The 117,965-nt window shown below is 41.9% G+C and overlaps 6 protein-coding genes across 12 annotated transcripts; 3 read left to right on the top strand and 3 right to left on the bottom strand.

Annotated features, from left to right (window-relative positions):
• Nucleotides 1–2,160: 2,160 nt before the first annotated feature.
• On the bottom strand, nt 2,161–5,478 carry zgc:103759 (U8 snoRNA-decapping enzyme). Its single transcript, XM_064306486.1, has 4 exons — nt 5,042–5,478; nt 4,261–4,301; nt 3,732–3,957; nt 2,161–3,297 (listed from the first exon to the last, which is right to left on the bottom strand). Exons 1-4 carry the CDS (start codon nt 5,171–5,173, stop codon nt 3,100–3,102), a joined length of 597 nt encoding a protein of 198 aa, XP_064162556.1. The 5' UTR covers nt 5,174–5,478; the 3' UTR covers nt 2,161–3,099.
• A 623-nt stretch (nt 5,479–6,101) lies between these two features.
• LOC135237527 (glucose-6-phosphate 1-dehydrogenase-like) lies at nt 6,102–18,315 on the bottom strand. Of its 6 annotated transcripts, XM_064304719.1 has the most exons (13): nt 18,231–18,315; nt 15,447–15,568; nt 14,797–14,834; nt 13,786–13,894; nt 12,944–13,161; nt 12,428–12,586; nt 12,008–12,133; nt 11,643–11,736; nt 10,935–11,121; nt 10,546–10,781; nt 9,964–10,040; nt 9,502–9,594; nt 6,102–9,004 (listed from the first exon to the last, which is right to left on the bottom strand). In XM_064304719.1, exons 1-13 carry the CDS (start codon nt 18,298–18,300, stop codon nt 8,914–8,916), a joined length of 1,620 nt encoding a protein of 539 aa, XP_064160789.1. In that variant the 5' UTR covers nt 18,301–18,315; the 3' UTR covers nt 6,102–8,913. The 6 variants fall into 6 exon arrangements, with proteins under 6 accessions (XP_064160789.1, XP_064160784.1, XP_064160786.1 ...); XM_064304714.1 differs by having other exon boundaries at nt 10,546–11,121; XM_064304716.1 differs by lacking the exon at nt 18,231–18,315 and adding an exon at nt 17,867–18,025 and having other exon boundaries at nt 10,546–11,121.
• Nucleotides 18,316–22,869: 4,554 nt separating this feature from the next.
• LOC135237434 (forkhead box protein P3-like) lies at nt 22,870–46,182 on the top strand. Of its 2 annotated transcripts, XM_064304577.1 has the most exons (14): nt 22,870–23,075; nt 26,127–26,222; nt 38,141–38,303; nt 39,051–39,128; nt 40,205–40,286; nt 40,512–40,695; nt 41,133–41,237; nt 41,562–41,649; nt 42,069–42,143; nt 42,543–42,708; nt 43,395–43,471; nt 43,649–43,750; nt 44,260–44,381; nt 44,870–46,182. In XM_064304577.1, the coding sequence occupies exons 3-14, from the start codon at nt 38,142–38,144 to the stop codon at nt 44,997–44,999; spliced, it is 1,371 nt and encodes a 456-aa protein (XP_064160647.1). In that variant the 5' UTR covers nt 22,870–23,075; nt 26,127–26,222; nt 38,141; the 3' UTR covers nt 45,000–46,182. The 2 variants fall into 2 exon arrangements, with proteins under 2 accessions (XP_064160647.1, XP_064160646.1); XM_064304576.1 differs by lacking the exons at nt 22,870–23,075; nt 26,127–26,222 and adding an exon at nt 26,224–26,349.
• Nucleotides 46,183–46,844: 662 nt separating this feature from the next.
• tspy (testis specific protein Y-linked) lies at nt 46,845–56,103 on the top strand. Its single transcript, XM_064304575.1, has 8 exons — nt 46,845–48,539; nt 49,306–49,383; nt 49,862–49,964; nt 50,138–50,298; nt 51,259–51,335; nt 52,045–52,178; nt 52,588–52,629; nt 53,062–56,103. The coding sequence occupies exons 1-8, from the start codon at nt 47,508–47,510 to the stop codon at nt 53,226–53,228; spliced, it is 1,794 nt and encodes a 597-aa protein (XP_064160645.1). The 5' UTR covers nt 46,845–47,507; the 3' UTR covers nt 53,229–56,103.
• An 11,081-nt stretch (nt 56,104–67,184) lies between these two features.
• On the top strand, nt 67,185–101,822 carry LOC135238541 (semaphorin-3F-like). The gene is made up of 18 exons (XM_064306550.1): nt 67,185–67,770; nt 81,729–81,852; nt 90,093–90,253; nt 90,354–90,416; nt 90,775–90,894; nt 91,107–91,200; nt 91,628–91,747; nt 91,968–92,113; nt 92,286–92,400; nt 92,681–92,750; nt 93,092–93,236; nt 93,502–93,724; nt 93,827–93,915; nt 94,285–94,326; nt 94,788–94,945; nt 95,122–95,189; nt 96,241–96,368; nt 96,807–101,822. The coding sequence occupies exons 2-18, from the start codon at nt 81,753–81,755 to the stop codon at nt 97,083–97,085; spliced, it is 2,121 nt and encodes a 706-aa protein (XP_064162620.1). The 5' UTR covers nt 67,185–67,770; nt 81,729–81,752; the 3' UTR covers nt 97,086–101,822.
• An 864-nt stretch (nt 101,823–102,686) lies between these two features.
• On the bottom strand, nt 102,687–115,263 carry LOC135238542 (actin nucleation-promoting factor WAS-like). The gene is made up of 11 exons (XM_064306551.1): nt 115,000–115,263; nt 109,359–109,499; nt 108,765–108,851; nt 108,107–108,203; nt 107,762–107,794; nt 107,288–107,323; nt 106,532–106,751; nt 105,932–106,110; nt 105,262–105,785; nt 104,993–105,104; nt 102,687–103,402 (listed from the first exon to the last, which is right to left on the bottom strand). Exons 1-11 carry the CDS (start codon nt 115,102–115,104, stop codon nt 103,347–103,349), a joined length of 1,590 nt encoding a protein of 529 aa, XP_064162621.1. The 5' UTR covers nt 115,105–115,263; the 3' UTR covers nt 102,687–103,346.
• Between the last annotated feature and the right edge of the window lie 2,702 nt (nt 115,264–117,965).

A 117,965-nucleotide genomic window follows, 5' to 3' on the forward strand; every position in this document is an offset into this window, starting at 1 on the left:
ACTCAGGATGTGGTGACAAATGCAGAGAAAAACACTCTACTTTCATCTCTATCTCTCCATCTCTGTTACAAAGACAGCATCATTTTCACTTGTGAAAGCAGCACTTCCTCTCACACAGACTGAATCGTTTCCATCCACACAAACACACTCACACGCGCACACACACACACACGCAAACGCGCACACACAAATGCACATGCACAGTGCAGCAAAACTAAGAATGTCATTTTAATTTAATTTTGGTGCTTAAATAAGAGAACTGTGCGGAAAGTTGCTTTTGTGTGGTTGATTCACAAGTCATTTGGTTTAGTTTTGCTGAATGTTGTTGCAGGTCATTTTGTTCCTCTGCACTCTGTTGCAATGAATATTCTATTCTTTGTGTAGAGAATAAAATGCAGAACAAATTTTCTAAAATGTCAAACTATGTGCCAAATGTTTTTTCTGGATAATTCTTTGCCAGGTTTTACATAAAACACAGGGGAACGTTGTGATTTAGCCCTAAACCTATACAGTACAGTTTGCAGCCAAAGTGTTTGACATGTAGTGCATATGGTTTAATAACCATAAACCTCTGTGGCTCTGTTCATTGCTACTGCACCTGCCCTCTCCCCCCATTCAATCTCTTCTACTTTCTCTATCGCCCACCCTCCCTCCCTCCCTCCCTCCCTCGGGGTAGTTCAGTTTCCGCTTGGTCAGTCAGCGCTCACAGCTATGACCCACTTCATTGCTGTAACCTTAAGCACAAATTAATACAGCATAACAGCTACAACGCACACTACGCACACTGCACAAACACATTAATGCAATATTGCAGCTCACCCAAAACACACTGCACACATGGATACACGACAGCTACAGTACACACTGCACACAACCAAAAGCGCATACTGCAAAAATACATTAATACAACATTATAGCCACACAGAGCATGCACACTACAGACTGCATACAAACACCAAACAGACACGCTACACAAACACTGCACACAGCAGTGTTACACTGAATACACTGCACACAGAATTATAACACTTAATACACTGCACACTTTAGCATTACACTGAATGCACTGCATACAGAATTGCAACACTAAATACACTGCACACAGCAGTATTATGCTTAAACTGCACACAGCAGGCAATTTCTCATAATCACTGCCTAACCCTGCATGGTCCTGTTTTAACCCCTCACTTTCTGTGCTGAGGGCCAACACCCCTGAAGCACAAACAAAAAATGACCAGCAGGAGGGAGAGATGGAAGAGCCTAAGGTGACACCATGCAGGAGAAAAATCAAAAGGGCAAGAATTTTGCTTAAAGGGGCCAGAACACCAGAGACCACACAGCGAGACTTCAGACACACACACATGCAGTACATAGGGCCCAGAGCAGGAAACCCCGAGCACACCAGGCTACCAAACCCTGAGCACATATCAGACACATATCAAACCCAAAGTAAATACAGCTACTAAACTATGAGCTGATATCAAACCCTGAGCACCTAGTCATTGCAGCGCTAACTTTGAAGTCATTTTGGGTTAGGGGGGGTGAGCAAATTGAAATGATGAAAAAAAGCATGTGCACACAGAGCCTATGCCTAAAACAGCAAAACTAGCATCAGAATTACATTACAATCAGTTACAGCCCATAGAGCCAAAGATGGGAGCAGACAGTAGAGCTGTAGCCAATCATACACTTGCCTGGGAGATGTGGTGATGATTGGCCGATTCAGAGTGGTAAGATCGTATGCCTGAACGTAATCAAGTTGTGAAACTTGCTCTTACTCTCAGCCACATAGGAAAAGCTGCTGCAGCATTTGACCATGACTAACACTAAAAGTACAGCACAGCCCTGTGGCCACTATTAGGAACTTCATTTAGAAAATGTAAATTCATAAAAATGTCAAATTCACAGAGCGGAACCCTAGGCTTCTGACCCTCTTGACTCAATGGAAATCACTGGCTTAGTCTGTTCTTAAATAGGTTCAATCAGGCCTAAATAATGTTGACATTCCCCCAGCGCTTTATAGGAGAGGTGGTACGACTCCTCTGAATTAATCAGCACCTCCCCTAACGTTAAGGGGAAAACGTAGAAATAGGCAGGAGCTGTATTCTGTCATAAAACAGTAAAAAAACAGGCTTACAATTTATGATACAATGACAACAGTTTTCAAATACAAATCTGGTTTTATTGTCTGTTGATTCAACGTAATTTCAATTTGAAGTGTCTAAATCATTGTAGTTAATTGTTCATTTCAAAGAAGGAAAAAAGGGCAAAGGTTAGCCTACATGTTACCTTCCAAGAAAAGTTTTATTTCGGTTTCTCTGCTTCCCAAATAGTGTTCTCCAATGTCAGAAATTAAACAGCCCAGTAACACATTCGTAAAAGAAGAAATATATCATTAATTAAAAAATAAATCACAAACAGTGTACGCCTATTCTTGACCCTCACAGTAGAAGGAAAAATTGATTTAATTTCATTCATTTCATTGAAGCAATGAAAATCCTCCCGAATGTACAGCCATATGTACAGAAAACCATTAATTTTCAATAATAATCAACTAATGAAAAGAAGCAAGCCCAGTAGATCTCTGGGCAGCCCTGCTCCATGCAGCACTTTAGCACATCGCTCCTAGTCCATCAGACAGGCCCCACTAAATTATCCATCTGCTACTTCTACAGGCCGATGCCTGGATTCAATTAGCATGTCATTCAATTTAACTCACAGGGGGAAGCAAGTTGCAGATACTGTCTTCATAGAAGTTTGGTGTTTGTTAAAAAGGCAACAACTCAAACAGTTAAAAACAACAAAATGCCCAAAAAACAACAAAATGCCCAAGATGTGCAACATATGTGATGTAGCCTATATATTGTTTGCTGTATGTGAGCTGAGATGAATATATTGTGTTTGCTGTCTGTGAGGTGAGATGTATATATTGTGTTTGTTGTTAGTGAGCTGAGATGTATATATTGTGTTTGCTGTCTGTGAGCTGAGATGTATTGTGTTTGCTGTCTGTGAGTTGTGACGTATGTATTGTATTTGGTGGTGTCTGTGAGATGTCCTATGAAGATGTAGGCGGGTGTAAGTCTGTGGGTAGGGCAGATGTCAGTGAGCTGTGCTCTGTCTCATCATCTTCGCCGTAGCGACTGCGGCCTCCAGCTCTTCCTGGGACAGAAGCCCCAGGACCCGGAGAGTTGCAAGCAGCTGGGAGCGAGCAGAATCGATGAAAGAGTTTGAGAGGAAAGAGGGAAAACCCCCTCCCTTTTTCAAACAGTACAGTGGCACTCGGACCATTCCCATCACCTCAAAGAGAAAGAGAACGAGGAAAGCGGAGTTACTAAAAGAAAATCATTAAAAACAAGATTAGAATAATGTCGGATTACATTTTTATATTTAGGCACTCTTATCCAAATTAGATACATTTTTAATACAGTCCACTATACAGCTGGGTATTACTGTTGCAGGTGAAGCACCTTGCTCAACAGCACAAAGGCAGCACCCCAGCTAGGAATCAGACCCACAATATCTGAGTCCAGTCCAGTTCCCTAACCATTCTACTACATAGCCGCACCAATAAGAATGCAAATTCAAGAAGATCTACAGATTAAAAACAAGTTGTTGTTTTTGGCCAGAGTTTTGGCCGGATGAGGCCCTCCTGACTGACCACTGCTCTATGCTGACAGTGACAGCCTGCATGTCCTATTAGTGATGCGTTCTTATGAGTGCGTGGTACAGACCTCCAGACCATGATCAGCAGCAGAACTGACCGCTGCTCTCTCAACCTCTCGCACCTCCTCCTCTCTCAGCTTCTTGGTGTAGAAATGTGTCACAAGGTCGGGAGGGGACAGAGCCAAGCGGGAGGAGCAATGGTCCTCAGGCCCCACCTTCAGGGCCATACCAATCTCTTCCCACAATTCCCTGCTGAGGCCAGCCTCAAGGGATTCCTCTCCAGGGTTCACAATGCTGACCAGGAGAGACAGGTAAACCAGACATAAGGAAAGCAGAAAGAAGGTATGCACACGCAGGTAACATACTGAGTAAAAGAGAGAGGTTGCGCACACACATGCATGAACACGCACCTGCACATAAGAAGGAAGACAAACGGGAGATAAACAAATTTAATTTGCGAATAATACATTTTCCATCCAAATCATTCTTGTGCTATGTTTATCAGTCCTAAGTACTTCAAGAAGTCAATGCAATGCTGTTAATGCAAAATGAATGATCATTTAAATTATAAGGACCCAAATTATTATTAAGGATTACCCTCCAGGAAAGCCCAGAAAACCATCAAAACGCATCTGCATCTGAAAAGGAAAGGGTGTAGTTAAGGTACGTAGAGGCCAGAGCTACAATTGATGAAGTACTCTCAAGTCCACTTTGTCATAAAGAGCTGCAGCATGAATTAGGCGAATGAGTGAGACACAGACTTGTAAAAGTACAAGTTCAAAGAGAATTTGAGAATTCGTTGTGGACATATTGTATTGGTGTAGCGGTCTGTACCGATTCTTTTGACTGTTATAGCTACTGTGTATAGCCATGTACATGCAATGAATGGTACCAAATGAATAGAGAATAGCCTGACACTTGTATTCTATAGGCCATCGTCCAGGGGCAGAACAGGGTGCAGCATTCGCAGGTGTAAACTTGAACTTATCCTATTTGAATTTATCGGTTAGCTGACTAGCTATAGCAGCTTGAGGATTTATCATCGGCGTGTTACAGCTACTCAGCCTGCTTTTCATATTATATGTAAACTGTTACAAGACAAGCTACGTATATGGCAAGCTAGCTCACATTCTGAACGTAATCTAAATACGCCTGCCAAATAAATAGAGTACATACAAACCGGTAATATAACAAACCGCAGGGCATTTTAGATAGGCTCGCAAGTCGCAACCTAAGAATAGCAAAGATAGACAACGTTTATAAAACAAACAAGCAAGCTAGCTTGTTACCCGAATAAAGTCGTCCAGGACAAAAGCTGGACAGTTGGCCACATTAAATGACAAACATTTAAACGTGATGATAAATAAAAGTATCTTACAAGGACGATGTGCTTAATGGGAATCTTTCCGAACAGTTTGGCGTCCGTGTCTGCATATATCATAACGTGGCACGCGTGTCTGTACCCCTTGAGCGACAACGATTCGTCTTTAGAGATTTCTTGCCCAGCCATTGTAAATAGCCTTCTGGGTTTCCTAAAATTATTTATATGTGTAATGATATTCTAGCACACACGGCCAGAAACGAAGAGAGGGGTCTGGCTGCAGTTCTCTTGAAAACGAAAGGACGCACACAACTGCGCACTAAGTACTTCAAGTGGGGTTGCCAGTTTGTGTTATCACAGGGACTCCAAGCCAAAAACAGACATCCAAAATAGAGTTCCCTCAACAATAAAAAGAACAAACTGATAGGTTATGAAATGCAGACCCGCTTTTTAGTTGAAAGCTTGCATTGTTCATTTTTGTATTTTTGTAATCAGCAGGACATTTATCTACCCACAGAACACACACCTGGCAGCCCAGGTGCAAGAAGGCGTAAGCGCTAATAAGAACATACTTCCGTTGAAGTTTTCCGAGACAAATTTTCAAAATAAAAGAACATCAACGTAACAGAAATCCCGCCAGCATGAACAAATTTGCATGGGTGCAACTGAAGTATAGAATGCATATTCGTGAATTTTAAAAAAAGATATGTAATGTATAAAATTTCTAAAATTTTAATAATGTACTACAATTTGTGTAACACTCAATCTGTAAAACCAAATGAAGATGAATGCATAAAGAATTATACAACATGAAGTTCTTTGTGAGCCTAATTTTAAAAGGTAAGTGGGACTGCTTTTTGATTACTGAAACAGGCACCTCAAGGTACAAGGGCCATTATAAATGCTGCAGTCTCCCAGGCTGGGGATTTCATGCACACCAAGGATGCACTAAATGGAAATTCTGACCTGGTATCAATAACTGATGTTTGTCTGTTTGTTTGTATTGGCATCTGTTGCCATGTAGTGATGCCAATACAAACACTGCCCTTTTTACATAATAAAAATATGCAGCCACGTTTCCACATTCAGGGAAGAAGTAGACAACCACAGATGTAAATCAACTTATAAAGGAAAAAGTTTAATTTGTAGGACAAAATATTTATACTTCCTTACTTTAATTAAGCAGAACATGCATCTAGAGAACTACACAGTCTCTTTATAGCTTTGAGGGCGAGCTTGGCAGATAAAAATGATAAAATAAAAATAATACATAACTATGATTTTGATACTATTTGTGCATTACATTTACACAATGTACATATGTTGGTTCTTTGGGGCATGCATGTTGCCTGATCATATCAGTTTGCCCATAATCTTGGCATTGGGCCGATACAGGTAAGCTAATTTTAGACTATTATATCAGCAATCACAAATATGATCCTGATATCACCATGCATCCCCACTGTGTGTGAACTGAAAACACAGCAGACATGGTAATAAGCAGCAAAAAGCTAATTTATTAAGTCTCAAGACAGTACCTGCTTTTGTGTCAATAAAGTATCACTTTAAAATGTCTAACCTTTTTTACACTTATAAGTGCAAACAAAATCCAATAGTCAAGAGTACAACAAAAATAAGACTAAACAAAGACACGGCAGCAGAACCACTGGCCTCTAAGTGCTCCCTTTGGGGTAGTTATGCAGTTATCTGCTCACAGCATGTGAACATTTCTTCCTTCTCTAAAATAAAAAAAAAAAATACTGTATTTTTCTGCAGGGCTGCAAGAGCATAGCATTTCCTATAAGAACACAGTGAGGGAGATGTAGAATAAGAAAGATGTGAGTGCCACGATAAGCACACACAAACATATAAAGAGAGGGTCTGTGACATGTGAGGGTGCGTGGCATGTGCAGCACGTGTGGCGTGTCGGACCTCAGTGTCACTGAGGGTGGGGCTCAGCATGCAGAGCTTCCCCCACCTCATCACCCTACTGCGCCTCCTCTGATCGATCTGGTGCACTGCGGTCTACCAGTGGCTGCTACACCCTTCAGAGCAGTAACCATGGCAGCAGTAACTATGGCAGCCGGGCTGGTGGGGTGTGGAGTGGAAGGAGCGCAGTGAAATAGGAAGTGTGTGCTAAAGCACAGGGGAACTGATGCAGGATGACACTGCCATGGGACAGGCCTACAGCCAGGATTCATCGCATTAAAAAAATAAAAAATAAAAAAAGCATTTCAAAGGCAAAGGAATGCGAAGTTAACCAATGGAATGAAGCATTCTGGGCAGCCAGCAGTAAATGTAACAGACATAAAATATTTGCACACTGGGTGGAGGAACAGAAGACACTTTTTAAGCAGGCACTGCAATTAGTTAAAGAACCCATCCATCCAATCAGAGTGCAGACAGATTAAATGGTGAAATTAGAGGGTGTCAGAAAGGGATCTTGAAAACACTCTTTTCCCCATATCCTGCATTTTCTTTCAGTTCAACCACCTCCTTCCTCCCTCCCACATTCCCTCCTAAGCTAAGCAAGTCCAGCACTATTGTTTCTCCTCTTATTTATATACATTTGATATATATATATATATATATATATATACGACTTTGTGCAATTAACATTTTTCAAAGCACTTTCCCTACCTCCCTATAAACTAGACCAATGACAGTAAACTGAGGCATTTCTATAAAACTATTATTCCTGTTCATTATCATAAACACAAGAACTGTAATACAAAAAGCCACCGCAGGGTCTGCTGGGTTTCACTGTTATGCAACTCTTAATTGATACATTAAACCAGTTGATTACAAAGTAAACTCACTTCACCTGGTTTCTTGGGTCTGACTTTGCTGCTGTTCTTAAGGTGAAAACAAATACCAACAGCAGACCCTGTGGTAACACACAATATCCACTGTGTGTGAGATGGACTATTGCATGAGGTTGGTCTCGAGTAAGACTTATTTCTCTACACTAAACTGCAGTACAGCTCAGCACCAGAAAAAATGGCTCATTATGGAATGAGTACCAGTAACTTAAAACACTAAAGTGATCCTGAACAGTCAAACACAAGGTATGAATCAGAAATAAGAAATTGCTTCTGTCCCTAAAAAAAGACTCCTATTGAGGCTGTGCTATTGACAGCTATGGTTTAAGAGGAACTGCTTTTAACACCATACCCTTATGGTACAGACGACATTAGCTGCAAAGTTCCGCTTGCATTTATTGATGATGATGATCAAGGTACCTTCGTCCCAGCACTGAGCCACTGGTGGGGAAAGTATATTCCCATTACACCTGCCCATGGACTGCAGCTCAAACGCAACACATCCCATTTAATATTTTGGAATTCATGCTGGGAATACCACATGGTAACTGACATAAATTAAATAAAGCATCCGTAACAAACACACTGAGACTTTAGGGGATTAAGCCTGGCCAGCAAGCAACTCACACAGCAGGTGTGTGCCCTCTGCTTTGTGAGGACATGAGACTGAAACTGGGCTCAATCTCTCTTTCTCCCTCTCATCCACAATATAATGTAGCTATAATGAGCATAATGACTATTTAATTATGACTTGAAATACAATAAGAATATGACAAGAATATGACTTATATTATTACATATAAACCAGCTATTCACACTATTATACATTATCATTGCTTATTAGTTGTCCATGTGCTCGTGGTTATTAGTTGTGGAGGTCAGATAGTTTGGGAGCAGAGATGAGAATGGGAGGCATAGAGAAAAAGAGAGAAAGGGAAGGAGAGAGTTACAGCTCTTATTATCATCTGTCATCTCTCTTGCTCTTCTTCTCTCTGTCTTTCTTTTCCTCTCCCCTGGCCCCTCCCCCTGAGCACACCCTCTACACTGCCCCAGCCCCACCCCTGACAACACCCCCTGCCCCACCCCTCCAGAGTCATGGTCTTGGTTTCACAGTCTGTGGGGGTTGACCCACTTGTAGGTTCCCTCATAGCGGAACCCCACTCTCTTCACCAGCTCGTCTGCTTCAGGAGGACCACGACTGGGAGCAAAGAGGACGACAGAAAAACGAGAGGGTAGAGAGGAAGAGCAAGAAGGAGCGGGGTCAGGAACAAGCAAGGAGAACATTGCAATAGAAAAGAATAATACATTCAGCATTCCAACAATCACAGATGACTATTTATTTTCACTCACTCACTGTTGTCATAAACAAGAATCATGCTTCTAATTAAGGGGTATGTGGGAAAAGTCTGTGCATGTGTGTGTGTGTGTGTGTGTGTGTGAACTGAATTATGCCCAGCAGCATTACAGCAGTGATGGGACCATTTCTGCTTTCCAAGATAGCAACATCCATCAAACCACTGGAGGGAAGCTGCATTCACAGTTCATTAGTTCAGGTGTGGGACTGACAGTCTGGTTTGCTGCGGAACATTTACAGTGCACCTGTACTCCAGCAAACCTTCACACTGTACGCGCAAGCCAGGCTGACGGCATCACCTTCATAGGGGGCTGAGGATCAGTGAGAGTAAACGACCTTACCTTCCATAAGTATACGGGATGGGGGGAGTCTTCTCCCGCTCTATCTGGTGAAGGAGGGGAGTAAAGATCCTCCAGGCTTCCCTCAGTTCATCACTGACAGAGAAAGAGAAGTGTAAAAGTTCCATTACATTACATTACAGGCATTTAGCAGACGCTCTTATCCAGAGTGACTTACACACCTTTTTACATAGCATCCATTTATACAGCTGGATATATACTGAAGCAATGCAGGTTAAGTAACTTGCTCAAGGGTACAACAGCAGTGTCCTAGCGGGGAATCAAACCTACATCCTCTAGGTTGCAAGACCAACTCCATACCCATTACACTACACTACACCGTTCCAGTCTTGAGCGCCTAGTGTACCATTGACACCGTGTACCATCAGCGGTGCGTACGAACGCTAAGAGTTCTGCCTGGTTCAGGAGATGCAGGAGGAGACGAAGAGACGGCGAGGGACTGACCTGCGTACGAAGTGCATCTGGCTCCCGCAGAACACGTCCAGGATGAGGCGCTCGTAGGCGTCCGGGAGCTTCACGTCCTGAGGAGAGAGAGAGGAGGCGAGTATGTGAGCCTGAGAGCGCGAGCGCTATCACCTGCAGGGCAGAGGCGAGAGAACGTTCGCGTCGGCTAGCTAAAAGAAACCGAAGAGACAGAGGCGAAGCTTGCTCTGTAAAGGACAGGGAATAGGGTACTTTAGAGTGCTTAGACAAAGCTTGCGGTATACACAGGTTGTTCGGAAGGTGCTTCCAGGCAATACTACTTTCTCTGAGGTTTTTTCTACCTTCCATGCCTTCTGCCATTTTAAAAACAGCTTTACTTGTGGTGGTCATGTGACGCATTGATTATTACATCACATTTTGAGCTTCAATGAAAGACTTTAAGAGCCAGCTGATTGAGTCATGGAGTAAGCTGTGCTAGCCCAAGCAGACACCAAATGGACGTGAAGTCCAGGCTTCGTTCAAACAGCTTCACAGGGTTTATTCAGCCTGGGCAACGGCAGCCCAGCGGTCGGGCGGGGCCGTGTTGGGCGGAGCCGCCCTCACCCGGTAGCGGCTGTGGTAGGTGAGGTCCAGCTCGGTCTCCTCGGGGCTGAAGAAGACGCCGGGCTTCTTGCTCATCATCTTGGCGTAGACGGCCTCGTTGGGCTGCACCCGCACCACCAGCTCGTTCCGCCGGCACTGTGCGCCGAAGATGTCGCCCGGCACGTCGGTGAACTGCAGCCGCACCTCAGCCTTCCGCTCGTTTAGGGCCTTGCCGCACCGCAGGATGAAGGGAACGCCTGGGGAGAAAGGGCCAGGGTTAGGAGGGAGAGAGAGGGAAAGAGAAGAAAAGAGGAAAGGAAAGGAAGTGACGGAAAGACCAAGAAAGGGAATGAGAGGCAGGGGGAGGGGAAAAAGATGGGCAGAAGGAAGGAGAGAGCAGTGGTTCTCACCGTCCCAGCGCTCGTTGTGGACATACAGCACAGCGGTGGCGAAGGTGGGGGTGCTGGAGTCTTTGGGAACGGTGGGGTCGTCAAGGTAACCCAGCTTAGCGTCCCCCTGCCCCTTGGGGTCGCCCACGTACTGCCCCAGCACCACATTCGAAAGAGACACGGGAGTAATGCACTTCAACACCTTCACCTGCAGCCATTCAGAGACAGAAATGGCTTGAGCCAATCAGGAATACACGGGGGCAAGCCAATGAGAGAGAGATACATGGTAAGCCAATCAAATTTATTGAGAGTGAGTCAAGACCTGGGTGTAACATCTCATCTATCAGACAATACAGTACCCCATCAAGCAGGAGCTTAGGATTCTCCCATTCAAGTGCAAACCAATCCCAGCTCTGCGTACCTTCAATAGTTTGGCATGAGAAAGGCCCAGGGTAGGATGGCTGCTGGCATAGATGAAGCTATATTGCCCACTTAAAGTTAGCGGTCTCAGCGTGTCTTTAGCACAGCTCGTTTTTCAAAGCTGCTACTCTGAGTAAAACTTGTTCTCAGGAGCTCCTGCACCACTGCTGAGCCGAGCAGCTCCTGGCAATGCAGTGCCATGAAAGAAATGGCGCTCAGAAGTCAGTCTCAGCCTCCTAGCCTTGGCCTGTTTCAGGCCTACAGAATCACTCCCTCCCTGCCCCACCTGCTAGCACTGGCTAATGCTACCTTCTCATCCCTCACGTCGTCCGAGCTGGTGGAGGCTGGCTTCTCCATGGCAACTAGGCTGAGCATCTGGAGCAAATGGTTCTGCATGACATCACTGGGAGGAGGAGGGAGAGAAAACAGAAATGGCAAATAGAAGAGAAAAGGGAGAATTAAAGTTTTCAACATCACATACAAAAACACAGCTGTACTAATCACACTGAAAGCCAGGTAAAGCAAGTAAAAGTGGGTCATTTGTAATTTAACTGAACAGCGTGTATTCCACTCCCTTGTATTACATTTCACGGTAAATGACCGCAGGGGTCCTGGGGTTATTTATGTCGACACATTTTGACATTTACGAGAAGATAAACAGTGAATATTCGTACCGGATTATGCCGAAGTTATCAAAGTAACCACCCCTGCCCTGGGTGCCGAAGGGCTCCTTGAAGGACAGGACCACACACGCCACACTGTCCCTGTTCCAGATGGGCCCAAAAATCCTGTTCCCAAACCTGAGAGACGGAGAGAGTATGCACCTAGACTTAACTCACTTATTAAAAAAGAAAGGTGAATCTCATTTTTTAAAAGCATTTATAGGAAATAAAAGAAAAGAGGTACTGGTTGTATTATCTCAGGTTGGTTATTGTAAACTTTGTGGATGTAAAAATATTGAGGGGGCAGACTTGTATTTATAAAGACAGTTAACATTAGTTCAGAGTTTGTAGCTATAATACTGCATATGAGTATATTACCTCAGAGTGTAAAGAACCACACAGTGAGAACCACTAAGAGACATGATGTCATACCTGAGCACCATGAGGTTCTGCACCATCTCCTTGCCCAGGTAGTGGTCGATCCGGTAGATTTGGTCCTCGCTGAAGAGAGAGGACAGGTGGGCGGACAGCTCCTCCGAGCTCTGCAGGTCCCGCCCAAACGGCTTCTCCACGATCACCCTGTTCCAGCCCCTGAATAGGAACGAAGTGAGAGGGGTTATGAGGAGCACACACACACCGTTTTATGGGTGAACAAATAAAAATCTAATTAAATGAACACACATACATGCAAGCATGCTCACTTACACAAGCACATAAACACAGAGGCTGTTGGATAATTGCACTGTAAAACGGACCCTAGCCGGACAGAATAAAAGGGAGCAGCCAACTACACCACTGTCCCTAGGACCACAGGATAGGTAGGTCACATTGCATCTCTTTTAATCGCTAAGTAACAATGGCTCATGGCAATAACAATTCAACGGTTAAAAACAGTAATGACTCCTAGTTATTGTCGCAGGGGTTGGAGGGCTGGGGGCCGAGGCGTACCTGGTGCTCATGCAGTGGTGCCGGATGTTCCTGGTGACGTCGTGGTAGACGCTGGGCGGGAGGGCCAGGTAGAAGAGCCGGTTGGCCCCCGCGCCGCCGGGCAGGGAGCCCAGGTGCGCCTGCAGCCGCGAGAAGGAGCCCTCGTCGCCGTAGCGCCCGCTCACGTACGAGTTCCTGCCGAAGAAGGCCGAGAGACGGTCGGCCTCCACCTCCGCCACCTGGGACAGGGAGGCGCGCACAGTGATAACGCATTTTATTCCATCATTTCAAAGTGTTTGGCAAGGGAAATTTGGTGAGTTAAAAATAATTCAGGTCTACATTACATATAAAAAATACTGTATAAACTGCATAAAGGAAAAAGTACCATGAGCACAATATGCTGCCCCCCCGCCCACCCCCCCATGACCTATGAACCTCCGAACCTCCCCCTGACTACCCATCTTCCGCCGTGGCCTGAAGACTCACCTCTTCAGACTATACCTAGACTAACCACCACCATGCTGTATATTTCACTCTAAATCCCCCCCCCCTTTTCATGACACTTGTTACATGTTGCCCCATCCCAGCACTTTTGGTAATTTGTATTTGTCCTAATACTGTAGCTTATTCTTCTACATAGTTGGCTTTGCAGAGGTTAGGTCTGAATAGTGTTCACTGTGTGAACTAAACTGTGTTCTTGGCTAGAAATAGCTGTACAAAATAAGTATTGTACCTTACTGAACCTGTGTTTAGCAGTTGTCTATGACCATGAAATGCACTTTTTGTACGTCGCTTTGGGTAAAAGCGTCTGTCAAATAAATGTAATGTAATGTAATCTATGACCCACGACCCCACCCCGGCACCTTCATGTAAGGCAGACAGGCGTCCCTGATAGCCTCGACTGTCAGGCTGGAACGCGCGAAGCCCACAAAATACGTTTCCTCAGGAAGGAGTCCGTCTCTGAACAGCCACCTGAGGGGACAAACACACTGTCCAATCACACCACACCTAACTGACAAACACCAAACACAGCTATCCAATCACATACGACTTAACACACAAACACACCATCATTTCTGAAACACTGGACCACCAATGAAAATTAATCCCCTCAATTCTTTTTCAGAATTTTTATTTGTTTGAATTTGTAAACAATTAGAAAAAAATTGGATCGCAATGCTTATTCAAAGCTTGCAGAAGGGCAGTGTAGTAATTACTGATTTGTGGTGAGCATTCTGGTGTAAAATGGATGCAGTACATCACCCAGATAGAAGCTTGGTCCTGGCTGAAGGGAGATTGTGCCCTTTGCTATAAAGTGCTTTGAGAATGTAAAAGATATCATTCAAATACAATTCATTTGAATTATTGTTTCAATGTATTCAATTGCAAATCTCACTGTATTTCTATGAGGTACCACTCACTGTGTGCAAGAAGTTAAAGTAGTAAGTGACTGATGTTTATCTTGTATATAGAAAATACACTAACTACGGTTAGAGGTACACAACATGAAAATTCTGGGGCCGATATCAGTAACCAATATTTGGCTGATATTGATGCTGATACCTACATATTTTTCACAAATGCCAACCATGCTAGAAGTTTTCCTTTATAAGTCAAGCATGGACATCACCTTACAATGGAAAAATGCAACAAATGTTAACTTAAAAGGAAAATGTAGCCAATTGAACAGCTTCATCTCGTGCATACTTTATCATCAAGAAGAGAGCATGGCTCCAATATTATTGTGCATGCCAAACTCTGGTCACACATTTCATTATAACAGAATTATAAAATGAATATAATGGAATTGAGCACAGTGACATTGTGAGAGGTGATGTTCTGCTGTGTGTGTGTGTGTGTGGCAGTGCACCCACCAAAGTGTTGGGTAAATCTTCTTTCTGGCTAGATCCCCCTGAAAAAAAACAATATGTAAACCTGTTACCACAGCCGCATGGAGAAGAAGCAGCATTAGTGCTTCACCCTGGATAGCATCTCCCTACAGCACACGGCTTAAAGGCCCTCACATGACCTGTAAGTGTCATTAGAAAAGAACGCATTTGATGTAAGCTAATCAGAGCTCTTAATCTTCAGGTCTCTGTCGCAATCAATTGCAGCAAATTCTCTGCTATGAATTTCTCCATCAATTTCCTCACACAATTTCCGCAGAGTTACAGCAGACAATCAGCAGAGCAGAATAACTGCTTTCTGGGAAGCATTTGATTCTGTAACATCCGCCCTTTGGGGGAGGAGGGTTTATGCAATAAAACCCTTGTGTTGGGGGGGGGGGGGCTGTTTTTACTATAAGACACTCACTTCACTGGGGGAGTTTATACTAAACATGCTAGCTTTGGGGGGGGGGGGGGGGTTATACTATAGCACACTCAATTTTGGGGGGGGGGGTGTTCATACTATAACACACTCGCTTTGGGGTTTGTTTATTATAACACACTTGCTTTGGGGGTGTTATAACACACTTGTTTTGGGGCGAGTGCTCATACTGTCACATGAAGCACTGTCTGCTCACCGAAGCTCCCATGACAATGAAAATGTGCGTGTCTGAATGATGGAACTCCTGATCCTCATGCAGCTCCTTCCTCAGCTCCCCAAAAACTTGAGAGCGAGACAGAGGGAGGGCAGCCATCTCCTCTGAGTGAGAAAGTGAGAGAGGCAGTGAGAGAGGAAGAGAGAAAGAAAGATCATAGCTATGCAGTTATCATAACAATCAGCACTAACTGGACTGTTAACTGGATTTACAACAGTACTACATGCTCCTTTTAACACACTGGCCATGGTGGCTGTAACAGTGTGCCCTGTTAACCTTAGCATCGAGTCCTTGTTGGCACCAAAACAACACAAAGTGAACAGCAACACACAAGGGGAAACTAGGTTATTAACGCACAGCAACACCACATAACACACACCACCAGGCCATAATGCTCAACAAAAGTAAATAACACAAAACAGCACTGTAAAAGTTATATTGTGGCAACCGGGAATTACAGACAAGGTGAGGGGTATCTTACCAGATGGGGGAAACAAACTTTGGTCTACAACTCCACATCGTAGTCATATTACCATCAAAAGGAGAGGCCCCTTTGCGAGGCAAAATATCCTAACAATATCACCCTGCAAGACAGGTCTGATTACTACAGTACTTTACACTGAGATTCCTAAACTCGACCCTGGCTGGGACACACCATGCATGCTGGTCCTTATTGTTGCCTTCAGTTACTGAGGATCAGTACTGATCTGTGTTTCACAGCAATAAGCACATGCCCTTATGTAATTAGTGAATGTTTTCAGACAAGGGTACAGTGATATGGATTTATGCTATTTATCTCTTTACATTTGCTTGAAGCCCCAAAACAGATTAGTAAGAGAGAGACATTCATCATTTTTATTAGGTATAATTAGTTCCTCAAGGTGCCCTGAAACAAATTAACAAGTTTAATGAAGCTAGCTGCACCAACGTCAACCCGTTCAAGGGGGGATATTAACCAACATGTGCTTAGTAAACAATTTGTGTGCTTGTTAGCACAGTCAATAGCAAAAGCACTTAACTAAATGAAATGTATAGGTGTGAAAAGTAGCATCAAAGCATTCAGAAGCCTCAATAAAACCTCAGTTCAAGCTCAGCTGTACCCAGCGTAGGCTACATAGCGAAACCGGGATTTAACACGCTAATAAATTTAACGGAATATGGTTAGAACGACCACGTAAACTCTGCTATAAACGGAGGTTTTGATGTTACATAGACCATGCCTTAGTTCCAGAGACTATATACATACCAGGCTCTCGATCAATACTGACAGGTTTTTCTGAAATTAGAATTGAATAGAATAAAAACATGTGTATTTATAATTGGAACCGTGACGGAAAGCGTGATAACCCCACATTTAAAGTTCCAAGGGAAAATGAAATATGTGCATTTATTATATAAAACGACAGGATTATGTACGTTCTTTCGTTTTCAGTAGTTATTAACGAAATGTACTACCCATCGTCGCTAATAAACATAATGATAGACATCACTGAGGAAGGAACAATTGCCCAGAAACTTTCCTCAAACAGCAGTCACAGAAGCGAAAGGTAAAGTCAACCAGTCCCATGCACACACACGAATAAGAGCACTGCACAACACGCTTCAGTATAATGTTATTACCAAAATCCTCAATCCGTCTTTAAAGACTCAGCCTGTGTTGAAAGGGCTGGACTGTAAGCTACAGTAAGCCATCTCGTGAAATGGAACTTATAATTATAAATTAAATCAGGGGCATAGTTAGACAAGCCATGGGTTAAATGAAACAAATAGCCTATAAACTAGCGAACCGACAGCGTTAGGTAGCTACGTTTCCTACACGTGTCAGTTGAACAGCTAGGGCAAGCTACTTTACTACAATTAGATATTTTAGCTATCGCTACTTGGTAAACGTAAGCTAATGTGTGTTTCCAGGGTATGAGTGAGTTAACTAACGTTATCTAGATTGGGAATTTAACCAGGTCACAACGTCTATAAACAGAGAGAAAATGAAACGGGCTTCTGTGTTAACTCGGCTTGCAAATGTAGACTAACGTACCAGCTGGCAGGCTAACACGCTAACATGTGCATCTCATGTGAACCCCATGCAGATAGCTAGTCGGCTATTGCACGTTGCTTTCCAGCTACTTACATGCAGGGGTTCCCCCAATAAAGCGTGTTGAATCACAGATTTCGTTCGATATCGGCAAGTAGCCAACTTGATGGCAAAAAATAAATCAAGGCAGCTATCGAGTTATCTAGCTTAAAGATGCGGAGCTCAAACCTCATTTCTGAAACAGACCCACCACTTCTCTGTTTGCTAGTGGAGCCCCTGAAACTGCTTCAAAACATACAAAAACGGGTTCATCGCTTTCTGATGACAGCAGAGCTGAATTCTGTGATATTATTGGTAGACAGAAACTCACCAGTACTCGCTCTACTTCCCATTGCTGTTGCGATAACCACATTTATTTCAAGTTATGAAAAACAGATGGGCGTGGAATCTCTAAACCTGCCTACTCTAATTCCAGACCAGTCACAGTGCAGGAAGAGTTTTAAATGACAAGTTACCGACACAGCGAATGGCATGTTATTAGATTGTGGGAGGGGTCTAAAATGTATGACGCGTAAGAATTGCTCCATCAGTTTTGGGGAAAAAGAAAAATAGGGATTATTTATCCTATTAAGACATTTTATGTCTGAAATAGCTTTGTTTTCCACAAAAAATAAAATGATCATGTTGATATTCTGTTTCGTTGTGCTAAACTGCAAAGAATTACATAAAAAGACCTTTTTTCAGAGGTGGGTAACCCGGCTTCAAAGAGTAAAAAGACCGACCATGTATTTGCGCCACCAACATGCACTAAACCAGCTGATTACAATAATTAATTCTCCTATCATGCTGAAGAGTTATGCTAATTAGAATCAGCTGGTTTAGTGCATGGTGGTGAAGCAAATACATGGTCAGTCTTTTTACTCTTTGAAGCCGGGTTACCCACCTCTGCCTTTTTTGATTAAATGAAAGACAGGTAAATCAATAGGCTCCTAATAAGGTTGTTGAACACGTGTTTAATTTAATAATTTGTTCTTTAAACATTAACGCAACGCAGATTTGACTCGTTATCATTTGCTTTGTTTTTGAATTATTCATAATCTTCCAGATGGTTAGTTTTAGTGGCCAGGTGTCCACACTTTCACCAATTAGGAGCCTATTGATTCACCTCAGTCTTTATAATGTGAAGTTTTACCTCTTTTACAGTGCCAATCTATCAAAGGGCGCTCACACAAAATACAATTTAGTCATTTAGCAGATACCGTTAGCCAAAGCGAGTCACGAAAGTGAATTTGGAATGGAAGGCAAGCACCATAAGAGCTAGCAACACGCTGAGATACAGTCATAGCTTATGTGCCACCGCCAAGATGCAGGCCACAAGAAAGATCTGTATGAAATAAAGGAAGTGAACAGTCAGATCCTTTAAAATGAAATGGTAATATTGAGGTGTAGTCTGAAAGGGTGAGTGTTTAAATGTTTACAGAAGGTAGCCAATGAATCTGCCATTCGGATTGATTGGGGAACGTTGTTCCCTGAGGGGCTTGTGCCATCGTGCTCAAAATGACTGACCCAGTCAAAAATTCATGCTAAAACTGAAATATTTATAAATACCATTTATAAAACTGAACAATCCATTTAAGCCTCATTCGATAGACGCTATGTCAAAATGTGCTTTCCTTTTGAAAATAAAAAGCATGTGATGACCAAAAGCAGTTACACCTCATGATACAGTTTCCAGGTTCACCACTTGGTGGTGCAGTTGGCTCAGTTTTTCGAGACAAGATACATTGGAGCCAGAATGGGTGACTGAAACTCCTGTCTGTTAGGTTAAAGAAATATAACAGTCACACGCTGAATTCAGGTGAGTGAATGCTGTATTGCCTGTGTATGAAACAACCTGCCTGGTCATGTAGTAGCAGAGGCTCTCAGGGTGCTCAAGGCCAGGCTTTATGCCGTGCTAGATACTCCGTAGACTGCAGGCAAATGATGAGCCTAGATGGACTGAACCTTCTCAACATCAAAATCCTTTCTCTTCTTTACTCTGGTCCATGCTGCATGCAGTATGTTTTTTTGTAGTACTATTTTTCTCCCAGTATGATCTCTGAAATAAACACATACCATATTTTAACACAACGGCATTTTCGTTTCAGAACGGCGTAGTTCTTTCAATGCTTAAAAATGGTCTCCCCTTTTTTTTATTGCACTACCATACAAAATGAATGAGTTCAATCAGGAAACCTCATCACTCTATATGAAACAATCAGGAAAGGTTCTGCTGTTGTCACACTGCTTCCTGCATTACACATGCCCTTTCAGAATGCATGGGTCGACCGCTGGGTATCTTACACAGACCGATGAGGCGAAAGGTTGAGGTCAGTAGAAGATTCATCAGATGCCTGCTAGTGGGAGTTTGGTTTGGGTGTGTGGGCAGGGTCATGGGGTCACTGTCAGGTCAGCTGCCATGGCCGTCTTACCCAGGCCTCTGGGAGGTGACAGACAGGGAGTTTTTTGTTGTTGTTTTTGGTTTTGTTTTCTAAAATGGAAACACCTATAATTTGAGGTCATGGAGAGGCAGTTTCAGGAGGTATGGACTTTCAGTTAGTAGGAGAGGGAACACACACCACTTGAGATTATGTGATAATGAGGTGTAGGTCATCATACTACGAAGATGATAAACTTAAACTGAGGTTGAGTTCACTCGTTAACTCCAGAAGTACATTGATTAATAAACCCAAACTGAGGTTGCTCTTTTTCATTAACTCCAAGACTATACTTATTAATACACTCAAACTAAGGTACCACACAATTTTTCCCCAAAATGAGAGTCATTATTAAAGAGGCATTCCACCATCCCTGATTAAGGCACATTCATGAATGTGGTATATCCCTGGACAGCCTGTGCAAAAACAGAGAATCTTGCGACCCCAAAGCACTTATTATGGGATGTTATTTGTCAGTATAATGTTGGTGACATGAGACGATACATGATGAAGCAGTTGAATTCAGACACAATACTGGTGGAATCTGACCCAGCTACCCCCAAATACAAACCCAATCTATATCTCATTTATATCTCAATCATCAAATGTGACAAATATCATATTTGACAGAAAAGGAAATCAGATATATGTCTCAAAATGAGTATAAAGTGTACATGAGGCCTTAGACTATTTTATTTTAGAAATGGTACAGCATAAGCTAAAAATGATTACTTGAAATAATTTCCAAATGAGTAATAAATGAGCATAATGAGGTATTTATAAATAGTGGCCTTTAGAGGTGGGCGTCGGGATTGCATACCAGAAACGTTGGCCAAGTTCTTCACCAAGGACTTTAAAAAGACCCTTGTGTGGCCTCACGTGGAACAAGTCTATGAATGTACGCCTGAGATATTGCAGACCAGGGGAAAATTATACATTATTTTCATTGATGAAAATAACCGCTGAATAAATGAGAGCAAAATGTTAATACGCACATATTATATTCAATGCAATAGAAATTTAATAAGGTTTCATAATAGCTATATATTGACTGTCGTGGTTTTATGGAGGCAGAAATCTTAATAATTTGTATTCACTATGAACTAGCTCACACCTGGATCTGCAGAGACTTGTTTGACCCAACAGAAACCCAGAATTAAATCAACTCAAAAACAGAGGCCTGGATTCAGTTACCATTGTTCTTTACATTGACATGAAAATTTTGACAATTAAATGTAATTGGTAGTTTTTCTTCAATGTTTTGTGAGATGATTTATGAAAATGTGTTTGTGAGGAAATCCTTTAAATTGTGAGTTACATTGAATTGTGAGTTAAAGTGTCGGTCAAATGTTTATTGAATTGTGGAATAAATGTAATTCTGTTTTTTTCTCCTTTATCCTTATCTCTGAATCATTAAAAAACATGAAAATTGTAACTGGGAATAAAAGCATTTTTGTGAAAATACAGAAAGTTGTATTTTGTAGTCAGCCTTTGTATTATGATGTATAGAACATTTGTTTTTTGTTAAAAAACATTAAAATAAGACAGTGAACTTAAAGGTATCTGCACAGGGATTTTAGAAATTGTTTTTCTGTATAAAACGGTTACTGAGTGACCTTTGACAACCACAAAATGAACTTTTTTTTTGCTAAAAATATGTGCAGTCTACGGTTACTTATCATGTGCTCAACATGCGTTCAGCTCCTCGCAGGAGAAGGCAAATGTCACACGGACTTTCCACTCACGTAACAGGTTCTTTTCTTCGATTCCCCTTTTATTAAACTGCTTCTGGCGTATATAGCGAGGGGACATCTCTACACCCATTTTTTTTGTGGGTCTGCATCTGTGTTTTTGTCTGAACCAGCTTCTATGAGCCCAAGGGTGTTCCTGTAGCTTCACTGGTTAAAAGTTGTTGTATAGTAATAATGTAACAATGTAAAATTGCCTTTTTACCAGTTTTTAATAAAAGATGGAAACACGTGTTCCGTCTGTGAAGCCTTCTATAATTATTATTATTATTATTATTGTTATTATTATTATTATTATTATGTAATTAAATTGTAATGGCAGTAAAGACCACATAAGTACTGTTTATGAGAGCACATAAATAGATTGTGCTTACAACTGCCCTAACAGTCCAAGCTTTCACAAGTCTTGTATCAGATCCAGGCCTTGTTCTTAGGGCAGTAATGCCCCTGGGCCGGCCCAGGGCTGCTGTGACAACTGAGACCGTATCTTCAGTGAGGGATGGATTCAACTTATCATGTCTTACACCTGTGGTCAGTTAGGCACCTGGGGTCTACCCAGCACAGACGGTCAGTTGGCTAGTTCATTGACTGCACTGCTCAGCTGCCGTGGCTGTACAACCCAACCACGATGTTGCAGGAGTGTGAAAAAAAAGAGCAGCTGGCTGGAGGGACTCTGGAGGATGAAGATATTACTGTGTACCCATACTCATACTCACCCTCACACTCGCATTCATTTACTCATATTCAGAGTCTGTTACTGACAGTATTCTCATTGTGAAATATGAATGATGATGGATTAAGAAGAAGGGCCATCTCATTATCACATGGCTGATTTGATACTAGCTAATATCTCTGGTGGGAACCTTTATTTTTATTTTTTAAACTTGTTTAATTGGGGCAAAGTCATGTTGCACCAAAGAACTCCCCTCGTGAAAGGGGTGAGGGGGAAGAATCCCAATTTATGGTGTATTATCTGTTTCCTGTAAATCTCCAGTAGTGTTCCAGAACAGTTACTATACATGAACAAAACAGTAAGATAAGAACTAACGCACACCACCTCTCTTTCCTGTTGGTATTATAATAATTAACATCTCGCATTAGTGACTGAAATTCTGAAAGCACTTGTGCATCTTTTAAATGACAAAATGTTGGTTTAGAACATTTTTGAACAAAGACTTCTTAAATGGCCAACGAGACAGGGGAAACACAGACAGTCACACATCTAATATCGTCTTTGAAGTGAAGTGAAGTGAAACTGCTGGCCTGCCGTTTTTTCCAACTCATTCTCTATAAATGCAGGCTTCATTTATATCGACATTCTCCTGCCTCTGTATTGTCATCGAAACACCTTCAGGTGAGTTCTGAATTAAACATAAAACATGCTGTTTGCATAGCGCAGTAGACACAGTTACTCAGTGCTCTAATGGTCAGAGCTAAATTGAGATAATCATTTGTAATAACTGCTCTGAAATAAAAAATAATCATAGATATTGGTAAACTAAACTTTATTCTTCAAAAATTTTTTTGCCGTGTAATTTATGTTTATATGTAGTTTCATCAGAGATGCTTGCATCTGTCTGCTAAAAACACAACTGCCAAATAGGTTTCTAGTAAAATTAAACTGAGCCTAAATAAGAAATGGGAGAACGTTTTGTCCCCTGTAGATTGCTGGTTGACTGAAAGTAAAGCTCTATTTAACAGTGAATGAAAATGTCATTAATACTGAAAATGAACATTGAACACAAGCACACATCAAGCAGATAGACAAGAGAGATCATTGTTCATTTTGCTAAATGCTGATAATAATCTATTTAAATATACAGTTCATGCACCAATAACTCTTGTGCATTTCTTTGCAGTGAAATTCATTTTCTCACATATTGTTCCCATGGTTTCTATCCATGACCTGTATTGTGAAAGCCGTGTTATTTGTTGTCATAATCTTTATGGATGAATGGAGATACTAACTGGTTAAACATTCATATGGTGCAGACATATATACACATAAGATGTGTATAGTATGATCATGCTTACTGCTGCACAGTTGCAATACAGAGACTCAATCAGAAGGATCGGTTTGATTTATGGCTTGTTAACTTATTTATATGTTAACATCTTGCACAGCATTTTAATGTTTATGTTTACTGTGATTAGTAGGATGAGTGAACCAGAGGAGGCCATGCATTATTCAGTTTTTTTATCTGTTTTTTTTATATCTGGAAGTATCATATTTGTGGCTTATTTGATTGTTTCAAAATATCCACTAATGTAGCTGAAGATTTACACCACAAGAACAAAAGCGTTAATCATTTTAAGGATCCCAAGTAGTGATGGATTGCAAACTACCTCTGAAATGAGCTTTGCCCTGTGTGCGATAGAGGTAGGCCATTTCCCCCTGCTTAAGTCAATGCAAAATACACAGTTACATCATTGGAATTATTTTCCAGATCCTTTTATCCAAAGCAATGTACAGTAAGTGTATACCGAAGGTCAGTGCACAACTCCAGTACACAGATACGATAAGAGACAATTCTCATTAAGTATCAGACATCTATTGGCATGAACAGCAGGTCTAGTTCACGTAGTACATATAGGCTTATGTCAGTAATGTTATGGCAAGTAACCTATGTCCTGAAACTATTATTGGGATATGTGCTATGTATCCAAATATAGGGTCTTGGATTCAATCAACATTTGTTTCAGATCAGCAGATTTAGACTCTCAAAAAATCAATCACTATGTCTAAGTGTTTTCTGAAGGTTAAAAATGAACCGTTTTAAAACTATCACCCAGTTATTTATTAATCAGTTCAGGACATGGGTTGGTTCCATTCAGCCAGCAGTCCTCACCTACAAATCTGACATTTTGTCCATTTAATCCCCTTATTTTAGAGCTGTATCTTCTTTTCAAGCCGGAGGCAAGCTGTAAGGGTGTAAGCCACATGACGTTCCTTTGCTGGCTCCTGTGCCGAGCTAAAATTGAGAATGCTATATCCTGCCTGGTGACCAGAACGCTGTGCCCATTTGTCTATAGCATCGCAAATGAGGATATTTTGGACATCCTCAACCTGACAACTGAATAACAATACTTTGAGAAAAAATCTCTGAATATCTCCTGGTATCCCCAAAATCTTTAAAATTGCAGAGACACTTATTTACTACTGTAATGTGTGATTAGCCATGAGGAGTATAAAACCATGTCTACCATATCTTCCTGGTCAGGGCAAACCAGTCCTAATTCAGATGTGTTTTCCATCCTTAAGAGGTGTTTGTGTGTTATTCTTTTCTTTATTGAACAAGCTGGAGAGATTTTACAAACAGCACATAGCCACGATAACTGATGTCTTCTCAAATGAAGCACTTCTCTATTTTGCACTGGCGAGCCGATTGTATTTACTGTAACTCACCCTCTTCCAGGCCATCCTAATTCTTCTTTGGGCCAGTTTTATAGCGTCTTTGTCTTTCAGTTTGGTTTTTCCTGTTCAAGAATTAAATCTGGAGTAACTGTTTTCTCCATCACCTTTTCTCCGAATTAAATCGACTTTGACTTACAAATGAAAGCCACCTTTAGGGATTTTCCTTCATAAACACAATATTTTTATTAATCAACATGTTAAGAAAGAAGTTAAACCTGCATTGAGGCAAGATAATGACATGCTGTGTGAATCCTGTCCTATAACTCAAGGACACAACAATGCAAATATGTTATTTCAATATTTTACAGATTTCATCTATTAATGCTATTAATGCTGTTATTTAAGGTTATTAAAATATTTGTTTGATGTGAAATAAAAATTGCAGGTAAAGTTCACATCATTTCTTTAAATCAAGACCCTTAAAATATTTTACAATAACTACAACACCAAATGTCTTACTGTGAATTCAGTTCAAGTTCTGAAGCACAGAATCAGCCTTTAGCTAAAACATAGACAACAACTGTTATAGGCCAATGAAGGAATAACAATTTTTTTATATCTGATTAACAATGATTATTTTCATACAATGATAAATGTGATAATACAGATTATTTATATACAATCAGCAATGAGGTATTGCTGATTGTTCATACAATATAATATAAAATTAAATATACCTTATAATAGATTACCATTCATATTATTTTGGAAACTACATCTAAGTTTTCCCATAATTCATTTATTGCTGGTAATATATCTGAATATATCTGAAAAAATACAGATTCCTGATTTATTTTTTTTCTGGTAGGTTTAGGCCAAAAAATATCTTCTTTATTGTTTTTTTAATTTTTTAAAATGTTGTTATATATATATATATTTTTTTTTTTTTTTTTTTAATTGAATTTAGTACTTTTAATGATAAGCTGCCACACAGGTCCCAGCTCTTTCATTATGTCAGAGAGCTGTGCTGACATCAGTCTGTTTTCTCAGTTACAGATATACGTTCACTTCTGAGGGAAAAAAAGATCCAAGCCTCCAGCCTTGACTACAGCATTGCGAAGAGCAAGGAGGAGAAAGAAGTAGGAGGTAAAGACTGACACTCATTTTCCTGTGTGAGCTAACTCAGAACGCCGGTTGTTTCATTCACAGCATCATTCATGCTGGTTTAGTCCATACTTACCTCTCTTGCATTGCCACAGAAAGTCTGGATGCGGTAAGTAAACATGGCGGGGTGGTGGGGGCAGCGGGGGGGTATTCACAGAGAGCTCAAACATTCTGTAACTTCATCGTGTTTATAATTACTTTTGATGGGCTTGAAAAAACTGCTGATGGTTCCTGTGAAAAGAAGTACTAAGACAAAAAACAATGGTTGTATTTCTGTTTCTGAAACCCTGGTTATATAGCACGTACAGTGTTGGCAGTATCTCACACTCAAATGGGGAAATGCTAAAATCTGTAGGGGGATGCCATGTAGAACCAAAGTAGCAGTATTTGGTACATTTTGTGAAATATGTTTGTAAAATGTGCTGAGAATATTTTCAGAACAGCTTTCCATTATCATAAAAAATGACAATTTAAGAATGCCAATATATTTGATTTATATGTATTAAATAATACAGTTTTGACGTATTAGGGAAGCAAATTAGTGTTCCCGCCTTAGGCTCCCTGCTTTTCAGTCCAGGCAATCTCTTGATCGGTGAAGATTGCTGACATCCTATGGTTTCAGTTCTTTCATTATTTTGTGCTTAAATGGAAAGGGGGCCAAACTTTCAGCATTTAGGACTTTCAGCTATTGATCAATCACTTAATCACATCATTATCTGAAGATCTTGGAAAAGGAATCTTTTTCCACACTGCATTGAATAAAAGGATAGCATAACTAGTCCAAGACTTGATCAGGTTAAATGTCTTTGAATTAATATAGAGTGCTCATTTGTAACATGCATTTCTGTTTGTGACATACTGCCACATATTCAATCATTATTTGCCTTTAACTTTAATTTACAAGTAAACGCAAGCATTATTTAAATTTATTGATCAATGAACTGACCAAACAGTGTTTGTGTTGGAAAAAATGATTCTTTTTATTTTAAGTCAATGGAAACAAAGTTTGTGAGTAGTCTGGTAGATCAGCAAGGCTGAGGCCCATAGGGGGTTTTTAGTGCATTCATGTCGAAGCAGAGAGTTGTGGGGGCATCTCAGAAGGGCCCAGAAATGGAAAAATGCACAAAGGTGGAATCCCGAATAAAGCGAGTGTGTGCACACATACCTCCTACTGTCGCTGTGCGGTTGTGCACCATCATTCGCCAGGGCTGCTGCCTTCTCCTTTGTGTTTTTTTTTTTTTTTTTTTTTTTTTTTGGTGTTTTTGCAAGTTGCACATATTGTTGTGGGCGTTGTGCAACACTGAAACAAATAACCCAGCCTGAAATAAGCTGACATTTGCAATGAACTAACAGGCCATTTGATTTGTCAGAGGTTACCATTTTTATAACATAGTTTTGTAATAATATTACTGCTTGTAATTTTAGAACCTCTATGATATAGGAGATGGAAATGGAATACATTGAAATAATATTTGCCGGATTTATGTGCGTAATATGTGTAGTAGGCCAGACCTGGCTAGTAACATTTCCAGACCAGCATCCATATTTGTTACATCATTAAAGCACCAATGCTAATTAACTACGCTAACCCAGAGCCAAAATAGAAATTTGGAATTGACAAAGATTGCATCTATAAGCCCTGAAAAATAAAACCTAAAACCGTAACTATACCATAAGCTGAATTAATATCAAAGAAGGGAGTGCTATGAGGTAGGGAATGGAGGGCAACCAAAATCCCATCTGAAGAGATGGCTCTTCAGCCTGTGTTTGAAGACGGACAGTGATCCCATTGTCCTGACCACTACAGGAAGACTTAATAATATATGAGCCAATGTAGAGATTGTTGCTGTTATCACACATTGCAATACATTTTTTTTACTAAATACATTGGATGTGCAACATATGTATTATTATATTTCCAAAACATAGCACACATTTACAATATATTTCAGTATTCTATTTAAATAAGGGAGAGCCTGTTTCTGGTTTTTAATATGACATGCAGTATATCATGAGTGTTACACACTGTGCAATCACCCCAAAGGGACTGAAACCAGAAGGATCAGATGCAGCTATTATTAATTATCCCATTCTCAGGCAATTACCCCCTAAGCCTGATGCATTAAATCTTCTCCCTGCTCCATACCACCGGTGCAACAACACCAGCATTAAACAAAAACAAGTCCCATTTCCCAATAATAAAAGAAAAATCTCATCAGTGTTAAAATGAGCCAAAAAGGCATGTCTCAGTGCTGCTGATTGAGAACATATTGTGGAAAAGCAGATAGTGTTTGCAATAAATAAGCACGAAACAAAACTGGGCAGTTCTCTGTAACTGCCAGAGATAGGAGATGCATCATTTCAAAAGCTGGAGTTTTATCTGGTTGGATTATTAGTTATATAAATGCTATCTAAGCTTTACTGCCTACAGAAATGTATATAATTATGGGTTGTAGTCATTATTGACATTACCTGTGGGTTTGTTTTTTAATGGGCTAGCTTATTTTGTAGCTATAAATCTTAGGTATCCTTTGCAGGACTAAATTAGTAAAACAGGAGTATCCTTATGTCACTTAGTTCCCAATGACCTTCATTCTCAATGCATTTTGTCATTTGGTACAACTGGGCAACAATGAGTAAAGCATTAGTCAGGTGTAACCATGTATGATCTCTGAAAGAATAAAAGCAGTTCAAAGCACTTTGTTTCACATCATTGTTGTATGCATAAATATTTCCAATGGGTTTTGATGAGTTCCATTTCCAGTTCCATTTATGCCATTAAAAGACGAAACATAAATCTGCTTATTTCTTTGGAAACGTAAGTTCGCTATATAATGGTGCCAAACCACAATAAAGACAAAAGATAAAAGTTTGGACTGGTGTGAATATTCTCTTCTTCAGCGTCGCAGATATTTGCATGTAAGAGCATATAAGGAAAGCAACAGACCAAGGGAAATTGTTTGGTGTGAAGCAAAAAGTTTAAATATTTTCAATTCTTGTTATGCAAATGTTATTCACAAATCAGGCATAAAATGTATTACGTGAAATGACAGTATTTGTACATAATTGTTTAAATAACCGATGATAAAGAGAACGTCTGTACTACCTCTACTACTGCAAGCAGATGCAGTAATACCTTTAATACAATAAATAATGATGATAATAATATTATTATTATTATTATTATTATTGTTATTATTTTATGCAAATGTTATTATTATTATTATTATTATTATTATTATTATTATTATTATTATTATTATAGCACCATTAGTAGAAGTAATATGATGATGATGAACAAAGTTTTATTAACATAAGTAGAAACATCTGAAACTGTACAATACATTTCAGAGGCAGTGAAATTTGAAAAGAAAGCAGAGCTGTTGATTGAGCTGAAAGGGTGGGAGATGGAGATAGCACACACTAAGGTGAAAGAAACAGGCTGTGTGTGTGTTTGTGTGTGTGTGTGTGTGTGTGTGTGTGTGTGTGTTCATTTTTTTTTTTTATTTAACCTTTATTTACCCAGGGTAAGTTTGCTGAGCACGGATGCTCTTTTGCAGCAACGCCCTGCTTCACACTTATACACATTCACACCAGGGAGCTGTCCAGTACAATCACAATTCTCTATTGTTGGCCACTGAGCAGCTCCACTGGAGGAAGAGAACATTTTGTGTGTGTGTGTGTATGTGTGTGTATGTGTGTGTGCGCGCATGTGTGTGTGAATAGAAACAGGCCGTGTGCGTGTTTGTGTGCATGTATGTGTGTGTGTGTGAGCGTGTGTGTGCGAGTGTGTGCGTGTTCTGAAAGCAGAGAGCTGTATGGGGTGTTCATTATGGAAGCAGTGAGTCAGATGGCTCTCCCACATGCCAGACATTGTGGGAGCCATGATGCCGCATCCTCTTTCAGATGATCACATTCTGCATGTGCTCTGTACTGACGTTGGCATGTTGTGTGTAACATGTGTCCTCGGCCCTTTCAGTCAAATGTGTGTGCCCCTGCTATTTCGCACACACATACAGGAAGTGACTTTGAGGCCAAAACCCCTCCTTTTGAGGACTGAAGGTTTTAACCGGAGTGAATTTGTGTTCTTCTGGGCAATTTTTTAAAAGTGGGGTTTTCTAGTGGGAAGTATGCCACAGTCTGTGGAATAGCTGGCTCTGGGTCATATTTGATTCGCCCTATGCAGGTGGAGGTTTCATCCCAGCCATGGTCCCCTCTCTATCCTTCTCTTCTCTCTGTTACCCTCTCTCCTTTCTGAAAAAATAGATAGAAAGGAAGGCAGACTATCAGACTATCCTTCTCTCTCTCTCTTTTATAAAGAGGGCTCCAAAACTGGGAGTAGACCCCTGCTGGGGGGTCATGGGAAGGATGTCGATGGGTCATTTGACACAGGACTGGGAAGAAATGGATCAGAGTTGAATTTTCATTGAAAATTTTATTACGGTCACCCCTTCTAGTGGTATTGGAGAGACATCTTACAAATCAGGGAATTTCTGGGGGTTTATTTTGAGTTTTTTTTTATTAGGGAAGAAGTGTCTTTATGCATTATATATGAAAAAATACTGCAGAGAGTTTAAGTTCTTTTTGAAGAAAAAAAATTCTAAATAAATATTGCTGCCATGACAACATAACGTGAGATAATTCAATAGCATTAGCTCAGGGCAGACAATAACTGAAACAATTATTTGTCAATAATTTATTTGTAAGCTATATATTTTACATGTTTTAGTGTGATTGGCCTTAAATGGGACTTACCTCTCCTAGATGAGAATCAGTTTAAACAGAAATTTGTGGGCCTTACAGTACTTGCACCTTACCTGCTACTGGTGTCCTCACATGACATTCTCCAGCAGTCTCAGCAAAAAGTGTGCGGCTCCACCAACACACTATTCTTAGTAAATCACCTTTACCTATCAATGGATCATCAGCGCTCACAGTTTGTTTAGTCGTGTTTGAGTAGCTATACAACATTGCACTTTGTGTTGAATAACCTCAATATGAAGGGGTGATGGCCACTCTGGAAAAATGTACTCTTGAATTATGAAACTTACTTGAGGAATTAAGTTTATTGAATATTTTGATACGTTAATCTCTTTCCTTTTGAATTCCGTTTCTATAGTAATGAGGGTCGTTGCTGCAGCTCCCCCGTGTTTTCAACAAAGACAGCACACTACATAATGTGTGGTGAAAGGTTAAAGTGATAGGAAGCTGTTTACATGAAAGGATGGAGGTACAGCTGGTCCCACCAGTGCTGCAGTTTCACTCTAAATGGCAGAGCTTCTCTGTAAAATCATTTCTTTTTGATGTCTCTATTAGCAGGTATTCACCTTCTCTGGAAATAGGTATGAGGAAGCAAAACATTTTCCTCTTACAGACACTCTGTAAAAGCTGCCCACTAGGCAGAACTGCACCCATCCTTAACAGTGACTTATTGAAAGCTATTTAATTTCTTGGCTGGGGGGTTGCAGACTGCAACACAAGGTCTCTGCTGAAAATTCATATTATTTTTAATTGATACAGTGCTGTATACTATTATCACTCCTCCAACAATCATTTTCGCTTAATACTAATCTCTAAGGGACACCCAAGAAACCATATAAAATTTTGGAATGTTAACTCTAACATTCTTGGAACGTTCTGGGAACAAAACATTGTTAGCTGGGTTAGCTTAGTATTCCAGCATTGAAAACACTCACTTTCACAAAGGTTGCTATTTGAACACATCTGTATATATTTTTAGTAAAATACTCAGAATAAAATATGTGAGCATTGTAACAACAGAAGCAGAACTAAAGAAAAATAATATTCAAAATAATAAGGTATTATGGCTTATATGACTTATGAAAGTTTTTTGTTATTTCTCTGTGTTGATTGTACATTATGTACTAGGCAGTCACTGACACAAACATACTTTAATATGTTTTTATAAGCGTACTTACTGTATAGGAATGCATGCTTATATTTCTTTTGCATAGTTGAACATGAATATGTTGAAGACTGCTCGAGAAGGTATATTTATTGAATGAGGCCTTGAATTATCTTTTAAACTGTTTGGAACCTATATGGGACCAAGGCTGAAAATTTTTATTTTGTTGTAATTTTTTTTTTAAAGTTCCAAGATAAAGAACAGCCCTGTAATAGGACCAAAAATTTTTTATATTTTGTAAGTGGTGGCTTTAGTTTTGAAGGCTGAAGCCTCACTTCAGTTGCCAAAGAGCATTTACAAATGGTTTAATTTAAGTTAAGCACATTATCTATTTAATATCTTCTCATTTTTTTATAAAGGCACTATTCAAAGAAACAACCAACGGTTTTTTTAAACAACAAAGCGACTTTCAAACTGTATGGCCCCTTGTGGGTGATCTCCATGACTTAAAATAGAAAATGTAGGTTGAGAATTAGTCATACTATATCATTCTAAGAGACCCGTCCAATCTTAAGCATTTTTTTTCTCTTATATTTTCCAAAACAAGCTGAGATGCTGCTGGCTTAGCCTAAATAGTAACAGTGAGTTTTTGTCTAGATCATCACTAATGGTTAATACTGAGGATGTCAGTAAACAGCTATCAGTGCCACTATGGTCAACGAAGAATTGTTTTTCAACATTTTCCAGACACGGATTTCCCCGGTACGATATTGCAGATGTGGAACTGTATGCATGACTAATATTATGATATCCACACTGTTGTTCTGAAATTAGTGTTAAAGGCAATATTTGGCTATGTATGCCAGACCAGGAGTTTTTGCTTTTGTGGCATAGTCGCTGTCAAAGCTACAGTATGTGGATATCAGACAGTTAGATACATCCCTAATGTCTATGGAATGCTGGGCAAGACATTCATCTGAATATTGTAGTATATATATATTGATGAAGATTATTATAATGATGACAATGATGATGATGATGATTAGTATTATTATTGTTAATATTAGTAGTAGTAGTAGTAGTAATAGTACTAGAAGTGATAGTAGTAGTATATTATATGCAAATATATTACATATGTGATCATATTGTACATTGTCATTTCACTTCATAACTGAAAATCTACACTGTACATTGATGCTGCAGATTCACTATGAGCATTCACATTTATACTGCATATTTTTTTGCTATACATTCACACAGCACATGAAAAATAATGTCAGCTTATACAGCCCTCATTGGAGAATTGGGGAGAGAGAGAGAGAGAGAGAGAGAGCATGCATGTATGCACATCTGCATGTTTGTGACAATGTATATATTATTGAATATATCTATAAATAATTTATCATTTATACAATATACAGTATATCTGGATATGTGACTTTTTATTGTATTTCTTTGCCTATTATACACTATATTTTATAATACTGGCTTGCATGAGGAGCCTAACAAAATGTAAATTATATTCAAATGATCTTGCACTTGCTCTCTCTCTCTCTCTCACACACACACACACACACACTCACTCACTCACTGACCCAAATTCCTTTTCAGAACACACACAATCAGTATACCCACAAAAACCAAATTTCTTGCAAAAAAAACATTTCCTCCGTAACTTTTTGTGCCAGGCTTTTGAAGAAAAAAAGACAAGAGTGACATTTTGTTGGTTGGGTGGATTATATTTTCAAATGTCATTTTAGAGTGGGGGAAGAAATTGAGAGCTTTAAACAAATGTATATGGACATCCTACAGTATACACTAAAACTCTTCAGGATGTAGGCACAGATGTGTCATAGACTACTATAAAAGACTACACCTGCATATCGGAGAGTTCACTGCAAGATGCAAACCACTAGTAAGCCTCAAGAATGACCAAGTTAGAGTTTGCTAAAAAGTCCTGGAACAATGTCTTATGGACAGATGAGTGTATGAACCTGTTGTGATATTGTAATGGAAACAGGAAAGTGTGGAGAAAGAATGGAACTGCTCATGATCCGAAGCACCCCCCCCCCCCCCCCCCCCCCAGCTGTGAAACATGGTAGAGGTAGTGTTATAGCTTGCGTATGAATGGCTGCCACTGAAACCGACTGACTTGTCTTCTTTGATGATGTGATTGCTGACAGTAGCAACAGGATGAATTCTGAAGTGTACAGAAACATCTTGATTGCTCAGATCCAAACAATTGCCTCAAAACTCACGAGATGATGCTTCAGCTTGCAGCAGGAAAATGACCCCAAAAACACTGCTAAAGCAACCATGCAGTAAACTGGTTTAACTGACTGCAGTAGTCTTAGTGATTAGTAGTATTTCACAGGGCAAATAGTGTGGGCTAACTGTGCTAACGTGTCTGCCTGTACGTTAATCACATCAGAACTGCCGAGACTAATAGCATCACTGTGTGTGTGTTACTGTGCGGCATAGTACTCAGTGGACCTACATAGAATAACATTGCATAACACTGCAGCATGAGCCTGTTCATGATGATTTGCATAAGGAAACACCCTAGCAAACTCATAAAAGGCATGTGCGCAGACATCAGCCATTCATCACCATCCGCATAATTAGCCAAGTAATATGTACATTTGTGGGTCTTTATTATCATCATAATTCCCTTTTATCAGTAAACAAAATTAATTACACACATTCCCAACAAGGTTATTACCATGAGACAAAAAAAGCGTGGGGTAAAAACATTGTAACCTTTTTCCTTTTGTAAAAACTAAACTAAACCTTCCTAACCTGCTCTTAAAACAAAATAAGGCTAAACTGAAATAGAAATCAAAAGCTAGTGACAAATTAAAGGTTATTCAGAAAGATCATCATTGAATCATGGAATACCATATTCAATATGAATACATTATTACATTCATATAATTGTATTGATTAACTGGTGGTTAACATGAGGTCTGTAACTATTTAAAATGAATACCACATTCTAAATATAAACATATTTTGTGTATGCCTTTACGCATGTTTCGAAACACATGCAGATTTAGATTTTTCCAAAGAACAAATTCAGATAATAAAAAAAAATTATGAACGCTGGAATGTTCGTGGAAATGTTTGTAAGCACAATTAACAATCAAATTTGATCGTACGAATGAGGCCTATTGAATGCAAAGGATTAGCGACCAAATACTAAATACGATGACTTTATTTAAGATTATGTTAATTTGTCCAATTACTTTTGGTCCCATAAAATGGGGGTGCTATGTATAAAAGGTCTGTAAATACTACACAGATCTCCTGATATAGATGTAAATACCCTCACATTAAAGCTGATCGTCTGCCCTTTAACCTGATATTCTTTGTTTCATTTCAAATCCAATGTGCTGGATCTTTGAGCCAAACAACAAAAATGTGTCCAGATACTTCACAGCAATGGATGTGCACGTGCTTGTCTTCATTAATCAAGCAGTTTGGTGTGTCAGCATGACATTAATATTTTTAAAACATAATCTCAAAAATTTGTATTCACTGCCACTTCTGTTTTTCCCATTGTTCGAGTTCCCATAGTTCATTGCTAAGTCTTTGATTATGATGTTGGAGAAGGAATTATACTACAGTGCAAAATCTCATGCTGAGAAAATTGGAAAATGTAGAATTGTAGAATATGACAACTGAAAAAGCATTTAAATTAAAACTTATGAAAATATGTAAAGCTATATTTGACATACATTACCACAACAAACATAAGTTTAAAAAGCACACATTTAATTAAAGAAAGCAAAGTAAACTTTTAAATCACTTCTCACTATTGTTCACATCAAACTAAACTGTATCAGCAACAGGAATATTGATTTGGAACCAAACTTCCCACTCAAGGATTTTTCTTAAAATGAGGTGGCATTCCAAAGCTTTTAAGTTTTTAAACCCATTATTTTGCAATGAGCTGACTATGGAGTTTCGTTCATATTTGAATTGAAATATCAGTTTGACTCAGTCTTGCTTCTTGCAATTCCCTGATTTGGTACCAAAGCTTTGTTAGCCTCAGCACTTAATGTAACGGCTTTGATTTAGCTATGCATTCTGCGAAACCTGTATGGGTCACAGTGGTTACATGTGGAAATATTATGGTGTGTCACAGCACTTATGTTTGCATTTCTGATTTTCTTCATTAATTTCAACTGATCCTCAAACATGCTACACTGAAAACTGTTGCCCTGTTTTGTGTAAACTAAAGACTTTTCAAGTAGAGGAAAGGGTTGTTTTTCACATCAAAATGTCAAGACAAAAAAAAAAGCCACAGATTCTGTACTTTTCTACTGAATTCCTGTTTCCTGGTTGCTTTGTGTTCTGCAGGTTTTGCAAAGGGTGCACATGTGTGTGTGTGTGTGTTTGTGTGTGTGTTGTGTGCATAATAAATATTTTATTCTGGTCTGTTACCATATATAATATTTCTGAATGAAGCCTGTCCAGAAGGTCAGTGGTAGAAGACTAAAGAGCCTATACACAGTCATAACAGTAAAATTAAAACTACTATATAGACACCTCACTAGTTTCTGTATTGACACATACAGCTGGTTAGACAAATTGTAAAAATTCGATTTGCACATTTAAGCACGTCACAAACAGAGTGCTTGTTCGTTAAGTGGGTCGTGGGCTGGTAAAGCTTGGGAACCTCAGTGATAAGGCATCCCCTTGGTTTCGGGGAAGTGAAGCGCAGACCCCAGTTCAGAGCGCAGGCCCCGCGCACCTGAAACCACAGGCTTGGAATGTACCTGCACGTGACCGCAAGCACAGTGAAGTGCACCTTCGGGGGCCGAGCCTGTGTTCTTCTATCTCTCAAGCCCAAGCCTGTACGCGCTCTTCTATCTTTCCCATTAAACAAGTTCTCATCAGCAAGGAAGCACTCTGCCCAAAATTGCTCAAAAAATGCCTCCAAGGAGAACACACTTGTGGAGCTGACAAACAGTAGCCTATATAGCATATTATACGCTATAAGATTGCTGTGATAGTGTGCATGCAGCATGCATAGCCTTGACTCAAATCAGCTTGGCATCGCATTACAAAGCAACAGTTTGTTTAACAGTAGAAATCTTAAACCACCAAGCTGGACACCCAGTGGCATCAGGGCTCATCCAGCATTACAGCATCAGTTTCAGCACCCACAGTGGCCTAATTTCATAAAGATTATGAAACATTATGTTGCAAAAACATTTTCTTGAAATAAAGGACCCAACTGTATCAATTTCAACATTTCAGATATTATATTTTGTTTTATAGGTAAGGGCAAATGTGTCAAGGTGTATTACAGGCACAATGAGAAAAGTGCTACAATGTGCAAAACAAGAAAAATACAAAATGGAGAAAGTAGTTCAAGAAATTCATATTAAAAATAAGTGCAATAGTTTTAAAACTGTATTTCTTCAGTCATAATGAATTCCGCTCGCTTCCCCCTTATCCCTTGCTCCCGCTATTTCGATTGAGCTTTTACATATGTACTGTGTTTTGGCAGCTGCTGCTTCTGTCATTGACTTCATGTAATTGTCATGCAACTTGCATGCCAGGTTCATGAAGAAGTCACTCATCAGTAATTCCAGTGCTTCCTCTAGTCCCATTCTGTAGTCTTTTCAGAGTTTATCCAAAGTCGCCGGAGTTTATCTCTACGGAGTTATAAACCCATCATTTCTATGACAACGATCAGCAGAGCACAGAATCATCTATAATGTGATTGTATGCTGGAGCTTTAAGATTTGCCTTCACTGGAACTAGAAGGCTTAGACCAAACCATGAAAAACAGCCTCAGACCAAGGCGTGTCCAGATTAGTTTGATCATATAGTGTACCATTATCGATTATGTGTATTTATCATTGATTGTCTGGCTTATTCAATTGTTTCAGATTTCTCTGTGACTCACTTCTCTACATATGCCACTGGTCTTCTAGTCCTGGCACTGTTCTAGCTGTACTGAAAGTGGCTCTGGATAAGAGTGGAAAATGGGTCCATGTAAAATGTGATATGTTGTGCCAAGGATGCCACGGACCGAGGGGGAGCAGCAGGGCAGTGCAGACTCCAGCAGGGGACGCAAGCAGCAGCAGGAAGAGGAGGAAGATCAGGTGGAGCATGCTGGGAATTTTTGTTGGCAGGAAGGGTGCGGATCCTCTCAGCTTCCAGCCCAGACTGATACCACCCAGGTACGGTGGGGCAGTGTGGGTTTGGAACAAGTTTGGTATCCTCTGGATTTCCAGGCACAATGCTTCTCAGTGTGCCACAGTTAGCACATAATATACACCCAGCACTGACACATACTCAGCAGTGGCACACTATGCCCTTACACACACAGCACTGACACACACTGAACACTGACACACACTATGCACTTACACGCACAGCACTGACACACAATGAACGTTGACACACAATATGCACTTACACAAACAGCACTGACACACACTGAACATTGACACACACTATGCACTTACACAAACAGCACTGACACACACTGAACATTGACACACACTATGCACTTACACAAACAGCACTGACATAGACTCAGCACTAGCACACTCAGCATTGACATATTGAGCACTGACAGACAATCAGCACTAACACACACTCAACACTGACACACAGGCAATATTGTATGTCAATCAGCGTACTGCGCCTGGAAGCCATTCACCCCGGTAGTGTTTAATAACACATGAGTAAACAAGACTGCATCCTCTATCTATATTGTTGCCTCTCATCTCACTTGTGATTTTCCCACCTCACTGTTCACAGGTGACTTTCCCACCTCACTGTTCACAGGTGACTTTCCCACCTCACTGTTCACAGGTGTCTTTCCCACCTCACTGTTCACAGGTGACTTTCCCACCTCACTGTTCACAGGTGACTTTCCCACCTCACTGTTCACAGGTGACTTTCCCTTCTCTCTTTCACAGGTGTCTTTCCCTTTCCTTCTTGGACCCAGAGGATCGTTTATCAGCACATCCCAACTCCAGGTGATTCTTCTGCAACAGGTAAGGAATCAGTATTGTGGTGAAAATAAATCCATCCATCCATTATCTATACCCGCTTATCCTGGTCAGGGTTGCAGGGGGTGCTGGAGCCTATCCCAGCGTGCATTGGATGAGAGGCAGGAATACACCCTGGACAGGCCGCCAATCTATCGCAGGGCACACACACCATTCGCTTTCCATTCACTCACACACTCATACCTAGGGCCAATTTAGTGTCTCCAATCAGCCTACCTGCATGTCTTTGGACTGTGGGAGGAAACTGGAGTACCCGGAGGAAACCCATGCGGACACAGGGAGAACATGGCCCCACACAGAAACTCCACACAGAAAGGCCCCAAGAGGCCCCTGAGATTCGAACCCACAACCTTCTTACAGTGCTACCCACTGCACTACATAATTATTACATAACATAATAAATGCATTACATAATTTGTGTTATTTGTCAGTGCTCACAGACTAACATTTGTCAATGAAATGCACATCTCTCTGTAGTGAGACAGTACCCTCTACTGGAAAAAAAACAGTTACATTGTGTGGTGAGGCAGCACCCTATACAGAACAACTATTGTAATAACAATATGACTTTTGCACAATACAGAAGTCTACCTTACTGTGACAGTATTTCTCCTCTGGAGTACTGAATAACCTTCTGTTTGCCCCAGACATTATGTATTAAAGTACAAATCTAAATACTTAGAACATACAGCTGAATATTTACAAGAACTGTTCTGCATGAGGCTTCATTTTAATAGATGTGGACTGAGGAGAATAGTGGACTGAGAGGTGAGTGCTTTCTCTGTTGCAGTAGCCTGTTTATATACAGGCTTCAAAGCTAGAATTTGTGCCAATTGGTTGCACTGTGCTGGTTACTGTGTGCATGCAATTTTGTTTTGATAATTTTAGATGTTTGTACTTGCACTGGCCCACATATTTAATAAAGGGTTGGCCAGAGTACGTGCACAGGTTCATAGCAGCCTGTAGGCTCAGAAGGTTCTGGAACTCCTGTTCATGGGGTGACCCACAACTGGTGAATGACCAGGACAATGTGGCTGAGCCAGTAATGTCATTGTTTTCAGTGCGGAACCAAAGAGATGAACAAACAGTTGAGCCAGCACAGACCATCTGTCCTCCGCCGAGCGACACAGACCCAGATCCAGGGTACGCTCAAACTGTGTGTGTGTGTGTGTGTGTGTGTGTGAGCTAGTGTTTATGTCTCTATCTGTCTATTATAATGGTGTTGGATTTGTTGCTTATAGTTCAAGTAAACCCTTGTTCTTTTGTCAATGTAAAGACTGCCTTCAGTCTCTGCTGAATTATTATTATTATTATTATTATTATTATTATTATTATTATTGCTTACATTATCTGGTTTGTCATGGTCAGATCTGAGCTCAAGCCCTGCCTCTGACCCCGCCTCCATGGCAGCGTGTAAGGTAGAGTTTGGTGGGTGCATAAGAGGGACCTCACCCCAGGCAGCCAGCCTCACCTCCCAGGACACAGGCCACACCCCATGGCCCAGGAGCTCTGGCCTGAAGCAGGGCTCCTCCCACTCTGGGCAGAGTGACAGGTGAGCAGCGCATGAGGAAGAAGCAGCACCTGGAGATGCTGTTGTGGCCAGCTGCAGTTTCAAATACCCTCCAGGGGTGGGTGCTGTTTCTCATCTCAGTGCAGCATTTTATAAAGCAGTCATGCAGATCAGGGGGGTCCTACTCCAGTCCTGGAGGGCCACAGTGTCTGAAGGTATTTATGGTTTCCTTTCAATAAGCAGCCAATTGCCAATTAAGGCCTTGAGGACAAGGTGTGCCTGCATTTTAGCTGCAGCTCTCCAGGCCTCAAATTGGACACCCCTGATGTAGATGAACAGATTTCCAACATCAAACGCACAGGGCTTCTCTGTGTTGTTGCATCATATAAGCCTATACATGTTTTAATGCTGGAGTGCACAATGCACAGTGTATATCTCCACACTGTTCATTGTGAGACTGCCATTCCTCTCTCCCCTAGCCCAGCTGCCCCACTTGCAGAGGGCAGCAGTGTGCTGTTTGTGAAGGGGCAGTGCAGGTGGCCGGGCTGTAAGGAGGTTTTCAAGGAATACCGCAGTTTCCTACAGTAAGTCAGCTCCTGAATTCAGCCAGCATTTATCCTAAAGTTGCCCTCACCATGAAACGGAAGTGTTCCTTCTATTGTTCACAAACATGGCTTGGTTAATTAATTCTGATCACCAATGCACTTGCCAAACTGCATACGCAAAGAAGAAAATGAACATTTAATCAAAGGAAAATAGGATGGAAAAATATTACATCAGCAAAGAAAAAGATTCCATATCAGCACATCACATTGCCATAGCCTTTCTCCATTTCTGAAAGTTTTCTCTCTGTTTCTCATGGCAGTTGCTCTCCATTTTTAAAGACAGCTGTTCTGGTTATTCCACAGACACCTGTGTGTAGAGCACAGGCTCAGTGACCACAGCGCCTCCCAGTGGCAGATGCAGAGAGACAGGGTGCAGCACCTGGAGAATCAGGTTTGTCACTGGAACATAAGGGTAGGGCCCCTCAGGCCTGTCTCACTTCTAAAGAACTAATAGCACCCCAGCACTGCTTCACAACTCTAGCACGATGCTTTAAAAAGATGGTCAAACTGTATATATGAATTTCAACCTCTCCTGGAAAGAAATTGACTAAAATTGAGTAAAAAATGACTTTATTGACTAGGAAAACTATCATGTGTAAATTTCATTATGGCAATGTTGAAAAAGGCATTGCGTCTTGTTGGCCTGATAAAGGCTTGGCTGGAAGTGGCCTGTGATTGGTTCTGGTTTGGAATGGAGGCGGAGCCGTGTTGGATCCTCTCTCCGGCTGTGCGAGTAAGGGGTGCAGTGGACTGAGGATAGTTTGGACATTATAGTCCATTCATTTACTGCAGCTGTCGTGTTGGTTTTAGCTCACTGTGGAGAAACAGAGACTCCTGGCCATGCAACTCCATCTGCACCTGCCTGAGCCCAGATCTATCTACTCTGTAAGCTTCCCATTTCTCTATACCACATTCCTAATGTGATCAAGCCTGTGTGTGTGTGTGTGTGTGTGTGTGCTTGTGCATGTGTGTGTATATGCATGTGTGTTTATATGTTCTTCTATCACTGAATTTGGAAAGTGTAAATATTATTGCCCTTTCCCACTGTAGTGGGAACATTCATTCATGATGTCTGTATAATGTTTATATAATTGGAATAAAAACAATAGTAATGTATTGAAGACGCAGACACTGGACAACTGGGCGTGATTGCCAAACTAACAGAAAACAGAAAAAAGAATGAAAAGAAAAACATGGGGCCTGCTTTATTTTGGGTTTATCCCTCCGATTGGTACAGAAAACTGACAGTGACCCATGTGACTGTGCGGTTCCCTTCTTTCACAGCTCTCTGGTACTCAGAAGGAGGGGCGGGACAGGGAGGAAAGTTTGCGGGCGCGACCTCCTCTGTCCCGTGTCAAGGACCACACACCCCCCCACAGGACCCACGGCAAGGAGGGTGAGCCACTCCCACAGGGGTACTGGCACATCCCTGTCCACCACACCCTCCCAGGTACAATCTGCCCAGGGGTGCACAATTATGGTCCTAGAGGGACAGTCTACATGCTGTTTTTTGTATCAACTAGTTGCTTTTAGTTTTTGTTTTTTCTGACAGTTCTATAAACTAACACTGGTTCACTCCTGTACTTGAGCAAAGTAAAATATTTAGGATACACTTGCTGTCTGGGACTGTAGCCGGTGTTTATAAATGTCAGATCAAGGTATGATTGAGCTAATTAAATAATTAACTAACAAACTAGTACAAAATCCTGAAATGGACCGACCCATGTCGTGCAACCCTGTTCTAAGCTACACCCTGGCCCCTGTCAGGTACACCCTACCCCCCTCAGATAAACCCGCTGCTCTATCCTCTTTGTACCCTTTCACACATCATTAGCTTCAGCCTATTTTCATTACACTCCTTGATCTCCACAAAAGTTTTATTTTTGCTTGAACTGTGACTGTGTGAAACTTTTACATTGTTCCATTGAATGTGCCATAGTGTTGGTGGATTCTTATTTTCACTGTTGTATGCTCTATTCCAGCTGTAGGTACAGGCACATATACAGTATGAGCCACCCATCATGACCATTGGTGTTGTGATATTTGATGGATATACTGCAGCCCAAGGCTGTGCATACTGTACATGGCATCATGTTCATATTCATATCCATATTTCATAACTGTTATGGTCAACAGGATTCATCCCCAGCATTGACTGTTACAAGTACAACAACATCAGACCACCATACACCTACGCTGATCTGATCAGATGGGTATGTAACACTAGTCACCCGTGCAGAAATACCTGTTTGACTAATGTATTTGCATTAAGGACTGTATTTGCTTTGAGACCAGGTTCAGGCTCAGCCCTGAAGCCAGTTTCAAGGAGCACATCTATCTGCTTTGCATATAGACTATCTGTGGTTGTAGCTGCTCATATTTCTGTGCAGGCGATTCTGGAGTCCCCAGATAAGCAGCTGACCCTAAGTGAGATCTATCACTGGTTCACCAAAATGTTCTTCTACTTTCGGCACAACACAGCCACCTGGAAGGTATGAGTGTTGACCTGTGTCCCTTCCTGTTATTCACTCATTGGGTGTGCTATGCTCCATATTCAAGAGTCACCGAACAGCTCCATATTCTTAATACTGAACATTCTGTCCCCCCTAGTGAATTTCTAATTTAATGCATTGTATTAATACTTGACACCAAGAGTCAGATCAAGTATAATTCTGTGGTTGTTTGTGTTCTGCCTGTGGGCACTTCTCCTCATGAATATTCATAAATGGTAATATACCACCAAAAACTCTTGTCACCAACTGGAACCTCCTGTCATTAGTAAGCAGTGAGGATGGAAGGACTACAGGAGTTAACCACTGAAGAAACTCTAATCCTTCTCTGAGTAAACGGCTGTTTATCACTGCACCCCACAGTGCACTGAATTTTTACACAGTCCATTACACATTACATCTGGAAAAGACTTGTAAACTCCCTACTGCACCAGCATCAAAACACAGCTAATTCAGTGCCCTCATGACCTCCTCTGTGTCTCCCCTGCAAGAATGCTGTGCGGCATAATCTGAGCCTGCACAAGTGCTTTGTGCGCGTGGAGGGGGCAAAGGGTGCCGTGTGGACTGTGAACGAGGCCGAGTTCCAAAAGAGGAAGGGACAGAAGTTTACCAGGTATGCTCAGCTTCTCTACTCAAAACAAGACTCACTTAAATTTACCCTCTAGACTACCTTCATATCGAAAATACAGGTTTATCCAGTTGGTCAACTAATTTCAGTAATTGATAAACTTGCCAGACTGTGTTTCTTCAGCAGAAAATTGAACTCTTGCACGTAATTGAGTTAAATTTAAGGAAAAATGGTGATTGGATCCAGACATTGGATTGGACCTCTGACTCTATGGAAGCCATAGAAATCTACACTAACAGTGATCTACATTAATGCATTTCTGTTAGCATGCTAGTCTGCTTTAGAGTGTGTTTGGACTGATTTAAACTCAAGTCCTTGTTGCAGTACTGTGAAACACTTTTACCAAAGTGGCTGCCTGAGTGGCTTATCCTGTTAAGGCACTGTTCCGGTGTGTGGATGGTCACAAGGAGAAGATGTTGTATGTGTGTTTGCATGTGCAAGGCTAAGACGCCTTGTGTGTTTTGTGTCTACAGGGAACGGGACACGATGTGGTTCACTCCTTCTTCCTTCCTGTGCCCCCAAGAGTGCAGAATGTCTGGTCCAACTGGAAGTCCTGGAGCTGAGCAGCACAGAGCCCACTCACAGGGTGCTGGTGTACAATAACATGGCAGCGCCACAGATTTTATAACACCCGCCAGATACTCCACTCCTTGATCTTAACACCCATCCACCCATTATCTAACCGGTTTATTCCTGGCCAGGGTGGGAGAGGGTGGTGGAGATTACCCCATCATGCATTTGGTGAAAGGGAGGAATAACCCCTGGACAGTTCACCAATCCATTGCCGGGCACAGGCACCATTCACTCATACACTCATACCTATGGGCAGTTTAACCTATCTAATTAGCCTAACCTGCATGTCTTTGGATTGTGGGAGGAAGCGAGGTATAAAGTTCTATACCCCTGTATTTGAAGCTGCAACATAATAATTTGATACAGACTTAAGAATATTCATAGAGGGTGTGACCAAGTATAGTACAGTAGCATTGGATTTTCTATACTGTAATTAGGGTCCAAAATTTACATTTTTATATCTGTCAAAGAAATCCAAGAATTTATCTGGAGCCATTTTGAATTTTAGAAAACATGAGAAGGTGCAGCTATAATTTAAAATGTATAAAGATCGGTGTGAAAATAAGTTTATTCTGAATAATGTAACTTTGTTTGCATGACAATGCCATGTGAGTCATCTCTGAGCGAAAATACGTATAACAGACTATGTGTCAGATACATTACAAGTAAATTCTTTAAAGCTTATTTTACCATTTACTGTTGTTATCCTTTAATGTTTCCTTGTTTTATGGATGAGCCTTGAAGTATGGTCTTTGCCCAAGAACGTGCATCAGATATTGTGAAGAAGACATACTGAAAGGCAGGCAGAGATTAGCCAGTTTGCTATTTCGCAATTGAGAGTAGGAGCACCATTGTCTATCCAATATTGTTTTTCAGTGCTTCATAGTATGCATGTGCCTGCTTAGATTTTACATAACCATAGAAACACACTCAAATATCATACTTACAGCAGTTATGAAACTGTGTTGATAATATAATGACAATCATTGTATGGCTTTGTGATTACTATAACTGTCCTAAGAACAGTTTACTGTACTATACTATAGTATAATAAAATTCATACACTATGTGTTCAACGTACAGTAGCCTACAAACTGGTATGCCCTCTTCCTCAGCTGTGTATTTTATTTTGAATATATTGTATGATAATGATAAGTTTACAAGTTTTGTATGTGTCAAAAAGACAATCATGTGTCAGAAAGTTAATAAATTCTTACAGCCTGTAAAAGCTTATTGTGCTGGTTTATCTCCATTCAAATGTGCTGAGTACAGATGTCACACTCAGTGTACTGGTCCTGGAGTGCATAAGTAAGAAACGTGCCTACCAGTTACAGTGTTAAACGTTTTGCCAAAATAATACCTTTTTGTTTTACTTGAAGATGTTCATAAGTGCCCAAATTAAAATGTCCAAACAGGGCCCCAAGAAACTGTTTGCTTGGCAAATGTTCAAGTGGTAGTATAAAGTAAAATGGTGTATAACTACTTAAACATCGGCGATGTGAGTGGGCATTGAAATCATCATAGCGCCAAAACCTATTTTGTACATGCATATTGCCAAGTCGCTCTAACGAAAACAACCGATAAAAAATTTCTAAGTAATTCGGAATGAAGACGTTCTTATCATGTAATTTTCAACAGGACAAATGACCGAATAGTTTTGCGTATGATACCTTTGTTACTCATTTCGTTTTTGAGCGAAGATTGGTCGCTGCATTAGTCTACTACGCTAAGGTAGCCCAACTCTGTTCCTGGAGAGCTACCATTCTAATTTGGCGCACCTGATTTTACTAATTAGAAGCTCAACAACTCTAGTTGTTGAATGAGGTATGCTTTGTTATTAAGGTTGGAGTGAGAACCAGCAGTAGACGGTAGACCAGTAAGTTTTGGTTAGCACGGCTACAGAGCATAGATTTAAGAAGCTCAGTGTGCACCGTCGGCTGAGTTCGGCGATCTATTTATTGCCGATGCTGCGCAAAATAAGTATACAAGTATACATAGTACACGGGTCGGCTATTGCATTGCTTTCTTGCATAAACTTCGCACTGACTTACTACATATCCGTGAATATGAGCAACGTTTACAAAAATGAAGTGGTCGCCATTAGTCTGACAGCATAAAAACCGTAACGCTGATTGGTGGACAGGTTTCGGCGCCGCGAAGGACAGCCAATAAGATTATCTCTCTGCAAGTAAACACAGCATGGAATTGAATTAGGCAACAATGGGTTAAAGCAATTGCTAAAGTTGTAAATAAAATGTAATGCGCATCTAAAGAACTTTATTTAATCGTTATTGGATCTGGACCGTTCACAATTTCACACAAAAGGGGGCTGTTTTAGGACGTACAGCGGAGATACCTAAAAGTAGGCCGCATGTAGGCTACTTGCGCTTGGATATACGGACAGGAACAGGAAGATTTGTTTCGTGAGCAAGCTGCCGAGGTAACTATCCAGCTAGCTACTTTTACATGATCTAGCTGTATTATTATTATTTTTTATAAAGACTCATAAACTGGAAAAATACTAGTAAAGCAATAAATATGAGCGAGCCCACGGACTGCAAGCAGCAGTCTAAGACCAACAAGCGAAGCGCATCCCCGGAGCAGGGTTGTTCCTCACCGCCGGGGAAGGCAGCCAAAGTGCAGGATGACATTCAGGAATTAGCGCTCGGCTCAAGCGGCTGTAGAAATGGAGAAACTGTACCCATTGAGGCAGGAGGCGAACGCGAACATAGGGAGGCTGAAATAGACATAAAAGCAGAGGAACGGGACAAGAGCGCGCACACCAAAACAAATTTCACCCCCAGTTCGACGGGGAGTGCAAATGAGCGTCCTACAAACAGTAGCGGGGTTGCAGAGCCAGCCGCTTGCGGGGGTAGTGGGGAAAGTGAGAGGCCAGTGGAAATAGCGGCCGCTGGAGCACCAGGACGCAGCAGCGTACTTCTTAAAGGGCCTGGGCATGGAGCTTCGCATCAGCAGTCGGATTGGGCGGCTATTGCAGCCGCGGAAGCGCTGGCGAGTTTAACTGGAGGTGACGGGGACAGTGAGAAGACAGATAGGCCGCATTCCGGTAAGAAAGCTGAAATTGATCAGAAGGAACCTGGGAAACGAGACACTCCGAAACCCGCCGATTGTACAGACAGTCCTCAACGAGTAAATTGGCCGAAAACTCGGGCAGTCGCGGCAGACAGCTCTACCTCAGTGCCTGAAGGGGGCGCTGTGCTGGGCACTGCTGAGACAGAGCGAGTAGACAGGTCGCGGGACACTGAGGATGAAGACGAGGACGACGAGGATTCTCTCCTCGGTTCCTCTTCTAGTCCGGACTTCTCCTCAGGCTCGGAAGACTGCACCGCTGAGGACGCAGAGTGCGCTATTGTGTCGGTTAAAATGGCCCCGGAGACGCGGCAGGCGGTGGCACAGCTGGCCCGGTTGCAGATGCAGCTGGAGACGCTGGAGAGGAAAGGCGTCCGGCAGCACCAGCGCCTAGAGCTCAAACTGAACCAGCAGCGGCGCCCGCACCTGGACCAGCGTGGTGCGATCATCAAAGACATCCCCGGTTTCTGGGTTACAGCTGTATCCTCCCTCTGAGCCACACCCCCACCCCCGCTGATGCCCAGTGACTTAGTTCAGAGGTTTATGAATGAGGGCTGCAGTCGAAGTATAACAAACTTGTCATATTTTTCAACTGGCCTGTAAATTTGCTTAATCTGATGTGTTGGGTAAGATTGTTTGGATAATGTTGTAAAACAAGAATGTGCTTGTATTCTTATGGTTATCCTTACCTGGGTGGTGTACATGCCTATATGCATGTGAAGTGATGTGGTTGTGCACCTGGGATAGGGAGTGGTTAGCTGTGCTTAGTGTCTGCGTAGTTGGGACCTGGGTGGTGAAATGCAATGCAGCCGTGTGACAGCTGTAAAACACACACGCTCACATGTACCTGCACACATCAGGGAGGTATTTCATGAAGCAGGATTACTGAGTTAGCTGGATAATTGTGCTGAGTAAAACCTGGAACAGTTTTTTACTTCAGTCAATGTTCCAGATGTGGTAGCGTTCCAGGTTTTACTCGGTGCAGTTATCACGCAAACTCGGCAATCCCGCTTTGTGAAACGGGGCCCAGGGCTGCTGCTGAATTTCAGTTTTACATACCATTTCACTGCCCTCCCCCAGCCTCGTGAGTCTTAGGCCTCTAGCAGTCCTACTGCCTGCCTCCATTCACCTGACAGATCGAGGGCCTGCTGTCTGTGTGGGAGGGGTGCTTCTGTCGTGGTTTTCACTGCTCCTAGGTTGGGATACAGAGTTTGTTTTTGGGGTGCATTCCTTGACCATTTCTCAGCTCCTGAATCACCCCCAGCTCTCTGCTCACATTGACGAAAACGACGAGGATGCTCTCAGCTACATGACCAACCTTGAGGTAACCATCTAAACCCCTTCTTCCCATCTGGGACCCTCACACCCCTCCTGCCTCATAGTCATATGGCTTTCTTTTGAACGTAATGCTGCCAGTGCACCTTTACAGAATAGTCTTCTTTGAGCTACGGTTTTTGAGGCTAAGGTTTGATTACCATGTTGAACTAGACACCCCCTTACCTTGTATAGAATCCCCTGGTCACCAGAATGTGCTCGTTAGAATTTATCACCCCCACCCCCCCCTACAAAATTCACAATACACTAACGAAGATCAGTGCGAAATGGTGTAACTTCTTTAAATTATGGGCATGTCTCTCACGGTGATTAGATTGGGAGCAGGGTATAGTCACCTCAATGCTTTGAATGTTTGTATGAATGTAGTGTTTGTATGAATGTTGTGTGTAAGGAGAGTGGTAGTGTAGATATATGGGAAGGAGAGGGAATTTAATTTTTTTTTGTTTTTTTGTTAATTTGTCTCGTAGATTGAGAACAATGGGATGGGCCATAGGATTGGGTTCCATTTCAGACGGAACCCATACTTCCAGAACAGTGTCATCGTCAAGGAGCTCCATCTTGCCTTGGGAGGTGAGTAATGGCTCCTCTACGTTTGTCCCAGACAGCTTGCAGGGTATCCTGCAGACTTGCCGGGTCTGTTGCTGGTTTTTGTTTTTACCAGCAACCAAATCAGACCTGCTTGTGAACTGCGGAGTTGGGTATTGTTCTGGTATTGACTGGACTCTGGTACTGACCGCCCCCAGGTTCAGCCATGTCCTTTTCCAACCCCATCCTGTGGCACCGCGGGCAGAACCTGACCGCCCGAACCCGGCTGGTCAAAGGTCCTGGTGCCTTCCAGTCATATCCGAGCTTCTTCACCTGGTTCAGCGACCACAGCAGCCCTGAGAGGGATGAGATAGCTCAGGTACAGCACACCAACATGCCAATTCAACAGGCTAACACACACCACCACACAACTAACGCTTTCTGAGTCATCAGTGTCATTGTAGCAATGTTGCTAACAGACTGAGAGGGTTTGTCGTTGTAGCAGTGTTGCTAACAGACTGGGAGGGTTTACTATTGTAGCAATGTTGCTAACAGACTGGGAGGGTCTGTCGTTGTAGCAGTGTTGCTAACAGACTGGGAGGGTCTGTCGTTGTAGCAATGTTGCTAACAGACTGAGAGGGTTTACTATTGTAGCAATGTTGCTAACAGACTGGGAGGGTCTACTATTGTAGCAATGTTGCTAACAGACTAGGAGGGTCTACTATTGTAGCAATGTTGCTAACAGACTGGGAGGGTCTGTTACTGTAGCAATGTTGCTAACAGACTGGCAGGGTCTGTCATTGTGGCAATGTTGCTAACAGACTGGGAGGGTCTACTATTGTAGCAATGTTGCTAACAGACTGGGAGGGTCTACTATTGTAGCAATGTTGCTAACAGACTGGGAGGGTCTGTCGTTGTAACAATGTTGCTAACAGACTGAGAGGGTTTGTCGTTGTAGCAGTGTTGCTAACAGACAGAGAGTTTGTCGTTGTAGCAATGTTGCTAACAGACTGGGAGGGTTACTGGCTCATATGTTCAGGCCATGTGATGACAATTTTCTTTCTTGCAGTTGGAGGGTGTGTATCTGCCTTCTTTGATTTAGCCTGAATGAGAAGGTGTTCTATAGGCATAGTTGAGCAAACCTAGGGTTCTGTTCTGCAGGTTCATGTGGTCTGACCTGTATGGGCAGATTGGAGGTAACAAGGTGCCAAGAGCATTAAATGTTCTTTGTTTAAGCTGCAGCTGCATTATTGAAACCCAGCTCAGTGTACTTGAGTGTCTAACTATGCTAAACTAATGTATGTAACATGTTCCCATTTTTCTCTCTCTCACTGTGTAGATTATGAAGAATGACCTGTACCGGAATCCTCTCAGGTACTACCTGACCCCCATGTGGGAGCCCCGACTGAATGGCAGGTAAGCCCCCCAAGCATGGACCGTGGGACTGCCAGGTGATTGAGGAAATGATCAGTGATTGGACTCTCAGGCTTTGTGAAACCCAAAATGGGAGGACCTGCCCTATGCTCACTTGCATGGGCCAATCATTGTGCTTTGCTGTGGAAAAGAAAGTTATTTTGATGACTCATTGTACCCATTCTGAGGTTCATGAAAACCCTAAAGAAGGAGTTCTCAAACCTGATTCTGATGGGCTGTTGTGTCAGTTGGGTCTTCTTATTCAGCTGAAAATCAGTAACCAATTCAGACCCAAGAAACCAGGGCAGATGAATGGACTGTAATGAGCTGCTTTGATTTACTAATTGTGCATGATGTGAAAACAGGGGTAGGTAAAGACACCCAAATCTGCCTCGCAAATGTGTCCACATTGGTGTTTACCTGGAGAGATTGGTTGTGGCACAAAGTCTAGGACCGTTCCTCTCTAGTTCGTTCATTTAAGGAACATTAAGTGAGATTCAAGTCGGTAAATGAAAATCGTCGGTAATGTTCAATGATGCTTTTTAAATGAATTAAAGTTCCATTCACTGAATTGACTGAATTGGAGTGAAACTGACTCCATTCCCAGTGCAAATGCTGTTTTTGAAATTTCTGATGAGCTGATTCTTTTGGCTCACTGGGACCGGCAGCAGGTTTGACTGTGTGGTCCAAATCACATCATCTTTTTTTCAAGTGTGCCCAGGACGGCCAACAACAGCAATAGCAGTGATTGTGTGGTGATATCGGACTCGGACGACGAAGATGATGATGGCGACTATGAGGAGGAAGAGTCAGCTGTTAACCGAAGAGAGGAAGAACAAGATGCAGGTAAGGGAGCAATCGCATCTGCCCCCAAAACCTGGAAGAACTGGGATGAGCCACTCGTGTTGTCCAAATACCAAGTCCTGCCCCACAGCTAAATAAACCACATCATCCACTTGCCTCTTGCAACTGCAGATACTGTAATAGTAAAAAATTTCACTAATTTTACTATTATTTGATTGCTATACAATTACATAGTTCCAGCAATACATATACTAATATAAAATGGTTTGTTTGTTAATCTTATGCTTTTCAAGTTTTTTTTTATTTTTTTTTATTGAATCCCGTTGCCATAGAATGCATGGAGTAACGTTTGGGAGTGGCATAGCATGTTGTACCAAAACAAACATTTTAAAAAAATGAATAGAAAGCAAAAAATAAATGATTACAAAATTAAATAATTTTTCTTTCTCAGGAAAAAGTTCAGAGGAGGAGGATGAGGAAGTCCGGATTGACGGTGAGTTTGTCCGGAAACCCAAAACCGAAGGGAACTCGATTGAAACGCAGTAACTAATGTTTTCTGCCTTCTCTATCGACACTTTCGCTAGTCATATGCTGCATTTAAATGAGGTGGCACAGAAATGTTACATTGGTTCATAATGAAGTTTTGCTCCTTTATTGGTTCCTGGACTGCTGGTTTGTAGAAGCATTTACATGCAACAGTGCAAGCTAGCATCCTCCTCAAATAAACAGTCTGTTGTGAAATGTATGTGGTCTGGCTTAGGCTATGCAAATTGTGGTCCCGTCTGGGGTAAGCAGCATAACGCAGTGATTGGGGAACTACTTGTAACTCGAAGGTTGTGGGTTGTGGATTTCATGTTATAATGTTCCTTGTGTAAGCTGCTGGATATGAGTAGATAATGGTCTGGGTGTCATGCATTAATTTCAGGGTCTGAGGAAGACGAGGATGGAGAGGCAGACGAGGAAGATGGCATCACTCAGGGGAGGGAGGGGGAGGAAGACGAAGATCTGGATGTGGAAGAGCTGGAGGAGGCAGAGGGATGTGGAGCCCCAGAGGCCACAGAGCAGGAGGAAGAGGAAGGGGAAGAAAGTTAAGACTTCCTGAAACTCCCCTAATGTTTTACCCCCTTTCTTATTTTACACCAGCTTTCCGTTTAGCACCTAATTCTGGTTCGTGGATTTTGTTGTTGTGCCCGTTCAGGATTAGTTTTTGGTTTTTTTTTTTTTTTTTTGGTTTTTTTGTTGTTTTTTTTCCTATTTTGGTACTTTTAGTCTATATTTTACTGCTTTCTGATTCAGGGTAACTTTGAGTGTGATCTTTTGCGAATGCCCACATGCTGCTGAACTCCTCCCTGGGGCTGCTGGGGAAAGCAAGCTGTGCTGTGAGCTTTCTGATGCCCCGCAGGGCCTGTCCCTACCTGGGGAGCGCTTTTGTGCTGATTATTCTGCTGCTGAACAATTGGGCCGAACCAGAACCAGATCTGCAGCAAGACACGAAAAGTGAACGTTTACCGTTGAGTGGCAACTAAGTGCTTGATTTATTAAGACCTTCAGTAGTTGCTGAACCTTTTTTAGCACTCACAGAACTGACCCAACCAATGATTGAGTGAATACCATGGTCATGTTATTGGTTTTGCATGTGCTAAGAGGTTTTGCACATGCTAAAGGCCTTGGTAAATCAGGCCCTAAGTTTTGCTTCCTTTTCCGCTCTGTTATTGTTGTCATGCTATTTATGAGCTGTGCAGTTTGCAGAAAAATGTTGGTGAGATAACTGCACTGTTCACTGTTGAGAAGCACAATACAAATGCTTCCAGAAAAAACAAACAACCCACCTACCCTTCGAAAACCGTTTGTGAGATTGATGTGCGTTTAATGAGTGAGGTGCGTTTAGTGAGTGACCTGTGGTCCGTATCACTGAGGTGTGTTTAGGGAAAGGTGTGTTTGGAGAGTTTATAGCACAAGTGAGCTGTGTTTAGTAAGAGTGAGGTGTGCTTACTGACGTTTTCTTGGTGAGAGTGAGGTGTGAGTTGTGCTTAGTCCGAGTGATGTGTGTTTAGAGAGTGCGGTGTGTTTGGAGGGAGTTTAGGGAGAGCGAGGTGTGTTTGGAGGGAGTTTAGGGAGAGCGAGGTGTGTTTGGACGGTGTTTAGGGAGAGCGAGGTGTGTTTAGTCCGTGCCTCTAAGGCAGCAGTCTTCAGATCATAGTTGGCGTTCTCAGGGATTAAAATGGAGTGGCACTCCCCTCCCATGTGGGTCCATTCAGCAGGCCCGGGTTTCTCTTCGCCTTGCGTTTCCATGATTGTGGGTTCAGGGTTCAGGGTGTCAGCGCAGAAACGTGTTCTCTCTTCGCCTTCATGTGCGGTTGTGTTGACTTCTGCTTTTAGGGTTCACTTTGAGTCGTTCTATTGTCAGTGTGCTTTCCTTCAGCTCTCTTTTCAGTTGCTTTGCTTTTTCATTTTAACCCTTCATTCTCCTTTTTCAGTTTGTAACTGTGTCTATGCATTTGAACTCAAACTGTTACTATGATTGAGTGACAGTCATGGATGAACACAATTTTCAGGGTAAGACCATTCTAAGTAATAAGTATTTAAAGTAACACTTTTAGTATGTAAAACTCAAAATATTTTCACTTCTCAAAAGTGATAGTTTTTTCAATTTGGTGATCATTTTTGCATATTGGTAAATATGCAAACAACTTCTGCAGCTGCAACATTGAAAATGCATTTGATCTTGTATAGTCACAATCTCATGTAAATGTGAGTTACAGGTATGTTTATAAACCTATTAACATTTGTTGGCACATTTCAGGAAGTACTGAAATAAGATGTCATGGAGTTTAAAGATTCATTCTATAATTATTCCCACATGACCATTCTTCTTATGCTGACCATAAATGCTCGTGCACCAATTTTTAATTTTGCATACAGTTTACCATTTTCAAGTGGTGCCCTATACTCTGTTGGTTAATACTTAAAAAATGGTCTTGAGAACAAGTACACTGATTATACAATAATTTTTCATGTGTAAATATCTTAGCTGTTTTATAGTTCACATACATTTTTGAACCACGGTTTAATTTAGTATTTTGAGGAATTTAGTCTAAACCTTAAAGACACGGTAACTAATTTATCATCTTGGTTGCCTGCTATATCATCCACAAAGATTTTTTGTTTTTTCTCCAATGTGCTGTTTTTTTTTTTTTTTTTGGTAAGCCTTCACCAGTTGTGTAGGAATAGCTTGGTGAGCACAATATAGCTTTGTGATCCCAGTGTATCTTAGCCAGTTAGGGACCCTGATGTGGAGGTTTAGGAAAGGCTTGTGTTCTTTGCTTCACCCAGCTTCCCATCCCTTGTCTAAAGGGAATGCCTAAAAAAATACACTTTCAATGAGAAACTTCATCTGCCTCTTCATGGTGTTGCTGAACTGCAGTCTATGTACATAATCCCTCTGAACTGGATCCAGGCACATCAAGACAAAGATCACTGACACGGTGGGTAAGATGGAACACTTGCGCCTCTTTTTTTCGGGCCTGGAAATAATTACAATCCTGGCAGTGACCCGCTGCTTACTTTGCATAAAATCCCTCCTTGGCATCGACTTTTTTAGTTGTTTTCCTCATTTGAAAATGGTGATTGCTGTGATGGGCCTGCAAAAACACCACACAGTCAATTTGATTCTGTTTTGGGGATGTTGTCACTAGCCTACTGATTCATTTTAATATTACAACACCCTTTTTATAAAGCAAATTCTTTGTGAATATTTCATCTTTCCCTTTGAAAACGGATGATATTGTGTTTGATATTGTTATTAATATGAATAACAATTTGGAATTGGAAAGAAAGATGTATTTTGTGTGCAATTTGAAATTGTATCTTTTGATAACTTACGGGTAGTTTTGGAAAATGAAAACTATGTAAAGGGTTAATTTTTGTGTCTTTATTTCCAAATAAAGATGCGGATGTCCCAATTTTTTATGGAGTTTCTGGTCTTTTGCTTGCAAGTGTGTGCATGTTCCAGTAGCCCCAGGACAGTCTGTCAAGGAGCCAATTGTACGTTGACTTGACCTGCAGGGCTGCCAGACCACCGTCGGCATTGGCAGTCTGGATTAAATACCGGACCGTGGTGTCCATCCACGCAGGAGAAGAGTGCCTTAAAAATGAGCCACCCAGCAGCCCCATGGTATTTCTTTTTATCGCATCCCTGAAACCGAGCTCCCATACAGGACATCTCTGGGGGTTTGGTTATCCTTCACCTATCATGCATGGTCTAACCATCTGAGGTACCTTTGCTTCAGATTGCAAGGATGCTGGGCAGATTTAGAGATTCCACAGGTTACCAAGGTGACCTAAACTAGTCATAGCCATACTCTATTAGTAATAATATATATTTGGGAATTTTTCAAAATTTATATAGTGTAATAAGTGAAATCATTAGGAGGAAGTTGCTGCATTTAACTTTTGGAATGTGATGACTGTGACCACAAGGGGTCAGTAGATCTCAAAATTCACAATTCAGCGCAGGCTTTTTAGTCACTGTTCACTGATGGTTGCAGGTCACTGTCATTCAAACTCAGCTTCAACAAAGTGTTTTTTCATTTAATAAGTTTACTTTTCAACATTTCTGTAAAACATAACTGCTTATTAAAGCAGCCACATCAATTTAAAATATGAAAAAAAAAATTCATAACGCAGCAAGATAGTGTTGTGAAAAGTAATTTTGTGAAATGCATGTGCGTATATGGCGTGTATTTGAGCTGGGGTTTTTAATTTATTTTCTCATGATATGCTATGCTAGTAATGCTTTTGTTTTTTTTGTTTTTTGGATGGTGTTCAGGCCAGAAATCCTGTTACACATTGCCTTACATTTAGCATCGTTTGAATACAGTAGTACTTGAGTGATGTTGCATGTATGCTTGCTTGTCTGGGAATGCTAGCCAGGTCTGGCCCTGTTGTTTATAAGGTGAACACACTGTGCATCGCTCTGGATAATAATGTCTGCTAAACGAATGAAACGTGAAGTTCATAACCCTATGATACTATGAGCCTGAGTGGATTGACACTGATGTGTGATAATATATTCGAGAAGTTCTCTGAGAAGTGCAGGTACTCTGAAACACACGCAAGCACGCACGTATGGCAGACTCACTCAAAAACACACACAGACATGCACACCCCTATCAGACGCGCTCAGAAACGCACAGCCGCACACGTGTGCGCATCGTCCTCCGAACGCAGCCCAGGGCTAGGCATTTTTGACAGGTCCAGACAGAGGAGCGGCGATGTTGAAACTGCATGTTTAAAGCCTTGATTCCACTTGTAATGCGGAGCTGTAAATCTTCGGCTAGCAAAGACCTGCCCTGGTTAAATACAGCGCCAGCGAGGCATGCAGGCAAGGGCAGCCTCCTATTTATACTTCTGATGGAAACATGCTGTGCTTTCGCCAGAACCAGAAGCTGCTCACATGCTGAGCTTAATGCACCTGGAGCTATATGCTCCCTGTCTCTTTAATGTGTCACTGATCTCCATGCACACCTGTATCTAGAAAAACAACATGATGCAGTGGAACAAAATCAGTTCCAGGTCATTTTGGCCTTCAAAATGCTCAGGTTGACAGACTCTTTGTATGTGGTGTCCCTCTGTTATCCCTTTGGCCCGATCGCTGAGCTCCTGAAAAATATGTTAGAACAGAGTATGGGTTAAGGCTGATTAAATGCTGGTGGCTTACTGCCCTCCAGATGTACATAACATCACCCCCACAGCTTCCAGCATCTCTTTCCTTTTCTCTCCCTCCATTACACTCTTTCAACATCCAGCGCGTGGCTCGTAATTCCTTTGAGCTTGTTTGGTTAAGATTTCAGTTGCCAAAGCCCAAAAACGATCCATGTGCCAGATTATGTTTTGTGCGCTGGGCCCATCATGCTGTTGATTGGTCTCATTACAACCATTTAGCCAATAATACAAGTCCAGAATATTTTGAATATTAATTTACTTCTTTAGTGCAAAATTGCCAAGGTCCTCTGATATTTTTAATTTGTTGAAAACATTAGCAAATATTCCAGGTTCTAAATTGTTCAAGCAGAAAATGTAGTATTTTAACAGGAAAGCATTACTATTGTGGGTGAGGTATGTGGATTATAGTATTGAAGTACTTTATGCCCACAGGTTTGCTACAGCTATTGTGCTTGCCAGTCTAGCTCTCTCCAGATCTCATACTGGCCTTGGTGTTAGAGGTCTGGGCTGAAATGAAGGCACATTGAAATGCTGCTAGTCTGTGCGAAAGCCCTCTTAAATGGGCCTGTTCCAGCAAACACAGACTCAAATTTTCATATTTCTTCCTCATGCACTGTCTTGCTGAGGAAATGGACAGGTGTAGCAGCAACACAAATTAGTGAACCAACTAGGCAGTTTATCCAGCTTCTCCAGGTTGCAGACTGCTGCTCTCCTCCAGCATCTCAGCATCCCTGCCGAGGTTTAGAGGGCCAGGTGAGCTGTAACCGATGTGGCAGATTCCGCTACTCGATCCTCTGCTCTGAATGCTTAACGGTGAAAGTTCTGTCTCCCCGCTTTTGGAAGCCAGCCGAGCATCTGATTGGTTCGTCTGTGGTAATGACTCGGCCCTTCCTCTGAGCTCAAACTGCCCCACCTCCCCCCAAGCTGCAAGCCTTTCAACATCTTGGCCTACTTTCAGTCAATTAAGGTACCAGGTGGTTTGGAGCCGCAGCAGTCAAAAACCGAACGGGACTTTCTAACACCTGTTTTCACGCTACGCAACTTTTCTTCAACACCCTGTCTGAAGACGAGCTGCGCCAAACCCCACTGGCAGGAGCCACGTTCAGTTCAACTCTTTTTCCCCCTCACAAACAGACCATTTTATTTTGATAATGCTCTCTGAAAACAGTGAGTCCATTAAAAGGGGTTTAGTTTCCCCATTTGTTTGCCACTTGTATTTTTTCATAATTTTGACTGACAAAATAAACCATGATAATTTCTTTTTCCAAAGAGCACCTTTTTGGCCATTATCTTTGTCCGTGTAGCGCTCCTTCTCTAACCTTTTTGAACAGTGAGACCATGTTTGACAGAAACATGCTTAAATTTGCAGGATTGAATTTCCTAAATTACCTCAAGGATGAAAGGTTTTTTAATTCTGAACTAGTAAATGATGCTATTTTCTTCCTTAAAATATGTTTTGTGTTATGTGTGGTTTCAATTGCTCAGTGTACTGATTTCTCTTTTTAATGAGTTTTCCAACATTTTTTCAGTTTGCTGTGCTAGTTCCTTGCAGCACCAAGAATCCTACCGGACATGATTGCAAAACAAAACTATTAGAATTTTGTAGACTGCTGATTGATTTTAAAAAATTCTTACAGCATTGAAAAACTCAGAGCAACTAAAAGTTTTACCTCCGGGCTGTGTGCCACTCCTAGCCCAGCACTAGCCCATAGAAACTGATTGCGCTCATTGAGAAACCTCACTAGCTTTCTCTTCATGACTTAAAACTCTTAAGCCTTCTGTTCTGTTCATGTGTTAACAAGCCAGGGTGCTCCGTGTCCATGTTTTATCCATTTTGAGCAAACCCCTGTTGAAACTCACAGCAGGCCACCGTGAGGTTTGATAGACTAATTGCCAAGCCTTTTTTTAAGGTTGTGTGCCAAAGCTCTGGATGGTTGACAGGAGGCTGAAGTCTGATTTGGGGTTGCAAGCTAGTCTAACTCATTGTGAGTTATATTATTTACATCTTGGCAACAAAAAGGGAATAAATCCTCAGAAGGGACTGGCTCTATTTGTACTGTGGAACAGTGGGAATCGTGTTGAATGTCAAAGAACTTCCTCTTTATTTAGTGCTCTGTGAATGTGCCAGGTGTGTCTCTTGTAGTGCAGACATAGCCCTGATACGAAGACTGCTCAGACACAGGCTGGTTCTGACTTTGGGGTGGGGTGGAGTGGGGTGGGGAGAAATAAATCAAAAGAAATCCAATGTTCCTTCCTTTGGATGAGACTTTAAAATGAGGTCCTGACTCACTGTCATTAAAGATGCCATGGCACTTTCCAAAAGGACAGGGTTGTTTATCCTGGTGTCCTGGCCAGATTCACACTAAAATCTGGCCACCTAATCATTTGTGCTTTGTAATGTGCAATCACAGCCACAGGCTCCTCCCATCACTGGAACACCTGACATGCCCTCTGTCTTACTCAACCACACACATCCTCCGAAATGCACATGGTCCTCCTAAACACACGTGGTCCTCCCAAACACACACGGTTCTCCCAAAGGCATATGGTCAGCTGTCAGTCTGTCTGGACTCTGTAGGCCATCTCCACAGCTGTCCAAATGAACCAGCTCCAAAAAGACATGGCACTAAACACAGATGTGTGACGGTACACAAATTATACTACGGAGTGCCTAGTATGCAGATATTGTGAAATGTGAGCTATATTGTTTACCCTTCTGAGGTGTAGATTAGATAGCATTTAGTCTTTCAGTCCAGGAGTCTAAAAAGCCTAAGTGTTTAAGTGTCGTGACTTGAATGTGTCTATGAACATCAGCTTGGATAGGCACATTAATATTTTATGAAGATTTGAGATTTGTTGGGCGACTAATGAAATTCGCATGGTTAGGTTTCACATTTTGAAAGAACCACATAAAGCCTAACCTATTTTTACATGCAGCAATATTCATAAATGATTAATGTCCTCTTCAACTTACTTTCTGTCCTTCTTTTTAAACAGACACAAGATCAGAGTTTTGTGTTATGCACAACTTGAGTTGGTGGCTTAAAGCAGGAGCTGTTCAAAACAGGAAAATTTTTGGACCTTATGTGGTACCACATACCATTGTATTTTTCAGCTACTGTGAGTTTTCTATTCATTAAGAAGGTTTGAATAGCCACAGCACTTGTGTATGAACATAAACTGTTTAATTGTGTATGAATACAAGAAATTATATTAAATAATGTGGCCATTGTGAAGCATGGAGATTGGGATCACTCCAGACTGGAAGCAGCTTCAAATCAGGGTTGCTATACTTATGTCAAAATCCCAGTCCAGCATGATATAATATTTCTGCCAATGAAGTCAAAACCACAATGTTACACAAACAAAACACACGCCTATAGACTTTTTTGAAAAAAGAACCAAATACTAAAACTGGCCTCTCAGCAAACTACCCAGTAAAAAATGTTCAATGTTAAATCAGCTCTTACAGAGTACATAAGATTCCTAGACTCATATATGCTGTTACAGTTGAATTAACACTGGACATTTTTCTGTGTAGCTAGGACATTATGACAAATTCTGTTTAGGACAAAAATCTTCAAAGTCATGTAGATTAAAAAATAGTCTACTGAGATAGAGAAAAAGCTTCCAGTTGGTTTTTCAATCCCACAAATCAGTCTGAAATAAATGATAATTCAGCAGATTTCGCTGAAAAGGCCGAATCTGACAGCTGTCATTCAGATAGGCCTCCAGCAGCCTTTCTGGTTGAGCTTATATTTGTCCTTGTGATTCTTGAAGTTACCCTGAGCTTTTGCATTTGGGTTTGTTTACCATATTGTCTCTGGAAGTCACTTCGGACAGAAGCTTGTGTTAATATATGTGTAAATAAATAAATAAATGTAAAGCACAGTAGTCTCAAACAGGAAGTCTAAAAAGAGACATCATGGGTTTGACCCAATTGATAAATACTCTTCCAGACTAGACTTGGTCAACATGCAGAGATAGTGTTTCTGGTAAAATATTAAATGGGAAGAGTAATCTTCACCAAGACCTTCACCTTCAGAGAAGCATGTAAAGATTTATTGCTGTAGGTGAGATCTGACACAAAACCAGCTGCTTGCTGTGTTTGTGATTGTGATGGTTATCGTCAGAATCTCTCGTGTTCTGGGATATGTAGAGGGTATGGAGGTGGAGATGTGCTGCTAATATGGTCATATATTATATATAAAGCATTTGCAAACAACATAGACAGAATTCTCACCATAATGAAAATAAGCCTCAGACACCTGTCCAACAGATCAGAAAGACACTTCAGGAGGCAGGCGTGGATGTGTCAGTGACTACTGTCTGCGGAAGACTTCACAAACAGAATTACATAGGCTACACTGCAAGATGCAAACCACCAGTTAGCCACAAAAACAGGATGGCCAGGTTACAGTTTACTAAGGAATGCCTAAAAGAGCCTGCAGAGTTCTGGAAAAAGGTCTTGTGGGCAGATGAGACCAAGATTCACTTATATCAGAGTGATGGAAGGAGCAAAGTGTGGAGGCCAGAAGGCCCAAGATCCAAATCAAGAAAAAATATGTCTTTATTCCAAACATTATGGAGCTCACTGTATATACATATATATCACACTCTCATTATATGTATTTGGGTAAATTATGGCAAAGTGTTACAGGGTCATGACCATGAAGATGACATTTTGATAAACAATATAAATCATAAAATGCTGCTCTATATTGGTTGTGTGCTACATATCTTTTTCAGTATGCCTGATGCACAATAAATAATTCACCTTGAGAAGATAAACTCCAGGGATCACCTCAGTCCTGAATGGGGGCAGAAGGGTTTTCTCATCAGAGGGGATAACTTACAAAAACCTGTGCAATATTATCTTTTTATGTGTGTGATCTGAGCACCTATTTGTGTGTATGTGCATGTATGTATTTATCTGTGTGTTAGTGTGTGTCTGTGTGTGTATGTCTGTACATAATGTGTGTGTGTGTGTGTGTATGAGAGAGTGGGATGGGGCAGGTCAATTTTTCTGTTGCCGGGAGCCACGCTGGGCTTTTGGATTAAACTACTTTCTGCCGTTAAATCATCAAAAGGCAACCCTGTATGGAAGACAAAACCAAATATTCTAGCAAATCATAGTTCCTGAGTTCTCTGCCTTCTCTTGCTGTGTGGCCTGTCGGATGTAGATTAATCACTGGTGTCCTGTAATACTGTGCGACAGCAGTACAGAATATAGTCACTGGCTGACTGGTGAATGCACTGGAGCATCACGTGTGTTTCAAGTAGAGCTCCTCACACTAGCACAGTGTCCAGCAGCCCTGATTCCAAACTGAGGAGAGAAAAAAGGGGATGACTTTTTTTTTTTAAGTGTTGCTTCTGTGTGCACCTTACACATCATACTCTGATAGGTGTGTATGACAGTTTGCACTCTGTATGTGTCGTTCTGATAGATTGGCACTGGATTAGTGAGGTCAAATTTTTCCCAGCACTGCTGTAAATTAGTGAAACATTTTCCTAGAAACCTAAAACACTGTTAAACCATTTATATGAAGGAAAGATAAGAGTTGGAGGCAATAAAACATTTGCTAAGATAGAAGTAAGACATGTTTAAGGAGACAGAAGACAGTGTTCCTCACATTTATACACACTGAAAACTTTTAGAACCTATCTCAGTCCTCACAATCCATCCATCCATCCACTATCAATGTCCGCTTAGCCTGGGCAGGGTCATGGCGGGGGGGGGGTGGGGGGGGGGGGACTGTGGGAGGAAACCGAAGTACCCGGAGGAAATTATGAGTGCAATCTATTGTGCAGCGACAACTCTGAGCCATGCTACTCATCTCAACCTCCTTAAAAATCGTCCCCCAGCGGGGACAGTATTTTGAACATTCAACAGCAGATTGAGTTTTACTACCAGTGAAGAAACCCTCTCAAGGCACATGCCAAGTCACCTGCAGGCAGGACAGAGTTACACTCATGAGATACGCACATGGCTTACTTTACTGCTTCCCCGGAATGAACAAGAGAGGAGAAAATACTCGACAATGACATGGCTAATCAGGATGGAAAAACACATTTTCTTTCTTTTTTTATATAAACTCAACAGAGTGGACTTTTTAATCGCCCCCAACGTCACGCGATGTAGTATTCATATTTGATGAGCTCGGGCATTACTGTTCCAGAGTTATTCTGGCTCTAATGTTCCAGTGATGGCAGATTTATCTCCCAAGACAGATGTGTCCTTCCATTCCTCAATGATCTTTTCACTGTCATTACAGTACTTTATGCTCCTCTTTTTCTTTACTGAGAAGGAATTCCACTTAAACGGCTGCCTGGTTTTCCAGCTGCACATTATAGTTTTATGGTAGAGAAAGCTGTTATGTTTTCCTTTTCTGATGGAGGAGGCAGTGGGGGTGTGGGGGAGGGGGAGAGGGGGGTGCAAGGTTATCACTGCGAATGAAGACGTGGCACTCTGTAAACACAAAGGGCCTGACCCAGAATCTGAGGGGGCTGATCCGTTCACTTTAATGATAAATGGTCATTTTTCCATAAACACAGGACTGGAATGTGTATCAGCATGAAATGGCCCTACCAGTATATCCTTTTCAGGAGCTCTGCTTCTCTCTGGTTTGTGATTTCCCCACACTTACTGGCATTTAGCCTACTGTTTTACCCAGGTTCCATAAAATCATGACAGTGGTCAGGTAGTGTGGGTGTACAGGATCTCATATGAAAAGTAGCGGATGTGCTGGCTACGCAAGGGCTCTGGTTCTTAGAGGCAGAGTTAGAGAAATGACTAAGCTGGTCTGTTGTTTGGCGCATGCAGTGCGTTGTTCCTGTGATGCACATCCGTAAGGAGTGCATAGCAGGAGCGGTGCTCGCACACGGGAAGGCCAACGCACACGCAAAGGGCAGGCTCTCACACTGCCTTCCCTGCTTCCCGCTCCCTGTCGGATATGGGAAACTGTTCATTTCCGCTGGAAGGAAACCCATCCTGACATAGCCCTGAACTTCGGAGATGGTGATGTAACACCGCTTGCGCAAATGTCGGTGGGAGTTTCCCACAGCAGTGCACACGTGACTTGTGCTGTTGGTCCAATTAACCTTCAGGTTAATCATACTCCAGTCCACACATCATATGTTGTGGCGGTTTTTTTTTTTTTTCTTTTTTGTTAGATCACTTTAAAATGTGGTACATTACATTACATTTATTTGGCAGATGCTTTTATCCAAAGCGATGTTCAAAAGTGCATACCGAAGGTCATTGGAACAACTACAAAACACAGGTCCGATAAAGGTGCGATACTCATTTTGTACAGTTATTCATAGCCAAGAACACATAAAGTCCAGTTCACACAGTGAACATTACTCTGATCTAACCTATGCTAAGTCAAACTAGGGGGCATTACGAGCTATAACATCAGGACGATGATACAAAGCACAATAAGTGCTGGAATGGAGGTACATGTAACATGAGTGGCACAGGAGGTACATGCGTAGCATGAAAGAGGGGAATTTAAGTGGTGAGAAGCTGCATATTTTTACCAACTCAACCACATGCAATTCAGCCGAACTTAGCCTTACCCAACCCAGCCCAATCCAACAAAACACAGACAACCCTAACCCAACTCCACCCAATGTGATCCAACCCATCCTAATCCTAACTAACCTGACCACCATTGCCGAACCAAACCCAACTCAATCCAGCCCATCCCAGCCTAACCCCAATCCTTTAAAGGCTTATTTAACGGATTCTAGATTCTCAGACATCTATTTTAAAAGGAAAGATATTTGTGATAATTTCAGGGGGAAATTGTCCTAAAAACTGATTGGATTTTCAGTTTTTTATTGACTTTCCAAAAACGGTGGTTACATTTTACTAAAATTCAATATAATAAAAAAAACATGTTGCCTTTTTTCGTATTATTATGAAATAGTTTATGTGTAAGGTACAGAAATGCCATGAAACATAGACATGTTCACAGAAGTGTGTCCTCACAAACACACACACACACACACACACACACAGTAAGCTCATTGATGCAGAAAGATGTGATAAAACACAGGAAGTTGGGTGCTGTCTGGGGCAGTGCTGTGCACAGGGTTTTTGTTAAAAGGGCAGAATAGACATGAGTCATTTCTTAGGAAAAGAACATGGAAAACAGAGGGCATTGTGGAAGAGTAGCCCAGGTACCAGCCCAAATGTGGTTGACTGCCACCACATGACAGTGAACCCATCTTTCCAACAGCAGTGTTAGCCCAGAATCTGCCCAAAACACCTATACAACAAAGATGCTTTACAAATAAATGTACAAGTATACAATACAAAATACATGATGTTTATAATATTACACAGAAACATTAACTATTATAAATAACTACTAATAAATGTGTTGTTCTTCTTCTTCGTCTTATTATTATTATTATTATTATTATTATTATAGCAGCAGCAGCAGTCTGCTGGGGTCCTCACCCATTATCATGGAGATCCACAGGTTCTGCTGGTTTTTGTTGTTACTCGACACTTAATTGAACAATTAAATCAGTTAATTACACAGTTAACTCACATCACCTGTTTTCTAACCCTGAAATTGTAATGATTTTTAAGGTGAAATAAAAATATACAAAGCACAGTAATCCATCCTATCACATACAATACAGTTCCCTAAAATCACAGTTCATTAAAGGAAAATATACCTGTGTATCTCAAAAGTGCTGTACATTTCCCAAACTAAATGTCTTTATTGCTATTATGACCAATACCACCATCTCTGACCCTTTGTTCAGCACGGAGAGACTGTATGTCAAGCACTTGACCCTGGAAGGGGGTTTGTGTTTGACCTTGGTAATTACACACCACACAAGTAGAAGGTACACAAATCAATATCTCTCAAAATGCAATTCACCGTGTGTGTGTGTGTGCGTGTGTGTGTAACCAAGCTCGATTTCTTCAGTCAACCTATACTCTCCTTAGGTTGATTCAATATGCATGAAAATGTTCAAAGTAATTTAATTAACTTGTAATAAACACACTGTGAGTATCTTCTTTCCATGGTAGCAAACTCTTTTTTATTTTATTTTATTTTATTTTTCAAAGAACGGTTAAGTTGAATATTTAAGGCATCATGTTGGGAACTTTGTCCCAATTTGATTTTATTTATTTACCCGTAAAGCCTAATCTCTGATGATCGCCGGTTTATTCAGTCGTCAACAAACTCGTCATATAAGTAATAAATTCTCCAGCGTTGCCCTGACAGCAGACGGACTGAACTCGGTGGCCTTCCCCCCCCCCCCCAGGTCGGCACCGAGCGAGTTAAACGGGACACGGATGGCTTGCTTTGACAGAAAGAAGTAATGGGCGAGAGCGACCGCGCTGAAAGGGAGAGAAGGAGGAGGGCACATTCAACTACACCTGCCTCAACTGGAGTGGAGACTTCTACCGCAACGGACAGTCTTCCTCAATAGCCTGTCATATTTTTCCCACTCATTCCATATTTTCTTTACCCAGAGGTGGTTGTGATTTAAACAGAGGAAAACACATCGCACTAAACTAAACAACAACAAACAAAAAAAGATAATAATAAATCTAATTGATAATCTTCTACAGCCTGCATCAACTTCCACTGATTTTAGTGCTGAGCTTGGACGCTACGTTTGCTTATCAAATGCTAGCGTAGTTCTTTATCGCAAGCTTGTATCCTGGTTCTGAGGATTGCTTGAGACTGTTTTAGGGAGTCGGATTGTAGTTGTTTTTTTTTGGGGGGAACGTAAAAGTTTTGAATTGAAGAACCAAGTAGGCTACAACAGAACTGTGTGGCGTCAAACCATTTGAGGAATGTATCGATAATCTTCTGTTGTACAGTCGAAATTGGAGTCTCGTTTTGCAGTGTATTGAAAACACAAACATCCAAAGGTAAGTTATCTTTACGTCTTCTGGACAGCAGGCTTGCTACTTTACTATTTGTTTACGGTGGTTGAAACCTTTATTTACTTTAGGAAACACTTGCCTTGTTTGTCTTAAGACTGATTGTAGCCACAGACAGTCTTTGATGTCGTAGTTAGGCTATGTGTAAAATGTTGAGATAAGGTACGAATTCCCTCACCGAGCTGGGATCAGTGTCAGGGGACTCCAATCAGCCAACAAATGGAACGTTCATGTTTTATTGTGTCCTGCAGTAAGTAGGTCAACCTTTTAGCCGAATATTATTTTATTTTATTGTAGCTGCCCAGTTTACATTATCTGGAGAGTTGATTAGCGGACAGTGGTCTTGTCTTTGGTCGTGTCTAGTAAAACTATGGAAACTTTTGATTGTGTTTTGATCTACTTTTGCATATCTAAACAATTTTTGCCGATCGCCGTGGTGCAGTGTGTGTGTTCCTGTAGGCTTTCTGTATGGTAACACTTTTCTGGGCACCTGCTTTGAAGTACATTCCAACTGTTTCATCTAGCCTACTCCAGTTGACTGTATCTTTGACATAGTGGGGCACAAATCTGTGTGTGGCATTTGTAGGACTTATGCGAAACTAAATTGAATCAATTTCAGATCAAGATGTTTTATACTGTAATTTTAACGTTTTGATGCCCTACATTGCACCCGGACATCCACGCCTGAGAGAAGGTTAAATCATGGTTCTGTTCTACCAAACTTGCATGGCAGCGGAACTTTCTGAGAAATGCTCTGTCCGGGCGAGGCGTTTTAATGGGTAGACTATTGGATACCGCTTTTAGTATTCATAATTTATACAGCGCCTTCCTGGGTGAAGTGCTTATAAATAATGCATGTTAAGTTAAAAACAAAACGGTCATATGCCGATAAAGCAAGCCTTGTTAATAGCCTATGCGCCGGTTTGCTTATAACGTGAAAGGGTTAGACCAAAAATGAACCGCACATTAATAAAGTAACGATTAGGGAAAAGGTCTTTGCGATTATTCATTGGCTTCTTAAATATTAACGTTTTTTAAGTATGTCAGACTGTAACGACTTTAGCTGTTTTTTGTTAGTCCGACAGCTGGTGAAGTTGTGGAGGAGTCTGCTGTTAACACATTTTGTGCAACCAACTATAAAATCGCGTATGATGGTGAAAATGCACGTTACCCGAGGGGAACCATCCACGCTGTGGATTGTACCCACTTCATTTTTGCGCATAAGGTCCACCTTGCTTTGCTGGTTATTGTGATGTTTAACCACTCAACAGCTATGTGCCGCTGGTAGACAGTGTTTGATTCTTGTTCTTTTCTTTTTTTGTGTGTGTATAATTTCATCTCTTAGTTGTGTTAAGTTAGTATGCCGTCCAACTGTCACAACAGGAGTGTATGACACATTGCAATGTAAATTGTTCTCGATAGCTGTTTGACAGAATTTTCTTTATTATGACGAATTTTCCAGCATACAGTACATTCAATTCAAATGGTCGCACGCGGTTTAAGCGGTTGTTTAGACTGAATGAATTAGGCCGTATAGACCTTAGCGTTTGTCTGCACTCTTGGCATAATTTCACATTCAATAAACTACTGTAGAAGTGGTCTGTAAAGCAGTTGCTGTCCGGCGCGTCGTGCTTATGCCATTCATGTGCGCAGTTGACTCATCGCAGTCAGTGAGAAAGAGCTTTGAGCAGGTAGCAAATATTTTCATAGTTAGAAAAAAATACAAAATTTCATATTTACCAGCCTTTTATTTGAATGCACATAAGAATGATTGTGAAATAGCTTGCTGAAGCAAAGTTTTATTTAAAAGAGAAAAAAAGTAGAATGTAATAATATCTTTATGTCCCTTCGTTGAAAGCCTACCTTATAAAATAAAATGTACTCCATGGTTATCCACTATAGTATTGATATATGGGACTTAAAAATGTGAAAGCTTTCTATCTCAAATTTTTTTACTGAAGGTGAAAACCTGTTATTCAAAGCTCTCAGAAAAGCCAAAGGGTGATGTTTTTGAAACAGGGATATAATTACAATGAATGATTCCAGCCTTTGAACTCTGTAAAATAATACTTTTAGCCTTAGGTGTCGGGAGTTTTTTTCCCCCTCAGTGTATGCATTGCACTTTCACAATGATCCAGGGCTTTCCCTCCTCCCAGGTCCTGTCTTCTGCTTTATGGGCACAGAATCTCTGTTCTTCTCCATGTTTTGTAAACCCTGTTCAGGCCTGAAGTATGTGGCACCCTCTTGGCTCTGCTCTCTTCAGAAGTATAAGCAGTGAACGACTCACTTTGTATAGCCAAAGGTGCTGTGACTTTAAACCAATCAGCACTAGTCAGCGCTGGAGCTGCTGGAGAAAACTAAAAGCAGGAGGTATAATGAGGCTTATGTTCACCTGTGGTGGTCTCAGTGGATTCAGTGACATCTTATGAGTTTTTTCTGTGCTAATCACGCATCGCTGGCTCCTGTGGGGTTGTTCCCTTAGCAGTGGTCCAGCATGTTTGCTGCTTTCCCCCCTTTTCCACAGTCCAATTCGGAACCAGCAGCTGTGCTGTTCCTCACACAGTACTGCAGGAGAGCCCGTGACTATTTTACACCGCACAGGCCACGCAGTACCGCAGGAGAGCCAGTGACTATTTTACACCCCACAGGCCACGCAGTACCGCAGGAGAGTCAGTGTTGCAGGTTATAGGACCAGACAATAGGCCTTGCTGAAAATGATATTCAGCCCTTTATAGTCTAAATTAGGCTGTAAGTGGAAGTGAGGTCAGTGGGTTGTTAACATGTGGTTAATTGTGGTCACTGTCTTATAAGCTAAATTCATCACCCATTAGCTAAACAAAGCCGGGGTGTGCACAAGAGTCACCCCATAGTGCTGTCTCTGCATAGAGAAAGGTCCATAGTGCTGTCTCTGCATAGAGAAAGGTCCATAGTGCTGTCTCTGCATAGAGAAAGGGTCTGTACCAGTTCGGTATCTCATTTTCAGGATTCTGGTGTGTCCTGAAACTTGATAGCTGTTGATGTACAGTACATATATGGCTGTCCATGTGAACAGTATAAAATGAAGACGGAAACCCTCATTCTAATAGAAAATAAATTCATAAACATTCAACAATGCTATACTTTAATCAGTTATGGATAATTAAAATATGTGGACATGTTTCAGCCCATGCCAGTCTCTTGAAATGTGCTTAAAAATGAAAGGGAAGATACAGTATTAGAAATTGAATATATATTTTTTGTTTGTAATGAGTGATGTTTTTGTGGATTGCTTGGAGTGAGGACGAATGACTAATGAGAGAGTTTCTCAATAGCTTAATTTGGTTTATGTGCCAATTGTGATTTGCAGTCAAAGCAGCAAAAAGCTGCTGGAACCCTATTGGGATTGCTCTGATTTGGATTGGGATTGTTTAAGGCATGCTCTGCCCCCGCCAGTAACCTGTGCTTGTAACTCCAGGGTTGCTGGTTTGATTCAGGTGGGGCGCAGGTGGGGCATTGCCATTGTCCTCCTGACCAAGATTCTTAAGCTGCATCAGTTCAGTATAAATGAGTATAAATGGACAGAATGTTAAAATATAAGCTGTTTAAGTGGCTCTGGATAAGAGTATTTGCAAAGCTGAATTATGTGATAATACTGTACTGAGGCCTCTGAGACTACAGCAGAAGCTCAAGATGTAGACTGCCCTAAGTTCGTACGCTGAGATATTTTGTAAACGTCTTGGAATGTGAATACATGTTCATTTCAGCAGTCAGCAGCCCTCCAGCAAACAGGCAAAAGGGGCGCAGCCAGCTTGGAAATGGGTTGTAGATTTTTTAATAAAAACACAGGGCTTAGGCCTTCAAACCCAAACTGTCTGTCCTGGGGGGGGTGTGTTTTATACTTTCGTATCTCTGTTTTTGTCAGAATATTCAGGGCTGTAAGCTGTCATCTGTTTCCCACAGCTCATTCCTGTCATCAAGGTGATGCATTGTGTCAATGGCTATATAAAAGGACTTAACCAGTTCGTCCCACCTTAAGCTGAGTGGCCCTCAAAATCACTTAGAGGCCTGGATTCAGTTTAAAGTGGCATGTTCATTGTTCATTGTGGTGGCTGCAGAACTTGTTAAAAGTGTGTTAAAAAACACTTTCATTTAATTGAGCATTTAAGTGAGTCGAAGCTAAATACAAATCTTGATTGAATCCAGGCCTTAGACACCGCTGTGTCTGGCGAGACTCTGTAGCTCTGTTGGGTAGAGCATCAGGGACCCTACTTACACTGTCACTTTCTCAAAGGTGTCAGTTAGCTTGACCCCTGTCAGTTAGCCTGACCCCAGTCAGTTAACCTGGCCTCTGTCAATTAGCCTGGCCAGTCAGAAGGCAGGGAGAAGCAATGACCCATACCTGCTCGAGATATGCTTAAGGCAGTGGTTGAGGACTGTCATCTGTACATGCTGTGTGTCTCCAAATGAAGGATTAGGGTCAAACCCTCTCTAACCCCAGTTATGGGGATATTTGGATATAAATATGGCTCAAAAATTAGCCTCAGGATGTGCAGCTTAGAGCACTGACGGTGACTGAGGGGAGGCAGGACTCGGCATGCGCATCTACAGCACTAACTGTGACTGTGGGAAGCAGAATTCGGCATGCACATCTACAGCACTAACTGTGACTGTGGGAAGCAGAATTCGGCATGCACATCTACTGCACTAACTGTGACTGTGGGAAGCAGAATTCGGCATGCACATCTACAGCACTAACTGTGACTGTGGGAGGCAGGACTCACCATGCACATCTACTGCACTGTGACTGAGGGGTGGCAGAGCATGGTAAACATCTTCAGGGGTTTGGTGAAGTTGTGCTTTAGAAGACCTGTTTCATTTCAAGGGTATTTTAACCTCTGTATGGCTGGAGCCATAAGTGTGATAAGACTGAATAGGAGGATATGGCGTTGGAGGTGTTGGCTTGGCTATTTCTCTTTTGCAAGACCAGTAAGAGAGGTAGAGCCACCGGGAGCAATATGGACTACCAGCAAACTACAGATCTGATCTGATTTCCGGTAAAAAATCTTGTGAATAACACTGACAATTTATGTCTTAAAATGCTTAATTACTCTCCCATTCTCTGTTTTAAGATCTGACTCTTTCCACAAGGGTTCTATGTTCCGGATGGGACTGTGCTTTTCACAAAGAAACATAAATCTACATTATTGGCTCATCCATGGAAAGGATTATGTGTAAGCATTAAATATTAATACACAGATATATTAATGTAGCCTACACAATACTGTTGCAGCCAGTCTCAGCTTCTGTGTTAAATGTGAACTGAACTTGTTTCTGCTGAGATTCTCAAAGGGTTTTCAACAACAGTTCTGAAGAGCAACAGATCTCAACAGACTCAAACAGGGGTCAAACTGGAAATATTTGCATTTTTTGCATTGCTTTTTTAAATGATGGGAGTGAGTAATAATCAAACACCTTTAACAGGTGTATGTGATGAAGCTGGGTCCTTGTTATGCCAGCTGAGCTGCTGTACCTTCCGCTCACATTACTAGCTTATCTGCTAATGAATAGTCGCAGATGTGTGAGTGTTGCTTGGTAACCTGTTCGATCCTTTGATCCTACCATGGTGTCAGCACGTCATTGTGATCTCCTCAGTGTTGGGTCAATAAACAATGAGTCCAAAAATAAAACATGTTTACCACAGCTTTGAGACCAGAATGCATTTTGTGTGGAAAGATTTTAATAATGTACAAAAATGCAGGGGTGCCAGTCAAAAACATCCTTCCTCTCAAACTCTTACCCTTCCCTAAATATTGCATCACTACCATCATGAACATCAATGAAGAGGACTAGCTAGGATGGGTGCAACTGTGGCATCAGCCAGTCAGAATCATCGTGACATCATCTGGGTTTAAATAGCAACTTCCAGCAGAACATACTGTCCTATAATTGATGTCAATGCATCACTGCATTAAAATAATTTAAACAGCTCTCCGGCTGCTAGACTGTTGTGTGGGAGGCATCCGAATGTGGTATAAATGTGTCAGTTAAGCATGAATGGCATATACTGTTCTGCTTGAGTAGTTCTGGATTTTGTTTAACATCAATCAGTAAATAATTTGTGACATATTTTGACGCAATGTAGATCTGAAAATTGTGCCATTTATAATGGTTACAGTATCACGTAAAATAATGCTTTTGCTATCCTTGTCTGTAATCTTATAAACATTACATCAGTAAAGGGTAGAATTAGACCTTTTAAAAAAAGATTGATTTAAAATAAATGGAAATAGCCCCAAGGCCGCAGGTGTGTTAAGCTCCAGTCAATCCCGACACAAAGGGTTAGGCGCATCAAGAAGCAAACTGCGGCATAAAAATGATGACAGTCAAAATGCTGCTGGCGTCATAAGCTGGTGGGATGCAGGGAAACAGCTGTAGGGTATATTTAGGAGGGGATGAGTGGGTAATTGTGGAGGAATGCTGTATTTGTTGTATGAGAGATAAAGAGCAGCCCCATTCAAACAGGTGCTGGTACCGTATGTGTTGGGGTGCCTCTCTCTCTCTCTGCCCCTCTCCCTGTTGTGGCTCAGGGGCTTTGTGTATGGGTATGTGGGAGGGCTCTCCTCTGGCTCCAGGAAAAGGCGTCCGGCTGCTGGAATGCAGGGTGAAGCGCCTGGAACCCAGATCCCAGGGACTACCCAAACCATCCATCCCCACATCCTCTCCCCCTGCCCTGTCTGTCCCCCTGTCCTTTCTGTCTGCTTGTCTCTCCCTTCTTGTCTGTCCTGTCCCCTTTCTCTCCCTCTGCCCCCCCCCCATCTGTGTCTCTCTCTGGGTCCCCTGCTTTCTCTCTCACTCTGTCTCTCTCTCTCTCTCTCCCTCTGTGTCTCTGTCTGTCTCCCCTGCTTTCTCTCTCCCTCTGTCTCTCTCTCTCTCTTTCTCCCTCTGTGTCTCTGTCTGTCTCCCTGCTTTCTCTCTCCCACTGTGTCTCTCTTTCTCTCTCCTGCTTTCCCTCTCCCGCTGTGTCTCTCTCTGTCTCCCTGCTTTCTCTCTCCCACTGTCTCTCTCTCTGTCTCTCCTGCTTTCTCTCTCCCACTGTCTCTCTCTCTCTGTCTCTCCTGCTTTCTCTCCCCCACTGTCTCTCTCTCTCTGTCTCTCCTGCTTTCTCTCTCCCACTGTCTCTCTCTGTCTCCCCTGCTTTCTCTCTCCCTTCTCGCTCGCTGTCCTGGGGTGGGTGATGGTAAAGACCCAGAGGAGTGAGAGACGGTGCCTAAGACAGCTCCGGCAGGAAATGGCCGACATCAAAGGGAGCAGATAAGATGGTTGGAGCTTGGGGATATTTGAAGACAGGTGCTGGATCTGGGTCCCAGGATCAGAGGATTTCGGGACCATTCTGAGGAGTCTGTATATCTATTCATCTCACGTTGAATATCAAAACCGGATCGTCATGTGTACCCGCGTTTAAATCTTTCCCGATCTGTCGGTCGCAGGACACCTTGGCAACAGCAAAAGCCAGTTTAGTAACACCCAGCCCAAGACAGAGCAAAAGGCGTTTGTGCAAAAGCGTTTGCCTACTTTGTGTTCCAAGCCCTCATGTCTGCTTGTGTGAAATGGGCAGTGAATGACGTAAGGGTTAATAAGTAGGCTTTTTCCGAGCCCAGAGGCTCTCACAAACCCCAGTCTGTAACGTATGATTTCGAGCCAAGATAAAATACCAGCAACAGCTGTCAGTGCCGGGAACCCTTGTTATGGATTGTGGAATGGTGGGCATCCATCATGTTTTATTGGCACATGTATTTTTATTTGAATGTGAAACCTTTTCATGTGGACTTAATTTATTTGTTTCTTTAGTCCTTTTGGTCATCGTAGAGGTTTGTTGTTTGCATTCCAATGGGGGTAATGTTGAAATTATCAATGTCCTGCTTGTTTAATTTCTTTTTGGTTGGTTAATTTCTTTAGCTCTGCACATAAATGACTGTAAGCTTAGGGTTGTAACTATGTAGCTGTTTTGTAGGTGACTTAGTTAATGCACTTGTCTTAACTAGATAAGTTGGATAAGAGCATCTGCCAAATGCCTGTAATGTAATGTAATGCTCTCAGTCAGGGGTGCCACCAGGGATTCTGGGCCCCATGAAAAGAGCTCACATTGGGCCCCCTCCACCCCAGAAAATCCTATGTTCTAATACTTTCTGTGCCCCCCCCCCCCACCTTACGGCGCCCCTGCTCTCAGTAAAAAGGCAGTCCAAGCTGAGGAGAAGTGAGTCAAGTGCTCTAAAATGGAGCTTCAGTGAGGAAGCCGGAGTCTGCGTGTGAAAAATGTAAGGGCAAGGCCGGTGTTTGGAGGACTTTGGGTGGTAATTGCCAGGGAGGGGCTTGGGTAAATAAGGACATTTTGTGCAGGTGGAAAGATGACCTCTGACCCCTGGCCCTTTGAATTTCCTCTGGAGACCATTTCCTAGGATGACGTGCTAATGAGCTCTCACAGATCTGCCCCCTGCCTGGGGGGGTTAACCACTCTATCACTATGCCTTTAGTACACATGGCTCCATCGGTCAGGCAGTTAAACATATATCTGAACCGACACACACACACACACACGTACATACATACAAATACAAATATACACACGCATACAAATATATATTCATCGAGGGGCAGTGTGTAAGAGCACCCCCTTCTGACTATGGTAGAGTGCTGGTGGCTGGGCAGGATTGCCCTTCAGACCCTTCTGATGCCAGGATTAAATGATAAAGACCAAACATTTTGGACAGTACAAAAGAATGAAACATGAATGATCCTGTACGGAGTTGTTGGGTTAGGTCTTACCACTCTGTTCCACTTCAGAAAATCCTAGAAGGAATTCCTCCTCTTCTACTGCCTGATATACACACGCACACATACACACATGCACGCACACACATACACACACACGTCTGCCAGCTCTTATCTGAAGTGTTTCAGCTGTGCTTCTGTTTCGCACCAGAGCAGATCACACGCATCGAGATAATAGCAACATGGGGTCGGAATCCCACCAGCACATTCCGGACATTCATCCACTGGAGTCGCACCAAGCGTATCCCACAACAACAAGCAACCAATTGGCAAGATTCTGCCTGAGATTCACATTCGTTACAGTGAGATCAGCGTCACTTCCAGAAAAAATCTGACCATCGAGGCATATTGCAGAGTCAGAGGCATGACTTATCACGCGAGCATCTGCTATGTGATGTTTTATCAACCCTGGAGCTCCTATAACAGTGCGATTAGAATAAGCCTGTGATTGGTTCCTTTAGGTGGGGACCTTAGTCCTTAGCTCGGTTAATCATATCTCTTGTGCGGAATGGCAGGTAGGGGCTGTGCCTCCAAACCTGCAGCAGACCAACCCACGACCCCCCAATGCAGTAAGCCGAAGACCCAGCTATTAAGGGAACTAACCACACTCACTGCCATGCTTCTGCTTCCCATCACTACCCCGTCGTGTTATATGGAATTTGAGTTGAACTTTGAATGAAAATCTCCCAGGCCAAGGACTGCACATTTTCAAAAATCCTTTTGCTCTCCTCTCTCCTACTCCCTCTTTTTCTCTCCCCTCCTTTTCACCCAGTTTCCCAGCCACCTTTCAGGCCGTTTGGACATGTATCACATTCCTCAACAAGCCTCTATCTGAGTGCTGGTAACCCAGTAACCTGCTGGCAGGGCTTGCAACATGAACTCAGCCTAGATTAGCCATGTAAATGTGCTCCTAAACTCAGAATACCAAAAAACAGCCAGTAAAAAGCATACACACTGACTGAATGTGAACGGACACCCGCAAGATACAGGTTACAGCCCAAATCAGAAGGAAAGACTGATTTGTTTCAGACTGTGTTACAGTTTTCAAAAGAGTTGAAAATGCATGCTGTCACTGCCTAGTCTGAAGCCACCGGCTTCATTAATGGCGGTACATCTCTTAGGCATTTGCCATCTTTATTCAAAACTGTATGGCATGGTTACCTAGATCCAAATCTGGTCTTGGCTTCCTTTTCTCCCAGGCAATGAACAGAACAATTAGTGCTGCTGATTGGCAAGACTGTCTTCACACCTGACTCCCAGATAAACAGGGTGGAAAACCAACGGTTCTCCATGATTTGAGTAAAAGGGCTGTAGGGTGTACAGGAAATGTAAAGGAATCACCATCATATACAGAGTATCTAAATTCCATTGCCACCATAGATTCGTTTGAACAGTACAGTTAGTACCATTATCTTGATCATAGGCTTGACACAGTTTCTTGTTCGGCACTTTGGTCATATGCTATTAAATATACTCATTCTTGTGATTATGGTGTTTTCCAAGTGCCTGTTTTAGATAATGGAAAGATAGAGTTTGCAAGTTAATAATAACGACACACGTTAGCATTTTTCTCACACTGGTTCTTGTTGCTGGTACATGAGCCATGGATTACTCTCACAGTCCCTTTCACCTGCACGGGGTTGTGCGGGGGGGCTGGTGCATTGCGTGTTTTTTAAGGTTGCGTGGGATGTCAGTGATAAGGCGATAAGGCCCTGGTGTGTGGACTCCCAAACGTGTCCAGACCCGACTCCTGCTGCACGTACACCTGCTATTACAACAAAGTTTCCTACACTGGTAACCACACGGATCAAGGTTCCCATCCAGTGCTTATGGTTTCCACACTGTAAACCACACTGATACAGGTACACCTTGGTCAGATTGTTGCTGTTGCCCTCTGCAGAACATGAAAACTATAGGTTCTATGTTTAACACTAGAATGACCAAGATTCCATATTACCTTAAATAGCCAGGAACGGTCAATATGACCGCTGCGGTCATTCTAGTGTTAATTGTCTAATTACGATTTTATTTTGTACTTTGAATGCCGTCCAATGAATAATAATAACAATAATGATAATAATGATAATAATAATAATAGTAATATCACTACTCACAAACTCAGTAGTGCCTCTTTCTTGGATGATACTGTGTATTTTATGAGCAGATTGGGTATTTCTTTCTGCAACTCACTTTAAAAAATGTTTTATTGGTGTGCTTATCACCTTGGCATGAATGAAATGCAGAGTCTTTGTGAAGTTATCGCTTTGTTGTGAGTTAAGGCAGTCAGCACAGTATATAAGGATAAGGATTTGCGTTGTTCAGTCAAAAAAGAAACTGACATGGTTTTCCTCCTGTTTCAGTCAGGGAATCCAGTCGAGAGTTTTATTTCACTCCACTGTTTAAAAAATCTCTTTAAAAGTCTCCTTACAGACAGTTTAAAAATCTCTTTAGATACAGATGTGTTGCAGAAGGTGGCTGAGTCTAGTTTTTATTTCAATACAAACATAAATGGAAATACAAACAGTCAAGAGAAACAGTAGTTATGGGTAAAATACATTTTCCTTTTAAATACATGCCCTCAGGAAGTCATCATTTCATCTTTGTTGTGATGTTTGTGGACATAATGGAATGCATTGTTGCAATATCATTAGAGACCAGATTGGCACTCTCTTCACTAACCAGAGTTGGCATGTCAGTGATTTCATGCCAAAATGAGCTGGTTTTAAGTGACTGGCAAAGGTGAAGGGGAATGGGTTGCCACTTGCTGTGCTACTTTTAGTGTTGTATTGCTTTTTGAACTTATTTAAATTGTGGATTACTGCACACAGTAAAGAATTTGGCTAGCTTTGCTTGGGAATTTGGCAGGATCTGGCAACCCCGATTCCAGCATACAGACTGATCTTCCAAACCCTGTCCTCATCTGAACTGACCCAGAGTCACTGCTGTAACTGTAACTAAATCACTGTTTCTGAATCACTGTTTCCTAGCTCTACAATGGAAGGTTGAATTAAAGTCAGCAAAAAGCAATAAAAAAAGAGGGAAACATAAATTCTTTGGTTTCACTCTTGTGACTTAATTAGCAAACAGTACCACGTCCTCCTACAGCCTAGCACGGGAAACCTGGACTCTCAGACTATGTCAGGTCACTTAGGTTGGTCCTCACTGCAAGTCCTCATATGGCAGCAAATACAAGAAATACCATTAAGAAATATATAATCTAAAACCATAAAAAGTTCCATAACCTGAATTGTTACAAAAGGTGGAAGGGCTACAAGGGTGGGGGTGGGGGGAGAACCAAGATGGAGTCTGGAGTGGTGGCTCTTCAGTCTGCATTTAAAAATGGCAATAATTCTGCTGTCCTGACCACTTTGGGAAGTTTGCTCCACAGCTGTGGGGCCGGTTGATAGAGCAAGAGCCAGTTGCACTGAGGTAGCGGAACAAAGAGGTCTGGCCGGGTAGTAGCGTTTGAAGATAAACTGGAGATACGGATGAGCTGTTCAATTCACTACATTCACTTTGAGGTTTGAACTTGATGCAAGCTATAACAGGTAGCCTGTGAAGTGAGATGAGGAGGAGTTTGACATGGGCATGCTTAGGAAGATTGTAGACAAATCAGGCAGCTGTTTTCTGTATTACCTGTAAGGGTGAAGTGATACGAGCTGGGAAATCAGAAGGAAAGAAGGACATTGTGTGACACCTTTTCTGTTTGGGTCAAACGGAACTTTCGGTTGGTGATGTTGTTACACTGTTAATTAACTTCTAAACTGTGCGGTGACCTTTGCCTAACCTCATTGTAAAATCACAGATTTAGATTTGTAGGGCAACGGATGTAACCTTTCTTGCTGTAGTGGGGGCCATTGGCAGCTCAGCAGTGGATGACTGCACCACAGGGTTTTGAAAGAAGGATGTGTGACAAGGATTTGTGTCAGCACCTTTGGATTTAGCTGCAGTATTTGCGCACTCTTAGTTCCCCAGCACATATTTCTCTAATCAGCTTTGTGGGACTGAGTTTCATACGGAACTGGTGGCCCATGTCCCTCCTGACTGACAGACCACCACCAGATTTGCTATTCATTGGTTCACTGTGATGTCACTTCCTACATTTGCTGTCTTGTGAGGTCATATATTGAGGATGCGTTATATTCCACCCAACCTAAATGACCAGCACTTGGGCTCTAGGTTAGTTGTGCTAGAGAGTATGTGCTTGTCTGCTCCATTGGGTCTGCACTCTCCAGAACTGGTGGAGGAAACTACAGCAGAGACGTGCCTATAAAGACCATAATGCATTATAAATTGATTGAAAGAGAAAACATAAAGAGATTAAAAGATAAATTTAAAAAAATATTAATTCAAATATGAAATCAGTTGTTAAAATATAAAGATGTTATTATAGGTGGGTTTTTTATTTTATTATTATATATTTTTTAACTTGACCAGCTTGTGCACAGAAGTGTTAAAGTAAGAATCTGGAATCTGAGAAGCAGCAGTAAGTAAGAAGCAGCAAAAAAGTCAATAGGATTCAGGACTTTACTAAGAATAGAGGGTCAGAGAGTTGATGTAAAAGAAATACCATTAGGCTTTTCACAGATCACATATAGGTTACTACTGTATGTTCGGTTTGGTCATCACTCCATTAAAAAAGTTGTCCAGTCATTGTAGATTACATAAAAGAACAATAAGAATGGTCCCAGGCCATTCTTATTGTTCTTTGATATTAAGGTGAAGATCATTCACTTCAGTATCACCAGGGTTGTAATTGCTGATCATTTTGTCATAGTAGACCACATTTGTCATCAATTTCCACTGATCTCATTTTTTGGCTTTGTCAGATTTACCCATCTATTTTAATATTATTATTTTATATTTCTATTTTTTTAATGCATCAGAAACACCATGTTAGTTAGCACCAATTTTAGTGTGATTATATAATAATAACAATAATAATAATAATAATAATGGGAAAGTAGCATGCCTTTGTAATGTTGTTTTGAAGTGGTCCGACTGAAATTTCTTTCATATGGTTGGATGTGCTGAATTCTTTTAAGTGATACTTAAATTTGCCATTGGTTCTAGCAGTTCTCAGCCGCTGGTTCTTTGAGTCTTGATTGCATATTAACCTATTATTTTCTCTCTACCAGAGGTTACCCCCACAGCCAGTTACCATGGCAGCAGCTCCACTCCTCCTCTTTCTCCTGTGTTTATGCATCTGTGGTCTCCATGGTACCCCTCGCTCGGCCCCCAGAGTGCACCTGTCCTTCAAAGGTGAGGCTGGAGCAATCGCGTTTGGGCCACGTGCCACATGCGGACGGGGTGCTTTGATATGCAAGCACTGCAGTTTCCTACTTTTCTCATGTTCTGACATTGGAATTTGAGTGCTTGTGCATGTCATACACGCACACACACACACACACAAATGCACACACATGCATACGTGAGCTTACGTGTGTACTTTTGTTTTTACCTGCATGTGTGAAAGACTGCCACTTGTCCCCAGCTCTTGTTTCTCAGCGTCTATTGAATGCAGTTATCTGTCAGAAAGTGTGAGAATGGCTCTAAGCTTTTAAACAAAACGCCCTTGTGTTTGCGGAGAAAAAAAACACCACAGAAGGGGGGGGGGGTTCCCTCCTCTTTCTCCTCCTTATCTTTGTAATTGTGTTTTCCATCTTTTGAGCTTGTGGGTAAAGACTTTGATGGTGCTAATGCGAATGATTATGGTGATTACACATTGTGTGGCAGCTCTAATTATGCCTGACTGCATTTTGAAGATGATTCACCTGAAAGTGCCGCTGGGTTGAAACGTAGCTCTAGGACAGGCTGGTCCTGTAAGCAGGAATTAAGGTCATAAATCCGTCTGAGGGAGTGTATTTTATTTGATGTACGTACGGCTTGTCTTTGCTCTGACAGTCAGACTCATATGGCAGAGGTGAGACAAACTGGAGGAAGTGGGATGTGTTTCCGTCAGTCACCTCCTAACTAAAGGGTAACAACAGCCACCCCCCCCCCCCAACCCAGAAAGGGGGAGACTGGTTTGGGGGGGGGGGGGTTGTGTGAAGGCTGGCAGTGTGTTGGCATGCATGAGTGACACTGAAGTTGTTCTGAGAAAGAAAAGAGGGGGTATTTGGGGATGTGGGGGGATTTGAGGGTGTGGGGGAATATTTAGGGACAGGAGGGTTTGGGGAGGAGGGGGAATTTCAGGGAAGATGGGAATTTGGGTATTAAAGCCTGTATAAGTTATGCTACATGCCATCATCACCTAACTTCTGCTTGCAATAATTGAACTAAACAGGTGTATCATGACTCCGAACTAACGTTACTTATTTGCTGTATGGCGGTATAGGTGCACCTATATGATATGTATACCTGATAAAGTCGCCATATTATCAATGAACATTACTAATTGAGATGGTAGTTATGTAATTTGCCAAGTTACTGTATGCCATGTACACATTAGTTTCGGGTATATACAGTATAAGTGTTGGGTGTTTCATTTTTGGTATATGAGGGTTGGGTATTTGTTTGCTTTGCAAGTCATTCCATTATAAAAGTTGCAGAATGAAATATGTTGAACTGACGATAAACACCATTGTGTGCTGAATGTTATTTACTAAATCCACAAATCCATGCACAAATCCATGGACATCTCCCTTTTGAAGATTAATTCTCCACTGTTCAGACAATAAAGGAAATTGTTTTCATGCGTGTTAGCAGTTAAAACTGCTAGATTTAAAAGTTGTCATTTTAAACACATTTTACCTTAAACCTTAGTTCCCCGATTCTGTTTAGTACATCATTGCAGACCATCATCTGGTTACCATTATAGCCTCCAAAATGTATTTACTGTGAAGTAAGTTTACCAAGTTGAGTAACATATTTATAAATGTGGATGAATGCTGTGTGTTTGTGTAAAAGCTAATGTTGGAATATGGCGATGGCTTATTCTCATGTGGAAATGATTGAGAGACAGCAAGCATTTCTCAGCATCTGTCTCTCGTTAGCACCCTGCACACAACGAGCACTTAGGCACACTGGCTCGTTAAACCCCCCATGGGTCATTAAAACAGCGCTCCTTAATTTGATATGGCACTAAATTTTCACTGACATTCACCACAGAATGCCAAGTCATTACCTGCTCTCTTAGTAAAGCTGTCAGCTTCAAAAGCCAGGTATGTTGAAGCTGGACATTGGATTTGGTGATGTATGCCATTGCTAAGCACCAGGCTAACCTCTCAGCTGTGCTTCTCTGGTTTGATTGGATATCAGTAAAGTGGTGACACCACATGCTATTTTCCCTGTTTTGGGCAGATGGTCAGGAGTATTATTATTTGGGTAAATGGTTCCTCCCCCAATTTTGAGCACTTTTTTGTGTGTTTCCTATGGGATGCTGTCTGTGAAAAAGTTGCACAGTCTGTACCCCTGCTCAATTTTTAATGAACATTTAGCATCTCTAAGTGTAAACAAAAATACAATTATCAATGTCACTTTTTTATACATTTACAGAAAAAAATTGTCTAAAACATTGTAATCACTTTTCTAAGAGTAATGTTATGCATTGAAGCAAGATTGAACAATTATATATATATATATATATATATATATACACACACACACATGTGGTGCTCTGAGAATGCTCTTAGCCAGGTCTGGCACTGTTGCTCATATAACTCAGGAGGAGCACGTACGTTTTCTATAATCTGAGTTGTCCTGAATAAGAGAAGTTTGATGAGTTTGCTAAATGAATGTAACGTAATGGAATTATAATGTAATGCGATGTAGTGAACTGTGATGTGGCTGAATGCAGACCCACACCCTGTGGCTGCTCTCCAGCTGCGACGTTTCAGCATGAGCATCGCCATGGTCACCGCGGTCTCCTGTCCGTCACGTCGGCGCTGTTTGGTTTTCAGAATCCACCTGAGTGATTAGACCCCTTTCCATTGAGTCACCGCCGCTGAGTTTTCCCGCCAGCTGATGTATTTACGGCCTCGCGAAGATCAGAATGATACCAACGGTCAAAGTGCCCCCTTCCCCTTTTCCAAGAATAGGTGGGTGGAAAAGTAGGATCGGCTCTGCGTGTGCGTATGTGTGTGTGCGTGTGCGTGTGCGTGTGTGTGTGTCCTGCCAGTCCGGAGATGGATTGTTCATTGTTCGCCACAGGGACACCCTTTGTTCTGAGAGGCGCCCGTAGAGGAACATTCCGGGCCATGTGACTCGAAAAGAGTGCGTGCAGAAACGTGCTGGGGGTGTGAGCCAGAACATCCAGGACGCGCATAGCATTGCTGTGCTGTCACATCGGACATTTTCCTCAGAATTAGTTACCAACATTAGTTAAAACCTACAGTGATAGTGTAATGAAACACTATACTGTGATGATGTTAAATTCTGACATTCGAAAGCTTGATTTCAGCAAACTCTGAAGATGCATCACTGCAGTTTCAGGCTCTTGGAATTCATAAATTGAATCTCCTGTGTGGTAACCTGGTAAAAACATGATTACCATACAATGTCACTTTAGATGTTTACTGCCACGTGTGGGCTCACTTACTGCGGTGTGTGGTCTTAACGTGAGAAGGCCTCAGACCCTGTCGAATGCGAGCGCTGTCATGACTGGAGAGCATACGTGGTGCGGAGCGTGCCTGATGTTTGAGTCTGTGGTTTGAGTGTGTGTGTGTGTGTGTGTGTGTGTGTGTGCGTGGCCAGGAGGGGAGGTGCCTGCGTGGCCATCTTCAGCCTTCCCTCTGGCCCACTGCAGGCCTGGCAGGGGATCATTATCCTGTTTTTAACACAGGAGGAGAACAGAACCACACCCTCACGCCCGTCCTGTGACAGCTATACCTCTGCGTGGGGGCTATTTTGGCTCTGGGTTATCTAAACATCCTGAGCACGACCTGTGGGAACATCAAATGCCGAGGCGTTTCTATGTCCCAGAACAAGAACTTCCCAGAAGACGGTAGATTGCCATCAGTACAGTGTTTGTTACTTAATATACCTCTAATATGCTTGATGTATTTGTTTCATCCTGTTTGTTTTTTTGGCCTTGGCTTTCCTCTCTCTTCTATCTCTCTCACTCTGTTGCCGCTGTGAAACAGCTCCAGGTTTGAGTGAGCCGCACTAGTCCATGTGACTTAGCAATTCTGTACGATGAATATGGACACTTTTTTCTGTTGCAACAGTTCCTTATGCTCACTCTGTTTTTGATATACTGTACATCGTGGCATGTACCACAAAAGGAGAGGCACACAGACACACACAGGTGTACACTCAAACACGCAGACATACTGAAGGGGCAAATACACACACACTGGTGCAAGTAACCATACAGGCATCTATGCATGCACATATGCACACACATCCCTCGAGACGTCGGCAGTTGTGTCACCAGCTGGTGTGCAGCCAAAGCTAGATTCCTCACAAGTAGGATTCCTCTGCTCCCATTCCCTGCAGATTATATCTGGCTCCTTGAGAATGGGGCTTCTTTCGGTTCTGCAAAATTTGTCAATGAGTTTCCTTCCCAGGTCTTTCACAAAGTGAATTTAATGTTTGTTCAGGTAGTCTGTTCTGTGGTTTGTTAATTATTCAATCTTTGTCTGATAGTTGAAGTAATGCAGACAATCTTATTCAGGGGATGTGTGTGGATCAAGGATCTCATGTATGTATGTATATATATATATAATGTTTGGGAAAAAGGTGTATTTTTTTCTTGATTCAGTTCTGTACTCCACAATTTTAGATTTGTAATGTGGTTAATGCAGATTCAAGCTTTTATTAAAGGTGCAGTGTGTAAGCTTGGAGAAACAAGTAAGGGAGAGTTATAATTTTTTTTAATGTTCCACCCACCTCCCTTCAGCTCTCCCTCAAAACCATTAAGGGATGTTACCAGTAAGGGGCATGCCTGTGATGTTTTTCTGCAACTGAATTTGTTTTGAGCCAGAAATACATTCTGGCTCAAAACAAACATTTGACTATTTGGCAGATATTGTCCTGACTCTGTTCCCAACCAAAGGGACTCTAATGCATCCACAACATTGTTTAAATGTTTGGTGTTAGCTGGGCAGTTCCTTGGCCACTTTGGTGCTTTGGTGACAGTGTAAATATTTATCCTTCCAGGTAGCTGTAAAACATAGGAGGGAGAGGGGTGTGTGCTCTGACCCTTGACCCCTGCAGTTAGCCATTTCCATGTGAAAGGGTTTGATGTGGTTGCTAAAGGGCCTCGAACCACAGAAGCTGAAGAACAAGGGCTTTAATTCGACAGAATCAGAGGAGCATGGAGGTTGGCCATCATACAGGAGTTTAAGCACAGTTCAGTGAGCCATATCTCTCCAGCATTTCAAAGAGTTGCTCGGCCCATTGAAAGCCAAAATGCCCCACAAATAAAATATTAAACTTGTCTGCAGGAAGAAGCTGAGATGGGGATGATTTTTTGATAATTCCCTGCAGTCTGGAGGTTTATTGAGACCATCTTAGCGTCGTGCTGGATGGACCGGTCACGTGTTTATGTTATAGATACTATGTGTAAATTATTGGCCCCCTTGATAAAGATGAGTGAAAAAGGCTGTATAAAATAAACAACACAGGAAATGAAGATTTGTATTATATGCTCAGAAATAGTATATTTTTTCATACCTTTTCTTGGAGAAAAAGTCTTCAACTAATCATAATTTTATTGTCCTGTCAGTGCTTTGTACACTCTCTCTACCCAGGGACAAGAATCTTCTAGTATCATAAAACTTTAGAAGTATAAAAATAAGCATTAATCTCAGCTTTTAAGCCTACAGTATAGCTCACAACCTGTGTTATCCATTTTATTCATAGTTTTATTTATGTTATTCTTTGCTCATCCTCAGTAAGGCTGCCAGTCATTTTTGGAGGGCACTGTATATATGCATGTTTGTGTGTGTTTATGCTGTATGGTGAACACAGTGGAATCAAAAATGTGTCTGTTGGCCTGATTTGTGTCCGATTTGGGATGGCTCCATCGCAGTTGTAGACCGACTCCATCGCTGTGAGAAGTCTGAGCTCCTCTGTCAGTCCTGGATAAGGTGCACACAATAGGCAGAGCTTTTTGGGGATGATCCACGTGTCCATTTTCCCTTGCGCAAAGATCAGGGATTTTTGAATAAAGCCACTGGGAATGGCATGAGAGGAGTCCTGAGAATAGAAGCTCCCCCACTCCTGTAACCCCCATAACCCCTGGTGACCCCCTCACTGTGAGAGTGCGTGATTCTGTGTCCTCTGTGGAGCGGCAGACTGGAATGCTGGACTTGTGTGGATTGCTGGTGGATCACCCCCACAGCTGCAGGAGAGACTGGCAGGCAGCCTTACGTCAACACCTACTTAACACTTGCACCGCCAGTGCCCGCCCCCCACACATGCGCACATGCACACACACACACGCACACACATACACACGCATACGCGCACACACACACACACATACAAACACAGGCATGTGTACACAATTACAGACACACATGCTTGGATCCACTGATTCTCAGAGACACACACACCCACACACAGAACTATAAATAAGTGCCTTTCCAGGAGCTCCATCTCTCCCAACTGCACACACATACAGTGTCTGTGTACCAAAAAACACTCATATTTAGTAATACAGATTTTTATGATATATCCTTCTCAAGTATCATCACTAATACGTAAATGCAGTCCAATTTACCCCCCCCCCCTATTTATATTACTTCACTTGCTAATAGCTATTAATGCAAAGTATCATTCAAGCTCAATTAATGTAAATAGTTCAAAGTGGTATGGAAATCATGTTGTGTAATTATGAATTTAAAAATAGCTGGTAGTTGTCAGGAATTGTGCATACATGGCACTGATTTCCCCACCAAGATTATGGAGTCAGAGACTCACTCACACAGTGATTTCTGTGGGTGCTGATGGTTGTGATATAATATGATTATGTTGTGATATGAGATGCTACTGGTTGTGATATATCATGATATGAGGTGCTGGTCATGATATGTTAGAATTACATGTATGTAATGCTGTATGTTGTTGAGTAATTTGTGCTTTATTTTCATAATCTGAATAATATTACAACGGGGGTTCATGTGGAGTATGCCATTGCAGTGTGATCCTATCAACACACGTACACACACACACATGCATGCACACACACACACACACACACATTCACTTTTTTAAAATATATCTTTGCTTGCTGATTAATTAGCCAAGCAATTTACAGAGCCAAAAAATCAAGCTGGGAATGGCAGGGAGAAGATTCTGCAGTGGTGTCTCGGCATGTCTTCTTCTGCGTTTGTCAGATTTCACTTTTTGAGGTCACTGAAATAGTCCTCAACTGTGCTCTGGTTTAACAAATGTTAAACAGAGAGCCTTTAATAGTCAAGTCTGTGATTTTAAATTCACAATGTGTTGGAAATATTTCCTAGTTTATATTTAATTCCAAAGGATACAAATATGCAACTAAACAACACAAGGTTATAAAAGAAAATATGATGGATAACAATATTAACAAAGGTCATTGTCCAGAAGCGGACTGGGATTGGCTCCGTCTCTCGAGGGGAAAAGAGAGCCAATGAGAGCCGCTTCACCGCTCTCCGTTCCCCCATACCTCCCTCTCTCTCGTTCTCTCCTGCTCTCCATTCCCCCATACCTCCCTCTCTCTCGTTCTCTCCTGTAAAATAGTTGATCTGTTCCTTCATCTCCACACCGGTACACACATCTATCTGGCTTTTGCTGTATCTTGGTGGATTGTATGCATTGGGGAGCAGGTAGAGCAGCATACTTTGGCGCCCCCTGCAGTCTGAAAAAGCTGCAGTGTGGGTTAGCCTTTTGGAATTCACACTCGTTGTTCTGAAACACTTTCAGGTCACATTTATTTTAAAAACCAATATTTTGAGGGTGAGATGTGTGGCAGTCTGCAGTCCCACACTCAAATCATGTGATCCCTTCTCTCTCTGTTACCCTCTCTCTTTCTACCGGCCTAAATAAAATGAAAAATGCTAGGGTATTTTTTCCGCTGTAGGTGTTTAATTGATGTAAGGGGTATCCTGTGGCTGCATCTTGATGGAAAGGTGATTAACACTCAATCAGACAGGTGAGCTGATCTGTGTGATGCTGTATACAGGTGAGAAACGGTCAGACAGGTGTGCTGATCTGTGTGATGCTGTATACATGTGAGAAACGGTCACACAGGTGTGCTGATCTGTGTGATGCTGTATACATGTGAGAAACGGTCACACAGGTGTGCTGATCTGTGTGATGCTGTATACAGGTGAGAAACGGTCAGACAGGTGAGCTGATCTGTGTGATGCTGTATACAGGTGAGAAACGGTCAGACAGGTGTGCTGATCTGTGTGATGCTGTATACATGTGAGAAACGGTCAGTACAGGTGTGCTGATCTGTGTGATGCTGTATACATGTGAGAAACAGTCACACAGGTGTGCTGATCTGTGTGATGCTGTATACTTGTGAGAAACGGTCAGACAGGTGAGCTGATCTGTGTGATGCTGTTCTGCAGAGCTGATGGACACAAAAACGATCCGGCCCTTCAGCTTCTCCTTCAACACCAGCGACTATCGCATCCTGCTGATGGACCAGGACCAGGGCCGGCTGTACCTGGGCAGCCGCGAGTACCTGGTGGCCCTCGACATGCACAACATCAACAAGGAACCTCTCATAGTAAGAGCGTGTGCATGTGTGTGCGCGAGCGTTTACATATGTGTCGGGCTGACCTACTGTCGTTATTTGACGTTTCCTTTTTTCCTTCCTTCTCTCTCAGATCCACTGGCCAGCGTCTACCCAGAGGAAGGGGCAGTGTATGATGACTGGAAAAGGAGGACAGGTGATCTCTCCATTTCTCTTATCTTGTCCCATTTCATCGGGGATGTCTCTTTCTCCAGCTTTTGCCTGAAGAGAACCAATCACCTGTGCCTCTGTGCATGCCGTTGCCAGTAGCCATGCCGTTCTGAAATTTGTCTTGTCATGATCTGAGCATACAGTACTTACAGCCCCAGCTGAAGTGAAGTGTTTGAAATGAGTTTTGGGATGTGCATATTTTGGCAATTCATTGGACACTTGAGTGTTTATCATTTTTTCTTCTCCCCTGCCCCCATGTACAAATATGGATGTATAAAAGACCAAACACCTGGACTTTAATAATCTGGGATGACTCCCTAACCCCTGTGCTGTCTTGGTACCAGGGGGAGTGTGCCAACTTTGTGCGGCTGATCGAACCGTGGAACCGGACTCACCTGTACGCCTGTGGCACCGGAGCGTACCGGCCCATGTGCACCTTTATCAACCGCGGCTGGAAGGCTGAGGTAGGTACCGCACCCTGCCGCCGCACCCGCACCACGCCCATTTCGGTTCAATGGGAAATCAGACATTATGAAATGGGAGTTTTAAGGGAATTGTAAAAATTTCCACTTGAATTGAATTGAAATTGAGATGGAGCTCATACATTTTGAGGTTGAAGAGATGGCATTGACTACTTGACCACGCCCCTGATCTCTCCCCTGCCGCCACTGCTCAGGACTACGTGTTCCGGCTGGTCCCGGGGTACCAGGACTCAGGCAAGGGGAAGTGCTCCTATGACCCCAATCAGGAGAACATCGCTACCCTCATCAGTAAGCCCCACCCACATCCTCAGGAACCAAACCACCTTGTTCTTGCCTTCAAACACATGCACCCAGCAGTGTCCTTATCACTCAGTGTTAGATTCAAGTTCATTATCCCTCAGAGAAGGATGTAGGTCTCCACAGCTCAGCATGAACACAGAAGTACACATTGAACCTAGCGTGTTACAAAAGAAGTGAATCAATGCTATACATCAGGATTCATCAGCTAACTTTTCAAGGCAGTCAGGTTCTTTTTAAAAAATGTGCATACAGGCTAAACATTTCCACTGAATATTAATAAAGCAATAAAATGTATTTTCCATATGTGTAAACAACGCATTGTTACTAAAATAGTCATAGCCATTTGATTAATTCCACCGTCAGTCATATGTTCTTATGTTCTCCTGTAATGGCCGCTGTCCGTCCCTCTCTCCAGATGGGAATCTGTACGCGGGGGTGCACGTGGACTTCATGGGTACAGACCCGGCAGTGCTCCGCACCCTGGGGGGCCGGCCCCCCGTCAGGACGGAGCAGTACGACTCCCGGTGGCTCAATGGTGAGTGTGTGCGTGTGTGTGGCCTGTGTGGATTGAGTTCCTCTGCTGGCAAGGGAGGAGCTCGACACACACCAGGTGGGCATGGCATTCGTCTCCCAGTGGTTCTCAGGATATCCCTGGACAATTTGGGTGAGCCCACTGGTGCAGGAAGGGTCTTGATATATGACCCAAAAATTAATTTGTGGATGATTTTTGTGCTCTCTCTCTCTCTGTTTTTCAGAGCCGGTGTTTGTTCAGATCCAGTACATCCCTGACAGCTCAGAAAGGAACGACGATAAGCTCTATTTCTTCTTCCGGGAGAAAACCCTGGAGTCAGGAGGCGGGGCCAGCCCAAGCGTGCTATCCCGGGTCGGCCGCATCTGTCTGGTGAGAACTGAGACAACACATGCTCGACACTTCCGCTACAAGCTTTAAAGCTGCATCACATCTCCCTGCCACATAGAGGTATCAAAACTCCAATCTTCAGTGAGCCTTGCTGTCCTAATGCAGGCCTGTCTTTGTCTTTCTTTATCCGACCCCCCAACCCCCCAAACTTCAGAATGATGATGGTGGTCAGAAGTCACTGGTGAACAAGTGGACAACCTTCCTGAAGGCTCGGCTGGTCTGCTCCGTGATCGGCGAGGACGGAGTGGAGACCTACTTTGATGAACTGAGTGAGCCCACTGACCCGACCCCCATAGAGTCTACCAGGCCTGCTTTGGCCCTCTGCTATGCTAACTTCTAGTTTAATTCAGAAAGTTTTATCCCTGACATTCTCTCAGCCGTAGTGTGAATATGTGATACGAGCAGCAGTGCTGTGCTGTATAAGATGGGGGAAGAGTCAATTGTCTGGAGGAAGTACTGGTTCTGATTAAAGGAGGCAGGAACAATAGCTATGAATGAGGGAATGAACATAATGGCAACTTCCTCTTTTCTCCTGCTTCCTGTTTTCAGGGGATGTTTTTATCCTGCCAACTCAAGATGAACGCAGTCCTGACGTGTATGCTGTGTTCTCCACGGCTGGGTAAAGCCACCTCTATTCTCATGCTGTCTCTTTCTCCTTCTTTTTTTCTCGCTATCCCTCTCTTCTGTGCAGGCTTCTGTTTTGGTCTTTCTGGCAGAATGCCTTGACGCAATTAAAAGCAAATTTTTTTTGAAAAAACACAAGAGATATTCATCATGTATTCTATTTTAGAAAGTATTCTACTCTGCCTGCTGCAGATCTACTTGTTTGGCATCACTCAGCTCTGTGTGTAAAGGTTCACTGGTGTGTGTGTGTTTCAGCTCTGTGTTTAAAGGTTCAGAGGTTGTGTGTGTGTGTTTCAGCTGTGTGTTTAAAGGTTCACTGGTGTGTGTGTGTTTCAGCTCTGTGTTTAAAGGTTCAGCAGTGTGTATGTATTCCATGGCTGACATCCGCAATGTCTTCAACGGCCCATTCTCCCACAAGCATGGCCACAACTACCAGTGGACTGCCTACACTGGCAAGATCCCCTACCCCCGACCCGGGACGGTGAGTACCCCAAAAACCCTATCGTACCCCTGCGCCAGCGCGGCTAGTTCACTGCTATAAAACAGCATGAGGGACTTTGGTAGCTGTGACTTTGGTGAATAGTGCTTCTGATGCGATGTGTGGTATTTTGTGCATAGCTTTTTTGATTGAGCTAGAATACCAAAGCAAATTTCCTTCTAAATTTGACAAACATTAAAACTTTCTGATCTGAGATTGAATTGAATTTGAAAAGAACTGAACAGTGGTCACCCTTTTCCCCCCATAGTGTCCTGGTGGCACCTTCACCCCGGACCTTCGCTCCACCAAGGAGTTCTCGGACGAGGCGATCAACTTTGTGCGCAACCACCCGCTCATGTACCACCATGTGTACCCAGTGCACAAGCGCCCCCTGGTGGTGCGCACGGGTGTGGATTACCGCTTCACCACCATTGCTGTGGACCTAGTGGATGCGGTGGACGGCCGGTACGAGGTGCTGTTTCTGGGCACAGGTGAGTCACACTTCTGAACTTCTCTGTGAGGGCGGGGAGGGCTCTGCGCATAGCCAGCTCCACATTAAAACCTGACCACCACCACCCCCGCTCTTATTTCAGACCGTGGAACAGTCCAGAAAGTCATAGTCCTTCCAAAGGATCCCAACACCTTAGAGGAGCTCATTCTGGAGGAAGGGGAGGTCTTCAGGGTAATAATAATAATAATGATGTATTGTATGTATTTGCGTTTTATGTAGCTGCCATGTTTTTTTATAATTATTTACATTAAATTTTTTATTATTCTTGCATTGTTACGTTTAAAGGTAACAATGCAAGAATGTTGATGTTGCCCTTTTTACAGATACCTGTCAGTGTAGGGCAGGACATTCAACACTATATATATCGTAATAATTAATATAATGTGATGTATAATAAGATCTAATTATTATATAATTGGCAAGTAAATTCCCAGAATAAGTGATATACAGTGATAAGCAGAATTCGATAATATCCTTAATGGAACCCATTTTATTCCTCATGCTTTCTGTATAACATGGCCTGTCTTCATTCATTTTCAGACTGCAGCTCCTGTCAAAACAATGAGAATTTCCTCCAAGAGGGTAAGGATTTGTGACTATGCGTGTTGTGCTTGAATCTTGAATCTACTTCAGCCTAGTTGTCTTTTATTAATTTAATGAAGAAAATGTTTCAATTAAAATCCAAAATTTACATCCAGACAAATAAAAATAAAAAGGGGGGGCTCACTATCAAACGTTATAAGAAAGGAACAAGGTGAACAATGAGCACAGAATGAGAACAATGCATTTAATTAACTCATGATCAGCAAAGGAAAAGCAAAATTGGCACAGTAAGGTAAGAGCAAGAGAAATTGACTGAGGGAAAGTCAATACACAAACCTCTCAAATTCAAACAATCAATACACATGGTAACGATTGCGATGAAAATCAAATCCCTCGATCAGTAAAGTAAGTGCTATTTTAGAAAGGCAATAAGAATGAGCTAACATGTTTGACATCTGTGTTCAGTGGAGGTGACGTGTTTCCTTTCCTGGTTTCTATAGCAACAGCTGTACGTGTCGTCGGAGGCGGGGCTGACGCAGGTGGCCCTGCACAGGTGTCCAGTGTACGGCAAGGCCTGCTCCGACTGCTGCCTGGCCCGGGACCCCTACTGCGCCTGGGATGGAGAGAGCTGCGCCCCGTTTACACCCGCAACCAAGAGGTACCCCCTAACCCTGCGCGCCTTCGCCTCGCCCCCACGGGGCATCTCTAACCCTGCTCCCTTCAGCCCGCTCCAGGGAGGAACCTGGAGCTCAGTCTCACAGACTCAGAATGTCTACAGGGCCTTGTTCTGTGAAGCGCTGACCGCAGCACTGCTTTCTGTCTCCCCTCGCTCAGGAGAAGCAGGAGGCAGGACATTAAACATGGCGACCCTCTCCGCCAGTGCAGAGGCTTCAACGCTAAAGGTAAGACAATGTGTCTCTGAGTTGAGGTGTCTATTGCAGCTTTAAAATTGTTTGCGTGCACAAGTACAGAATCTAGCACAACTACAGTGCACTACGATTCAACTTTTGGCATAAGCTAAGACTCAAATTATGAATCCAAGTGAAGTTGTTCTTGGCTCAGGAATGGGCACAGCCAACTGCTCCACACTTCCCTTCCGCTGCAGCCCACACAGAGTGCTTCCCTTTGCTGTGATGTGCACAGGGGCAGGGGTTCTGCTGTTCAGCCAGGCGGGCAGTCATCGTTTGCTGTGTGTTGCTCATGTGCCATCAACACCCTCGACCACCTCCTGTAGCGAGAGAGATTAGCGGGAACGGCTTCGCCGCTTTGTTCGCGCACAATGCAAAGGCATAGGTTGTGAACGGCAGTCCGGACGCTGTAAATGCGTTTCCTGCCGAGAATTGTTTTTTGTCCTGCAAACCCAGTGCCCACACCTGCCCCAGCCTTTGCATTTGATTGGATTGCTGCCATGCTGCGGTCAACTCTGAACTCCTGAGAGTTAGGCATTTGGAGTCGGCCGATCAGAATAAGGAAATTAGAAATTCAATGAGCCGCCCAACCAGTGAGAATGTGGGGAGGGCCACATCCTGTGTTTCACAGAGAAGGTATATTTGAGCAAAGTTGGCACACTTATACAACTGTAAAACTGGTTAGCTAGAATATTCAGAAATGGGCCTTTGTGTTGCCTTTTCAATTCAATTCATTTTTTCAGAACTTTTTAAAAAGACTCTGTCACATAGACACTTTATAGATGGGACATGGGACAATTGGCCAATTCCAAGCCTAATCCCCCAAAAAAAACCATTGCATGAGGAAATCCGTTGGATACGCACTGGTTGACCTGGGGCCAGTGATTGTTTTCTCTAGTGACTCCTGCTGGTCAATCGAGTGCCTGCGGTCTGCTAGCTAAAAGCTGCAAGTGCAGTGCCTTCCTCTGACTCATGCCTGTGTAAGACATTCAAAGTTTCCCATTTAGTGTAAAACTGTAATCGCAATTCTCTCTCCCCATCCCAGTTGAGAAGCGTCTAAGAGAGACAGTGCAGTTTGGAGTGGAGGGCAGCAGCACATTTTTGGAGTGCCAGCCCAGGTCCCCACAGGCCACCGTCAAATGGCTGTTTCAAAAAGATGGACGTCGGAAAGTGGTACAAGACTTTAATTTGGTCACCAGTAGTCAGTAAAAACCTTTGAAATTATTTTATATCTCACCTTTATTGCCAATAGCCAGTATTGTTATACGAAAATAGAATTGTTTATTGTCATTTCAGTGGCTTAACATTGTAATGAATTATATTAGTAAATGTCAAGTAACTTATAAGATTGTAATTTTTAAAATGAATGTCCTGGAACAGGCCTTGAATACTGTATTAGGAATTCTGTTGGAACCCAGCTTGACCTTAACAGAGAGAGAGAGACACAAACTTCATTTGAGTTTTAAGTATAGTACAAATGTACCAATGACCAAAATAAAGAGGGATAAATCACAGGCTACAGCTAATTATCTCTTCACTCACCCTTTACCTCTTCTCCCTCCTTGCCTCCTTCCCTCCTCTCTTTCTCTCTCTCTTCCCTCTGACCCCCAGCTGAGTCGAGACCGGGAGGTGTTGAAGACAGGTCATGGGATCCTGTTGAAGTCAGTCACACAGTCTGACGGGGGTGTGTACCACTGCGTTGCCACGGAGAACAGGTTCAAACACACGGTGGCTCGTGTGTCACTGCGCATCCTGGACCGGGAGATCGTGGAGGCACTCACCTCACCCGACGGGCCCCCCGAGCAGCAGCAGCACCCGCCGCCACCGCCGCCCCCACCCCAGGCCGAGGTCCGCCTCATCAACCAGTACTGCCAGTCCTACTGGCACTAGCTGGGCACCAAACCGCCCAAACGCACCAGCCGGAGGCACACCGAAAGCCAGGACTACTGAGACCCACCCCCCCACCCCGTCCATCCATCCCCACTTCCCTGCACACCCAATGCTGGGACTGCTCAGAATCTGCCCCTGACCCCATCTCATGACCCCACCCTTAACCCCTGACCCCATTCCTCTGCATGGCGAGTGCCGGACTCACACTGAGACTGATACTCCGGCCTGACTCCTGTCCAGCCCTGGCCCCACCCCCCTGCATGCTGAGAGTCAGGACAAACCCCCCCCAACCCCCCCATTCAGCCTAAATGCCCCCACCATGCTGAGGGTATTATGGATTCAGGGATGGGCAGGGAGGGTCACATCTTTATCTGCATTTTCACACCAACTTCTGCTCTTAACTTATCTAATTTCCCCGTCCTTTTACCTGCCCTGACATTTAAGCCACATGTCTGGATAAGCTGATGAATGACTGCGGAATTTTTTTGTCCCTATATGAATCATTTTACTGTGATCTGATCCTCTGGTGAACCAGCATTGCATATACAGCTAATTGAGCCTGGAGAATTGGTGGGAACAAAAACCTGAAAACACATCGCCCCTCCAGTAATGGTTGCCTGCCCCTCTTGTGGATCCCTCTCTGCTAAAAACACTTGTTCACACGTTCACTTTCTGCAGGTGTGGGGTTGCCTGACAGAGGCCCCAGACCCCAACCACTCCTGGATATCTTGGACAGGCCCTGCACTGCTGTGCGATTGGGTATCATTTGCTAGGCACTTTGTTGTAGCTGCATAAAGCAGTGTAGAATAAGTTGTTTCAAAGCCACAGAAAATAAACAAATAACCTCTTACACTGGTAAAACAAAGACTCAAGTCGAGTCAGTTTTCCCTGAGGAAAGTTTGTTGGGTCTGTATGTGCAATTAAATATGAGTGAGACCACAAACTTTTCATTACAAAAGATTTTTTCAATGTAAGCTGTGCTCAAACAGTAAGAACAGAGAACAACATAGAATACAATAGGATGCATAAAGCTAAGATGAGTCAAACAAAAGCTGTCCTTTTGGTTCACATTACAACAAGCATAGAGCTAAGGGGCGTCAGTGGAACATAAGCCACCATTTTGGAGCCTGCTGAATGGCACACATAGAACAAAGGGGCGGAGCCGAGATGAAATCAAACTTTGGGAAAATTATGTTGGCTACAAATCAACTACATCTCACAAAGGGGCATGAAACACAAGCGCGTCAACTCAAGATCCTATCCTTTGAGGCTTTGGAGCAGCCATTTGACCCGCTTAGCGTTGATAATAATTCCATGTATTCTCCCTATGTCAGGACTGTGTATTCGCCCTATGTCAGGGTTCCAACAAAATCATACCCCAACCACAGGAGCTTTCTAATACACGTGTGTACCATATATTTAATATGTGTGTCATGAATCATTTTCATGAATTGCTAAGTGCAATCATGTTTCACTGTGTAAAATTGATAGGTGTAGTATTCCATATGTATTTATTTTCCCCTCATGGGTTTTCATTTGCACAGAAGCCACCTCTGAATGAATCATTTCCACAGCAGGTCCTCAGGTATGTCTATCAGTGTGCACAGACAGGCCCTGGTGCACCAGGGCTCACACTCTGTTAGGTAGAGCTTTCACATTGAGCATGTGGTCAATGTGTTGCATCGATTGATTTATTCATTTGGATCAATTTAAGCTTACAACCGATTTTAGATGAATTCTGCTGCATGGTTAGGATATTCCACCCCGTTTCAGTAACACTAATCTCAATTTAGCAAGGTCCTTGTCGTTAATGAGTCTTTGAAAATGTTTCTGTTTTGTTGTGCCTTTTTTTGAAGGGAGGGATTAATGTGACACAGGATTTAGCAAATGTTTGTACCAATATGACAAAGGATTTTGCAAATGGAAAATCCATAGCAACCATAGCACCCTCCTTCTTTTTGGTGTTGGGATATTTTATTCTTAACTGTTTAAAACTGGTCAATCAAAATGAAAGGGAATTTTAAAATGAAAGTTGTTATTTCTAGTGTTTTGTACTGCCCTCCTAATACTTAGGTATTTTTTTATGTTTGGCTTCTATTTAAGGGAATTTGCAGTAACAGTTACTGTATATAGCTATCGCCTTTAACAAGTGTGCTTCACAGCTAATGTAAAGTAGATCAGTGGGCTGATCCAGAGCACTGATACACTAGTCCATATCTAGATGACCAAACATATTACAAGATCAGAAAGGACCAAACCGATCCAACATTACCATGTCAATCATCTACTGGACCTTGGAAAGGATTCCTGGCCCGTGCTTGTTTGTAACAGTTCACTGTGTGCATCTTTAATGAAACAGAGCAATCTGCTGTCATCTGTGACAGAGAAAGGAAGGATGTGTACACGCTGTGCTGAACCAGTCACGGTGAAATACCAAAAGTGTGCGGGTCCCGGTGTGAAAGGTTCCACCATTATGTTCCTTATTTATGTAGATTACACATGGCAGGCTTTGATTTGTTAGGCAAATGGATGCACACGTTCTGATCTCTGTACTGAGAGGCTTTAAGATTGTTGGACCAAAAATGACCTCATTCTCTTGGACAAGACTGATGAGACTTGTGTGAATGAAAGCAGGAGTTCCATAAACAAGGGTGGATCTGTGTTAATAATTCTTCAAATAAACACAGATGTGGAAAATCCTGACCCAATGCTATTCCAGTACAAAGTCCCAAGAGGAGAACAGGTGTGTGTATCTGTGTTAGTGCTGCATCATCCTTATGGTTGGTTTGTAGGGTTTTTACATTCTCTAATTATTGAATTAAGTTAAATTGGTTTAATAATTCCCTTCCTCTCCACCCCATCTGATTTGTTGTGCACGTGGGTGATACACACTGGTGGTGCTTGAAGTTTCAACACTTCACTATGAAGTGCTTACAGTTTATGACATCAACTGAAAGGTTCTATATAAATTCAATGTCGTATTTGGTAATCATGGGATTGGGGCCTCATTCCAGAAAAATTCCCTAACTGCTTGTCCGATCTTAACTTAAGCTTCAAAGATAGGAAAAATCCTATCTTCCTATTACAGAAGCAATTCCTAAACTCATGGCTGTGTCCTATCCTATCTGAGACCTCATATCTTATCTTAACTTAAGAAATCCTAACTAGAACTGTAAACTCGATTCTTCAATCGGCACTCGTCCTGTTATGCCTGTATCTGTGTTTAGAATGTACACAAGACTGCCTGTATCCTTGATTAGAATGTAATATCAACGGCTGTCTCACTTCACTTGTCACTGGCTGGTGACCTCTGTGAGGTTACGTGAGACGCAAGGTTGTGATGTTAAAGACAGATCTGCAACCTCAGTCTGGAAGTCACTCTTAGCAAAAAAACGAAGTGCGTGTGTGATCCGTACGACCACTGACAGAGCCGCATGCCTCCTTGTAGGCCTCTCCAGAGCCCGTCATAGCATGTCGATCTGATTCAAAATTAATTGTCTTGGCAGTCGATATATACCCATTAATACATGGTCCGGGAAATTTAAAGCGTCATCATACGGTTTGAGTAGCCTTTCAATCATAATATTTTGGGGTTCAGGTTGTGCCCCATCTTCATTGTCATTACCATACATAACTAAAAACAGTGTGCTGTGCTGCCATTTTTGGCAGTTATTTATATTTAGGACAGGGTCTATGCCATCCTAACTTAGGAAATTCTTCAGTTAGGACGGTTCTGTAATAGCTAAACTCCTACCCTAAGATAAGATTTTTTCCTAAATGCAGTTAGGAAACATGTTTCTGTAATACCAAAAATCCTAGATGTCATCCTAAACTGAGATAAGATTTCAGACATAGGAAGTTTCTGTAATGAGGCCTCTGGTTCCAGATCAACAATGTCAGCAGAACAACAGGACCCTTCATGGTCAGTGTAGATATGAATTTTAGAGTGATTTGTTTTTGGCTGCCAGTGTATTTGACAATTGAAAGCTGGTCTGTGGTTTAAACCCCTTTTAATCTCTGACTTTTGACTTTCCCATAAGCCTGTGCTGCTTGCTGTACCAATTGGTATTTCCGATATTTATTTGTGGATGTACATATTAATGTGATCTGTGTATGTTGATGTTGGGGGAACAGGATGTTTTATGTGTTTTGTTCAAAAGGGTTGGTGTGCATTGAGGGGCAGAACTTTCTAGACACCTGCAGTTACATGTTTATACATACAGTATATGCCCCGCAGTGTTAGCTTCTCAAACTTAATTGCATGTAATGCTGACATTAAAGGTGAAATCTGGTCAATGATTTTATTGTGTTTTTATTTTGAATATTATTGTGATGGTTTTGGTTTTGCCTTCTCAATGAGATTTGGACCATTTTGTTATTTTTTGCCTGTTTAACCATTCCAGTAGGGATAAATATAATCGCATAAATTAGCAATTTCTGCTGTTTGTGTTATGATCCATTTCATTAGAGATAGATTTATGTATAAATTAAATCTCTAGTTTCTGGATTCCCCTGGTTTCTCATTTAGCTGCTATTTTCTGTAGTTTTATGATGTTCAGTTAAACTGTTAAACTGGTCAATATGTCAAATAGTGACTAGGTCACATGGCCTTCATTGGATTACGTTTATTGTTGTTTTGACCCGAAAGAAAGTTCAAAGTCTACCTCTTTGAACCCATTTGGTGAAAATTGTTTGTAGCAAAATAAGTCAAAATAAAATTCAGTTTGACCCATCCCACCCAAGTTACAGACCCCTCTCTATTTCACAGACACTCACACAAGGTACAAGAAAATATATTTTTAAAGAATACTTTTAAAATGGTAGATTTCTACCATGTCATGTAGATAATAGTTTGAAACACAGTTGCATCTTTATTAGCGCTGTGTGCGCAAACATTCACGTCACAGAAATATTTTTCCCTCCAAATTAAGATATTTGTCCATTGAAATACATTTTGGTCTTATACTATGACACAAATTATATTATTTGTTCTATATGCCTAAGATGCGTGTTAATGCAATTTGTTGATGGACTAAAATTATGCAGTGTGCCTGTCTTCCCCATGTTTACCTTGTGCTAGCTTACATCTGTGAGGGTGTTTGGAATTATTACAGTATTGTTATTGAAGTTTGTATAGAAGTAATAAATATATATTATAACCTTGGGGAAAAGGACTCTTTTTTAATCTAGTTGTCTAATCATCACCCTCATGATTGTGCACAAAAAGTTAGGCTAATCGACTGTTATGAAATATGTTATAAATAAATGAAGCTTCACTCATGTAATAACAATAAAAAAAACTTGGTTGTCATTAGAAACACTTCCATACGTACAGTAGAGCAAAAACATATATCAGTTAGCACCAGTTAAATATCAATTGCTTAATAATTATGTTGTATAGAACCGTAAATACAGGTCCTTCGCTTGCCAGACCAGTTTAAAATGTACACTTAATAATAATAAAATGGCTGGATACCCAGAGGTGAGCCATTTGGAAATCTCTGGTAAAATATCATCAATCTTACAGAAACCACAGAATGAGTCAGCAATTGTTCTCATGCTCACTGCCTAAGGTAATGAATCCATTTTACTTCATCAGGGTTCTTTGTTCACCATCAAATAAGTGAAACGTATGTTTTATTATGCACACAACAGTAGAAGGATCACAAATGGCATGTGGGATTTCTCTTTAAAACACATACTGAGAGCAGACACATGAGCACAGACAGATCTGTGACCCAGGAATGGATAGTTCAGAGCAAACAGGTTACTTAGTCCACATTGCACCCGCAAGCTCCACCTCGTTGATAGCAGAAGATGGAGTGCTTAAAAGTCCCCTCTTTGTTTTGATGTAGACAATTCTTTTCTCCCCACCATGGTGAAGGAAATGCCAGACTTGATATCCATCTCTTTTGAGGTTAAGACTCGTATACATTTAGAACATTTGCTATACGAATTGTTGCAAATTAATTTTTTCATTTTATCAGCATATTTATAAAGAGCATAAGTTTCGTTTAAAAAAGCACAACCGTTTTCACAGTAATTAGACGCTTAAATTCCACTTCTGAATTTAAACTCAAGTTTTGTCCTGTGAGGGTTTGGGGGCTTTTCAGCCCCCTCATGAACTGACACATATAGCACCCCTGGCTGGCAGCATGATTACACATTACATTTCTTCCCTAGAGTGGTCCCTCCATCACACTTTCTTAATATACAGAGGAGCTAGCCAAGGGGACGTGGAGATAAATTCAATTTGTGTTTTCAGTCATCCCATTCATCATCATCATCATCCTCTCCTCCAAAGTCATCTCCTTCATCTGAAACAGCAGAAAAAGTATTTGTTTAAAGTCATATCTGTACTGAATGTGTTTCATTTGACTAATTTTACTTTGTTTTACTTGATTAAAGACTATTGGGCCTCATTCACCAATATCTTCCTAAGTTTTTTCTTAAATTTGTTATTGAGAAAGGTCCTAAGAAAAGTCTACGTCAGATTCATGACGTGTTCTTAAACCGCAGAATTGTTCGCAACCGTGTTCTTATAATGATGAATCCCATTGTCCACGTAAACTGAAAGCGCGTGCCAGTTGTTCCTAATTAGCATAGGTAAACGCCCCGCCAATCCCCATAAAAGGGCATGAGACTGCAGGGCCATGTGCACACGCAGAAATCACACACAGAAATTGAAAAGAAAAGTTAAGAGAGAAGTCAAGAATGCCCAATCGAAAATCTAAAGACAGTGTAGCACTGGACTCCAAACGTAAGAAAAACTTCAGTAGTTCTGAAGTGGAGGTACTGCTTCAGGAAGTGAACAGCAAACGACCTGTCATATTTATTAGCGTCTGTAGTGGATATAAAAAATAAAAAATAAAAAAAGATGCATGGGATGCTATTACTCGTTCAGTGAACGCTGTATCCGGAGAAGGTCGCACAACTGATGAAGTAAAAAAAAATGGTATGATGTCAAATCTGAGGCAAAAAAAAAAATGCTGGTGGGAGTGGGCACAAGGAATTGCGTGTTATGCATTCAAACAACAAAGCGCTTCTCGTTACATTAAGACCGCTAATTAAAACAACCGGCAGTAAACTGCATCGGAGAAACTAGCTGTTTCTACCCATCGCTGCATAAAAAATTTATTGCCAGTCATTTTGATGTCACCCCCCTCTGATGGTGTCACCCTGTGCGGTCCGCACCCCCCTAGTGACGCCTCTGAATAAGTGTTCTCTTTTTCAACATGTCTATGTGTTTAAAAAGTGTTACCTAAGTGCTTAGTTTGTATTCAAAACTTTTGCAGTATAGACTGAACATTGCATAATTGAAACCCCCAAAAATAAAATGTCACTACAATGGTTTGATTTTTATCATTTATTTACAGATGAACTCCCGCTGAGGCAACCGCCATCTGAGGCGGAACCTGACACCTTAATGCTTTGTAAAATAATGAAAATAATAATTTAAAAATATTATAAATTATAAAAACATTATTATAATTTAAATCATATAATATTATACAACCGTAGAATTGAAGAAAACGCAATAACCAATTATTTTGCACAAACATGTCAGCACTGAAATGTGCGTAATTGTGCTCTTGAGTGTGCAGAGATTCTGTTCTTACCTAAGAACAGATCCCAAATAAGAAAACAGTGGTGAATGTCTGAATCTTCGTGAAAACTGCATAAGTGGGTTTTAAGAAGAAAATTCTGTTTAGATTGTGTTTAGATTAAAAATACATTTGCATTTACATTTCACAATTTAATACTAGCCTAATTACAATAGCTATTTACTTGTTTTTTGTTTTCTTTTTTCACCTCTTCTGTGATTGGCAAATGGAAAGAAATAAAACACAGTCGAAAGAGAAGAAAGGTAAAAGGGAGGAAGTGAGGGGTAGAAGGCAGGATGTTACCAGAGGAGTGGATGACTTTGCTTCTCTTCTGCATGACCATCATTAGCGCGCCGACGATGCCCTCCCCTGACTCGTCTGGAGGGGGTGAGGCCATATCTCTGCATTCCGACACCTGCGGCAAATGGGCTCCATGTTAGTGATGTCATCAGGCAAAACAATACTCTCTCGCCATTAGTCATGGCATCAGACAAATCATCAGTGATGTGTGTTTGCGTGTGTGTATGCACTTGCATGTGTGAATGTGAGAGTGAACAGGCAGCTTCTCTTACATTTTTTAGCTTCTTTCCCAGGCGAATCTGGTCCAAGAGGCCCCCTCTACCCCCTCCACTGGGTGCCGGGGGTGTGGGGGGTGGGCCACCACTCCGGGAGGTCGGAGCAGCCATGGGGGGCGGAGCAGCCATGGGGGCCGGGGTGAGAGGAGGAGGGGGGGGAGGGGGAGGTGGAGGGGCGGGGCCTCCAGCCCCACCTCCCATGGACATGGCAGCAATAGGTGGAGGGGGAGGGCACGGGGATCGCTGCTGGCTGGGCGGCGGGGGTGGGGGTGCGTGGTGAGCAGAAGGAGGGGGAGGGGGTGGGGGCCCACTCCTCCCGCTGGGGGGCGGGGGTGGGAGGGCACCCCGGTTTGTGGGGGGTACAGGGCTCCGTGAGGGGCGTCCCCCATGCTGAGGTTGCCCCGGAATTGGAGGGAGGGGCCCTGAGCGACCTCGTGGAGGAGGAGGGGCAGGGGCAGAGCTACAGGGGGGAGGGGGGAGGGGTCCTTGCCGGCCAGGGGGTGGAGGAGGGGGTGGGGAACCTGTGAGGAGAGAGGCCGAAGCCTTAATGACGCTTTTCACATCTGATATCAATCAACTATCTGCCTTTTTACAGTAGTTTCACACCCACAGAAAACAGAAGCAGGTACAGACACACTGACAGGTACAGACGGACAGAGAGCCCCACCCTGTCTCCTCATCTCCTCTTTGACAGCCTCCATCCCGCCAGACTTTTCGATGACGTCGTAGATGAGCTGTGAGGTCTCGTTGTCGTTCAGCTCGGCCTCACTGATCCCTGCGCGGGTAAGCAACTTCTTCAGGTCCGGGTCCAAGTTATTGGGGTCCCATCCAACGTGGGTCACATGGCTGCCAACAGTAGAGAGGTGGGGCTTATCATTTTGGGGGGTCAGTTAGGATCTTAGTGTTGCCTGTGCTCTACACACCTGCTGTGTTCATATAATTGCTGTTACTCTTCACATATGTTTGTCAATAGTCAGAACAACGTCTTAAAAATCTCCAACATAACATCATAAATAAATGGCCTATCCTCGCTCTGTATCTCAAATATTAGATGCCGTTCAATTGCACACAATGTCCATGTCACTGTCAATGACATGCACCATCCACTCCACAGATTCCAAAAACACCCATCTGCTAGTTTTCTCAGATGACTATCTGAAACGCAAGGAAGCCAAGAGCTTAATTCCTGCTGCTATTCAACATCTCAAACTAGCCACTCAGAGCTTAATATCTACAGCTATCCAGTAGCGGATGTTGGAATGCTCACGTGAAGCCGCTGGGGGCTCCAATGTCAGCCTTGCTCAGTTTGGGTCCCTTCTTCTTGCTCTTCTTCTCTTTCTTGCCCTTGCCGGTAGATCGGAGGGAAAAAGAGGCAGGGGCAGGGATGGGGGCGGGGGCGGGGGCAGGGGCAGAGCGGTAGCGGGACGCCTGGACATCAGCGTTCTGGATGTCCATTGTTGAAAATGAGGGAGAGGACCTAGCGGGCCCTAAATCACACACATACACCAGAGACATATGCACGCCTGAGCCAAAGACACACCTGAGGCACATATGTATACGCCAGAGCCACACACACACACACACATACACACACCACAGTCATACACATACATATATACCTCAGGAACACAGACACCTGAACCACACACAAATCCACATACATCTGAACCGCAAACACACACCTGAGCAGTGTGTTGCAAACAAGGTTTGCACGTACTGTGTTAGACATACATTGTGTTTACCACATCCTTACGTGGATGTGGATGTGAATTGGATCATTCAAGTTATCTTGCTGCATTGTGTACTCCAATCTCCCTTTGTGGTATCTGGTATTTTTGTTCAAAATGTAACTGTCCTGAATTCATCATTCAGTACCTACAGTATGTTGAGGATACGGATTGTTACTGTGAATACTGTTGAGTGCGAATTCATAAAACCATGAGTACTGTAGATTGAGGAGCTAAGAATATGCTGTGGAGAGAAAAATATTCTGATTGGTGGTGGACAGAACATAGTGACTCACCATTTGGTGGAGGCAGAGGTGGCAGCCCATCTCTACCTGCAGGGAGAACAAATCATATGTATTTACTTTATTCAACCAGGTAGATCACCTGAGAATTTTGTTCTCATTTGCAGTGGCAACCAAGAGAATCACAGTGGGCAAAGACTGCAAGGGATTGTGTATGCAATCGGACGTAGAGAATGATTAATTACTGACTGAACAACATTGATCATCAAGAAATGACTTGTCATTCAATGATTAGTATTAGATATACAAGATAAATCTTGGCTCTGCGGGGATGTCATGATTCAGTGACACAAATGTGGTTCTGTGTAACCTGGTCCGATGCACCAGTAACATTCGGAGTGTGTGTGTGTGTGTGTGCGTGTGTGTTTTGTGTGAATGGTGCACGTGAGTGTGTATCTATGTGTGTGCATGCCTATTTGTGCATGTGTGTGTGAGTGTGTGTGCAAGAGAGAGTTAGTGAAGTCATACCACTGGAGGGAACTGGTGGAAGATGCCTTTTCTCTGGAGGAGAGAAACAGAGATGAAGAGAGAGATAAAGAGAATGGGAGAGTGACAGAGAGGAAGCAAGAGATAAAGGTGGGTGGAGACAGAGAGGGAGATAGGAGTCAGCTCCCATTTCACAACCACACAGGAAAGATGCAGCAAAAACCCAGCAAGCTCACCGGTAATTATCATGCTTTTGACAGACCCTTCTGAACTGTAACAAAGCAATATTGGTTTCCTTTTTTATATACTACGTCAGTCACTGAGTGAACTATCCATCTTTCTGGGACCATGTGTAGAACCGATCATTTGAGCCAGCATGCGACTGACCTTGGCGACTGACTCTCTGGTTGATTTTCTCCTCCAAAATGTCTCGGAAAGATTCTGCTTCCTCTTCACTTGCAAAATTCAGCCCGACCTGACAATCCTGCAACCACATACAATTTATTTGCATTGTGCCCATACATTAATTTACCTACACTGTGACTGTACATTAATTTACCTACACTGTGACTGCACTCATTTACCTGGACTGTGACCACACACTCATTTACATGCACTGTGACCACACACTCATTTACCTACACTGTGACCACATACTCATTTACCTACACTGTGACCACACACTCATTTATCTACACTGTGACCACATACTCATTTACCTACAGTGTGACCACACAATCATTTACCTGCACTGTGACCACACACTCCTTTATCTACAGTGTGACCACATACTCATTTCCCTACACTGTGACCACACACTCATTTACATGCACTGTGACCACACACTCATTTATCTAAACTGTGACCACATACTCATTTACATGCACTGTGACCACACACTCATTTATCTAAACTGTGACCACATACTCATTTACTTACACTGTGACCACACACTCATTTACCTGCACTGTGACTGTGTGTTTTGAGGCACAGGATGTACCAGTGCTGTGTATGGGCCAGGTAGGCCAGAGGAGACTCTACTCACGTCAGCGGCGAAGGTGTGGAAGTAGGCTGCCGGGGAGTGGTACTCCATCTGACTGTACAGCTCCTGTTCCCAGGTCTGCTTCCCCTCCTGAATAAACCACAGTGATAGTTCAAAAGAACATATGAAACCGCTACAGAATACCTCAATACAGCAGGCCCTCAAAGGCCTGAGATTATTCATGGATTACACAGAAACAGTAAAATAACTAAATAATGTCTGTAATATTGTTTATAATATTTGTTTTATTTGTTTGTCAGACTTGTTATTTTAAATTGGGCTGCGATTGTGCGTATCAATTGTGCTATAAAAATTATAATGTTATGATTTGATTCAATTCTTTCATAGTTTATACAATCTTATCTAGCAGAGATAAAAACCTACTACATCCAAGTAAAACATTCTTTATCAGAGTAAAATCTTACAGTAAAATCTAAGATTTGATATCAAATATTTTGCTGTAAACCATAACAAATTGCTGTGCATAAATGTCTACCAAATTTGTAAGACCCAATCACAACTTGGGGGAGGGGTGAAGGTTTGGGAGTATGAGCGCTGGGAGGCATGGTTCCTGAGGGAGTTAGGATTCTGGGGTACCTTTATGTCATATAACCGGATGAAGTAGGAACGCTGGGGGTTGTCCTTGACAAAGCACAGGGCCCCTGTGCACTGCAGGGTCCAGTGGGAGGGGCTATGAGGCAAAGCCATGTAGAGCTGAGCCACTGCAGTGGCCAGAGTCTGAAAGAGAGAACAGAACAAGAACAGAGTTGTACACACTTGCAGTGGGTTCTACATATAAGCGTCTTCCCATTACTGTACAGTTCTTTGAGAAAGGCACTAAATAAAAGCAAAAGGCACTAAATACAAGCAAAAACCTGTTACCTGTCAGAAGAGTGCCCTGCATTACCTGTGTAATGCACTTGTTACCTGTTAGAAGAGTGACCTGCATTACCTGTTTTATCAACATTACCAGTCTTTTCTCTGTTGCCTGGGTTACCCGTGTGACCTGCATTATCATGGTTAACTGTATTCCTTTGATTACCTGTAATACCTTTGTGTGAGAACACAGCGACCCACCAATACACTTGCCTGGTTTACTTCAATTACTGGGGAGACCGAGAGCCTCTCATAGTACTGCTAACATACCGTATGCCTGTGCTAGCCAAACGTTCCATTTGTAGATTTTATTATTCCTTTTTTCAAAGTTCAGCCTTATCTAATGTAAATCATTGTGATTTTTCTTAAAGAACATGAGATTGGGGGTCGTTTGAGTGGCGTGTCATTAAGAAACTGCAGTTCTCATTTTCTGAATACATTAACTTTTTCCAGTGTTCACTTGCTCTGCAATGAATGTATTAAATATAATGATCCAAATCTACTTATCAAATATAAAAAATTAAATATATATATGTAAATGAGGTAAAAACTTATTTCTCTTTCTCTTTATCCCTAAATAATACGTACCTTTTTGAAAGAATACCACAGATTTGGTTAGGGTTACAGATTCACTCCCAGGAAAGTTTCCTTCCAGTGAGCCCGTACAGTGGGGAAAAAAAGCCATAGATAGTTTTTGTTCAGTAAGCATAAAACTACAAAAGAGATTGTTGTTGGGATTGCCCCAGACCACACCATGACCCTGCCACCACTCGTTTTCAAAAGGCAAAAGATCTGTAATAGCCACAGCAAGTCAGGAGTTCCGTTTAACATGTCCCTGACTCCTACAGCACCACATCCCTTCCCCCACGGCACTGGGCTGCTGGTTTTTATCTTGGTCCCCCTACTGGCCCATCAATGCCACTATCAGCTGAAAACCGGCGTGTGATCATGATAGGAAGTGAAGTCCGAAAAATTTAGAAGAATTCATTTCTTGACAAACTCGGGATTCTACCTCCCATCGTTCCCTTAGAGAAACATTATGTGGCGCTTTGCTGTTGAAGTGTATAATAGCAATAAAAAATGTCTCCTGTTCAAGCACTATCTATGCCAGCCAATCAGCATGGCTTCTGGCTCAGTGTCAGAGGCTGCTGACAGCAGTATAAATATTCCTGTTGCAATTTTCCTCTCTGTTCTGACAGACTCTCCACTGCGGCTCCACTCTCTTGGGTCCAAACGCCTACCATCCATAACAAAAACATTTCAATAGTGACTGAAAGCTACATCGATCACACAAAAGCATGAGTTGTGGTGCTTTCAGAATGACACACAGCACATTAAACTCATAGTAATGCGGTGTGCAGTCACACAATGGCTCTGAACAGAAGCATGTAGATTGTGGTCAGTTTTATTTTATGCATCATCGTAGCACATATTCTGGACTGGTTTTTATGTAACCCAAATAAGCTAATGTGTTGTTATATTAAGTAATGAAAGACAAATGAGTGGTTTGCTGCCTTGTCTATGAAATTAATGTAGTGATAGGTGACATTATGTAGAAGACAGGACTTAATGTTCTTACAAATTATTTTAATAAAATATATTTTAATATCATATCTAAAGAACATAAACAACTCAAGAGCACTCAGGCCTGTACTGTACAAAGGTACAGTACAGGCCAGGGGTGTCATATTCCAGTCATAGAGAGCTACAGTGTCTATAGGTTTCTGTGGTTTCCTTTCAATCAATAATAATTTATGTCTTGAAGACGCTTTGGTCATTTAAATTAGTAACTCAAGTGCTGAAAGAAAACAAAAGCAAGCAGACAGTGCAGTCCTCCAGGACTGGAGTCTGACATTTATGGTCAATGATACTAGTAGAACATATTAAGCTTATATTTTTCTGCTGGGTGCCTGGACACTATATTTATGACTGTAATATTGCTGTATTGTATATTTATGTGATGAATGGTACCAGGACAGTAAGAGGGAGTTTTAAGGAAGTACATGTAGGCATGTAAGTACATGTAAGGAAGTATGCAGGCCTATCCCAGCAGAGAAATGGAAATAAGTGAGTAACAAATAAGTGAGTCTGAAATCTGTGGTGACACTGATGTTTTCTTTTCTTTTTTTAAAAAGGCAATAAATAAAAGCAAATTATGTGTCCCAATGGGCAGTAAGAGCATTTCATCAGTATAATGGATTATGTGTTGTTCATCTTTCTCTGTGGAGCTCCATTAGCACATTGAAGGATGATTTTGCTTAATTTCACAAGAAATGTGTTAGTTAGTTTTAATTTCACTTTTATTTACTCTAGATTTCCGCCATCAGCCAGAAAGACACCATCACTTTATTCTTTTTTCTGCTTGTGTCTTTGAGACAAGGAACTACCACTTCTAATTTTAGCAGCACAGGAAACAGGAAGTGCACAAGAAATGACTTCCTGTTTCTCTTTTTTGAGGCCTGCAAACTGAGCCACTTATTATCCACAGATCATGTCTGTCTTGGTGTTGCGTATATACATCTTTACAAAAAATGTTTTCAGCATACAAAAATGCCAAGTTACTCAGGCATACAAAATGCTGTCCTTAAGTAATTAATTAAAATTGCTAAATCCAGGCCTATCATTAAAAGTTTTGATATAAAAATGAGGCCAAGTTACAACAAACAATATTGGTATTTTAGCTCACATCATTTAAACAAGCTTTATTCCAATGCAATGCTACCCAATGTTTCCTAAATTATTTAATGTAACTTCACCCTGTGTTTTTTCATCTTACCATCTGAGAGGTTTTAGGATCTACCTTGTAGCCGTGTAGCTGTCTGGGTCATAAATAGGGTCAGGTACCAAAACCCAATATCACTATGGCACCAGTTACCATACCACCACTACCTACCAAACCGAATCGCAACGCAGATTTAGGTGCCTCATTTCGGTACTGTCTTCATTCATGTTACACTCGCTGGAGATACTCAGTCAGTGACAGCAGGTACAGTTAGCAAGCTAGCTAGCATTAAGCTTGGTCAAAATGCCAAAAGCAAAACTCTCTAAAACATGAGTATACCCCCAATATTCAACATGGGATGCCTTTCAATACAGAACTTCTTCATGTCACATTGTCATTACTTAAGAAGATTACCAGTTCAGGAACCATTTAGGCACTGTACTGTTTCAAAAGTATGGATATCATAAAAACCTAAACAATATCCATCCCTAGTCAAAAATTATGTTGGATTTTCATGTGAAATGATAGAGAATGCATTTCAGAAATATAAATATAAAGGGAGTTTCCCTCAAAGATTATACAGCTGTAAAAGCAATAGTTCTCATTTTTGAAAAATTATTAATTAGCAAGCAAGCTGAATTTCACACAAAACAGATGGTGAACACAATGTTGTTTAAAACATACTCTGTTGGCTGAAATAGCATCACACGTGCACTTCCTTAAATGTCCATTTGGCCTGTATATTCAAGTTTCCTGTTATTGGCTACTTTGATCAGACTACTTTCATCAGATTTTGTTATTGGCATTAGCTAAATGTCCAATGGGGAGAATTATTGATTGCGGGAGTGGAACATTTGTGATGATGACATTGGCAGAAGAAATATGCAAAATAACCCAAGTTTGGGGCCGTATTGTGTGGACATGTGTAGTTATATCTGAATTTGTGTTTAGAAGTTAGAAGTTAGAGGTTAGAAGGTACAGAAGTTAATTTTCTTAAGGGCTGAGAGTCTGTAGTCATTGTTGTTATTTCTGTAAGAAACCTTGTAAACTGCCACGCTCTTGGTGCTGTATAGGTATGATATGGGGCATTCTCCACCAAGTCGTAACTTGGTGGATGGCGTACCTGCCATCCCAGTATTGGTCTGGGAATGTTCTTAGCCAGGTCTTGCGCTACTACTTATCTAAATCAGATAAATGCAATTGTTCTCAAACATTGTAAGTCACTCTTTAAGTCCCTTCAAATCTACAATTTTTCAATTAAAATATATACTTTGGTTGGCTATAGTTAGATGGTTGGTTAGCTAGCTAATTGATAATACTGACTATAAGGACACATGGCTAGCTGAAAATAGACTGAATGGAGCTTGTGTAGTGGCTAAATGGCCACTGGGGTTTAATTACCTAATTGAATGTAAGCATTATTTTGCTTCTGCACAAATAGAGTTTGATGGATTACATTTAGTGATTGTTGAACTGCCCTTAAGTGTGAGTCAGAGTTAAGTACACATGTTCATTGAGTCCAGGCTGTTATGGAGGTAATTTAGAGCAGTTCTTCAGTGCTAATTTTGGATCCTAGTTGTAGCCCTGGAAAAACCCTGAGTGCAATACGCATTCATTGTTTTATTGCCTTCACTTTCAAAATCACAATAAGTCACCATGTATTTACTGTGATATAGAATATGCATAATATATACATTTATTATGCATAAATTAAAGTTTGAAAACAATGTAATCATATTCAGAGGATGTATTGTTCTGTATTTTGAAGAGAGTTGAAATTAACTTTGGTTTTGGAATGGTGTGTACCATAATGTATGATTGCTGTGATATTTCATGCTCTGTAACCTATTTTCCAAATCAGTGCATAATTTTGAAATAGTTTAATTGGTTTAATGAATTTTCTTTAAGCCCAGATATTTTTTTAGTAGTGATCTAGTAACGTTTGCTGTACTACGTGGCTGCGTACAAATGCAGGACCAGCACTAGACCATCTGATCCACAGCTTTACTCCACATGTCTGACATTTGCAATGGGGTTTTGCACACCTGCACACCTGGAGTGGATCCTGCAACAGAACCATGCTTGACTTGTCCTTGTCTAGACGATAGGAATTGGTGCATTCCTTTCCTTCTAAAATCTAATTTGCTCTCGCAGCATTTAGAGAGTGGATTGTCTATCCAGATGTGTTTATCAACTCTCAATTAGAAAATGGTCTTTCTTCCAATGAGCATTAGCTTTTTTGAATTACTCTTCAAACACCACATACCGAGTTAAGCATCTGTTCAGATCTTCGCCTTGGATTGATTTGTATCAGGGATCCATTAACTGTATGCTCTCAACATGCAAAGCAACACCCTCAGTGTTAAATTAAACCATTAAATTAAACCAAGCAAGCGTTTAACTGTGTATCTTGAAAAGCATTTGGGTAGCACTGAAGTGCTCAGAACTGTACAGACAAACACAACAGGGGAACCCCTAGCATGAAGCCGCTTGCTGAGCTGGGCCCAACTCTGGCATGCTTTCCAAAACTCAGTATCTTTATCAATTTGGACCTATAACCACACTTGAACAAGATTCCAAACAGGCCCCCATCCATCCCCTCCACCAACCCCCCCACCGGTCAACAAGCCCTTCACTTACGACACACCTGCGGCCGAGCAGGTCGATGACACGCTCGTTCTCCTGCTCGCTCAAGAGGAGGCTTCCCTGGTGCTCCAGCGACTTGGACTTGGAACCCCGACGCATTGTGAGCCCCCTTGACTCCAAACACCCGAGTAGAAACAGTAGGGATGAGGTATGTGCAAAAACACACGAGTCTGTGCCGCTGTTCTCCCCCAGAAAGAGAGAGCACACACTGGAGAAGAAGAACAGTTCTCACTTCCGCATTTTACACGAAGTTCACTCCGCACACCATGGCGCAGAACAGGAAATGGACGACCACACGTTTTCTTTTCTATTGCCAGTTATTTCATGAACTTCTCCTTTACAGCCTGAGTCCGCAACTGCAGAATGTGAATTTTAATGCAGCAACAGTGAATTCTAGTACTCACAGTGCATTATGATATGAATAGCAAATTCTACTATACACACCATGCATTATAATGTACACAGTGAGAGAATGTAGGCTCCTACAACTGCTAAATTGGAAGTAACTGATTACAATACACATTCTCAGTTAACTGAAAAAGCTGCTTCATTGGATAAACCTAAAATTTAACTTTAGTTTGTTAAGCCTATATTTTTAAGGTTTTCTCATCTCACCTTGATTCATTCAAATGAACTTTAATTGAGAAAACCTAAACATTTTGGTTTGAAAAATTGAAAACATTTAAGCTTATCCAATGAATATAATTACAAAAACAGAACTAGTAGGCCCAGTGAAATGTTTTATTTTTTTTTACTCAATTGGAATAGAAAACCAAAATGGTATAGTTCATGTAACTAAGAATTTTACACTGGTCCGACACAAAAAGGTGTTTCTGGGGTCAAAATAAACAAGGCATGGCAAAGTTCTATCCATCCGTCCTTTTTCTAAACCGCTTATTCCTGGGCTGTGTCTGAACCAGCGCACTTGTCTACTATTGAGCATGCTAGTTGAGTATATTTTTCTAAAAAGCTGTTAAGTATGTGAAATTTCTAAAAATTGAGCATACTAAAAATACTCAGATGAAATACTTACTTTTCTGCATTTTGCTAAGTCGATGCAGAAGCATATGATTCAGGAAGAAAATGAACACTTTCATCCCTTAAATATCATCGTATTCCATCAACAAACAAGCACAGATGGCTGCTGAAAAATTAAATATCAATTGATGCTTGGACTGCATAAATGTATGTGGCTTGTTTACTTTTTATGGTACATTGTTAAAATTGACCTCACATTGTTTACAGAATAGCTTTGAAATGGTATATTGTCACCCCCAACTGAATCGGAGAGTAAACTGCACAGGTGCAGGACACTTTCTGACACTCCCATTGAACAGTATGGAGGTATTTTTTGCATACTGCCCATTGCGTACTAAAAAGTATGCGCACAATACTTGGAAGATACAGTAGTAGGAGGCTGATCCAGACACAGCCCAGGTGAGAGTTGCAGGGGGCCAAAGCCAATCCCAGTCTAGTAACATTTGAATGACAAAACAGCACCGATCATCAGGTGAAAAACAGGGTGGCGGTATTGCTTAACAAACCTGCAGCCGCAGTTTAATGTTTTATGGGGGTCCGTCAACAGTCATTGCTTTTATTTTTTCATACTAAAGACATTTTTCATGATGTTGTAAAACTATTAGTAAAAATACTATTTCAATATTACATTTCAAGATTATATGTATGCCCTGGGGTGGCACAGCAGTACAGTGAATAGCAGTGTCACCTTACAGGAAGAAGGTAGTATATCTGAATCTCATCCAGCCACGCCAAATGTATGCCCCCACTCCCCATCCCCATCAACCCTGACCAGGGGCACATGTTATAGAAAAAGGTGGATGGATAGAACTTTGCTACGCCTTGTTTATTTTTACCCCTAAAACTCCACTTTATTTTTCACATTGGCCTAGTGTAGAATTCTTAGTTATATGAACTTGGCCATTTTGGTTTCATGTTTGAATTGAGTAATAAAATGTAGTTCACAAAACTACAAAGATTTATTGGACCCATTAGTCTCGATAGCTGAACAGAACAGTATGAGTTGTTGTGCCAACATAAAAGGCTTGACATCAGAGTTCATAATTTATAATCCAAAGAACCTAAGTGCACTGTAATCAGTTACTTACAATATTGTAGTTGGAGTAGCCTTACGTTTTTAGTGAAGGCCGGGAAATCTACAAAAGGAACTGCTACTAGTCCAACTATGGCTATTACTGTGACTAATTATTAGGGGTCCTACGAAGTCTCCCTGTAGGGTGTTAACAGCTAAGAGATCCATTCCCCATCCAAGATGGCGGAGAAACTGGTATTTAAAAAAAAAATTTGGCCCAAATTTCAAATGCTTATAACTTTTTACAACAATAATATAGGGACTTGAAACGGGCTAGGCATGAAGAGGGCACTACCATGTTGTACCATGTCGGTGCAGTTGCAGATATCTCAAAAAACAAAGAAATTACAAGCATTTGAAATTTTGGCGGGAAGTTAATGCTAATGCTAATATAACGCTTTAAAACTCATCTTCTCAGGAACGCTTTACCTGATTCCATCACCATCGCATACGTGTACTCTCGGGTATTCTCTCCATCAAGGGTGATAAGGACAAGTCATTTTGTTAAAAATTGTGTGATTTGTGGCGTAACAAAGTTAGCACTTTATGCTAATGCACATTCATATTTCAAAGTAATGTTTCTCATGCACTGGAAGTTGGATGGTCTCATGCAGGGGTACGTAGATTGTCCAAAATCCTGAAATCTATGCCGCTTGCACTCTCTCCTCCTTCGCAGGGCCGGCCCATGGCATAAACCAGTGGTGTCAAACTCGTGCCGTGGAGGGCCGTGTGTATGCAGGTTTTCATTCCAGCCTCAGATCTTGATTATATAATTAGTTAAATTATTTGCTGAATTAGGGATGCAGGTTTGTGCACAATGGTGACCCGACGTCTATGGTGACCCGCATTG

The sequence above is a fragment of the Anguilla rostrata genome, chromosome 13 (assembly GCF_018555375.3).
Source record: "Anguilla rostrata isolate EN2019 chromosome 13, ASM1855537v3, whole genome shotgun sequence".
Lineage (NCBI taxonomy): Eukaryota > Metazoa > Chordata > Actinopteri > Anguilliformes > Anguillidae > Anguilla > Anguilla rostrata.

Excerpts from the sequence above, each read along its gene's own strand:
- zgc:103759 (XM_064306486.1), bottom strand. The coding sequence starts at position 5,173 with ATGGCTGGGCAAGAAATCTCTAAAGACGAATCGTTGTCGCTCAAGGGG. Across the intron at positions 4,302-5,041 it reads CCATTAAGCACATCGTCCTT|ATGCAGATGCGTTTTGATGG; the intron begins GTAAGATACTTT and ends TTTCCTTTTCAG. Across the intron at positions 3,958-4,260 it reads TTTCTGGGCTTTCCTGGAGG|CATTGTGAACCCTGGAGAGG; the intron begins GTAATCCTTAAT and ends TCTCCTGGTCAG.
- LOC135237527 (XM_064304714.1), bottom strand. The coding sequence starts at position 18,300 with ATGTTGGTGGCGCAAATACATGGTCGGTCTTTTTACTCTTTGAAGCCG. Across the intron at positions 13,162-13,785 it reads CCTGTCTGCCTTACATGAAG|GTGGCGGAGGTGGAGGCCGA; the intron begins GTGCCGGGGTGG and ends TCCCTGTCCCAG. Across the intron at positions 9,595-9,963 it reads CAGATGCACTTCGTACGCAG|TGATGAACTGAGGGAAGCCT; the intron begins GTCAGTCCCTCG and ends TTTCTCTGTCAG.
- LOC135237434 (XM_064304576.1), top strand. Across the intron at positions 41,238-41,561 it reads GAATACCGCAGTTTCCTACA|ACACCTGTGTGTAGAGCACA; the intron begins GTAAGTCAGCTC and ends GTTATTCCACAG. Across the intron at positions 42,709-43,394 it reads TGTCCACCACACCCTCCCAG|GATTCATCCCCAGCATTGAC; the intron begins GTACAATCTGCC and ends TATGGTCAACAG.
- tspy (XM_064304575.1), top strand. The coding sequence starts at position 47,508 with ATGAGCGAGCCCACGGACTGCAAGCAGCAGTCTAAGACCAACAAGCGA. Across the intron at positions 49,384-49,861 it reads GCTACATGACCAACCTTGAG|ATTGAGAACAATGGGATGGG; the intron begins GTAACCATCTAA and ends TTTGTCTCGTAG. Across the intron at positions 52,179-52,587 it reads AGAGGAAGAACAAGATGCAG|GAAAAAGTTCAGAGGAGGAG; the intron begins GTAAGGGAGCAA and ends TTTCTTTCTCAG.
- LOC135238541 (XM_064306550.1), top strand. The coding sequence starts at position 81,753 with ATGGCAGCAGCTCCACTCCTCCTCTTTCTCCTGTGTTTATGCATCTGT. Across the intron at positions 91,201-91,627 it reads GAACATCGCTACCCTCATCA|ATGGGAATCTGTACGCGGGG; the intron begins GTAAGCCCCACC and ends CCCTCTCTCCAG. Across the intron at positions 92,401-92,680 it reads GACCTACTTTGATGAACTGA|GGGATGTTTTTATCCTGCCA; the intron begins GTGAGCCCACTG and ends TCCTGTTTTCAG.
- LOC135238542 (XM_064306551.1), bottom strand. The coding sequence starts at position 115,104 with ATGCGTCGGGGTTCCAAGTCCAAGTCGCTGGAGCACCAGGGAAGCCTC. Across the intron at positions 106,111-106,531 it reads GGAGCCCCCAGCGGCTTCAC|CCATGTGACCCACGTTGGAT; the intron begins GTGAGCATTCCA and ends TACTGTTGGCAG. Across the intron at positions 103,403-104,992 it reads CAAAGTCATCCACTCCTCTG|ATGAAGGAGATGACTTTGGA; the intron begins GTAACATCCTGC and ends CTGCTGTTTCAG.